This window comes from Rhinoderma darwinii, chromosome 1 (assembly GCF_050947455.1).
Source record: "Rhinoderma darwinii isolate aRhiDar2 chromosome 1, aRhiDar2.hap1, whole genome shotgun sequence".
NCBI lineage: Eukaryota > Metazoa > Chordata > Amphibia > Anura > Rhinodermatidae > Rhinoderma > Rhinoderma darwinii.
This window is the reverse complement of record NC_134687.1, coordinates 90,937,106-91,081,284: the sequence shown is the minus strand read 5'-3', so window position 1 is coordinate 91,081,284 and position 144,179 is coordinate 90,937,106. Positions and strand designations below refer to the sequence as shown.

The 144,179-nt window shown below is 42.4% G+C and overlaps 1 protein-coding gene across 6 annotated transcripts; it reads right to left on the bottom strand.

Annotated features, from left to right (window-relative positions):
* Positions 1–25,186: 25,186 nt before the first annotated feature.
* IRF2 (interferon regulatory factor 2) lies at positions 25,187–136,882 on the bottom strand. 6 transcript variants are annotated; one of them, XM_075849640.1, is made up of 10 exons: positions 136,670–136,882; positions 114,922–114,984; positions 103,031–103,141; positions 88,435–88,534; positions 87,829–88,005; positions 61,122–61,168; positions 56,678–56,795; positions 54,050–54,220; positions 48,102–48,142; positions 25,187–26,479 (listed from the first exon to the last, which is right to left on the bottom strand). In XM_075849640.1, exons 2-10 carry the CDS (start codon positions 114,922–114,924, stop codon positions 26,186–26,188), a joined length of 1,062 nt encoding a protein of 353 aa, XP_075705755.1. In that variant the 5' UTR covers positions 114,925–114,984; positions 136,670–136,882; the 3' UTR covers positions 25,187–26,185. The 6 variants fall into 6 exon arrangements, with proteins under 6 accessions (XP_075705755.1, XP_075705756.1, XP_075705759.1 ...); XM_075849641.1 differs by lacking the exon at positions 114,922–114,984; XM_075849644.1 differs by lacking the exons at positions 114,922–114,984; positions 136,670–136,882 and adding an exon at positions 136,312–136,637.
* Between the last annotated feature and the right edge of the window lie 7,297 nt (positions 136,883–144,179).

The following is a 144,179-nucleotide window of genomic DNA, read 5'->3' as shown; positions in this document are numbered from 1 at the left end:
ATTTCATTGCTGGGGTTCCGATGAGCTGCAAACACCTTAAATGCAGCGATCGCGTTTGAGCGCTGCACTTAAGGGGTTAATGGCGGGGATAGAAGCTAATTTCGGTCCCCGCCGTTACAGCCGGATGTCAGCTGTAAGATACAGCTGAGATCCGGTGATGATGGCACCGGCTCAGCTTCTGAGCCGGTCCCAAACATTCGGCGTATGGGTACGGCAAGATGCGGGAAGTCAATGCTTTCCATGGCGTACCCATACGGCAAATGTCGGGAAGGGTTTAAGAACTCTAGGGTGTAACCCATCTGGTCCCGGAGCCTTGTGCACATTTATTTTATTTAATTTAGCTTGGACTATATCTACATTCATCCAATTCAGTATATCAACTGATATATTAACAGCATTGGCACCGGCTACATCAGCTGCTCTTTCTTCTGTTGTATATACAGAGCTGAAGAACCCATTTAGTAACTCTGCCTTCCCTTGATCCCCTGTGACCAACTCCCCAATAACGCTATTTAAGGGTCCTACATGTTCAGACCTTGGCTTTTTTGCATTTATATACTTGAAGAATTTTTAGCGATTTTTTTTTTTTTTTTTACTATCCTTGGCCACCTGCCTTTCATTTTGCATTTTTGCAAATTTTATTACATTTCTACAGATTTTATTACACTCTTTATCATTTAAAAAGGCTACAGATTTACCCTCAGATTTGTATTTTTCAAATGTCCTTTATTTGTCATGTATTGCCCTTTTTACAGAAGGTGTAAGCCATGTGGGGTTTAATTTTAGTCATTTATACTTGTTACCTATAGGAATGAATTTTGCACTATAATTACCCAAAGTAGATTTGAAAATCTCCCATTTATCATTTGTCCCATTATTTGACATTAGTTCTTCCCAGTCTATATCCTGAATTGCAGCCCTCATCCTGGGGAAATTGGCCTACTTAAAATTAAGTGTTTTTTCCCTCCCAGCCTGTGTTTGTTTTTTACAGTATAGGTAAAATGTAACTATATTGTGATCACTGTTACCGAGGTTTTCACAAACATTGACATTCCCAACAAGCTCTGCATTATTAGAAATGACCAGATTCAATAGAGCTTCACCTCTAGTCGGGTCTTCCACAAACTGGCCCATAACATTTTCCTGCAACAGGTTGAGGAAATGTCTCCCCTTTGCAGATGAATCCGAACCATGATGCCAATTAATATCACAGTAATTAAAATCTCCCATTATCACTACTGTACCCGCCTGTGCAGCCCGCTCCATCTGTTTATATAGCTGACCTTCCATCTCCTCAGTTATATTGGGGGGGGGGGGTCTACAGATTACACCAAAAGTAATTTTTTCAGTGTTTACCTCCCTTTCTAGTTCCACCCAGAAGGTTTCAACCTCTTCACAATCTTCACCCTCTGATGTCTTTTTCACACTCACCTTCACATCACTTCTCACATACAGACATACACCACCGCCTTTCCTATTTGTCCTGTCTTTCCGAAAAAGTGTAAAACCATTTTGCTTGCTAGACTTCTGGCATTTGTGAACATACACTTTAACTTGCCTTTCAGTTTTTCACTTTATTATCAGAAATGTGATTTGACATTATTTGGGCATTTTCATTTTCATTGCGGTTTTGTAACAAAAGGAAATCCCGACCTGTTGTCTAGTCCTCTCCCCACAGTCTGTTTCTACCCCCACCAATACAGTCTGACCCCTCTCTAACCTGACAACCCCTTTATTTTCTACATTGACCTCCCTCCTCAGCCCTATTTTAAATACTCCGCCACCGCAGCTAGAATTCTCTCCCCCAGCACAGCAGACCCCCTTCCATTTAGGTGCAAATCATCTGCAGAATACAGTTTGTACCCAATGAAAAGTCAGACCAGTGCTCTAGGAACCCAAAGCCTACACCTCTACACCAATACTTAAAGAGGCTCTGTCACCAGATTTTGCAACCCCTATCTGCTATTGCAGCAGATAGGCGCTGCAATGTAGATTACAGTAACGTTTTTATTTTTAAAAAACGAGCATTTTTGGCCAAGTTATGACCATTTTTGTAGTTATGCAAATGAGGCTTGCAAAAGTCCAAGTGGGTGTGTTTAAAAGTAAAAGTCCAAGTGGGCGTGTATTATGTGCGTACATCGGGGCGTTTTTAATACTTTCACTAGCTGGGCGCTCTGAAGAGAAGTAACATCCTCTTCTCTTCAGAACGCCCAGCTTCTGACAGTGCAGATCTGTGACGTCACTCACAGGTCCTGCATCGTGACGGCCACATCGGCACCAGAGGCTACAGTTGATTCTGCAGCAGCATCAGCGTTTGCAGGTAAGATCGACAATTGCATGAGGGCTGCCGATGTGCTACAAACCTGCTAAATGCGGCAATCGCAATCGATCGCCACATTTAAGGTGTTGGTTGCCAAAATCAGCGGCGGGGACAGCTGACCTCCCGATTCCCGATGCACACCTTGTCGCCGACAGTGTGCATCGGGAACGACACAGTGACTTCCTGTCACTCTGACAGGAAGCCTATCAGGACCAGCCGGAGGTTGGGCCTGACGGGCTAACGTCCATGGCAAACATGGAGACCATTGTTTGGCTTCCGTTTGCCATGCTAACTATTGCCAAACCCCGCGATTTCAGACCGGGGTCTGCCAATATGCTAGAAACCCCAGAGGCATGGCCTAGCAGATACCTGTTCGTTTTACACGGACAGGCAGTAATACACTGCAATACAAAAGTATTGCAGTGTATTATAAAAGTGATTGGATGATCGCATAGTGAAGTCCCCTAGTGGGACTACTTAAAAAGTTTAACAAAAGTTTATAATAGATATATAAAAATCCAACGTAAAAAAAATAAATTAAAAACACACTTTTTTCCCTTACAATATGCTTTATTATGAAAAAAAAAAGTTACACTTATTTGGTATCGCTACATCCGTAACGACCTTAGCTATAAAGCTATTACATTAGTTAACCCGTTCGGTGAACGCCATAAAAAATCAAATAAAAAACAATGCAAGAATTGCTGTTTTCTGTGCATCCTGCCCTAAAAAAAAAGTGACAAAAAATGATCAAAAAGCTAAAAGTCGTCCCGCAAAAAAAAAAAATTTCTACACATAGGAGCTAATATTTTTTTGTTCTAGGAAATTGTCTAACCCTTTTTTAAAGCCATCTACTGTCCCTGCTGTGACCAGCTCTTGCGGTAGACTATTCCATAGATTCACAGTTCTCACAGTAAAGAAGGCTTGTCGCCTCTGCATATTGAACCTTGTTTTCTCCAGACGGAGGGAGTGCCCCCTTGTTTTTTGAGAGGGTTTTACGTGGAGCAGGATTTCACCATATTTTTTGTATGTGCCATTCATATACTTATATAAATTAATCATGTCCTCCGTTAGTCGTCTCTTTTCAAGGCTAAATAGGTTTAATTCTTTTAATCTTTCCTCATAACTTAGATTCTCCATGCCCCTTATTAGCTTCGTTGCTCCTCTTTGTATTTTTTCCAACTCCAGGGCATCCTTTCTATGAACTGGAGCCCAGAACTAAACTGCATATTCTAGATGAGGCCTCACTAATGCTTTGTAAAGTGGCAATATTACATCCCTGTCCCATGAGTCCATGCCTCTTTTAATACACGACAATATATTGCTGGCCTTAGAAGCAGCTGATTGACATTGCATGCTGTTATTTAGTTTATAATTTACAAGTACACCCAGATCCTTCTCAACAAGTGAATCCCCCAGTGTAGCTCCCCCTAGGACATATGATGCATGCAGGTTGTTGGTACCCAGATGCATAACTTTACATTTATTATTATTAAACTTAATTTGCCAAGTGGACGCCCAAACACTTAGTTTGTTTAAATCCGCTTGCAATTCACGAACATCTTCCATAGACTGAACTATACTACATAGCTTGGTGTCATCTGCAAAACTAGAAATAGTGCTATTAATCCCATCCTCTATATCAGGGGTCTCAAGCACGCGGCCCGCGGGCCGCATGCGGCCCCTGGGGCTGTCATCTGCGGCCCGCGGGACACAGAGCCGCTAGTATCGGCTCTGCTCCGAGACTCCGGAATTCCCTGACATCGCTGTCCACATATGAACAGCGATGTCTGGTGCTTCCCCAGAGCCGGAGTCCAGGGCAGAGCGCTAGTACAGGCTCTGCTCCGAGACTGTGGAATTCCCTGACATCGCTGCCCATATATGGACAGTGTGTCAGGGTCTTGCCCAGAGTGGAGCAGAGCGTTGGTGTCGGCTCTGCTCCGGGACTCTGTGGAATTCCCTGACATCGCTGTCCACATATGAACAGCGATGTCTGGGGCTTCCCCAGAGCCGGAGTCCCGGGCAGAGCGCTAGTACAGGCTCTGCTCCGGGACTCTGTGGAATTCCCTGACATCGCTGCCCATATATGGACAGTGTGTCAGGGTCTTGCCCAGAGCGGAGCAGAGCGCTGGTGTCGGCTCTGCTCCTGGACTCTGTGGAATTCCCTGACATCGCTGTCCACATATGAACAGCGATGTCTGGGGCTTCCCCAGAGCCGGAGTCCCGAGCAGAGCACTGGTGTCGGCTCTGCTCCGGGACTCTGTGGAATTCCCTGACATCGCTGTCTACATATGAACAGCGACGTCTGGGGCTTCCCCAGAGCCAGAGTCCCGAGCAGAGCGTTGGTGTCGGCTCTGCTCCGGGACTCTGCGGAATTCCCTGACATCGCTGTCCACATATGAACAGCGATGTCTGGGGCTTCCCCAGAGCCGGAGTCCCGGGCAGAGCGCTAGTACAGGCTCTGCTCCGGGACTCTGTGGAATTCCCTGACATCGCTGCCCATATGTGGACAGTCTGTCAGGGTCTTCCCCATAGCGGAGTCCCGGGCAGAGCACTAGTATAGGCTCTGCTCCGGGACGCTGCGGAATTCCCTGACATATCTGCCCATATATGGACAGTGTGTCAGGGTCTTCCCCAGAGCGGAGTCCCGGGCAGAGCGCTAGTATCGGCTCTGCTCCGGGACTCTGTGGAATTCCCTGACATCGCTGCCCATATATGGACAGTGTGTCAGGGTGTTCCCCAGAGCGGAGTCCCGGGCAGAGCGCTATTATCGGCTCTGCTCCGGGACTCTGGGGAAGCCTCTGACATCGCTGTCCATACATCGACAATGATGTCAGGGGCTTCCCCAGAGCAGGAGTCCCAGTGATGTCAGGAGCACAGCTGGAGTCCCAGGAAAAGCCTACTAGCGCTATGCCTGGGACTCCAGCTCTGGGGTTGCCCCTGACATCTCTGTCCATATATGGACAGTGATGTCAGGAGCAGAGCTGGAATCCCAGTTAGAGTGCCAGAAGCGGCACTGCTCCGGGACTCCGGCTCTGGGCAAGCCCCTGACATCACTGGGGCAGCCTCTACAGAGGGCACTGGGGCAGCCTCTACAGAGGGCACTGGGGCAGCCTCTACAGAGGGCACTGGGGCAGCCTCTACAGAGGGCACTGGGGCAGCCTCTACAGAGGGCACTGTGGCAGCCTCTACAAAGGGCACTATGGCAGCCTCTACAGAGGGCACTGTGGCATTATCTACAAGTGGGTGTGTGGCAGTATCTGAAGAGGACACTGGCATTATCTAGGGGTGTGATGCCTTATCTACAGAGGGCACTGTGGCCTTATCTACAGAGGGCACTGTGGCCTTATCTTCAGAGGGCACTGTGGCCTTATTTACAGAGGGCACTGTGGCCTTATCTAGGGGTGTGTTGCATTATCCACAGAGGGCACTGCGGCAGCATCCACAGAGGGCACTGCAGCAGCATCCACAGAGGGCACTGCGGCAGCATCCACAGAGAGCACTGCGGCACTATCTAAAAAGGGGCTGCCCAATCTTGACATGTGTGCTAACTGAGCCACCGGACTGCATTTAGCGACACTTAAACTGGAAAGCTGGATTGTTGAAATAAGCACGTGGAGAAATATCTCAAATTTTAAACCTAGCGCTATTATTATAGTAATGTAGTATTATTATTCTAGTAATATAGTGTTCTAGTAGTTCAAATAACTAATTGATTAACAATAATTTTGTATTGTATCAAATTTGAAAGTAATGCGGCCCGTCAACTTCCCATTTTTTCTATATGCGGCCCACTTACCCGGCCGAGTTTGAGACCCCTGCTCTATATCATTAATAAATAACTTGAATAATAGTGGACCCTTCACGGAACCCTGGAGTACACCACTTATTACCGGGGACCATTCAGAGTAGGAATCATTGACAACAACTCTATGGATACAGTCCTTGAGCTAATTCTCAATCCAATTACAAACTATACTTTCTAAACCTATAGTCCTTAATTTACACATTAGACGTCTATGAGGGACAGTGTCAAATGCCTTTGCAAATTCCAAAAACATTATATCCACAGCGGCCCATCTGTCTAGGCTTCTGCTCACCTCTTCATAAAAACAAATCAGGTTAGTTTGACAACTTCTGTCCATAGTAAAACCGTGCTGGCTGTCACTTGTAATACTATTTTTTGTCACATAAGGCCAGATTTACACAAGCGTGTTCAGTCCGTGATATATGGTACGCAGGTCGGCCGCATTTCCTGGACTAAGCACACTGCAGGGAGCTGGGCTCTTGTGGTCATAGTTATGTATGAGGCTAGAAGTCGCTGCCTCGCTGCGCGAAAACTGGCACATACTGAAAACATGTTTTCAGTACGGGACAGTAGTTCCGCAGAGAAGCAGGGACTCCTAGCGTCATAGAGAACGATGATGCTAGGAGCCCAGCTCCCTGCAGTGTGCTCAGTCCGGGAAATGCGGCCGACCTGCGGAACACACTCGTGTGAATCCGGCCTTATCCTGTATATAGTCCCTCAATAGCCCCTCAAACATTTCCCCCACGATGGATGTTAAGCTTACTGGTCTATAATTTCCCGGGGAAGACCTACAGCCCTTTTTGAAAATAGACACCACATTTGACCTACGCCAGTCCCTTGGCACTATACCAGTCACTAGAGAATCTCTGAATATTATGAAGAGGGGGACTGAAATAACTGAACTAAGCTCTTTAACCCCTTACCTCTTTAGCCACTTTTGACCTTCCTGACCGAGCCTCATTTTTCAAATCTGACATGTGTCACTTTATGTGGTAATAACTCCAGAATGCTTTCACCTATCCAAGCGATTCTGAGATTGTTTTCTCGTGACACATTGGACTTTAAGTTACTGGCAAAATTTGCTCGATATGTTCAGTATTTAATTGTGAAAAACACCAAAATTTAGCGAAAAATTGCAAAAATTAGCATTTTTCTCAATTTAAATGTATCTGCTTGTAAGACAGGCAGTTATACCACACAAAATTGTTGCTAATTAACATCCCCCATGTGTCTACTTTAGATTGGCATTGTTTTTTGAACATCCTTTTATTTTTCTATGACATCACAAGGCTTAGAACTTCAGCAGCAATTTCTCACATTTTCAAGAAAATTTCAAAAGGCCATTTTTACAGGGGACAGTTCAGTTGTGAAGTGGCTTTGAGGGCCTTATATATTAGAAACCCCCAAAAAGTCACCCCATTATAAAAACTGCACCCCTCAAAGTATTCAAAACAGCATTTAGAAATGTCTTAACCCTTTACGCATTTCACAGGAATTAAAGCAAAGTAGAGGTGAAATTTACAAATGTCATATTTTTTTGCAGAAATAAATTTTTAATACAATTTTTTTTATAACACAGAAGGTTTTACCAGAGAAATGCAACTCCATAATTGTTGCCCAGTTTCTGCAGTTTTAGGAAATATCCCACATGTGGCCGTAGCGTGCTACTGGACTGAAGCACCGGCCTCAGAAGCAAAGGAACACCTAGTGGATTTTGGGGCCTTATTTTTGTTAGAATACATTTTAGGCACCATGTCAGGTTTGAAGGGCTCTTGCAGTGCCAAAACAGTCAAAATCCCCCAAAAGTGACCCCATCTGGGAAACTACACACCTCAAGGAAATTATCTAGGGGTACAGTGAACATTTTGACCGCACAGGTTTTTTACAGAAATTATTGGAAGTAGGCCGTGAAAATTAAAATCGACATTTTTTCAAAGAAAATGTAGGTTTAGCGATTTTTTTTCTCATTTCCACAAGGACTAAAGGAGAAAAATCACCGTAAAATTTGTAAAGCAATTTCTCCCGAGTAAAACAATACCCGACATGTGGTAATAAACGGTTGTTTGGAGACACGGCAGGGCTTAGAAGGGAAAGATCGCTATTTGGCTTTTGGAGCTCAAATTTAGCAGGAATGGTTTGCGGAGGCCTTGTCACATTTACAAAGCCCCTCAGGGGACAAAACAGTGGAAACCCCCACAAGTGACCCCATTTCGGAAACTACACCCATTGAGGAAATTATCTAGGGGTATACTGAGTGCTTTGACCCCACAGGTTTTTTGCATAAATTATTGGAAGTAGGCCCTGAAAATGACAATCTAAATTTTTTCAAAGAAAATGTAGGTTTAGCTAATTTTTTCTCATTTCCACAAAGACTGAAGGAGAAAAAGCACCACAAAATTTGTAAAGCAATTTCTCCCGAGTAAAACAATGCCCCACATGTGGTAATAAACGGCTGTTTGGAGACACGGCGTGGCTTAGAAGGGAAAGAGCGCTATTTGGCTTTTGGAGATCACATTGAGCAGGAATGGTTTGCGGAGGCCATGTCACATTTGCAAAGCCCCTGAGGGGGAAAAACAATGAAAACGCCCAAAAAGTGACACCATTTAGGAAACTACACCCCTTGAGGAATTCATCTAGGGGCGTAGTGAGCATTTTGACCCCACAGATGTTTCATAGAATTTATTAGAATTGGGCAGTGAAAATAAAAACAATCCTTTTTCTTCAATAAGACGTAGCTTTAGCGCAAATTTTTTCATTTTCGCAACAAATAAAGGAAAAAAAAGAACCCAACATTTGTTAAGCAATTTCTCCCGAGTACGGCAATACCCCATATGTGGTCATAAACTGCTGTTTGGGCACACGGCAGGGCTCAGAAGGGAAGGACCGCCATTTGGAGTGCAGATGTTGCTGGATTGGTTTCTGGGCGCCTGTGGGCCCAAAACAGTGGAAACCCCCCAGAAGTGACCAAATTTTGGAAACTAAACCCCTCAATGCATTTACCTAGTGGTGTAGTAAGCATTTTAAGCCTGCAGGTGTTTTGTAGAAATTAGTGTGAACTCGATGTTGCAGAGTGAAAATTTGATTTTTTCCATAGATATGCCAATATGTGGTGCCCAGCTTGTGCCACCATAACAAGACAGCTCTCTAATTATTATGCTGGGTTTCCTGGTTTTAGAAACACCCTACATGGGGCACTAATCTTTTGTCTGGACATTTGACCAGGCTCAGGAGTGAAAGAGTACCATGTAAAATTGAGGCCTAATTTGGCGATTTACAAAGTATTGGTTCACAACTGCAGAGGCTCAGATGTGAAATAATAAAAAGAAACCCCTTCCGTAATGGCAGAGCAGGAGACCATTGTGTCTCCTGTTGCCATAGCAGCAGTCGCCAGTCCCGATTGCCTGTCAGGCCTGGCGATCTGCTAGTAACCGCTACGATGCAGCAATCGCTTTCGATTGCTGCATCGAAGGGATTAATGGCAGGGATCGGAGCTAGCTCCGGTTCCTGCCGTTACAGGTGGATGTCAGCTATAACATACAGCTGACTTCCACCGCTGATGACGCCGGATCAGCTCCTGAGCCGGCGCCATCTTGCCGGCAGCTACGGAAGCCGATCAGGCTCCGCCGCCGGGCAGATCTTGACCGGTTTCCGTGCTAGGCAGACCGGGAGGCCAGTATTAGGCCTCCGGTTGCCATTGCAGCCACCGGAACCCCGGCAATTTCATTGCTGGGGTTCCGATGAGCTGCAAACACCTTAAATGCAGCGATCGCGTTTGAGCGCTGCACTTAAGGGGTTAATGGCGGGGATAGAAGCTAATTTCGGTCCCCGCCGTTACAGCCGGATGTCAGCTGTAAGATACAGCTGAGATCCGGTGATGATGGCACCGGCTCAGCTTCTAAGCCGGTCCCAAACATTCGGCGTATGGGTACGGCAAGATGCGGGAAGTCAATGCTTTCCATGGCGTACCCATACGGCAAATGTCGGGAAGGGTTTAAGAACTCTAGGGTGTAACCCATCTGGTCCCGGAGCCTTGTGCACATTTATTTTATTTAATTTAGCTTGGACTATATCTACATTCATCCAATTCAGTATATCAACTGATATATTAACAGCATTGGCACCGGCTACATCAGCTGCTCTTTCTTCTGTTGTATATACAGAGCTGAAGAACCCATTTAGTAACTCTGCCTTCCCTTGATCCCCTGTGACCAACTCCCCAATAACGCTATTTAAGGGTCCTACATGTTCAGACCTTGGCTTTTTTGCATTTATATACTTGAAGAATTTTTAGCGATTTTTTTTTTTTTTTTACTATCCTTGGCCACCTGCCTTTCATTTTGCATTTTTGCAAATTTTATTACATTTCTACAGATTTTATTACACTCTTTATCATTTAAAAAGGCTACAGATTTACCCTCAGATTTGTATTTTTCAAATGTCCTTTATTTGTCATGTATTGCCCTTTTTACAGAAGGTGTAAGCCATGTGGGGTTTAATTTTAGTCGTTTATACTTGTTACCTATAGGAATGAATTTTGCACTATAATTACCCAAAGTAGATTTGAAAATCTCCCATTTATCATTTGTCCCATTATTTGACATTAGTTCTTCCCAGTCTATATCCTGAATTGCAGCCCTCATCCTGGGGAAATTGGCCTACTTAAAATTAAGTGTTTTTTCCCTCCCAGCCTGTGTTTGTTTTTTACAGTATAGGTAAAATGTAACTATATTGTGATCACTGTTACCGAGGTTTTCACAAACATTGACATTCCCAACAAGCTCTGCATTATTAGAAATGACCAGATTCAATAGAGCTTCACCTCTAGTCGGGTCTTCCACAAACTGGCCCATAACATTTTCCTGCAACAGGTTGAGGAAATGTCTCCCCTTTGCAGATGAATCCGAACCATGATGCCAATTAATATCACAGTAATTAAAATCTCCCATTATCACTACAGTACCCGCCTGTGCAGCCCGCTCCATCTGTTTATATAGCTGACCTTCCATCCCCTCAGTTATATTGGGGGGGGGGGGGTCTATAGATTACACCAAAAGTAATTTTTTCAGTGTTTACCTCCCTTTCTAGTTCCACCCAGAAGGTTTCAACCTCTTCACAATCTTCACCCTCTGATGTCTTTTTCACACTCACCTTCACATCACTTCTCACATACAGACATACACCACCGCCTTTCCTATTTGTCCTGTCTTTCCGAAAAAGTGTAAAACCATTTTGCTTGCTAGACTTCTGGCATTTGTGAACATACACTTTAACTTGCCTTTCAGTTTTTCACTTTATTATCAGAAATGTGATTTTACATTATTTGGGCATTTTCATTTTCATTGCGGTTTTGTAACAAAAGGAAATCCCTATCCTGTTGTCTAGTCCTCTCCACACAGTCTGTTTCTACCCCCACCAATACAGTCTGACCCCTCTCTAACCTGACAACCCCTTTATTTTCTACATTGACCTCCTTCCTCAGCCCTATTTTAAATACTCCGCCACCGCAGCTAGAATTCTCTCCCCCAGCACAGCAGACCCCCTTCCATTTAGGTGCAAATCATCTGCAGAATACAGTTTGTACCCAATGAAAAGTCAGACCAGTGCTCTAGGAACCCAAAGCCTTCACCTCTACACCAATACTTAAGCCATGCATTTAACTCCCTGAGTTCCCGCTGTCTTTCCTGTGATGCGCATGGCACAGGCAGTATTCCTGAGAATACTACCTTGGAGGTCCTTCCCTTCAGCTTGTAGCCTAGTTCTTTAAAATTATTCTTAAGGCTCCTCCACCTGCCATTTATTCTGTCGTTGGTACCTACATGGACCACGACAGCTGGATCATCACCAGCCCCTCCCAGTAATTTATGCACCCTTTCCACCACATGCCGAACCCTGGCACCAGGGAGACAGCAAACCATTCGGTTGAGGCGGTCTTGGCGACAAATTATTCTATCCGTCTTCCTGATAATAGAATCCCCTACAACTACCAATTGTCTTGCCTTACCTGCATTTCCTTCCCGCCGACTACTAGCTGGGCTGTTCTCCCGACTGTTAGATCAGTATCCACTAGGGCTGCCATTTCTGAGACCGACACCCTCGCATCATCACCCAACTTGGCAATTTTGCTTGGAATATCAGAAACATTTTGGCCTTCCTTTTCTTTGACCCCTTTCTACTGCCCCTAACTACATTAATCCAACTACTTGCCTTATCCTGCTCACCCATGTCTTCACCCTCCAGTTCTACCCCACTAACTGTGTGCTTACATATATCTGAAATATGCAGGTGAGAAATACCTCCCTCACCTGAGCTGGCGTTTGTAAACGTATTCTTTGAAAATATTCCTATGGAATATAGATGGATAGTCAATCAAGTTTTAATAGCGGCAATGTCAATATTAGCGTCCAATAGGAAAGGGGGGGAAAAAACATTGATATCCAAATTGTGATTGCAAAAGTGAATTGTTTTGCTGCTCTGGGGGGTCTTGAGGGTGGGCCTGAGGGGAATATTTCAGGGCATTTTTATGCCATTGTAATGTACTATTTCTGCTGCTTTGTAATACTATTTGTAGAAATAAAAAGCAAATATTTATTTAATATTTAGTTTTATTAGATTAATGAATTTTTTTTCTTAAATTTGCTTTTAGAATGTCTTTGAATGTCTTTTTTTTAAGCAAATATGGTAGTTTATTAAGATTCAAAGGAGGCAGTTTGCCTAACTTGCCTAAAGAACCAAAATACCTTGTCCCGACCCTGCCTGGCAGTCTTCTTTATGCGCCAATTGGGTGACAGAGGAAGTCCCTCCCAATGACTAACCACTTCGATGCCATGGTTGCTATTGATCGCAGCATCTGAGGGATTAAACAGACAGATTCAGAGTCATCTCAAATCCCATCGATTACAGCAGTGGGTCAGCGGTGATGTATAACGGACACTCAATGCAGTTGGTGCGGGCACAGCTATCCCTGTGCTGTACATGTACAGCTCCTTGGCATTAACTATATAGTGCCATTGCCACATATACACACACACACACACACACACTATATATATATATATATATATATATATATATATATATACAGCAAGTTGCACCAATGGGTTAATGGAGAAATCCAGTCTTATCTTCTGATGGCTTATATTCAGTACATGTGAGAAGTTTACATTAGTGAATGGTTTCTCCATTAACCCCTTGGCGCAACTTGCTGGCCCTATGAGATCTCACACCACCACTGATTTCCAGAAGGAAAGGAATCTAAAGAACACTCAAACCACTTTGGCATGGCTGAAAGATTTCTATTACTGGCAATATGACATTCAGTGTCTTTCTAAGCAAAGGGCCAAACAAAAAATAATAAGAGTTTGCTTCAAGTTTTCGGTAAGATATGACAGATATCACTGAGCAGTGCCAAAGGGGTTTAACTGGGTATTCCAACTATTGGCATGTAAGGCATTTCCATAGGAAATGTATCTACCTATGGAAGTACCTATGGGATCTCATCTATCAAGAGAAAGCCATGAATTACATAAATGTCAATTGGCGGAATAACCCTTTTAAACTCTCTATGAAGTGTTTTCGTTTGGCAAATTAGTGGTTGTCTAAAATCACAAACTATCAATGTGATGTTCTCATATGTAATATCAGAATATCATGTACCGTAGACCTGATTTACCCTTTAAAATATACTGTATGTGAAAGTTAAAGGGGTATACTTAGGACAGGTCATCAATCAGTGAAGGTCCGACTCCCGATACCTATACCGATCAGCTGTCTGAAGAGGCTACGGCGATGAACGCCGCGGCCTCTTCATAGTTTACCACGTATAGCACCGTACACTTCCATAGCAACTGTGACTAAATAAAACCTCTTTTTAATGGGGAAAAAGTTTTCTTTTTATTTTTACTCTTTTTTTTAGTCCCATTCAGGGACTTCAAAATGCGGTCTACTTATCACTTCTATAATGCATGGATATACTCAGTTTCCAAAGCATTTTTGTCTGTCAGTGTAAAACTGACAGGCAATCTATTATGGCATGGCCTAATAGGCATATAGCCATAGCAACCCATTAGCGCCCCATAAACGTGTACATCTGTAGCCACTTAGATGCAATGATCATCATTGACAGCAGCATCTAAGGGGTTAAACATCCAGGATTGGAGGTAACTTTGCCATTGCAGCGGGATGTTGGCTGTATATTACAGCCAGGGCCTGCTGTGGATAGCTCGGGCACAGCTCCTGTGCCATCCACTCGGCGTACCATTATGCCGTATCGGTACGTAATGGTACACCTGTTTGACCGAATGGGTTAAAATAAGAAAACAGAGTGCCTATTTTAAATACATAAGCATTAGTTTTTGCAGCTTTTTCATTACATTTGTGGTCGTTACTCAAAGATAATATACAGAAAATGTTCAGAAATTGACTTACTCATAAACTGGGTTGAAGTTTGCATCACTTTAATAAAACAGTAATCCCCTCCCCCCACATACCTTGAGTACTAATATATAACTTTTTTTTAAATTTGATTTTTTTTTGCTGTAATCTTTTGTATCATTTTGAATGAAAACTTATGTGGTATAATTGTTTTATGCAGGTTAAACAGATTTCAGTGCAAATATGGCCTTGTTTTTATGTAATGTGGATTGCACAATTGACATTGTTTGTACTCTTAAGTTGTAAGTGCCATTAACACGCTCCCAGGAATGCAAACGTGGGGAATTTCCCAGGATGGGTTTTAATGTTCTGAGCGTGTGAGGGCTCAAGTTACTGACTATACTACTCCCTTATCTATTGGAAACGAGAAATGTTCAAGCAGGAACTAGAAGTAGGTTACAATATGCTGCAGGTGCTAAATAGAAGATATCCATCACAGTGTCACACTAGGGTTCCTTGGGTCCATCAGAGATGATTCTGAGGTCCTACTTTCCATCTATATAGAAGATGTGCACTCACTATCACTAAAAAACTGAGAGGAAAAGAAGTCATATCGCCACAAAATAGAATATAAAAATAGCAAGATTTTATTAGGACATACAATACAAAAATATTACAGATAAAATTCAAAGATGGATCCGAATAAAAGAAGGGAAAAGCAGTGCGGTAGCTTCAAAGATATTGAAGATTGGGATATAAAGCCCACTGTGGATACGCAGAATCTGGTACAAAAACACTTCCTAGTGTGAATCACACGTGACAGCGTCTAGCTAATATATTATCTGCACATATAATAGACTAGTAATGACGAGCAGCGGAATTTAGGAATTAATCATAACACCAAGTCAGTACAAATAGCCCTGATGCTTGTAACATTACTAGAGGATAGTGTTTAGGTGTCTATATTTGATTTGCACTTGGCAGAGGTAGGTGAAAAAGATCTGAACCAAGGTGTCAAAGTAAGAATAGAACTATCAAAGACGCAGTCCAGTGTATTTTGTCCGTGTGAAATCACATTAAGTCAAGTGTGGAAAGTATGGTAGTGGGCTTACCCATAAAGATGAATGTAGTGGAGTCCCGCACTGCAGCCTGAAAGATGTTGCGCCCCGACGCGCGTTTCGCCGATATGGCTTCCTCAGGGGGTAGTGGATTGTGAGGTACGATGTCGAGCTTTATATGTAAAACCTAAAGGAAAAAAAAAGAGTACACAGCGCCACATGGTGCAAGATAAACCTGATGGAAAAGGTTGAAAAATGTAAAAGTAGGTGATCGCGCTCACCTTAACAGGTTGTACAATTCAGGTACAACACTGATGTGAGCATGTAAGAAATGAAACAAATAGCTGCTGATCCCCAATCCAGATGCCGGTATCATGGAAGCGTGGTACCGCAATGTAATAGTAAAATAAGAAAAAATGTATGGATATACAGGGGAGCGCTACTAATAAGTAAACGGGTAACAGTGGTAAATTCCTTGATTTATTAAATATAGGCAACGCGTTTCAACACAGGACATGTGTCTTCGTCAGGCCAAGGAAGAACAAACAGTGCAAAGAGACATCTTAAATAATAAGCCAAACATGATTAAAAAATCCACAGCAGCCTGAAAAAACCGCGAAAGCAAAGCTCATGGAGAGAGCTGTCAGTGACGTCATATAAACAGATGTTAAATGCGGGACTCGCAATCCAGCCAAAAAACAACAAACAACATCACTAAGTGATCCTGCAATTAATACTGCATCATTTTGTTGATGCATGTAAAATGTCAGAACAATGTAAAGTCAAAATAAAACGGGATACGCAATATTACATTATGCGCTGTGAAAATAAAAAAGCAGAGGAACACATTTAAAAGACAGCAGGAGAAACAATAAAGAGTTAAAATAACTCTGTAATATCTACGTGTGTCCTGGCTGAGTCCACAGGAGAAGCGCAGGCAGTGGAGGAATAAATCAAGCTGTTAGCGAACGGCACGAAAGAGTTCCCTGTAGTTATGGCAACGGAGCAGAGACGGAGGCCGCAGAGGGCCAAAAAGAGAAAAAGAGCAAAACGAGGTAAACAGAACAAGATCTCCAGAGGGAGAAAAGAGTTGGAGGGACGGGAAAAGGATGGGTGAGTGAGCAAGGACATATAGGGGAGTTACAGATACCATGTAAATAGATAAGAACACATATTAAAAAAGGATTAAATAGTTGAATAAAAAGTCGCAAGGATATTGTAAAAGGCTGATAAGTTATAAAATATGGCAGAATAAATTAAATACAATTTAGGAATGAAACACAGAATGAAAAAAACAAAAAAACAAAAAACAAAAACATTTCGTTCAATTAATGAATAAAAAAAAAAAAAAATGTGCAATTAATAAATAAAATAAACATATATAAATTGATGATAATAATAATGCATTAATAATACATAGTTCATAAATATTACATAAAATGCCAAAAAATTACATAGGGAAGTAAAAATACTTCAACATATGTAAACAGAACAAAATGATGTGTAGTGGGTTTAATCCAGTGAGGATTCAGATAAATCATTGAGGCCACTGGGTTGTAAACAGGAGAGCTTGAATATCCAGAAATGTTCTCTCTGTTTCAATCTAGTAAATCTATCGCCATATGAGGGGGGGATATATTCTATTGGGGTGACTAGGATATTGCTGAAATCACTATTGTGCACTGTGATGTAGTGACGAGACACACTATGTTTCATAAATCCAATTTTCACATTAGATCTATGTTTATTGATCCTACATCTTAGTTGTTGTGTGGTTCTTCCCACATATTGAAGATTGCAAGGACATTTTAGCAAGTATATTACAAAATTATTGCTACAGTTGATGAATGATTTTATTGGGAAGGATTCACTAGTTGTGGAGGACATAAAGGTTTTGCAACCATGTGTGATATTGGTGCAACACATGCACCTCAGATGTCCACAGCGGAAAGAGCCACTGATAGGAGGAAGTGTATTGTGTGTTTTCAAGCCTATATTCCTCAATCTACTGGGTGCTAAAAGGTTGCGTAACGTTTGGGACCTTCTGAACGTGATTGAGGGTTTGTCAGGGAGAATACCTTTCAGATATGGGTCGCTTTTCAGAATATGCCAGTGTTTTTTAATAATGTTCAAACATGCTTTGCTTCCGGAATTGTATGTAGTAATAAAATTGTACCCAAATTGGTTGGAATCGTCACTTTTCTTATTTTTTATTATTCTATTAGGGGGTATAATACATGAGGCTTGTGTGAGTTTGGATGCTTTATGCATTGCACCTTTTATTAGACTGTGCGGAAAATGTTTCTCCTTAAAACGTTTTTTTAAAATAGTGCATTCTGAGTGAAATTGCTTATTGCTAGAGCAATTCTTTCTAATGCGCCTAAATTGCCCAAATGGTATGTTACAGAGCCAGGAGGGATGGTGCGCACTTTTGAAGTCTAAATAGCGGTTGACGTCAACAGTTTTAAAATGTGTATTAGTGGTAAAAAGACTCTTATCATCTTTGTTGATGACAAGATCTAAAAAATCAATTGAAGAGGAGGAATATTTGTGGGTAAAAGTCAGACCAAAGTCATTAGTATTTAGAAAATTGATGAAAGATATTGCCTCTGTTTCATTCCCCTTCCAAATAAAAAACAGATCATCAATATATCGTCTGTACAATACAATGTTGTCCCTAAATGAATGGTTATCAAAAATAAAAAGATCCTCAAAAGTGCCCATAAAAAGGTTTGCATATGAAGGGGCAAATCTAGAACCCATTGCACATCCCCTTCTTTGTCTAAAACATTGTTCGTTAAAAGTAAAAATATTGTGTTCTAGAATAAAAGCTATGCACTCTAAAAGAAAAAAGGACTGAGAACGAGGTACATGACTATCGGATGTTAAAAAGGACTCCATGGATAATAAACCCTTGTCATGAGCTTTATATGTGGTTCCATTAATCAAAAAGTGTGTAGTTCCGGTGTCGATCCTCGCGTTCTGGTCTATGGCGCATGCGCGGGAACCTGGCCAGAGCCGCGAGATCCCCGTCCCCTGTTCGTCACGCTCCCACTGCGCCTGCGTGCCCCCGGGGACGCGTGTCCATGGGAACAAAGCAGGCGCAGTGCGAACGTATAGACGACAGAGGAGCGGGGCGAGGCTCCAAGGTTCAACTACGGCATTCGCAAACCCCAGGACGTATGGAAATATTCAGGTGCGTGTGTAAACATGTGTAATTATAAGAGAATGTGAGTATAAAAAGAAGAATGAAAAATGTGTTGATGTTTATACCGTAGGTATCAGATGAAAAGGTGAATAAGAAGGGTACAAAGAATGAAGCATGTGAGACATAAGATAGCATTGGTGATGTGATGTGACCAATATAATCGAAATCGATCATTGGGACTGGTGGTAGATAAAAGTGCAAATATATATCAAACAATAGGGTATAATAATGCAAAAAATTAGATATTGATAAGATAGTAAATTAATAAGAAAAACAAAAGAAGGGGGGAGGGGGTTAAAGGGAACAACTGATACTAGGGAAAACAAAAATAATACACGTGAAAAAAGAAGATCATGAATAGCATGAAAGTACGACGCATATAATATATATATATTATTGCGAGCAGTGAACAAAAACAACAAGCAACAAACAGTATAATGGATTATTATGACATAATGGATTATTAAGTGTCAGAAGGTGACAATCAAATGAAATTACAAAGTGAATCTAAATCACATACATAATTAAAAAGGTATATGGTGTACTATAAATCAGTGAACAGAAGATGAATAAATGAACAGTTCCAATGGATAAGTTCATTGTCCGGAGGGGTTGATTGATGTATCATAGATATAATTCCATGATGTTTCAGAGGAACAGCACTTAAGAAATCGCTCGATCTAGACACAATACTGCAGAAAAAGAACAGGCATTAATAACTATTAAAAACACATAAAAACTGAAAAGGAAAAGTTAGTGTAAGAGGGATTTGTAGGCAAAGTCATATTGCGTACCAACCAGGTAACATGAATCTTACAAGAAAGCCGAGAAACTTAAATTTTCATTGAGCCCATGTGGGGTCATGGTGCCCAGTGTAATGATCCACCTGCACTCTTTTTGTGCTAGTATTTTTTTGATGTCCCCACCTCTAACACCACAATGAATACGGTCGATGCCCCTAACTCGAAAGGTTCTAGGGTCACATCCATGTTTAAGTTTAAAATGTTTTGGGATGGTTTTTAGAGTCGTCAGGTCCACTACATCTCTTGCTGCGGATATGTCCCGTACATGTTCCCTCACCCTTAACTTTAGTTGTCTGGAGGTTAGGCCCACATAGACCATAGGGCAGTCGCATGTAGCATAGTATATCACGTGAGTGGTACTGCACGAGATATACTGCAAGATTTTGAAACGTCTGTCCGTCTTTACGGAATCAAAGTGTGTGGTCCGCAGGATATTTGGGCATGCTATGCAATCACCACAGGGAAAGCAGCCCTGGGCGGGGCCTCTAGCCGAGAAAGGATTCTGTCGTTTAGGGACATAATGGCTCTGTATAAGGATGTCCCTCAGGTTCCTGCTTCTTCTTGCAGTCATTTGGGGATATGGGGGTAGAGCTGTAGTCAGTGTTGTTTCCAGCTGTAGGATGGGCCAGTGTTTTTCCAGGATTTTTCTCATTAGTTGCCACTGATTATTGTGAGTCGAGATGAATCTGATCACATCAGGTATTTTTTCTTTCTGTTCTGGGGGTGGTGGATAGAGTAATTCTTTCCGTGCCACCCTCCTAGCCCGATTGTAGCCCTGTTTAATACAGCGATGGCTGTACCCCCTTTCTTTAAACCGTTCCCTTAGGTCTTGAGCCTGATTTTCGAAGCTAGAGTCCGATGAGCAGATCCGCCTCATCCTCAAAAACTGACCAACCGGGACAGCTTTGACTGTAGAATAGGTGTGTGCTGATGTGGCATGTAAAAGGGAATTGGCCGACGTCTCTTTTCTGTAGACGTCGGTCTGTAATCTTCCCTCTGGATCTGATGTGATGGTTATGTCCAGAAAGTTCACCTTTTGTTTGTCATGGTCAAATGTCAATTTAATATTCCAATTATTAGTATTCAAAATCTGCATGAAATTCACAAGTTGTAATTCAGTTCCCTGCCAGATAATGAAGACGTCATCAATGTAACGTAACCAGCACAGCACATGGTTGTCGGCGTAGGCGCCGTCACCATGCACAACCCGCCTCTCCCAGAGGCCCAGAAACAGGTTGGCATATGACGGCGCGCACGCCGCCCCCATGGCCGTGCCTTGTTTTTGAACATAAAAGGAATCTTTGAAGACAAATAGATTATGCGTGAGGATGAACTCCAATAGAACCACTATCAGATCACATAAATGGCTGTCCCGGTTGCTCATGCCAAGGAAGAAGCGGACCGCCTCAATGCCATCATGGTGTCTAATACACGTGTACAGGGATTCCACGTCTGCTGTGACCAGTAGCATATCCTCCTCCAAATATATTCCATCAATTCTTTTAAGTACCTCCGTGGTATCTACTTTCCATCTATATAGAAGATGTGCACTCACTATCACTGCACACACAGGACTTATCATCAAGATGGTCTAATAGGGTAATTTATGAATCAACCCATAAGTATTAAACCCTGGTGGCAAGTGATTTTTTCCAAACTCAGCTCCAAATGGGGCTGTCATCTTCTGGACTTTTGGGACCAATTTGTTTTCATTTGGGCCCACCAGAGGATCCTCTGGTTTTATGTTGTCCGGTCTGGCCCACAAAGGGTAGCTAGTTATAAATATGTTTAACATTTTTACGTTTGAGTCCATGTAATTTTTGGATTGGTAGGTAGGTTACCCTCCGATTAGCTAGTTTAGTGGATATCGCCATTCTGCCTAAACTCGAAAGGTTAATTTTAGCAGTACAATTGTGATGCTATAATTGTTAGCAATTGACTTTCTTACTTTGGAATATACGTATATTTATGGGACTCGCTATATAAGCAATTTCAATGTCCAACATTGATTGCGTAGAAGCGGACTGTGGCATATGTGTAGTATGAGGAAGGGATTATTGTAAGTGTTGGCTTAAAAAAGAAATACTTGAAAATTACTTAGAATTGCTTATGCCAAAAGAAAGTGTTCTACCCTTTAAAATCGCCCTTGTAATGTAAGTTATAATCCTCCAGTGGCAATTTTTTTTTTAATGTCTGCTATCATATGATATCGATCAAATGTGCAAGTGCAGATAGGCTGCACCAAGTTGTATATAACGCATTATTTATCTCTGGACTGCATGTGTTTAATTTGTATCACCATCTTTCGCCTATTACCTTCAATAATAATTTAAAAAAAAATGAATCCTGTGATGAAAAAATTTATGGAAATGATGAAGACAGAGGTACTTTGGCATTACCAGAGAAATAAATTGAATTTATCGATGGATGTCATAATTAGTGTTTTCCTATTCACAAACAAACAAACTGTAAAAGACTTACGTACTTTAGTTGTAAATTTTACTGTTGTCATAATTTAGGTTTGACAGATTTCATATCTTTTTACATGGTCAGCGGCTTTCTCCTGGGCTCGGTCTTCCCAGCTATTCAGTGGAGTTTCTATGACCGGTAACAAACATTTATCAATGATCAATGATTTTTATGTATGAACAACCAACTTTAACCCCTTCCCCCTGCTTGCATTCTGGGCCCTAATGACTAAGCCATTTTTTAACTTTTTCCATCGTCACATTCGAAGAGCTATAACTATTTTATTGTTCCGCCGATGCAGTTGTATGACGGCTTGTTTTTTGCGGGACGACTTGTAGTTTTTATTGGTACCATTTGAGAGTAGATGCGACTTTTTGATCACTTTTTATCACATTTTTTTAAAGTCAGGATTAACAGAAAAAAAGCAATTTTTCTATTGTTTTTTATTTTATTTTTTACAGCGTTCACCGTGCGGGTTAAATTATGTAACAGCTTTATAGTCGGGGTCGTTACGGACGCGGCGATACCAAATAAGCGTAACATTTTTGCTTTATTGTGTTTTTTTAAAATAATAAAGCAGTTTGTAAGGGGAAAAAGTGGGTTTTTCATTTTTTTTTCACATATTTTTTTATTAACTTTATTCAACTTTTTTTTTTTACTTGTCCTGCTAGGGGACTTTCATATGCGATCATCCGATCGCATTTATAATACACTGCAATACTTTTGTATTGCAGTGTATTACTGCCTGTCCGTTTAAAACGGACAGGCATCTGCTAGGTCATGCCTCCGTCATGACCTAGCAGGCATTCATTACAGGCATCGCCGGGTGTCGGTGGGAGAGTGAGGGAGCTCCCTCCCTCTCTCCAAAACCACTCAGATGCGGTGCACGCTATTGTGCACCGCATCTGAGGGGTAAACCGGGTGAGATCGATACTTATATCGATCTGACACGGCAGAGCAGGGACGCCCTCAGCTACGTCTGGCAGCTGAGAGCAGGGAGATTTGACAGCTCCCTGCTCTTTTTACCTTATTCTAATGCAGCGCCGTGGAATAGCGGCGCTGTAGAATAAAGCCCATTAATGACTGCCGTGAAAAGGCTAATCGGCGGTCATTAAGGGGTTAATGAACAAAAAATGTTATTGTTTACCTCTGATCCATTTGTGCATTACCACTAGAGAATGATCATTAGGGAAAATACAAATTGTACCACTAATTGTTACATGTAAATGGCCCTTAAAGGAGTTGTCAACTACGGGACAACTGATGACCTAACCATCGGATAGGTAATCTGTACATAATCCGTGGGGGTTCGACACCCGGACCCAACACAGTTAAGCCGCTCTGGCTGCCTCCGGGCACCCGACGTCCATACCTAAAGCAGATAACTCTGGTCATGCGATAGCGGCCGAGCTGCAGCTCTGCTCCTATTCAAGTGCTGCCATGCAATGTACAGAGCCAACTACTTCTGGCTCTGTACATTGCATAATGTGCCATAACATCCGGTGCCAGCAGGCCACTGGATCAGCTGATCGGTGCAGGGTTCAAGGTGTCAGACCCGCACCAATGATATATTGTTGACCTATCCGGTGGATAGGTCATCAGTTGCCGGTAAAGGACAACCCCTTTAAAGGGGTTTTCCAGTCTCTTAAAATGTATGGCCTATCCTCAGGATAGGCCATCAATAGCTGATCGCTCGGGGTCCAACTCCCGGGATACCCTCCGATCAGCTGTTTTGAGGGGGTGCTGCGCTCGTATGAGCGCTGTATCCCCTTCATATCTACTTGCTCACTGTGAATCTTAGACACAGATGTAGCGGCAATTCACAGTATATATTTACTTCAATGGGAGAAGACTGCAATACCGTGAATTGCCGCTACAGCCGTGTCAACAATTCAGATTGAGGAAGTAAAAATGAAGGGGAAGCAGCGCTCGTACAAGCGCTGCAACCCCTCAAAACAGCTGATCTAGGAGGATCTAGAGTGTTGGATCAGCTATCAAAGGTCCACCATACACATGTGATAGCTGTCGGACTGTAAGGGAACAGAAGGATCATTTAAGCATTTAGTATTATTATAATATCTGTATATAATACCAAATGATTCAATAACATCTGTATGATTAGAAATTAATAGGGCTAAGTTGTAATACCACACACAGCCCATGGACAAGAGTGTTGCTGTTTTTAGGGAAAAAGTATTCTCATTTCATATAACAACTTTAAAGGGGTTGTCCCATGATTAAATATCAACCCATCAACAACTAAAGTATTTTACATTTTTTGTACACTTGGTAGTACTGAGGGAATCAAAATAACACTAGGGGGCGCCATAACAAGTATGTAACTGCAATATCTAGACAGTAGACACGAGCATTTTTTTTTTTAAATGATTCCAATTGAAAAAATTTTAGGTATTGCCTGGTCTAACAAAGAAATTAAATATTGAATCGTGGGACAAGCGTTTTAAATAGATTCACTTCAATAGCCTCAACTACTATAATAGTGCATTCTTTGGACATGAATATGGATCAGCATAGGCTGGAGAATTTTTATATCTGACTATTACAGTATTTCATTTTCAGTCTGTGTTTTTCTGCCTCTTTCCATAACTTTCCCATGTACATTATGTGAGAATATGCAAGTCTCCCTTCTTTCAAACCCCAATTCAGACTTTAGACCATGCAAAGAAAAAATACTCTGTAAGGCCTTATTCACACGAACGTGTCCGCTGCGTAAAACTCATGACATGTCCTATACTTGGCCATTTTTCGCCATTTTTGAAGTCAATGGGTGCGTGAAAATCGCGCACGGCACACGCAACAGTAGCTCAAGAAATTAAGAAAAAAATAAAAGCACTTCCTTAATTTTTTTTTCTAAACATCAAAACCGCGTGTCATAAGGATGGCATACGCACGAAAATCACGCAGCCACGCACCATTCACTGATGACACACGGAACTGCAACACGCGCAAAACACTGTGTGAATAAGGCCTAAGAAAGCTGAAAAACAAAAGATTCAACACTTCTCTTTAACAAATAGAACTGCAATTAATATTTATTTCTCAATCCACAGGATAATTTGCATTCTACATATTAGATCAATAAATCAGTTTCATGTTAGGAAACAAAAATTAGGAAATGTGCCTGGAAATTAATATTCTGCTAACAAACAGGAAACTGAATCATAAAATAAATCTATAGTATAAAAAGATTTTTTTTAAAAAACAATTATATTCATTTTAGATTTATTTCAAATTAAATATTCCCTGTATAAAACAATAAAAAACAACTTGAGAGATTAGCTGTATTTTTCTAATTTGCATAATATTAACGTTTGAAAGGAGGATAGAAGAAACCTAAATTCCTATTGTACCTCGGGTATGAGCAAATAAGTAAAATAAGCTTTCTTTTAATAATTATTTTATAATAAAAATTTACATTTTAATTTACAATGCTTAAACCATTCACTGTTGTAGGAGGCAGTTGTCTTGTTTGCCTTACTCTTGTGAATGATTATGGGGCCTCTTGTGAAATCCAGTGAGGAAAAAGAAAAATGGACGTTTTGCCCATAGCAAGCAGTCAGGTGACTTTTTTTTCGCTTCTCAAACAATGACAGCTGGAAGAAGATTGGTTTGCTATGGTCAACCTCAACTTTTTGACTGCTCTAGAATTTTACATAAAGCCCGTGATACTACCAACCAGGGCTATAAAAGGCTGTGGCCTAAATAGAATTTACAAAGGTACATTCCACAGCCATGTTTCCTGTGTAAGTGCTTGTTTTTAAGGTGCACAAGCAAAATGCAAATGTGATATAATGCTGCATATAATGTACATATTTACAATAAAGATTTATGTTCCATTAAGAAAATGAATATATTCTATCAATATCATATTCCCCTAGTTTAAACTTAGGCCAATGTTCTGGTGATTCGCAGTCTTGGTCCTGTTTTCGTCTTGTCTTTTAGGCCCTTTTTGTAGGCCTTGCTCCTGAGAAAACCTTAGGCATCCACAACCACAGCTCTCGCTCACGGATTTTCTTTCAACAGCACCCAACGGCAGACAAATAAGAATTAAATACTATGACACAACAATTCTTTTTTGTCCTCTCCTGGACAAAGATTAAAAAAAAACGTTCACAACACAAGTCCTTGTTAGAATGTCTTGAGTCTCGGCTGAGTAACATCTGATGTTTTCTTAATGACGGTAGCTCTGGTTTCATGGTCTTTCCGAGTGCTGGTTGTCTGTGTATAAGGGCTACCTTCTGGAAAAATTGGCCAAGACACGTTGTAGGGCATGGGACATTTCTCCTCTTTTATAGTGACCTGGAGGTCTGGTTTATTAGATGTTACAAATGTTGCCATGCCAGGGAGATTGTAGAAAGCTCTTGGGCTTGTTGTCCGTACACACTCTTTATTTTCAGCAATCTTTTGACTTTGCAATCGACTCTTAAAAAATAAATTAAAAAAAACAAAATTAAGGAGTGTGTTAGCCATAAATATGAATACCTAATGGGAAATAAAGACAGCCCTACAGTACGGATTCATTTAATAGTTTAGACTCTGTTCACATTTGCGTCATGACTTCCGTTCTTACAGGAGCCATGACGGATCCGTTTTTTTTCTCCATTGACTCATAATGGATCAGTCAAGTTTTCGTCAGGCTCTGTTCACATCTGCGTTTGGCATGCAATTGTTCTACTCCGTCAGCAGAACAACGCATGCTGCACTATTGTTTCCGGTATTTTCGGCAGAATCTGCAATGGAGGCCCCTAACAGAGCCTACAACGCTGAGGTGAACAAGGCATATCACCTTTTTTTTTGCAAGATACAATACTGTAGCATGCTGCGCTATTCTGACCGTTAAAAAGCAACCAAAGCCTGACGGATGAGAACCAAGGTTGGGTTCACACCAGCGTTCAGGTTTCCATTGTTCTGCTCCATCAGAGGAGCTGAACATCGGAAATACCGCAAATGCCAGTTCCATTGCACGACTCGTGGCTGATGGAACCCATTGAGTTTAATGGGTTTCCATCGGGGTGTCCAAGGTTTTACCAGAAACAAGAGCGTAGCATGCTGAGCTATTGTTTCCAGTATTTTCAGGCCGAATCTGTGACGGAGACTCCAACGCAGATGTGAACAAGGCCTAACTGAGGTAAATATAGAAACAATAGGTGACTTAATAATAATAATAATAATAATAAAAGAAAAAAAAATATTATAACAATACCACAGTTATACCTTCAGTGTGACCTATCAGCCTGCACTGGCTATAGTATACGACAGGGGTCTCAAACTTGGCTGGGTAAGTGGACCACATATAGAAAAAATGTGAAGTTGACAGGCCGCATTACTTTTAAGTTTGATACAATACAAAATTATTGTTAATTAATTAGTTATTTGAACTACTATATCACTATGTTACGATAATAATAATAATACTACATTACTATAATAATAACGCTAGGTTTACAATTTGAGAGAATTCTCCACGTGCTTATTTCAACAATCCAGTTTTCCAGTTTAAGTGTCGCTAAATGGAGTCCGGTGGCTCAGTTGGCAGACACATATGTAAAGATTGGGCAACCCCTTTTTAGATAGTGCCACAGAGTTCTCTGTAGATAATGCCACAGTGCCCTCTGTAGATAATGCCACAGTGCCCTCTGTAGATAATGCCACAGTGCCCTCTGTAGATAATGCCACAGTGCCCTCCGCAGATGCTGCCACAGTGCCCTCTGCAGATGCTGCCACAGTGCCCACTGCAGATGCTGCCACAGTGCCCTCTGCAGATGCTGCCACAGTGCCCTCTGCAGATGCTGCCACAGTGCCCTCTGCAGATGCTGCCACACACACCCCAAGTAGATGGCTCCATTGGGGCTCCATCTAGGAGTGGAATCCCCAGCCAGAGCGTTGCTGACGCTTTGGCTGGGGATTCCTCTGCTGTTGGAGCCCCTGACTTCACTGTCCATACACAGTGACGTCAGGGGATCCTCCTGAACCGGAATGAGAGCTTGCCCAGAGCTGGGGTCCCGGAGCACAGCCACTTCTAGCACTCTACCTGGGATTCCAGCTCTGCTCCTGACATCACTGTCCATACATGGATATCGATGTCAGGGGCAACCCCAGAGCTGGAGTCCCGGGCAGAGCGCTAGTAGGCTCTTCCTGGGACTCCAGCTGTGCTCCTGACATCACTGGGACTCCTGCTCTGGGGAAGCCCCAGACATTGCTGTCCATAAGTGGACAGCAATGTCAGGGAATTCCACAAAGTCCCGGAGCAGAGCCTATACTAGCGCTCTGCCTGGGACTCCGATCTGGGGAAGACCCTGACAACACTGTCCATATATGGACAGCGATGTCAGGGAATTCCACAGAGTCCCGAAACAGAGCCTATATAGCGCTCTGCCTGGGACTCCGCTCTGGGGAAGCCACAGACATCGCTGTCCATATGTGGACAGCGATGTCAGGGAATTCCACAGAGTCCCAGAGCAGAACCTATACTAGAACTCTGCACGGGACTCCGCTCTGGGGAAGACCCTGACAACACTGTCCATATATGGACAGCGATGTCAGGGAATTCTACAGAGTCCCGAAGCAGAGCCTATATCAGGCTCTGCTCGGGACACCGTTCCGAGGAAGCCCCAGACATCGCTGTCCATATGTGGACAGCGATGTCAGGGAATTCCACAGAGTCCCGGAGCAGAACCTATACTAGTGTTCTGCCCGGGACACCGCTCTGGGGAAGCCCCAGACATCGCTGTCCATATGTAGACAGCAATGTCAGGGAATTCCACAGAGTCCCGGAGCAGAACCTATACTGGCACTCTGCACGGGACTCCACTCTGGGGAAGACCCTGACAACACTGTCCATATACGGAGCAGAGCCGATATTAGCGGCTCTGTGTCCCGCGGGCCGCAGATGAAAGCCTCAGGGGCCGCATGCGGCCAGCGGACCGCCTGCTCGAGACCCCTGGTATACGATTTAGATATATTCTTGTATTTTCTTGTTATACAGGTGCGTGCATCAGACATATGGCTCAAACGTGGAGATAACTTTTTTATTTGTTGGGCAAGCGACGTTATTTTTGTGATGTTTTTTTCCTGTAGACAATGCAGGTTTCTTTTTTTTTTATATACACATCTTTTTGCTATTTTAGAATTTTTAGTCTTAAAGTTTGAAAATAATTGTAAAAAATAATCTTTTTTACTTTTAGCAATTTTTTCTAGCAATAACATAGTTTTACCCTAAAATAGACTTATACCCTTAGAAATAGATTTATTTGTGATCATCCTTGTCTACCGTAAATTTTAATATATTACATGTCTGTTTTAGGGTAATTTGGTCAGAGCTAGCGTTACGAAAATGATTGGCGGGGGGGGGGGGGCGAAGTTTTTTTGGAGGTGGGTATTTTATGTCTATTTATTATAATTTGGCTTTTTTTGCACTCTACTTTACATCTATTTTTTTATTACTATGGTCTGTCCCTCAAAGGTCAGAAAAGACTTTATTTTTTTTACTTCTTTTAAACCATATTTTTCCACTGTAAGGCTGGGTTCACACGACCTATTTTCAGGCGTAAACGAGGCGTATTATGCCTCGATTTACGCCTGAAAATACGGCTCCAATACGTCGGCAAACATCTGCCCATTCATTTGAATGGGTTTGCCGACTACCTGTAATTTACGCGTCATCGTTTGACAGCTGTCAAAAGACGACGTGTAAATTTACAGCCTCGTCAAAAGAAGTGCAGGACACTTCTTGGGACGTTTTTGGAGCCGTTTTCTCATAGGCTCTATTGAAAACAGCTCCAAAAATGGCGCGAAAAACGCTGCGAAAAACGTGAGTTGCTCAAAAAACATCTGAAAATCAGGTGCTGTTTTCCCTTGAAAACAGCTCCGTATTTTCAGACGTTTTTGGCTCAGCGTGTGAACATACCCTAACAGTTACAGGAGAAATCAGCCCTCTTATAGTGACTATTGTCACTAATAGGGCTGTGCTGGGTCTAGTTGGACCCAGCAGCAGTCTCCCACTAATGACACCCGACGATCATGCGACCAGTCACATGATCACCGGGACCGCTGCCGCTGCCTCTATTCATATACACAGCGCTGATTGAGCGCTGTGTGCAAGAGAACAGAGAAGGTAGAAGCAGTGAAAGCTGTTTCTATCTTCTCCTCAGGGACCCCGGCAGTCACTGACTGCCGGAGACCCGACATTCAGCTGCCCGTTCGCTCGGGCAGCAAGCTAAAACCTGCGCCGTAAATAGTCTATGGCGTGGGTTTTAAGGACCCCGACCGCAAATACACAGCCAGCGGTCGGGAACCGGTTAATCAAATTTATGTTATTTTTTGTATAATTAAAAGTTATAAAATTTTCACAATATAGTTTCTGTATTCATTTCACACCGTTTTGAAGATTTCTACTTGTTGTTATTCCGTAGGAATATTCATGGTTTACTTCCAGTGGATAAAATTCTGTCCATGGTCATCTAGCCCCATTCCCACCGGGAATGGACATGCCTCTTGTGGATCTGTGCAGTCTCGTGCAGTCCATCACTCAGCACAGACAGGCACCATGACATTACTGTATCGCACCAGCCTGCATCATAGAGGGTCACAGAGTAAATGGTGAAGAAGGGAGCTGATGGTTCCATGCTCCACCATATCTATATGTGCATCCTAAAGGCTGCAGATACAGTTGAAAGTGGTGCCAGAGGGCCTGGGCCCCCTGATACCTGTAGCATCCACAGTACTACAGATCTGCTCCTATTCAAGTGAGTAGGAGCAGAGTTGCAGTACTGGAGCATGACCACTATGCATTGTACAGACAGAGGCAACTTCCTAACATCCGGTGCCCAGAGGCAGCCAAAAGAGCTGATCAGTGCGGGGTCTGGGTGTCGATCATATACTGGTGCCTCTACAACCCCTTTAAGACCGATTTCACAAGAGTGTTATGTAGGTGCATTTTTATTTTTGCACCTGTATCAAATCCACAAGTCCCAGTACAACCATGGCTCTAATGGATCCTTATGATGTGGTTAGTTCAGGTCAGAAGACCAGTGATTGGGCTGGGATAAAAACGCATCCGTATTACACTTGTGTGAAACTGGCCTGAATCCAAATCACGTCTGTGGTATATAGTCAACGTACCAACAGATTTTAATGACCATATGTATGCCAAATGGGTGTCCATTTGACATATATTTGGCTGGTATACATGGGGATATCGCAGCCTCAAATATATGAAAAAGCATATAGTCAACTACACTTTTTAATACAATTGTATGAAAAAAAATTGATACTGTGCTGTACACATTTTTTCTCCTAATGGCAGTCAATAGCAGACATACACATTACAGAAGTTGTCCAGGATTTAAAACATTTTCATTTTAAATTAATAATTTTTGTCAGCCAGCAACTTAAAGAGGCTCTGTCACCAGATTTTGCAGCCCCTATCTGCTATTGCAGCAGATCGGCGCTGCAATGTAGATTACAGTAACGTTTTTATTTTTTAAAAACGAGCATTTTTGGCCAAGTTATGACCATTTTCGTATTTATGCAAATGAGGCTTGCAAAAGTACAACTGGGCGTGTTGAAAAGTAAAAGTACAACTGGGCGTGTATTATGTGCGTACATCGGGGCGTTTTTACTACTTTTACTAGCTGGGCTTTCTGATGAGAAGTATCATCCACTTCTCTTCACAACGCCCAGCTTCTGGCAGTGCAGATCTGTGACGTCACTCACAGGTCCTGCATCGTGTCGGCACCAGAGGCTACAGTTGATTCTGCAGCAGCATCAGCATTTGCAGGTAAGTAGCTACATCGACTTACCTGCAAACGCCGATGCTGCTGCAGAATCATCTGTAGCCTCTGGTGCCGACACGATGCAGGACCTGTGAGTGACGTCACAGCGTGATCTCTGGAGAACACGGCTGTGTCTGCACTGCCAGAAGCTGGGCGTTGTGAAGAGAAGTGGATGACACTTCTATACACAACGCCCAGCTAGTAAAAGTAGTAAACACGCCCCGATGTACGCACATAATACACGCCCAGTTGTACTTTTACTTTTCAACACGCCCAGTTGTACTTTTGCAAGCCTCATTTGCATAAATACGAAAATGGTCATAACTTGGCCAAAAATGCTCGTTTTTTAAAAATAAAAACGTTACTGTAATCTACATTGCAGCGCCTATCTGCTACAATAGCAGATAGGGGCTGCAAAATCTGGTGACAGAGCCTCTTTAAAGAGGTTTTCCCATCATAGACATTTATGGCTTATCCACAGGATATTGCATAAATGTTTGATAACTGCGGGTCCCAGGTCTAGGACCTGCACCTATATCGAGAACAGGAGTTTTCCAACTCCCCTATTCAGCTTGGTGCGGCGGCCTCTGGCAGCAGAATCCAGACAGGGACTAGTGGAGGGAGGGTCGTGCGGCTCTCTCCATTCTTTCCAATGGCAGTTCCGGAAACAGACGAGCGAGCGCTACTCGGCTGTTTCCATAACAATCATTGAAAAGAATGGAGAGAGCGGCACACACGCCGGCCTTGGGATAGATGGCGCCCCGTGCAAAATTATCTTTTGGCACCCCACCCCATAAAAAAATATAATAAATAAAAGTATAATGCCCTCTATCCCCTGGCTGCTACACACAGCCCCCCCCTTATAGATAGTGCCCCCCTGTAGATTGTGCCCTATAGCCTCCCTGTAGACAGTACCATAACCCCCTACCTCCTCCTTGTAGATCGTGCCATACAGCCCCCCCCAACTCCTCCTTGTAGACAGTGCCCACAAACAAACCAAAAAATTGTACTCACCTAGGCCCCGTTCCCACGACAAATTGAGCAGCTCCACGACGTGATCCTTGTGTAGGCCGGTGTGATCCTGTAGCCTAGTATAGAGTTTTGAAACCTTTTTGGACTCGCGGCACCACTGGAAAAATAACATTTCCTCAGGGCACCCCTACCAAAAATTGTTTTGCAAATGGCAGAAAACGGCTAAAAACAAGCACTACACGCAGCGTTTTTTGTAAGGCAAAAAAAATCTGCCTCCAGATTCCTTCAGGAATTTGGAAGCAGATTTTGAATTTACAGCGTTGTTTGACCTTATTTTTTTGCGTTTTGAAGACGATCAGCCCCCCGCTCACAGTAAATTGACCATCAGCCCCCCCACTCACAGTAAAATTACCATCGGCCCGCCACTCACAGTAAAATGGCCATCGGCCCGCCACTCACAGTAAAATGGCCATCGGCCCGCCACTCACAGTGAAATGGCCATCGGCCCGCCACTCACAGTAAAATGGCCATCGGCCCGCCACTCACAGTGAAATGGCCATCGGCCCGCCACTCATAGTAAAATGACAATCAGCCCGCCACTACCTTCCCCCTGTAGACATTGCCACACAGCCCCCTTGTAGGTAGTGCCACACAGCCCCTTGTAGGTAGTGCCACACAGCCCCCTTCTAGGTAGTGCCACACAGCACCCTGTAGGTAGTGCCACACACAGCACCCTGTAGGTAGTGCCACACACAGCACCCTGTAGGTAGTGCCACACACAGCACCCTGTAGGTAGTGCCACACACAGCACCCTGTAGGTAGTGCCACACACAGCACCCTGGTAGGTAATGCCACACACAGCACCCTAGTAGGTAGTGCCACACAGCCCTCTTGTATGTAGTGCCACACAGCCCCCTTGTATGTAGTGCCACACAGCCCCCTTGTATGTAGTGCCACACAGCCCTCTTGTGGGTAGTGCCACACAGCCCCCTTGAATGTAGTGCCACACAGCCCCCTTGTATGTAGTGCCACACAGCCCCCTTGTATGTAGTGCCACACAGCCCCCTGTAGGTAGTGCCACACAGCCCCCTGTAGGCAGTGCCACACAGCCCCCTGTAGGCAGTGCCACACAGCCCCCTTGAAGGTAGTGCCACACAGCCAACAGCCCCATTATAGATAGCACCCCCCCATTCCTGTAGATGGCGCCACTGTGACTGGGTATTCTGCTCCTGGAGCTCTCCGCTTGATGTCTCTGTCCATGTATGGACAGTGACATCAGGGGCAACTCCTGAAGCGGTATCCCTGTCCACAGCGTTGCCGACTCGGTGACCGGGGATTCCACTGCAGGAGAAGCCCCTGTTGTCTGTGTCTATTTATTGACCGTGACATCACTGGCTTCTCCTGGAGTGGAATCCCCGGTCGCAGAGTCGGCAACGCTGTGGACGGGGATTCCGCTTCAAGAGTTGCCCCTGATGTCACTGTCTAAATATGGACAGAGACATCAAGCGCTCTGTCCAGGAGCAGAATCCTGGGCCACACAGGGATTCCACTCCTTCAGGGAGCTACAGTGGCGCTAGTAGATAGCAGAGCAGGGAAATACCTCCCATCTCTGCTATAGTGGCGTCGCTACCGCTGTAGCAGCCGCAGCAGCTGCTAGCGGCACCACCGGCCATGGGGGGGGCCTGTACCGACGGGTGGGACTGGCGCCCCCCATACCCGGTGACGCTGCTAGCAGTCGCTGTGGCTGCTACAGCCGTAGCGACACCACTAAGTGAAGAAGCGCCCGGGCGGAAAGGCACCGAAAATTATGCCACCCCACACCATAAACCCGGGAGTAGGACCGGTGTGACGTTCCCTTGTGAAGGCCTCTTCATGGAGTTGCCTACGTGGTCTCTGTCTATCATTGCGTCCGAGGCTCATTACTGAAGAGGATAGTCCTCCATTCCAGCCTCTACTGCCGTCTTGCTATGCACCATGATAGAATTTCTGAGCAGTTTGTGTGGTCAATGGAACACCTGTAGCTGGACGTCTGTCTCGAAGCCCAATGTCATGCAAACGCCTTCTGATAGTTTGTGTCGACACTGGTTGCCACCCTAGGCTCGTGATGTGACGTCCAATTTTACTTGAAGCACAGAATGGATCACTACGTGGCATTCTTCCAATTAGACGATCCGTCTTTACAGAGGTTCATCTTCGCACACCTCATGCTGCCATTCCCGTTCGTTTTTGTTCTCCCAATCTCCGGCACACACAACGTCAAACAGTGCTGACATTTTGGTCTAGGCACGTAGCAATCTGCCGGAGTGATAAACCAGGGTCTCTCAGTTCAAGAATTCTGTCCCTCTCAGTTTGGATAAGTGGCGATAACGGTCACGTCAACGAAAAGGGGGCATCGAACAATCATCCCACACCACTTGATCCGGCTTTGAGGTTTCATGTGGCTAAAAAACTTTGCTTTCAATCTGGCTTTTATGCCTCTTCCACATGCCACAGATTGGAGCTCCGTGCTTGAAAACTTGATCATTTTCAGATCTTAGTGGCACCTACTACTTCTTCGATTTGCATAACCTTGCGGCTTGCCCTTCTTGGTGCTGGAATTTCAATTTGAGAAGTGTAGGTGCGGGTCCCAGAGCTGGGACCTGCATCAATCAGACATATCCTGTGAATATGCCATAAATGTCTAAGATGGGAAAACCTTTTTAACTCTTCTTGATTTTCATTTTAGTAGCCACATTACATACAGTGAGTCACATTATGAAACATAATGTTGAATTTTACTATGTGGAAATTGGGTAGTCCATAAAAACATTTATGAGCTGTTTCGTTTCCACCTGCAGAATCTTTATTAATTTATTTGACCTGTATAAAGAATGACTAACCCCTTATAGTCCTATGAAAGCAATACAAGGCATGTAGTACAATCTGTAACTAAAAGTCACTTGCATTTCATATGTCTTTCTTTCTTTCATGAAAGGACTCCTCTCAAAGCAAACAACATAGGCTGTCAACATTAAAGTGGTTTTCCAGTTCCAAAAATTCAGGATAGGCCATCAATATGTGAGCTGTTTTGAAGGGGCTGCAGCGTTCGTACAAGCGCTGCTTCCCCTTCATTTCTATTTTCTCAATGTGAATCGACGACACACTTGTAGTGGCGGTTCAGAGTATTGCAGCCATCTCCCATTCAAGGGAATAGAATAAGGCTGTAATACTGGGAACCGTTACTACAAGCGTGTGGATGATTCGCAGTGAGAAAGTGAAAATGAAGGGGTAGCAGCGCTAGTACGAGTGCTGCAGCTCCTTCAAAACAGCTGATCGGCGGGGGTGCCGGGAGTCGGACTCTGACCGATCACATATTAATGGCCTATCCTGAGGATAGGCCATCAATTTTTTTGGAACTGGAAAACCCCTTTAACCCCTTCAGGGTCTCAGAAATGCTCCTGACACCATTATTAATTTAAATCAGATAGAGTGATATATCTCATTATTTTGCTTCAGTATTCGTAAGCCAAAACCATGAGGGGCACGAACACAGAAAAATATCAGTATAATGGAAATATTTTTAACTCATCCACTCCTGGTTTTGGCTTTCAAACACGGATGCAAAATACTGAACAAAATACTGCAATCTAAAAGGGGCCAAAAGCGTTTCTTTATCTTATTTTTTTTAGAAATGTGCTAATAGTCTGTAGCTGTATCTAGATATGTATTGAAATCGCAGTCAATGAGATTCAAATTAAAAGTATGTTTATTAAAACTTCCTAACATAATGTGAAATGTTTTTTAGGTCTCTTTTACATGGCAGTATTTTGGTCAGTAATTTGCATCAGTATTTGGAAGCCAAAACCAGGAGTGGAACCTGCACAGAGAAAAAGTATAATGGACAAAATTTAGTGTTATGGACCTACTACTGGTTTTGGCTCACAAATACTGATGCAAAATATTGACCTAAATACTGCCATCTAATAGAGGCCTTATGCAGGCATTTTTGTGCAGCCAGATTTACTTTAAAGTCTAATTGACTGGCACTCCCTGTAGTGCCCTTAGGATGCACGTCTAATGTAAGTTATGGTATTTCAACAAATATAATTTCAGGTGTTAATTGATCAAATTAATTTCTATATATCCCTAGTTATGAATTAAGGAGCCTAGACTATGAAAGAGAATCCAGACTCCATAGCATTTGAATTACACTGTAGCGCTCTTACAGAGTACTATAAGAACAAACATATACTACCTGGCTCTCATCTGAGACCGACCTTGTTCAGTGGGGACCCGACATTTTGCTCACAATTAAAAGCATACTAACAAGTGTTCCTTTGATGTGTTAATAAATAGTTAATAAAAAGTGTTATTTTTATTAACTACTGGAGTTTTCAGAAGTCCATTGCCACTGCAAAACAGAACCTCGATGCAATAGGGATACAACTATCAACCACAATATTGACTGAAGAATGGACCAACATCAAGGAGAAAACGGACAATCACTTACAGAATATAAAAAAAACCACTTAATTCCACTAAATGCCAAACATTCTCATGTGACAAAAAGGATTACCAGCAAAATCGTGTTTATATATGGTGGAATACACAACGCTCCTTCCATGGGGGCAACTATCCTAACAGACGCCCCTCATACAAACATGGCACCACCAGCTCACGCAGTGAGACATCCACAACTTCAAGGGGACAATGTTCTTTAGACCGAACACGCAAGTCAGGAGGCCCCCTCCTCCAAGAACACGAGACAAGGTGGCCAGTGCCGGAGGGGACAATTAATGCTTACAGACACGTTCACAGGTGTAGCACATAATTTAGTTATCAAGTCTTTCCCCAGCTCAGTTATCGATCCTTCAAAAAGGACTGTCATTTTGTCCTTAAAAACCGGACTTTAGCAGAAGTTTCAACAATTCTACCGTACCAACAGACTTAAGGCACATTGGATGGGAGAAGAAACAAAGACTGTAGCAATCCAGACTCTAGGAAATGTCAACCGTTTGTCTATTTAACATTTGGGACTCAGAAGCAAAAGTACATTCATGCCTCCACAAACCAAATATTAGGCTGAGACTTATATCTCTATACTACTTTATGTTTAACCCAACAATACTTCTGTTTATCGCTCCTCCAACTGGTACTTAAAGAAAATTTCTACCTATTTGGGAATCAATTTAATGTCTAAAAGTGGGATATGGTCATGGGATCTAAAGTGGCCCCCTATATGCAAAATGCATACATGACAGCTCTTGAAAAAGATTAGGTATACACACATATGTTGATTAGCTAAGTTTCTTCGATGACATGTTTTTGCATAGGGGGGGGGGAATCCTCTATTACTGAATTTTACACATTCTTAAATAACATCTACCAAGAACTTGGCATCACCATAAAAAGTAGCAAGGAGAAAATACATTTCCTAGACACTATAGTAAAACTTGATGATCACAACAATTTAAGTTTTGAGTTGTATAATAAGCCTACGGATCACAATAGTCTGCTCTATTATAACAGCATCCATCCCAGATCCACCAAAAAATCTCTACATCGATCACAGTTGAAAGGTTAGACAACATAGTCTCATATTACAAATTATGTATTACTAGACTTAAAAAGAGATACCTGAAAATTTCAAGCAATGTGGATATCCAGATATTCTACTTACAGAGGAGTATAATAGACTACAAACTGATAATCAGCCAACAGTATCCAAACCCAAAATTATTAGATTGCATTACCACCTACCAAAAATACATCAACAACTAAGGAAGTACTGGCCTTTATTTAATAGTGCATACCCCACAACTGAGGAATTTCTCTTTCCTCTACTCACTTATTACAAAAGATCCTGATATATACCAAATACAGGAGTATGGCCTGACATTGCCAGTTTTAAACTGACTTCTTGTCGACAATTCACCAAAACTAGAAAATTTAGCACATTTCCATGCTTGGGTTACAGTCATTGCTCCAGTGTAATAAAAGGAGACACTATATTGCACCCTCGCACTGGGCAACTCTATCCCATTTTCTTCACATGCAACTCCTCATTCGTACTATATTTACTCAAATGCCCATGTGGCTTGATATATGTGGGCAAGACCACTTAACAGATAAAGGATTGTGCGGGCAAACACAAATTCACTATCAGATGTAAAATTACCTTACTACCAGTCCCATACCATGTGGAACAAGCAGGACATACCGTATCACAGTTGATATACATGGTTTTTGAGCATGTTCAACAACCCAGGGGAGGAGGTAATAGGGCCCTTTTCTGAAACCGAGAAAATCCTTTTGGATTCATAGGTTACAGCCTTTATCTCCGCATGAGCTCATCAGTGAATGTGACTTCCGTACAAACATTTAAATATGATGGTTTTCTTCTAGTAAATTAAATGAAAGCATTTTTTTCCATTCCAGACACGTTAAATGATGTACAATTACGGTCATACACAGGAGAGGACGATACTGACCTTCTCCAGAACATAACATGTCCTTATTTCACATTAGTGTTCACACCAATGATTTAACTATCACATATATCTTATCTGTTAACGTTAAAATCTGGACACAAAGCGCTTTAGGCATTGCGTTGGGGCATCCCGACGCAGATGTGAACGAAGCCTAAGGGACACTATACGTGCACCTAGATAGTTATATTACATATTATCTACTGCATTCACGGCGTAGGGTTGCTAGGACAACCAAACGCCTAAGACATAGCCCCATAGTAACGTCATGATGTTCACGTGACCAAAACAGTGAGGCGCAATCAGTATTTAAGCACGCCAACACAAGTACACGTTCTACTTTACTCAATGTTCATTACCACTAAAGGTAAGACTATTAATAACCATTATTATGATCTGTGAGTGCGATTTTCAGTGTGCACTATATTCTCTATATATACACAGTATAATGCCCCTATAGATTCCCCCATACAGTATAATACCCCCATAGCTACCCCCATAAACTAAAATGCCCCAATAGCTACCACCATACACTACAATTACCCCTTAGCTGCCACCATACACTATAATGCCCCCACAGCTGCCCCATACAGTATAATGCCCCCATACAATATAATACACCTCTAGCTCCCACTATACAGTATGATGCCCCTCAGCTGCCCCCGTATATTATAATGCCCCCTTAGCTGCCCCTAGTGCCAGTGCCCACATATAAAGTGTCAGTTCCCACATAGTGTCACACACATTGCCCATGTAGATAATGCCAGACTCCGTGCCCATGTAGGTAGCACTACAGTGTCCCCTGTGAATAGTGCCACAGTGTCCATAAACCTAGTGCAAGCCCCCCCCCCCCTGTAGATAGCGATACCCCCCTGTAGCCATTGGGTCTCCCTCTAGGGGCGGAATCCCCAGCCAGTGCGTCGGCAATGCCGTGGCTGCGGATTCCGCTCCAGGAGGAACCACTGGCGTCATTGTCCATATATGGACAGTAGATCCAAAGGTTTAGAAATATGGGCAGCACAGCAGAGCCTCGGATACCGGCCTCCAGGAATCCGACCTGAAGATCCCACAGTGTGCAGACAAGAACAAGAGAAAGAGGCAGCACTCCAAGTTGAAAATATCAAATAGATGGATGTATTCTCCCATATGTGCAATGAAGTAATGCAATGTTTCAGCTGCTCAATGCAGCCTTTGTCAAGCTCCAGCGCAGCTTTCATTTTTATTGAACTGCGCAGACTGCGGAAGTCCGAGGTTAGTCATGGAGAACTTGGGGGGGACTTTCGGTCCCCCGTTCTCCTTATCGCTGCCAGCGATCACACATGTATCCCCTATCCTGTGGATAGGGAATACATCTCTTTTGTAGGACAAACTATAGGCTGTTTTTTTTTTGGGGGGGGGGGCTATATGGCGTTATCTACAGTGGGGGTATTGATTGCAGAGTGATGGGGGAAACTTTTTTTCATTTTAGCACAAGTCCTCAACAAAACAAAAGGTGAAAAAATGGAATGTATGTGTACCGTCTATGGCCGCGGTCTGTCGTTCTAACTTACCCCTCGACGACCCCGGCCATGGACGTCCTGCTGCTGTGCTGCGTCGTCCCCCTGTGAGGCGCCGGCACTCACTTCCGTGTATCGAGCTTGTCTGCCGGAGGGTGCAATCATTATCATCAACTCAGAAATTCCTGGACTATAAGAGGGTCGCCACCCTTCTTATCCTCGCCTGAGCGTTGTTGTTGTTGTTTCCCTTAGGGGACCATTTGTAAGACAGACTAAGTGTCTTCCAGCTTCCCAGTGTTCCCCTTACCTGTATCCTGTTTCCCGTGCTATCAGTACCATCCTGGTCTACTGCTGTGCTGAGCTGTTGTCGTGTTTTGCTGTATCTCCACGCCTGTTTTATACTGCACCACGCCTGACGTTTACCTGCTGCCTGGTCCCAGCCGAGCCTGCCTTGCTACTGTCTACATTGCCTCAGGTACCCTTTTCTGGACTATAGACTCTGTACCATACCTGTTTGGCCAGCTGCCATCCCGCTTCAAAGTACGGCCCAGTGGGTCCACACCCCGCCTCGTGACAGTACGCTCAGGCAATGGACTCCGCTGGTCAATTTAAGGGCATGTCACTCTCCCAAGCCATGCAGGCGGACCTGCAGGATCTCCGAACAAGACAGGATCAACTTCTTGTGGCATTGGACTCCATGGAGCAGGAGCTAGGGGCGCTAGCTACTTCCATTCCTGCCTCTATACAAGATCCTCCGACCAACCCTTTCTGCTACATCTCCTGGCAGTTCCAGTTCAGATTCCCGGTTCTCGCTGCCATTACCTTCTCGGTTCCATGGAGACGAAAGTACGTGCAGGGGATTTCTGAACCAATGCTATATCCATTTTTCCCTGCACGCCCGAGCATTTCCGTTGGACGGAACCAAGAGCGCCTTCATCATGTCTCTACTTGCTGGCAAGGCCCTGGTGTGGGCGAACCCAATCTGGGAACAACAGGGACCTGAGACTTCCAGGGGTTAGTGCGGTTGTTCCGTACTGTTTTTGAGGAGGCAGGACGTGACTCGTCGGCAACCACGGCCATCTTCAACCTTCGCCAAGAGGACACCTCCGTGGGCGAATACACCATCCAGTTACGGACACTGGCAGGAGAGCTGTCCTGGAACAATGAGGCCTTGGTGGCATCCTTCTACCACCTGCCTTGGATGACCTGATTCTGCTGGCTACTCGGGTAGATATAAGGCTCAGGGAGAGGTCTCATGAGGTGCAACAGGAGAGACGGCCTCCTAGCTTGGCGCCCGACTTCCAACAATCCCTCTTGCCTTCATCTACTGCTACGCCCGAGGTGCCGATGCAGGTGGATCGCCTAAAATGGTCTGTACAAGAGAAACAGCGCAGGCGCACCTCTGGACTGTCTGTATTGCGGTCTCGCTGGCCTTGTCGTGCGTCTGTGCCCACAGAAACAAAAACAAAAAACAACGCCTAGGTTTGGTTGGAGAGACAACCCTGGGCACTACTGCATTTAATCGTGAACTCTCTTCCAAATTGTTTATTGCCGTGACCATCGTCGCTGGCAAGAGGCTCCATCCAGTTTCTGCCTACCTGGACTCTGGCTCTGCAGCTAATTTCATCTGTCAAGACCTTGTGGATCTTCTGCAGTTGCCCACTGTCCACCTGGAAAGGCCGTTGATCGTTGCCTCGGTAGATGGACTGCCTTTGCCTGACCCAGTTTTTTCCATGACCAAGCTATTGAGACTTCAAGTGGGAGCTCTTCACACTGAGCTCATCTCCCTGTTTGTTCTGCACAAGGCCGTTAACCCCGTGCTGCTGGGTTTGCCTCGGCTCCGTTTGCACACCCCAGTCCTGGATTGGAACTCCGGAGAGGTTCTCCAGTGGGGTCCCATATGTCTCGACCGCTGTCTGGGTCATATCCATCCACCGCAGCCTTCTCCGCATCAGTCATTGGCAGGGTTGCCTCCTTGTAACTCTCAGTTCGCTGATGTCTTCGACAAGAAGGAAGCAGAGACCCTACCACCTCATCGTGCATATGATTGTCCGATCGACTTGGTTCCGGATTCATCCCCTCCTCGCGGTAGAGTATACACTCTCTCCCTGCCAGAGACACAGTCTCAGGAGCCGGGTTCTTCTTTGTCAAGAAGAAGGATGGATCCCTCCGTCCCTGCATTGACTACCGAGGCCTCAATTGGATCCCTGTGAAGAACAGGTACCCTTTCCCTTTAAATTCGGAGCTGTTCGATCGGATGCAGGGGGCAAATTTTTTTTCTAAATTGGACTTGCGGGGGGTCTACAACCGGATTCGGATTCGTCAGGGTGACGAGTGGAAGACCGCATTTAATACTCGTAATGGGCACTATGAATACCTAGTGATGCCCTTTGGCCTGTTCAAGAATTTGTCAATGACATTTTTCGTGATCTCCTCTATATCTGTGTTGTGGTGTGGTGTATCTCGATGACATTTTGATTTTTTCCCCAGATCCAGTAACTCATCAGAGTCATGTCTGCCAGGTGTTGCTTCGTTTAAGGGAGAATCATCTTTACGCCAAGCTGGAGAAGTGCATATTTGAAAAAAGATCTCTTCCCTTCCTGGGCTACATCATCTCCGATCAGGGCCTCAAGATGGACCCTGAGAAGGTAAAGGCTGTACTGGAGGTGCCACGCCCCCAAGGCTTAAGGGCCATACAATGCTTCTTGGGATTCGCCAACTTCTACCGGCTGGTCATTCCCAACTTCTCGTCGTTGACAGCCCCCATCTCTTCTCTTACAAAAAAGGGTATGAATGCTGAAGCCGCATTTTAGACCTTGAAAAAAGCCTTCACATCAGCCTCTATTCTTCACCACCCTGATATGTCCCTACAGTTTTCTTTAGAGGTGGACGCTTCCTATGTTGGTGCTGGCGCACTTTTGTTCCAGAGAGGTTCTAAAGGAAAGACTGTGGTATGTGGCTACTATTGTGCAGAGCGCAACTACTCGATTGGGGATCGGGAGTTGCTGGCCATCAAGCTGGCCCTGCAGGAGTGGACACATCTACTGGAGAGCGCAGTCCACCCTATCCTGGTCTTCACGGATCACAAGAATCTGACCTATTTACAGACGGCTCAACGGTTGAATCCTCGTCAAGCCAGGTGGTCGTTATTCTTTGCTCGATTCCAGTTCGAACTCCACTACTGACAAGAATGTGAGTGCCGATGCCTTGTCTAGGTCATTCGAAACAGAAGACACTGTGGAGTCCCCACAGAATATTATTGATCCATCCTGCATCTTCTCTGTGAACCATCTGCAGGTTAGAGACATTCCTCCAGGAAGAACTTTTGTACGTCTGGCAGACAGAGGAAGAATCCTTCGCTGGGGTCACAGCTCCAAGCTGGCAAGTCACGTGGATACTCGTAAGACCCAAGACCTAATCGCCCGTCAGTTCTGATGGCCCACGCTGCCCAAAGACGTCATGGACTTCGTCTCATGTACGGTATGCACAGCAAATAAAGTTGCCCACACCAGACCAGCTGGTCTGCTCCAACCACTGCCTGTGCCCGATGCCCCCTGGCAGAATGTTGCAATGGACTTTGTCACGGACCTCCCTCTCTCTGCGGGTTGCAGTGTGATCTGGGTGGTGGTGGATCGATTCTCTAAAATGGCTAATTTTGTTCCTCTGATTGGCCTGCCTTCTGCTGCTTGACTGGCTGACCTCTTCATACAACACATCTTCCGTCTGCACGGCTTGTCCCAGCATATTGTTTCGGATCGAGGGGTCCAGATCACTTCAAAGTTTTGGAGAGCACTCCGCAGTCTACTTGGTATAAAGTTGGACTTCTCTTTCGCCTATCATCCCCAGTCCAATGGACAAGTCGAGAGGATTAACCAAATTATGGAGAACTATCTGCGGCACTTTGTTTCCAGACGACATGATGACTGGGTGCAGCTGCTCCCATGGGCAGAATTCTCCTATAATAACCATACTAGTGAGTCCACCACCTCCAGCCCGTTCTTTATAGTCCACGGCCAACATCCTCGAATACCTCTTCCTGTCTCTACTATGTCCAAGGTGCCAGCAGCTGACTCGACCTTCAGGGACTTTCTGCAAATATGGCAACAGACCCGATCTTCTATTCTAGCGGTGGATCGCATTAAGAAAAAAGCAGATACTAGAAGACGGTATCCTCCTCAGTTTCTTCCAGGTACGAGGGTCTGTTTGTCCTCAAAGAATATCTGGCTGAGGGTGCCGTCCTGCAAATTTGCTCCCAGGTTCCTCGAACCCTTCTACAAATTAACCTGGTGTCTTACAAGCTGGGGCTGCCTCCTACACTCAAGATCCCTTACTCCTTCCATGTATCCTTGCTGAAGCCCGTGGTCTTGAACCGCTACTCTAGGACTCCTAGTTCCGCAGTGGCTCCTGGCGGTTCATCTGGGACTTTCGAGGTAGGGGAGATTCTAGCCACCAAGAAGGTGGGAGGAAGGACATTTTATTTAGTGGATTGGAGGGGATTTGGCCCAGAAGAGAGGTATTGGGAGCGAGAGGAGAACATCGATGCCCCTGTCCTCATAAGGAAGTTTCTCTCCCGTTCTTCTCCCAAGAAGAGGGGGCGTAGGAGGGGGATACTGTAACGTCTATGGCCGCGGTCTGTTGTTCTAACTTACCCCTCGATGACTGCAGGCATGGACGTCCTGCTGCTGTGCTGCGTTGTCCCCCTGTGAGGCACCGGCACTCACTTCCGGGTATCGAGCCTGTCTCGCGAAGGGTGCGTGCGCACTCGTGCCCGCTCTTAAAAGGCCAGTGCGCACACCTGAAAATCATCATCATCAACTCATGAATTCCTGGACTATAAGAGGGTCACTGCCCTTCTTATCCTCGCCTGAGCGTTGTTGTTGTTTCCCTTAGTCTGTCTTGCAAATGGTCTCCTAAGTGTCTTCCAGCTTCCCAGTGTGCCCCGTACCTGTATCCTGTTTTCCGTGCTCAGTACCATCCTGGTCTACTGCCGTGCTGAGCTGTTTTCGTGTTTTGCTGCATCTCCACGCCTGTTCTACTGCACCACACCTGACGTCTACCTGCTGCCTGGTCCCAGCCGAGCCTGCCTTGCTACTGTCTACATTGCCTCAGGTACCCTTTTCTGGGCTATAGACTCTGTACCATACCTGTTTGGCCAGCTGCCATCCCGCTACGCGGTACGGCCCAGTGGGTCCACACCCCACCACGTGACAGTATGCATATGTGTTTAAAAATGTAGCTTTCTGATTTCCAGAAAAAAAAAATGTTTTATTCAACACTGTGTCCTATTACTGCTTGTTAAATCTAACATTGCCTGCTGTAAGAAGGTGCCTTTCAACAGGATCCTATGAGCTATCACATTATGTGTATTCAGCTGTGCAATGAATGGACGATAACGTAAGGTATACATAAAGAGAATGTTGACCGAACCCACCGATTTCCACAGGATCGACCAACCATCTGATCTGTATGAGTGTAGGCCACACTCTCCCCCAAAGTCAGATGTCGAGGAAAAAAAAGGATCAAGCATGTTGATTTCAACATGCTCAATCCTTTGTTCCTACAGGATATAGGCCGCTACCAGAGGTGTCTGGCAGAAGCTTATTTCCCTCTCTCCATTAAAGGAAGGGTGTCGCGGCAAAAAAAAATTTAGATAAATTTGCTTTTAGTGTTTTATTTAAAAAAAGTTTATTTATTAGTGTGTTTGTGTTTTACTTTTTTTTTTTTTTTTTCAAACTTTTTCTTCTCTATGGGGGCTGCCATTTTTTTTTTCATCTCTGTATGTGTCTATTAATGGAAGGTCTTCGGCCGAGCGACATCCGGCGCCATTTTCTTGTGGACCGGAAGCCGCGGCCGGACAGTAAGATGACTACTTCCGGTTGCGGCTTCCGGGCATGTGTTCAGAAGCAAGCGGAGGGAGCAGACGGACCGGAGGGAGAGGCGGCGGCAGGAGCAGGTAAGTCATGTTTATGTATGTTTTGTGCTATAACCACTGTATGTAAGCCTACTACACTGTGTATTCACTCAAAAAATGGCGGCACACAGTGTAGGAGGCTTGAACATTCAATCCCCTCCTTTCTCCTGGCACTAGCCAGGATAAGGGAGGGGGGATTCTGTGAGCTCACTAGAGCGTGTGTGTTTACACCAAATTTGCAGCATAAAGCAATGTGGTTGCTTTACCACATGCCAATGCTGCAATTTTGGGAATTGCTCCCTCTAGTGACCAGCACAGGGAAAGGTTATAAATTAGAATCTAATTTATAATATTTCCTGACTTGTGAAAAAATGTAAAAAAATTATAACAATGTCTAATCATGTATACACTGTTTAACTAAAAAAAAAATTCCCTTTAAAAACACCTGTACGCTCAGGCGAGTTGAGCAGGTATGTGTATGGGGAGGGGGTTGAGAGGAATAGCTGTGAGGCAAACGCTAAGGCTACAGTCAGACGAGCGTGTGCAACCTCAGACGTAAAAACTAACGTTTTTCACGTCTGAGGTGCACCCGTGTGGGACGCGTTATAATGGATCCCTCATAGACTATAGTCTATGGAGGGATGCGTGAAAACGCAAGAAAATAGGACATGTCCTATTTTTCCAAGGACCCTTCACACACTCCCTGGAAACAATGGCAGTGTGAACGGCCCCATTGAAATACATGTGTCCGTGTGACGGCCGTTGTTTTAACAGGCGTCACATGGACGAGTTACACGCTCGTCTGAATGAGCCCTAAGGTGTATGTAATTGTTCCACAGTTACTGTGTACATCTTATCACTGGTGAAAGGGTTATCTTCAAAAAGTACATATCATGGCCATGACCACGTCCCTCCAGCTCCCTCCATCTCCTCCCACTGTGTACTTACCCGTCCTCGGCATCTCCGGTATCCCGGCCAACGACACACCATCCTTCCGGAGCTGCTGGCTCGCGGCTTCCTCCGCACCTGCACTTGTCCAGTTCCTCGGCTTTCCTATAGTGTGCGAGTTGACTCTTCCTCCCTTAAAGGGCTAGCGTGCTGCAATCCACCCAGCTTTCCAAGGGTGCAAAATGTACTATCCCCCTCTGCTCCTGATGAACTAGGTTCTACCATTGTTTGTTCGTTTTCTTCTGGAACTAGTTATTGGATTACCATTACTGACTCTGCCTGAATTCTGCCACCTTTAGTCTGCTGCCTGCCCTGACCTTCTGCCTATCTTCTGCTAAATCACTTGACCTATTTATCTTGTGGGCTGCAAGCTCCGATGAATGAACTAGCGAACTTGACAAACGAAATAGAAAAATAAGCAATAAATTATTTACACTTCACATAAACAAGTTTTATGAATATATAGAGCAAACTCACCAAGCCCTCTTCATCACTGGGGACGCTGTCTGTTTCACTTTCTGCAAAATAAATGAGAAAATTAATTAAATAATTCACTGCACTAATCTGTATAATAACATGGAGTACCTACTACAAGTATGCTGGGGTCTACCACAATGTCCCCACACATAAATAGCAAACATCAAGGATTAACAGATGAAGCAGAGCTGCCTGTACACATTAGATGTTTAATTTTCTATTTTTGGGGGAGGGGGGGGGGGTCGTGGGGGTACAGCTAACAATCTAAGTGGATTAGCACCGGCCAGTGGATCCTCACTAGCAGAACCTGCCCTCTGTTGACGGCGCAGAACAGAACGGATTGTGTTGGATTTTTGCATAGTTGATCCTCTGGGAAATAAACCGAGTCAGCGGACATATCTGGCATCGACCCACAGTGCACGTTCAGTCTATGAAAACGTTCAGCCAGCAATTCTGTGTTTACCTAACATGAATGCCAATTTATGTAATTTGGAAAAATTCATCATCATATCCAATATGTTATTGCTGGTAAAACTATGGAATGCATTATCACAATATATGAACGATACAGTCCCAAAGAATTAAATGACAAATTCATCTCTAATACACGTATATTATATAGCTTCATTATACTTGCATGAAATATCCAGCTACATAAATGTCTGGTTATTTCACTCAATGTTCTTCTTTTGGGTTATTGGTTAAAATAAAACAACTATATCAGGTATTGCAAGCAGTATATTATATTTTAGTGCCAGGTGTAATTTCGAGATTTTTTTTTGCTTTATCTTCCAGTAAACAAGTGCCAGACTAACAGAGAAGTGAACATAATGATGGGTTGAACATCAACTACATAAATCAATTTGTGTTCTCAGAGGTCTAGTTTAAAATGACAGATTCTCAGTTGGTTACTATCGTACAAGAGAAGAATTCCTGTTAAACAAGGACATAAATCTCAGAAGGGTAGAGAACAGTCTCCGCAGACAGTTCGTAAGCTCAATTCTCCAGTTCTACTACATCTAAATGTAGACACGTAAATGCAGCTTCAATGCAAAATCTGTAACAGCAGTAGAAAATCCCTGTTTGTTTTTACTATAAACGCATGATGAGATTACAGCGAAGTGCTGCATCAAGAATGGACCAACAGTGCCCATTCATATAGATGCTGCAATTGACTTCATCCCTGTAATGCTAAAGATTCCCTTTAGCCAGGGCGGGATGTGTATACAGAATCCTGACCACTTCTGTAGCGTCTGTGTGATTTACAGTACAGCACAGGGAGATCTCGCTGTAAATGACAGATTACAGCGTAATCTCGCGAGACTACACCAGCTATACTGTAAATCACAGAGACGTGCAGAGAAGTGGTCAGGATTCTGAATACACATCCCGTCCTGGCTGGAGGTAATGTATATTCATGGTCAGGACACTGGAGTAATGTTAGTGTATGTGGCTGCACATAGCGATATAGCTATAATGCTATGTGCAGAGTAAATGAATGGAGAGAAGTGTATGACGCTGATTGCTCACTGATTGGTCAGCGTCATACACTTCTCTGTACAACGCCCACTTGGCCAAAAAGTGAAACACGCCCAGTTGTCCATTGAGAAATGCATTAGCATAAAGCTAATATAGGTCATAACTCTGTAAAAAAATAATCGTTTTTCTAAATAAAAACCATTGCTGTAGTCTACATTACAGCGCTGATCACATCATGTACAATATAGGGCACTTATAATGTGGTGACAGAGCATCTTTAATGGGTTGCAGCAGGGAGACCTCCATGGTTGGCTTACCTTTGTGGGACCCAATTTCTAAACAATGTTTCCAGAATACTTATCTACAGTTCTACAACTAAAGCTCTGCTCACATCAAGTTTGGGCCAGACAGATCAGTTATAAATTTAAAAAAATGCACACATTAGAAAAAGCAGGTTGGAAACATGTTTATGTTTAGTGTCCCAATTTAACAGTTCCTTTTATTTTTTCTTTAGAAAGATCTAAATGTATACTAGCATTTGTTTGCCACATAGAAGTCTTTGTGTGTGTACGTCTTTTGTACCAAATCGAAGTAAGCCCGTTCCCACACACACACACACACACACATATATATATATATATACACACATAGATACACACACGCATAGTTCGGTCCAGAATTATTTGGATAGGGACACAAGTTTTGGCATTTTAGCTGTTTACCAAAACATATTGAGTATTCAGCTATATAATCAATATGGGCTTAAAGTGCAGACTCTCAGCTCTAATTTGAGGGTATTCACATCCTAATTTGAGGAAGGGTTTAGAAATTACAGCTCTTTAATATGTAGCTGCCTCTTTTTCAAGGGACCAAATGTAATTGGACAATTATCTCAAAAGCTATTTAATGGGCTGCATGCGCTATTCCCTCATTAATCCATCATCAATTAAAAGGGCTTTTTTATTTTTTTTATTATATTGCTTTTAATAAAATATAAACAAAAATTGTATTTATTAGTGTTGCCACGTTCTAATTTTTACTGTGTTCAAACTTTTACTTCTCTATGGGGGCTGCCATTTTTTTTTCATCTCTGTATGTGTCGATTAACGACACATACAGAGATGGAATATGGCACATACAACCCCATAGACAATGCGAACGGGAGCCGTTCCATTCTCAGAAGCGTACGACGTCTGTGTGGGAACGGCGCATGCGCCGCTCCCACACAGACCAAAACGAAGCTCGTTCGCAGAGTGAAATCCGGTGCCATTTTCATGTGGACCAGAAGCCGCTGCCGGACAGTAAGATGATGACTTCCGGCCGCGGCTTCCGGCCAAATGTTCAGGTGCAAGGATTAGGAGTGTAGACCAGCGGAGGCGGCAGGTAATTTATGTTCATGTATGTGATGTATTATGTTCGTGTGATACTGTCTGCTGAGCTCTGTATCTAATCCTCCTACACTGTGCAGTCGCTCAGAAAATGGCGGCACACAGTGTAGGAGGTTTGAAGATTCAAACCCTTCCTTCTCCTGGCAGTAGCCAGAAGAAGGGAGGGGGGATTGTGTGAGGACACTAGAGAGAGTGTGTCCACCCCAAATTTGCAGCATAAATCAATGAGGTTGCTTTACCACAGTGACCATGCTGCAATTTTGGGAACTGCTCCCTTTAGTGCCCAGCACATGGAAATGTTATAAATTAGAATCTAATTTATAATATTTCCTGACTTGTGAAAAAATAAAAAAAATTAAAACAATGTGTAATCACTCAAATACTAATTGTTTAACTGAATAAAAATAATAATTTCTAGCAACACATTCCCTTTAAGCGGGTAAAAGGTCTGAAGTTTCAGGTGCGGCATTTGCATTTGGAGGATGTTGCTGTGAACCCACAACATGAGTCAAAGGAGCTCTCAATGCAAGTGAAACAGACCATCGTTAGGCTGAAAAAAATGAAGAAATCCATCAGAGAGATAGCACAAATGGCCAAATCAACAGTTAGGTACATTATTAAAAAAAAAAAAAAAAAAAAGAGCACACTGGTGATCTCGTGAACTCCAAAAGGCCTGGATGTACACGGAAGACAACAGTGGTGTATGATCGCAGAATGCATTCCATGGTGAAGAAAAACCCCATCACTAAGTGAAGAACACTCTCCTGGAAGTAGGTGTATCGGTATCTAAGTCTACCATAATGAGAAGACTTCATGAGAGCAAATACAGAGGGTTCACCACAAGGTGCAAACCATTAATCAGCCTCAAAAATAGAAAGGCCAGATTAGACTTTGCCAAACAACATGTAAAGAAGCCGCTCAGTTCTGGAACTGCATTTTTTGGACAGATTAAACCAAGATCAACCTGTACCAGAATGATGGGAGAAAGAAAGCATGGAGAAGGCTTAGAACGGCTCATGATCCAAAGCACACCACATCCTCTGTAAAACATGGTGGAGGCAGTGTGATGGCATGGGCATGCATGGCTGCCAAAGGCACTGGGTCACTAGTGTTTATTGATGATGTGACTGAAGACAGAAGCAGCTGGATGAATTCTGAAGTGTTCAGGGATATACTTTCTGCTCAGATTCAACCAAATGCAGCAAGGTTGATTGGACGTCACTTCACAGAACAGATGGACAATGACCCAAAATATACTGCGAAATAAACACAGGCGTTTTCAAGGCAAAGTGGTGGAATATTCTGCAATGACCAAGTCAATCACCAGATCTCAACCCGATCGAGCATGCATTTCACTTGTTTAACCAGTTCAGGACCGGGCTATTTTGAGCCTTCAGGACCAGACACCGTTTAGCCATTTTTAGCACGCGTTCGTTAAATGGCTATACCTTTTTTATTTGTTCGGCTAGCGACGTGATTTTTGCGATTGTTTTTTTCCGTAGACGATGCAGGTTTCTTTTTTTTATCATTTTTATACACATCCTATTTGCTCTTTTAGAATTTTTATTCTTAAAGTTTGAAAATAATAGTAAAAAAATAAGCTTTTTTACTTTTCAGCTATTTTTTTTTTGTTGGTAATAACATAGTTTTACCCTAAAATAGACCTTTTATTTGTGATCGTCATGGTCTACCGTAAATTTGAATATATTACATGTCTATATTAGGGTAATTGGGTCAGCGCTAGCGTTACAACAATGATTGGCGGAGGGGGGGGGTAGTTTTTTTGGGGTGGGTATTTTATGTGTATTTATTATTATTTTTTATTTGCACTTTACTTTAATTTTTTTATTACTATGGACTGTCCCTCAAAAGTTAAAAAAGGCCTTTCGGGAACATATATATATATATATATATATATATATATATATATATATATATATATATATATATATATATATATATATTTATTTATTTTTATTTCTTTTACACCATGCTTTTCCACTGTAACTGGAGCTTCACAGCAGCCCCAGTTACAGGGGAAATCAGCCCTCTCATAATGACAATCACATGATAACCGGGAGGAATAGAGACAGCGCCGCGGCCGCTGCCTCTATTCCTATACACAGCGTTCATTGATTGTTGTGTAAAAGAGATCGGAGAAGACAGAAGCAGCGAAAGCTGCTTCTATCCTCTCCTCAGGGTCCCTGGCAGTCACTGACAGCCGGAGACCCGACATTCAGCTGCCCGATCGCCCGGGCAGCAAGTTAAAACCTGCGCCGTTAAAAGTCTATGGCGTGGGTTTTAAGGACCCTGACCGCTGGCCGTAAAAACACAGCCAGCGGTCGGGAACCAGTTAAAACAAAATTTAAGGCAGAAAGACCCACAAACAAGCAACAACTGAAGACAGCTGCAGTAAAGGTTTGGCAAAGCATTACAAAGGAGGAAACCCGGCGTTTGGTGATGTCCATGGGTTCCAGACTTCAGGCAGTCATTGCCTGCAGAGGTTTATCTAAAAAGTATTATAAAAAACATAATTTGTATTTATGGTAATGTTCATTGGTCCAATTACTTTTGAGCCCCTGAAATGATGAGGTTGTGTAGAAAAATGGTTGCAATTCCTAAACGTTTCACAGGATATTTTTGTTCAACCCCTAGAATTAAACCTGAAAGTCTACACTTCAATTGCATCTCAGTTGTTTCATTTCAAATCCAATGTGGCGGCAGCGGAGCCCAAATCATGAAGATTGTGTCACCGTCCAAATAATTCTGGACCTAACTGTATATACACACTTTTGTACTAAATATATATATATATAGCATGTAGTGAATAAATCTTGCTTTTTCTCTATTTTTGGAGTGCTGCTCCGTATTTTGGGAATTATATATATAAATATTTACTGTCTCTGTAACCACTTGCAACATCACCGCTACTCTTCCCGTGAAATTGATGGATACTGAATCCTGAAGCGCCCCATTCTAATTATTTCTTCCCCTTTAGCGTAACCTGTATTTTTATGAATATCGGTAAATCCAATATAATGTATTCTTCATTTAATTACATTGTACATGAAGAACTCTTACCGGCACATGAAGAAACTGGTGATATCTGCAGGGGGTAATGCTGTGGCCGAAAATTTGGCAGCTCATCACTTTCAGTCATCACTTCAACAACCTGGCAAACATCAGGGGGATTGGTGACAATCATATCTTCCACCATACTGGAGTTGTAAGTGTTGTATGTCGATCCATCTACTACAGAAAAATAAATATAGTTTGAAAAACAAGGTTTGAAGATAAACTTAGGGAGTAGATATATTATAACAGCGAACACATGGGGCAGATTTACTAATGAAATGACACCACTGCTCTGATACAATTGCATTAGAAATAATAGTGTCTGTTTCATTCCATCTCCTATACGTGTCATGGCTTGCCAGCACTGTTCAGAACACAAAATATGTTATTTGCTTCAGTAAGAGGCATTTAGGCGTTGACTTCCAGTTGCACAAAGTACAGTAAAATGGATTTAATCACAGTTTCCACCACTTCTTCAGTAGCATAGATTGCGTTCCCAACAGACCATACATTAGGGATTTTGCCAGGCTTAAACAACTGATTTACATAATTGTCATCCATCGATCGTCTACTTTTCATGCACTGAATGATCACGTTCAACAACGACCAAGCCCTGAAATTGGTCTCTTTCTGACGTGTTGAATTATTTGTGTAGTTTGTCATGAACAGTCGTCGTGACTGTACAGAAATCTTTGTATCATACAACTGATGATATGTAAAGAGCATGTGCCAACATATTACTCATGAAATGGACAATTCCTGAATATACAAACATTCTTCCTCTACTGCATGAATATGGTATGCTGGTCACTGGACATGGCCAAGCTAATGGCAGAAGTTAATTCATATAAATTTTGAACCATTTTACAGTTGTCAATTTCCATCCTTTCATGCAAGAAATCCTTACACGTCTTTTACCATGGTTTGTTTTGACATTGATCGATCGGCTGTAATAAATCGGTAATGTACAACCAGCTTTAGACAATCTTCAATATGGTAAAGTGGTCTTTTGAGGATAATAATGTAGAATATTGAAAGTTTATGTTATTATCATATCACTTCCTGGAATCACTAACTATGTACCCGAGAAATTAAATGTTCTCTTAAGGTTTCTAATACACGGCCCTATATGGGCCTTGAAAATCAGCGCAGATCGATGAGATTGATCGACGCGTGTTTGCTCCTCTCAGAAGGAGCAATGAGTAATTATATATGGGGACGAGCGATCATTACTACAATAGATCGTCCCCATACATTTCCATCGTGTTGGTAAGACATCTCTATGTTTACAACGATAAGATTTAATAAAACAAACTAGCAGAGCGGATACATGTTTACATAAGGCAATGATCAGGAATGAGCGTTTGTATGATTGCTCGTTTTCCCGATCATTGGACCCGTGTAATTGGGCCTTAAGACCTTGTTTCTAATCATTCTAAGAATAGTCAACACTAGAATAAGATTCAAGTTGTTATTTTGGAGAGTGTTCGTTTTTAAAGGACACTTCTTGTTGGGACTCACCGTTTTCCTGTTAAAGACAGATACAATCCTTATTGACTTTAAAAACCCAGCAATGGATTGGTAAACAGTGCGCACTTTTATTACAAATATTACTCTTTTTAATCCTGTGGTAGAACAATATAACATTCAAAACTTGTTGCAACCTAGAAAACTAGCCGCTGAGATACACTATGTAAACCATAATTTAGAATCTTTGGGATTTATTTAATATGATATTAATAATGGTTTGTTAAAAGTTCCACCTGCAATCAAATTCCCACTGAACACTGTGCAAGGTGTTCTTAAGAGTGACAACTGCCCTATTGATACTTGCATGTGCTCAGAGTGGTGGTCACTTACTGCCCTAGGGGAAGTATAAATGCAGTACTATGATGCAAGATAACATAGGACCATAAAAAAAAAATCACCACTAATGCTGACATTGTGTTGATAGATCCGGATTCTGGCTGGAAAAGAGAAGTTACTTTCATACACTGGCAACTCCAGGTAGAACTAAAGGAAATGGAAAGCAGAGGCTGAAGAATGGCTCTTTTCTTCCAAATGTATAGATTAAGGCCCCATGCACATGGCCGGAATTTAGATCCGCAATTACGGACTGTAATTGCGGATCAAAATACGGACCTATTCATTTCAAATGCCCAGACACCTTCTCGTATATTTATGGGAATGTGTCCGGGCCGTAGAAATGACCCGCAAAAATAGGACATGTCCTATGTTTTGATTTTACAGATCGTGCTCCAATACTTTATAATGGGAGCACGGCCCGCAAACGCGTGTGACTGTCCGCGGCCGTCCGTGCCCGTAATCACCGGCCGTGATTACAGGCACTGTCTAAGCCTATCTTTCATTATTAGAACAGATAAAGTAATGAAATATAAAAAACTGATATGGAAATTGCATGTTGGGATTTATTCTTCTCGTTTGGCATGGGTGCTTATTATTGGCCTAGTTATGTGGGTACGGCTGTCTTTTATTAATAGTGGATGATAAATCTAGTTAGAGAAAATTAGAAACCATTAATAAAGGATTTAGTAAAAACAAAAAAATAAACAGTGGTTAATTCATGTATATACTCGTCTCTTCTGTAAATGGACAGGCATGTGGAATACCTACCTAGAATATTTACCGTACTGTCCCCCTCTGCTTTTATTGCTGCACACATGATTGTATAAGGAGTGTTAACGGAATACGCCCCATTCACTGGTGATACTGGTGCCTGGTATGGTTCATCCTGTATCAAACATAAGTAAAGAGTTAACTGAATGTACTTCGGCCTACTTTAAACTACCATTTAGAACATATGAACAGATGACCGTAAATATTTGGGTGGGTGTATTTCTGTGATTCAGTAAACTGCTATTAGTCCTTCAACAAATATGAACAATAAAACCGCCTAAGGGGTATGTTCCCACACACAGGATACGCTGCAGAATTTCTGCAACAGGAAATCGGAAGTGGAATCTAAAAAAACACAGATAAATCTGTCACAGAAATACGAAGTGCGTTTTTGTTGCGCATATTGCTGCGGAAACGCTTCCGGTTTTTCCGCAGTTTTACCTGCAAATTTAATTTTGAACATTGATTATAGCAAAGTGTATGTTCACCTGCACATTTCCAGAGGTTTGTACTGCGTTTCCGCTACATAAACGCTGTAGAAACCACCACACGACTCTGTTGCGGAATTTATGCACCCCATTCAAGCCTGTGGGCCAAACATGCAGCATCACCACAGAATAGGCAGCATAAATTGACATTCTGCGGAGTTGAAAGTCGCTGTGCAGAAAACTTTCCGCATTACTTTTCTACATTTTTTTCCCAGTTCATTCAGTTTGCTGCCACTATAAATGCTGCAGAATTTCTGCACAGAATTCAGTTGCAGAAATACCGCAGCGTTTATGCTACTGGGGAACCCGGCCTAAGGCCTTATAAACACAAGCGCGTCCTATTTGAGTCCAATAAAACGGGTCCGGTTATCCTGCATATGACTGTCCATGTTGCGTCAGTGTGGTTTCTGTGTGTCATCCGTTTTTCTCATCCGTATTTTTCACAGACCTTTAAACTTCAATGGCCGAATCAGATCCACAAAAATGGACGAGAATAGGACATGCGGTAAGTTCCACACAACGGACAGACACGATTTGTAAATTGCATTCGTCAGTGTGCTGTCAGTTATTTTAAATAAACTGCACACGGACATGAAATACATTCATGTGAATAAGGCCTAAGATTGAGACTGAACCTAATTTTACACAGGCACATTCTTGTTCTTAAAGGGAATGTATCATCAGAAATTGACATGTGAAAATGATACGCTTTATACATGAACCCATCTCTTTCTCCATCACTCAAACTACAGACAAGTGGTCATGCGGTAGAACTGTGTTCGATTCCGTTTATACAGAAAATATAAATGCAAAGAAATTCACATTCCTGGCATGACACAAAAACGCTGCCTATTAATACTGCTCTAACTGAGGGTATGTTCACACACAGTGTTTTCAGGCGTATTTCGGGGAGTAATCGCCTCGAAAGACGCCTTGAAAAACTCTAGTAAACACAGACAAACACCTTCCTATTGAAATCGACGGGTAAATCAGCGTTTGGTTCAGTCGGGGTGTTTTTTTTTTTTTACACTGCTTTTGGAGCTGTTTTACATAGGGTCAATTAAAAAACAGCTCCTAAAACTGCTTAAAAAAAAAAAGCCTCAAAAAACGTTTTCTGCTTCAAAAACGGCTGAAAATCATAGTTTGTTTTCCCTTGAAAACAGCTCCGTAATTTTCAGCCGTTTTTAATTGTGCGTGTGAACATACCCTAAAGCTCCAAAACACAGTATAAATAGTTTTTATAGTTCTGCAGGCAGTCAAAAAAATCATAATGAAACTGGACATTTGAACATAAGTTTCACATAGGTCAAAGTAACACGATTACATTATATTGCGTCCATATGTATAACAAACATTACAGCAAGTTTAAAATCCAGGCGTCACTATTCTGTGATAGACCCTGCCTTCTAACCCATTATCCCCTTAACCCCTTCTGGCAGTAGCAATTATTCAGATTTTCATTTCATTTTTTCCTCCCCGCCTTCCAAAAGCCAGAACGTTTTTATTTTTCCATCTATATAGTCCTATGAGGGCTTGATTTTTGCAGGACGAGATGTAGTTTTTTTGTGGTACCATTTATTGTACCAATGTACTAGGAAACGGGAAAAAAATTATTTGTGGAGTAGAAAATGAAAAAAAAACGCCTCCATTGCTTTCTGCGCTTCGTTTTTACAGAATTCACAGTGCAATTAAAATTACATGTTAACTTTATTCTGTGGGTCAATACAATTACGGCGATACCAAATTTATATTGTTTTTTTCTATATTGTGCAAAAAAAAAAAACTAACTGTAAAAAATAAAATTTATTTTGTGTCGCTAAATTCAGAGAGCCAGAACTTTTTTATTTTTCCGTCGATTAAGCGGCATGAGGGCACATCTTTGGCAGGATGAGGCTAAGTTTACATCTCGTTTTTACTGTACGTCTGATGTGCACGTTTTGACATGAGAGGACCATGTCAAATGTGTACCACAGCGTGCACATTGATTTCTATGGTCCGGATGGATGCCCTAATGGTGTAGTTTGTGCTCACGTTTTGTTTGCTTATGCAGTTCAGAGCGACCCAGCATAGAAGCTGGTTTGTAGGAGGAAATCCGGCGACATTTTGGTGAAGACCGGCCGCACTGCAGGTAAGGTGCGTGTGTGTGTGCGTGTGGGGAGGGATTGTGCGTGCAGCGGGGGGGGGGGGGGGTTTGTGTGTGGCGCGGTTGCATGTTTGGAGGGGTTTGTGTGTGTGTGGGGGGGGGGCTCGATGGAGTAGCGGTGCTCACCGCTGTTCCTTGAAAATAGCTGATTGTCAGCTATGAAGGATCAACAGGCGCCGCTGCTCCGTCGAGTGCCCCCCACACATACAAGCCCCCCCAAACATGCAACCGCACCACACACAACTCCCCCCCCCCCCCCCACAACCCTCACACACACACAACCACCCACACACACACACACACACAAACCCCCCAAAACATTGTTGTGTGCAGGGTGCTTTTTTTGGGGGGGGGGGGGGGGGGTCTGTGGGGTGGCACGTGCAGGACACTGGTGGGGGTTGTGTGCAGGGTGCTTGTGGGGGGTGCTTGCAATATCGTAGTCAGATACGCTATTGTTTTCGCTAAAAAAAACTAACTTTATGAAACGGAAACAAACGGAAACCTAATAAATGCTAATGTAAACGGAAGCTATGGTTTCCGTTTGGCTTTCCGTTCATTGGTTCCTCTGACGGAAAGGTCGAATGGAACTGATGAACTGATTAACAGAAGCCCAACGCTGATGTGAACAGGCCCTAACTTGTGACTATAGTGTGCTCCAATGCAAAATCTGATACAGGCCCCCTACCTACCATGTGGCATTTATAATACTGATGTTGTCTTATGCCGCAGGGGGGCCTTTGGGCCCCTTCAGACAACAAGACATTGAGGGTTATAAATAATTTAACTATGAATATTGTATGATGGATCTGGCAAAGTTTGAACTTGATGGAGATTTGTCTTTTTTCAACCTACGTAACCCAGGTGCAACTGTTACCTCTGCACCCTCTATAGCTATCTCTGACATAGGAAAATAGTAATGCCTCATGCACTAGGCCATGCCCGTAATCACGGCCCGCGATTGCGGACACGGCTGGCCGCTGACCGCCGCAGCCCGCATTTTTGGGCCAATGCTACCATACAAAGTAAGTATGGGAGCACAGCCCGTAAAATACAAAAAGTAGGACATGCTCCATAACTCTTGGCACAGTTCTACGGCACGGACACCCTTCCATAGCGATACGGAAAGGTGTCCGCAGCCAATAGGACTGAACGGGTCCGTAATCGCGTACCGCTTTGTGGTCCGCAATTACGTGATTTTTTAACAGTTGTGTGCTTGGGACCTAATAATGCTGTTGTTCATATCAGCTAAGTCTGAATGTACTATTAACTTTTAATATATTATTGCAGAGAATATACACCTTCAGTGTACAGTGGTGTTCATAAAGAAGGGCACCAATAGAAAAAATCCAATTAATATACCCTTTATGGTCCCTTTCACAGTCTTTGCAACAGGTGGCATGATACTGGGCCTGGATTCACCCAGTCTTGTTACCTAATATTGCAGATTTCTTAGAGAGGCTCCCAAGTAGGTATAGCCTAAGGAAGGATATGTCAAATAAATGTCATGCCAAGGTTCATGGTCGATCTTTACAACACAGGTATATGTCCACTTTTCATTGTGAACATTTCAGTTATCATTGGAGCACGTGACCAGCTTCAGAATGGCTTGCCTGCTATGTCTGATGGGGCCTTTTATTGTAGACTGGTCCCATTATTATGTCAGTGTCTCGGGCCATCAATAGATCATCTGGTGGACCAGTCCGACCCTGCAGCCACAGGTGTCATAAAAGCAACAAGTGTTGCCTTTATGGTACTTATGCCATTACCAGCATGAAAGTTTTACCTTCTAACAAAGCAATCAAATACATACCTTCTCTTGTTTTAACTTTTCTTCTTTTTCTGCTTTTACTCTCTTCCCTAAAAAATAAAAAATTTGAATCCAAATTTATTCAATAGTATTAATATCACTATCTATCTATCTATCTATCTTACGTTTGTTTACATAAGTGCTTCCTATAACAATGGTTACTCAATAGTTCATTCTTTCACAATGCAGTCGCATTAGTTTAGTTTGATAAACACAATTTAGGACAATTATACTCTGTACATGCATCTTTGGAAAACACAATAAAGACTGGTAATTATATTAACAATGTAAAAACAAACATTAAAGAAGCACTCTGGTTTTTTTCCACCCCATTTACAAATGTAGACATATGTAATGACTTACCTGGGGCTGTATTTCACGGGATGCCGCTCTGTTTCGGACTGCCGTGGGATCACCTGATCTTCGTTCTGACAACCCAAATCCTACAGCATCTATTGTAGAGACCGGAGGTCAGTCACTCAATGCAAGCCTAGGACACTCACATCAAGGCTCTCATAGACCTGCATTGACAGCCTCACTTTTGGTGCCTGCAGCAGATACTGTAGGATATTGTAAAGGATCTGCCAGGCACAGCTTCTGTGTCAACGCCCATAGGTAATCAGTCTGCACCTGCTTCTATGTCTGTGAGACTGACTCCATCTTCCACCACTCAGGATGGCAGGCTTAGGAGTGGGAGAGCCTATCACAGCATGGCCAGACGGAGCTAGCTCCCGCCCTCTGTCTATTTATACCTGCCTTTCCTGTTCCTCCTTGCTTGTGATTCTTCTCGTTTGGTTTCCTGGCCCTGCTGCAGCTTCTTGAACTATTTGTCCCTGCTTCATACTGACCCTGGCTTACTGACTACTCTCCTGCTCTGCGTTTGGTACCTCGTACACTCCAGGAGTGCTTCTTTAAAGGGGTTTTCCCATAATCATTATTTATCACCTATGCACAGGATAGGCGATACATATCTGATCGGTGAGAGTCCGACCAATGAAACCTCACCGATCACGAGAGCGGTCTTTCCTTGCCGTTCCTGAGAGCCCCAAAGTGAAGCTGTGGCAGTGTACATGCTCAACCAGCGCTACATTCAATTCTATGGGGCTGCCGAGCGTTAACTTCACGGTGGATAGGTGATAAATATTGATTATGGGAAAACCCCTTTAAGAACACGTAAGTTTTGGACTTCTATTCTATTGAAGGAATGCATAGATTTCAGCGCATTCATGTTTCTGGCCACTTCCCTATAATTTTTATTATTTCCTTACGGTTATGTCAGAAACACATTAAACAAAATGAGATGTGCGAAATTACATCAACACCTCACCCATAAAGGAGCACTTCTTGCTTGCATGCAATATTGCACTATATTTCATTTCGGAATTAGTATTATTTAGCTAGATGTGAAGGAGGGAACACTTTAGATATAAGTAAGTGAAAAAGGAGATAATTATGTTCCCATAGAAACCTAAGGGTATGTGCACACGACAACGCCAAATACGTCTGAAATTACGGAGCGGTTTTCAGGAGAAAACAGCTCCTGAATTTCAGACGTTTTTACAAGTGCACGCATTTTTCGCGGCGTCTTTTACGGACGTAATTGGAGCTGGTTGAGTCAATGAAAAACGGCTCCAAAAACGGCCCAAGAAGTGACATGCACTTCTTTGAGGAGGGCGTCTTTTTACGCGCCGTCTTGTCAGCGGCGCATAAAAAAAAGCCCGTCTGCACAGAACACCGTAAGACCCATTGAATTCAATGGGCAGATGTTTGCAGACGGTTTGGAGCCGTTTATTCGGGCGTAATTCAAGGTGTAAAACACCTGAATTACGTCCGTAAATACGGCGTGTGAACATACCATAAAATATTATAAAATATGCAATAGCGAAGTTATATTTAAGAGGGCACCCATATAGCATTCAGCATCCTGGAAACAGCTAAATATCTACAGAGGATTTTTTTTGTGTGGATGACAGGCAATTTATGTATTTTGTACTTGTGTGAGTTTAACCCTTTCAGGACTGAGCCTGTTTTGGCCTTGTGGGCACAGACGATTTTTTTCAAGTCTGACGTGTCACTTTATGTGGTAATAGCTTGGGAAGGCTTTTACCTATCCAAGCGATTCTGAGATTGTTTTCTCATGACATCTTTTACTTTATGCTAGTAAAAATATTTGTGAAAAATAGCAAAATTTAGAGAAAATTTGCAAAAATTAGCATTTTTCTCAATTTAAATGTATCTGCTTGTAAAACAGATAGTAATACCACACAAAATAGTTACTAGTTAACATCCCCCATATGTCTACTTTATGTTTGCTTTTTGAACGTCCTTTTATTTTTCTAGGACGTTACAAGGTTTAGAACTTTAGCAGTAATTTCTCACATTTTCAAAAAAATTTAAAACGGCTATTTTTTCAGGGACCAGTTCAGTTCTAAAGTGACATTGAGGGACCTATATATTAACTCACCCCATTTTAAAAACTGTACCCCTGAACGTATTGAAAACAACATTCAGAAAGTTTCTTAACCCTTTAGGGGTTTCAGAGGAATTAAAGCAAAGTAGAGGTGAGATTTACAAATTTCATTTTTTTTTTTTTGCCGAAATGTATATGTAATACAATTTTTTTGTGTAACACAAAGTTTTACCAGAGAAACGCAACTCAATATTTATTGCCCACATTCTGCAGTTTTTTATAAATATCCCACATGTGGCCCTAGTTTGCTAATGGACTGAAACACAGGCCTCAGAAGCAAAAAGAAAACACCTAGTGGATTTTGGGACCTCCTTTTTTTAGAATATTTTTTAGGTTTGAAGAGGTCTTGTGGTGCCAAAACAGCGGAAACACCCCAAAAAGTGACCCGATATTGGAAACTTTTCTAGAGGTATAATTACCATTTTTGACTCCACAGGTTTTTTGCAGAATTTAGTGGAATTACGCCACGAAAACGAATATCAACATTTTTTACACTAAAATGGTAATATTTTCAGTTTCACAAGGGATACCCCATATGTGGTCATATATGGTTTTTCATTAGAAATTAATTAACCCTTTCAGGACATCCTTTTTATGCTTTTCCAGATTTGTTTTTTACTCCCCGCCTTCCAAGAGCCATAAAATTATTATTATATTATATATATTATTATTATATTATTTTTCCGTTAATAGAGTGGTGTGAGGGCTTATTTTTTGCTGGAGGAGTTGTAGTTTCTATTGACACCATTTAAAGTACCATATAATCTACTCGGATACTGAAAAAATATTCTTTGCGGGCTGAAACTGGAAAAAAACGATTGTTTTTTGGGTTTTATTTTTACGTCTTTCACCGTGCGGCAAAAATGACAACTTAACTTTATTCTGTAGCTAAGTACGATTATGTGGATACCAAACTTATATGTTTTTTTTATATTTCACTACTTAAACAAAGAAAAAAGTATTTGTTAAAAAAAAAATTTTGTTTCACCACATTCTGAGAGCCTTAACTTTTACAATTTTTGTCGATTGAGTTTTTGGTGGGACGAGCTGTAGTTTTTATTGGCACCAATTTTTGGTACATATAACTTTTTGATCACGTGTTATATTTTTTTGAGAGCTAAGGTGACCAAAAAACTGTGATTTTGGCATTTTAAATGCTTTATTTTTTACGGCGTTCACCGAAAACTATAAATGTTCATTTTAATTTATTCTGCGGGTTGATACGATTACGGCCATACCATATGTATATAGGTTTTTTTTATGTTTTTCAGCGTTTGCACAATAAAATTACTTTTTTATAAAATACATTTTTTGTGTCACCATAGTCCGAGAACCATAACTATTTTATTTTTCCGTCAAAAAAGCTGTGTAAGGGCTTGTTTTTTGTGGGACGTGTTGTAGGGTTTTTTGTACTATTTTAGGGGAAAATGTGACTTTTTGATCACATTTTATTCTATATTTTGGGAGGGGTGATGACCAAAAAATAGAGATTCTGGTTTTGTTTTTTTTTGCGGTGTTCACCAGGCAGGAAAAATAACATTATAGCTTTATAGTTTGGGTTATTACGAACGCGGTGATACTAAATATGTGTACTTTAAGGTTTTCATTTTATTCCTATAATATAAGTCTTATTATAGGAAAAAAGCCAGTTTTTGTTTTTTTAAAGGGGTTGTCCGAGATATATTTTTATTTTAAATTTAAACACACAACGCACACATTAACTATTCCCTAATATACTTACCTGTGCAATCTTGCTTCTGTTCTCCGTTCTGGCAGCTCTTTTCTTCCGATCACATGTCTTCTGACGTCACGTTTTCTTCCTCCTCCTCTGTCGTGTCGTATCCCGATCACATGGTCTCGCCCCAGCGAGACCTCGGATGGGATACGACACGTCACTGGAGACGCGTCGTTTCTGCGGGTGCCCGCCCGCCCAGCCTATGCATCTTTTCACTGTGAGCGCGCCTATGCGTGTTCACAGTGAAAAAAGTGAAGAGGGACGGCACCTGCGGACTAGAGAGGTACAGTGGCATCTGTACTTTTAGTTCTTCCCCTATCAAAGCCTACACATAGTAGGCTTTGATAGGGAATTATACAATACGATGCAGCACACGGGTCGCATGCAGCCCTTGAGGCTGTTATCTGCGGCCCGTGGGACACCGTTGCGCCGTAGGACCCGCAATACGCTAGTATAGGCTCTGCTCCGATGTCAGGCGAGTCCCGGAGCAGAACCTATAATAGTACACTATTTAACAACTGGTTCCCGACCGCTGGCTGTATTTTTACGGCCAGCGGTCAGGGACGGGTCCTTAAAACCCGAGCCATAGACTTTCTACGGCTCGGGTTTTAACTTGCTGCCCGCGCGATCGGGCAGCTGAATGTCGGGTCTCCGGCTGTCAGTGACTGCCAGGGACCCTGAGGAGAAGATAGAAGCAGCTTTAGCTGCTTCTGTCTTCTCCGATGTTTTTTTACACAGCGTTCAATGAACGCTGTGTATATGAATAGAGACAGCAGCAGCGGCGCTGTCTCTATTCCTCCCGGTGATCATGTGACAGGTCACATGATCGCCGGGTGCCGTTAGTGGCAGGCTGCTGCTGGGTCTTACTAGACCCAGCACAGCCTTATTAGTGACAATCGTCACTATGAGAGGGCTGATTTCCCCTGTAACTGGGGCTGCTGTGCAGCTCCAGTTACAGTGGAAAAGATGGTGTAAAATAAAGAAAAAATATATATAAAGTTCCCCAAAGGTCTTTTTTGACCTTTGAGGAACAGACCATAGTAATAAAAAAAATAGTAAAGTACAAAAAAAAATTAAATAATAAATACACATAAAATATCCACCCCAAAAAAATACCGTTCCCCCCGCCAATCATTGTTGTAACGCTAGCGCTGACCCTATTACCCTAATATAGACATGTAATATATTAAAATTTACGGTAGACAATGACTATCACAAATAAAAGGTCTATTTTAGGGTAAAACTGTTATTACCCAAAAAAAAAATTGCTGAAATGTAAAAAAGCTTATTTTTTTACTATTATTTTCAAACTTTATGAAAGAAAATTCTAAAATGGCAAAAAAGGTGTGTATAAAAACGATAAAAAAATAAACCTCCATTGCCTACGGAAAAAACGTCGCAAAAATAACGTCGTTAGCCCAACAAATAAAAAAGTTATAGCCATTTAACGAACACGTGCTAAAAATGGCTAAACGGTGTCTGGTCGTGAAGGCGCAAAATAGCCCGGTCCTGAACTAGATAAGATCTTCTGGGGTCCTGTATCTAAGCCTACATTGTTAGGCTTAGATACAGGGTCTAACAAACAGTGTCACACATGGAGCCTGTATCTAAGCCTAACACAATGTAGGCTTAGATACAGGACCCCAGATGACATTCTTTTTATTCCTGTATAAGGGTATGTTCACACGAGGGCGTCCGTAACGGCTCAAATTACGTGGATGTTTCCGCCTGAAAACATCCCCGTAATTTCAGCCGTAACGGCATGTGCAGGCGCTTGAACGCCGCGTCCATTACGGACGTAATTGGCGCTGCTATTCATTGGAGTCAATGAATAACGGCTCCAATTACGGCCAAAGAAATGACAGGTCACTTCTTTGACGCGGGCGTCTATTTACGCGCCGTCATTTGACAGCGACACGTAAATATATGCCTCGTGTGAACAGACAAACGTCTGCCCATTGCTTTCAATGGGCAGATGTTTGTCAACGCTATTGAGGCGCTATTTTCGGACGTAATTCGGGGCAAAAACGCCTGAATTACGTCCGTAATTAGTGCGTGTGAACATACCCTAAGGGTATGTTCACACGGCCTATTTACGGACGTAATTCGGGCGTATTAACCCCCGAATTACGTCCGAAATTACGGCTTGAAAGAGTTGGCAAACATCTGCCCATTGAAAGCAATGGGCTGACGTTTGTCTGTTCACACGAGGCGTATATTTACGCGTCGCTGTCAAAAGACGGCGCGTAAATAGACGCCCGCGTCAAAGAAGTGTCATGTCACTTCTTCAGACGTAAATGGAGCCGTTTTCCATGGACTCCATGGAAAACCAGCTCCAGTTACGTCCGTAATGGACGCGGCGTTCAAGCGCCTGCACATGCCGTTACGGCTGAAATTACGGGGCTGTTTTCTCCTGAAAACAGCCCCGTAATTTCGGCCGTTACGGACGCTGCCGTGTGAACATACCCTAAGATTAGTGTTTTGGGGCCCTGTATCTTAGCCTAACATGTGGTATTCTTAGATACATGGCCCATGTGTGACACTGTCTGCTTGGGTAATGTTACTAAGGCTACCTTGTGGTAGGCTTAGATACATGGTCTAACAGTATCACACATGAGCAGTGTATCTAAGCATCCCTCTTTTTTTTTTTCTTAGTTATTAGGTGTTTTTTACAGGTTGGGTCCTTGGTACTGCATCAAGTTCAAGGACTACTTCAATGACACGTTTTTTATTTTTAATAAAATCGTTAACCAGTGTTGTGTGTGTTATTTTATTACAATATTTTTTCTATGTCCTTCTCATTTATTTCAACATTTATTACTAGTGCATTATTAATGGCCACTGTCTAACAGCGTCCATTAGTAAGGCTTCATGCACACTAGCGTGTGTATTTTCCGCGCGTGAAAAACTTGCGTCAATCCCATCCGTGTGTTTGCATTAGGGCGGATTAACACGATTGTGCTATACGTCCGTGCAACCCGCGTGGTATTGACGCGGGTCGCACGGACCTATGCAAGTCTATGGGGCAGTGCAGACAGTCCGTGAATTTTACGCAGCGTGAGTTCGCTGCGTAAAACTCGCGACATGTTCTATATTTCTGCGTTTTTCGAGCATCACGCACCCATTGAAGTCAATAGGTGCGTGAAAATCAGGCGCACCACATGGTAGCACTTCCGTGGGACGCGCGTGATTCGCGCAACAGCAGTAAAATAATGAATATAAACAGAAAAGCACCACATGCTTTTCTGTTTACAAACATCCAAATGGAGTGTCATAATGATGGCGGCTGCGCGAAAACCGCAGCCGCGCATCCGTATGAACATGACACGGAGCTGTCAAGTGCATTTTGCGCACTCAAAACGCCACCGTATTTGTGTGCGCAAAACGCACACGCTCGTGTAAATCCGCCCTTATGTATCAGTGTGCTTTTCGATTGTCATGTGTTATTCACACACTCACAAAGCCAGCCCATTTTTTTTCTTCTTTTTACAACAAATTGCTGTGTAAATCACGCACCAAACACGTGTGTGCTGTTTGTGGTTTTCACGCATGCATTGACTTCAATGTGAGTGTAGGTGATTGATAATGCACCAATAGAGGACATGCAGTATGTTTCACGCAGCGGACTCTCGCTGCGTGAAAAGTCACACATGTGTCAATGGCCCCATTGAAATAAATGGGTCGCGTGTGTTGTGCGTTTTTTCAAAGCACAGCACACAGACTTGATTCACGCTAGTGTAAATCGCGCGTAAGGCCCCATTCACACCAGGGTAAATCTCGTCCGTATGCTGATCGTCGAAACCACGCACAGCACACGCGACCCATTTATTTCAATGGGGCCGTTTTCACGCAGCGAGAGTCCGCTGCGTGAAACATACTGCATGTCCTCTATTGGTGCGTTATCATGCACCTACACTCACATTAAATAGATGCATGCGTGAAAACCACGCACCAAACAAGCGTGTTTGGTGCGTGATTTATGCTGCAATTTGTTGTAACAAAAAAATGGCCTTTCTGAGTGCGTGAATAACGCATGCCACTTGCTAAGCACACGGATGCATAACGCACACAAACTGACACGATTCATACGCGTTTCTCACGGCCGTCAATCTTACACGCAAGTGTGCATGAGGCATAAGACGGGGCTGGACGAACACTAACCATCACTATGACCCTGGTACCCTCCGCCACCAGGGGTACTGGGAATAGCATACCTGGGTAACATCCAGTAGCTGACCATCGCTAATACTGTGGTGGCCACAGCGCTGGCTGTTATTATTAGGGCACGTTCAGACGTGGCAGAGTTTTTATGCTTCAAATGTTGTTGCAGATTTAGGGGAAAGTACGCAACGAATCTGCACCAATGTTTGCAGTTTTGACAGGTAATTCAGACGTTGCAGAAAACACAGCGGACTTGCCACAGATTTCAGTTTTTGCATTGCAAAGGCTGAAATACTTTGTGCCATTCCACTTCTCTGCAACAGACAGTGCATGCTGCGGCCAGAAATTTCTGCACCGCTGCCTATCGTCCGCAGCGGAGTTTTCATCAATGTCTGAACTAACTTGCCTTAAAATGTGTAGAAGGCCTGATTCAGACGAACGTGGCGTTTTTGCGCAGGCAAAACACGCGGCCTTTTGCCTGCGCAAAAGCCACTTACCTGCTCCGTGAGGCAGCATCATATGCGTGGTTTTTGCGCAGCCACCATCATTATGACACGCCATTTGGATGTTTGTAAACAGAAAAGCACGTGGTGCTTTTCTGTTTACATTCATCCTTTTGACAGCTGGTGCGCGAAACAGGCAGTTCGCACGGAGGTGCTTCCGTGCGTCAAAGTGTTGTTTTCACACACTCATTGACTTCAATGGGTGCGTGATGCGCGAAAAACGCCGGAATATAGAACATGTCGTGAGTTTTACGCAGCGGAATCACGCTGCGCAAAAATCAATGACAGTCTGCACTGCTCCATAGACTTGCATAGGTCCGTGCCACACGTGTGAAAAACACGCGGGTTGCACGGACGTATATGGCGTTCGTGTAAATCCGCCCTTAGGTAGACAGCGCCACTATGATTCCGGTCCACAACAGATTGCTTCATGTCTCTGCCTAGGTCTATGTCCAAGCAAAGCGTGCAGGAGCAGAATCCCCGACCATAGTGGGATTCCACTACTCCGATAAGTTACAATAGCGCTACGCACAATAGCGCTAGGTACAGGTGGGGGAGGGGTAGTGTGTCATCTATGTAATAAAATTACTCCTCACAGCACAAAGTGCATGTGAGGAGGAGGAATGGTACATGAAGTACAATAACGGAGGCAGCATTAGGCTAAGTTCACACAGAGTATTTTGCAGAGTTTTTTTTAAGCGGAAACAGCGTAGCAAAACTCGTCAAAAACGGCCCGAAAATGCGTACCATTGATTTCAATGGGAGGCGTCGGCGTCTTTTTCCCGCGAGCAGTAAAACTGCCTCGTGGGAAAAAGAAGCGACATGCTCTATCTTCGGGCGTTTACGCCTCTGACCTCCCATTGACTGCAATGGGAGGCAGAGAAAGCGTATTTCGCGTTGTTTTATGCCTGCGGCGCTCAATTGCCATGGGCGGAAAACGACGCGAAAAATGCAGCAAAAAAAGCCGCAAAAACAACACCAGAAAGGCTACGATAAACGCTGCGAAAAACATCGCAAATAAAGCCGCGAAAAAAGAGGCAAAGAACGTAACGAAAAATGACAGGAAAAACGCCACGAAAGACGCAACGAAAAACGCAGAAAAAAAAACGCAAACAACGACACAAAAAAAAAAGACGCGAAAAACGACGCAAAAAAGGCTACGATAAACGCCACGGAAAATGCTGCAAAAAATATCGCAGAAAAAGACGCGAAAAAAGCCGCAAACAAAGAGGCAAAGAACGGCGCGAAAAACAACTGGGAAAACGCCACGAAAGACGCAGCAAAAATAGCCGCAAACAACGACGCAAAAAAAGAAACGATAAACGACGCGAAAAAGGCTATGATAAACGCAACGGAAAACACAGCAAAAAACATCGCAAAAAAAGACGCAAACAAACAAGCAAAAAACGCCAAGATAAACTAAGTGAAAAACGGCCCGAACAAAGCGGCAAACAAAAACGCAAACAAAGCAGCAAACAGCGCACAAAAAACTCCGGGAAAAACGACGCAAAAATCAACATGCAGGGAGAGGTAAATCTGCCGCAAACTTCAAGACGGAATTTTGAGGCAGATATTCCTCCTGCAAAAAAACTCTGTGTGAACATAGCCTTAGTGGAGAGAGACATGAGATAGAGGAGGGTGGACGAGGGTGAGGGTGGACGAGGGTGAGGGTGGACGAGGGTGAGGGTGGACGAGGGTTAGGGTAGACACGAAGAGGTTTATAGACCTGAAAAGAGAAAGAAAACATAAATGTGAAAAACATAATGGGGGGGAGAACATTTGCTCATCATCCTTCAAGAATGTCAGCAAGGAGACAAGTCCAGTGAAGGATGTCAGCGGGGAGGTGCAAGGACAGCTCACATGAACTCTTGGAAGGTACGTGCACGCTCATTGCAGCCTGCAATGAGTGTGCACGGGAAAAAAGTTTCATAACAAGGAAAGATCAACAAACCAGACCTGAACTGCATGTAAACAAACCGTGCTAAACTCAAAGAAGAAATGTGCTAAGTAGAATTTTTTTTTTAAATAATGCTTTATTTAGGTTGTCTGTATAAGGGGTAATGTATGACACAGTTTTTGAAAAAATTTTGGTATCTCGGAGAACCCCTTTAACTTTAACTTTTATATTTACACGCGTTTATATTTAAAAAAAATGTATTAACTTTTTTTTCACGTCCCACTAGGGGACTTGAAGATCTGCAGTACTGATCGCTGCTATAATATACTACACTACCTAGGTAGTGTAATGTATTATAACTGTCAGGGTATGTTCACACGGCCTATTTTCCGCCGAAAAAACTGAAGCAGAACGCCTCCAAACATGTGCCCAAACGGCGTTCTGTTCCCAGCTCACTTCTTGGGACGTTTTTGGGGCCATTTTTCATAGACTCTATTGAAAACAGCTCCAAAAACGGCCATAAAAAACACATCGAAAAACGCAGTGAAGATCGCGAGTGGCTTAAAAAACATCTGAAAATCAGGAGCGGTTTTCCCTTGAAAACAGCTCCGTATTTTCAGACGTTTTTGAGTTTGCGTGTGAACTTACACATTAGGGTATGTTCACACGCTTAACAAAAAAAATCTGAAAACACGGAGCTGTTTTCAGAGAAAACAGCCTCTGATTTTCAGGCGTTTTTGAAGCTGAAAATGAAGCTTCTTTTAATTTGGAGCTTCTTTTGAGGCGTTTTTCATAGTGTTCAATGGAAAATCAACACCAAAAAATGGCTCAAGAAGTGACATGCACTTAGCATCTTTTTACACTCCGTTTTTTAAAAGAGTGGCGTAAAAAGACGCCCCGTATGAACGAAATGCTGTTTTTCCCATTGAAATCAATGGGCAGATGTTTGGAGGCATTCTGCTTCCATTTTTTCAGGCGTTTTTCGAGGTGTAAACCCCCGAAATACGCCTGAAAACACTGCGTGTGAACATACCCTTAGGGTACCGTTAGCTGCAGCCTCGGATACTGAATCGAAGCCCACCCTGAACCAGGTCTCCAACAAACTGCTGGCAGCAATCACTAAAACCTTGCTGTTTGAAAAATAGATAAGGTAAAAATCAACCTGAGCCTACTGCGCCATGATATGCACGCGCTTAGGGACACGCGTACATACTACAGAGGATGGCAGTTCCCCAATGGAAGACCCTGACATAGTTACAGTTTTAAAACGTAAACTGGACTTTGGTCTCAGAAATGTGATGACTTTGACAACAGGGCACATAGGCACAATGTCCGCATTTTGGGCATGCCTGAACGGGCACAGGGTTCCAATTCTGGAGAGTTCATTGAAAAGTGAATCTGTGGGGGCGTGGCTTGGACATGGCGCTGACCAGACGTGCTGCCTGAGAGCGCCATTCCTGCACTTCCCTAACCCGCTCATAAGCACAGCAAAAAGCACACTTGGACCTACCTAATGGTCAGGAAATCTAAGGCCACCACGGGGACTCCATACTGTACGAGGCAGATGTCTTCAGCCGGCTCCATTCAGAGATTCCTCACCGACGCTGCTGCTGGGCCGTCTCCCAAGATGGCGCCGCTGGAGGGGAGAAGAGCTGGCGCCAGGATTCCGCTTGCAGAGGGGTCTTCTTCGGCGGCTGCCGCATCAGGTACCGACAGTACCCCCTCTTCGGTCTCTGGCTCCCAGGGGCAGTTTCCTTCCCTGCTGGCTGGGGTGGAGATGGGTCCTTCTGGGACTGTCATGGCGCTTCCCACACCGTACTGCTCGCCACGTGGTGCTTGTCATGGCGCCCGGGTCTCTTCTTCCTCATCCTCTGGCATGCTGGGGTCTGCATCGCTGCTTGCTTCTCCTCGGGATCAGGATATACATTCCTCTCCCCACATTGTTGGTTCTGCTAGCATAGGAGATGATTTACAGGGCCTGAGACAACAGCTCTCCACATTGCCCACTAAACAGGACATGGAGCGTTATGTAAATCGTCTGGAGATGACCTACAAATCAGAGATACAAGCTCTTACTAATAATGTCTCTCAATTGTCCGATCATGTACAGCGCATGGAAGGTGACGTTTCCACGGTTACACAGCAGCAAGTCTCTCATGCCGAGCGGCTGGATCATCACTCCCAGCAGATTCATGCGCTATTTAACCTGGCTGAAGATCATGAGAATCGCCGTAACAATATTCGGCTTCGGGGCATTCCTGAGGATATCTCTCCGGGGCAATTCATACACGTCTTACAGTCCCTGTTTAACTCCTTGCTGGAGCGCTCTGCTGATGACCCGTTACAGCTGGATAGGTCTCACAGGACTCTTGGCCCCCGTAACCCGGATCCTGAGAGGCCTAGAGATGTGCTATGCCTTTGTCCATTTTTTCTCTCTGAAGGAGTAAATCATGAGGAAGGCCCGAGATAAAGGGGAAGTTTTATTACAAGGGGTCAAGATCCAGCTGTTGGCGTTTGTTCAAGGTCATCCTGGACAAATCAGATGAGTGCTTCATCCTTTACTGGATGTATTGAGAGAGCATGAGATCTCCTATTCCTGGGGCCACCCCTTTCAGCTGCAGGTTCGCAGAAATGGGACATTGCTGAGTGTTCGGGACCCAGGGGATGTTCCGGATTTCTGCACTGCTCTCCGGGTGCCTAGAGTTTCCCTTCCTGATTGGCCTTATGTCCCCCTTCCACCGCAGCGTCCAAGACCACGCAGGTGTGGTCGCTCTCCCGCTTCTCCTATGGGGCGTCCTGGTGGTCGACGTGCTGATCCGATGTGATTCCATCCAGATGTCTCTTTTGTGGTTTACAGTCGGACTGGGCCTGTCAATTTAAATTGTTATTGCATTTATCTTATGAGGCGATAGTCTGCTGTGTTTAATGTAAAATGTCGTTATGTCCGTTCTTCCGCTCTAGGTGGAGGCTGCCGGAGATCAGATAGGTCACTTGCCGGTGGTTAATTATTGTTATCAAGTTACCAGCGATGCTTCAATATATCTGTTATGCTATTACTTACTAATTGCAGGCCTGTACAGTTATGTTGAAAATGAGTACATTTCGGGGAGTGTACTTTTCTGAGAGCATTACTGTTTGACCCTGATAAAACTATCGGCCATTACCTAATTATCCTGGGATATTGTGCTAATTACCTTGATTTTCTTTCCTCTTATGTTATGGTTCTTAGATGTGTGATAATTTTACTGGGTTGGGGGGTGTGGGGCGCTGGTAGACCTTGTCCTGACGCTTCTCCTCTTAGGGACTCACTGGTTGTATCCGGTGTATATTGGATTGTTTCTCCTTGAGTAGATCAAGGAGTGGGTGATTATTTCGCCTGTTTGTCTGTCTTTGTTGTCGTGTCTCCCTTCCTTGTCTGTCTTGTTCTTGTTTGTCTCACCTCTGCTCAGTGCATTGCTTCACGAGCTCCTTCGGTAAGAGGTGGTGATGGCACAATTGAAAGTGTGTACCTTTAATGCTAGGGGGCTTAATGTCCCAAAAAAACGCTCGCAAATTTTATATAACATGCACAAAGAGCGGGTACATATATTGTTCCTACAGGAGACTCACTTTCAGGTGGGCCATACACCACAGTTCACGAATCGATATTTTCCGGTCTGGTTCCACAGTGCCAACCCGGAATCCAAGTCCAAGGGCGCTAGTATATGTATTCACAAGTAACTCTCCCATAAAATTATTGATGTCCTTGTTGACCCGGGTGGTCGATACGTTTTTCTCAAGCTGCCATACGGAATAAGACCTTTACTCTGGCTAATTTGTACTTCCCCAATCAGGACCAGGCTCGGGTGGGCCGATTGTATTTGAGGAAATTAGAAGAGTTCACCGAGGGCGTTTTAAATTGTTGGGGGAGATTTTAACTTGACTTTCGATTCCAGGCTTGACACTTCCTCGGGCAGGTCTGCTGTTCCTAAGTCGCACTTGGGGGCACTGAAGACTGTGATGCATTCCATGCAGTTGATTGACGTGTGGAGGATTCTGCACCCTCAGGTAAGAGAGTACACCTACTTCTCCCCACTGCATAACATGTACAGTAGGATAGACGCTTTTTTGGTTAGCCACCACTTGCTTACCTGGCATCCTACTTCTGCGGTGGGCCCTATGGTTTGGTCAGATCATGCCCCTGTGTTTCTGACCCTTACATTTCCTAATTCGGTACCTAATTTCCAGTCATGGAAACTCAATGACAATTTACTACGTGATACAGTGTGCGTGTCGGCCATTAAAGACTCACTTACCGTTTTTTTTGAGTTTCATGAGCATGAATCTACTCCCTTGCCACTCCAGTGGGAGGCGCTTAAGTGTGTCATTAGAGGAGTCCTGATACAAAATGGGGCACGCTTGAAGCGAGAAAAAGGGGTTGCTATTGCACGTCTTCTTACTCAGATACGGGATCTGGAATCCTGTCATAAACGGGTCCCATCCTCACAGATTTTTGCAGATCTTACTACAGCGAGAGAATCCTTACGTTCTTTAATAGATCAGTCACAAGCTCAGTTCAGGGATCGGATGCGGAAGCACTCCTACGAATTTGCTGATAAATGTGGTAGGTCTTTGGCACGGATATTGCATCCCCGTACACAAGCGTCATATATCCCTAAGGGTATGTGCACACACACTAATTACGTCCGTAATTGACGGACGTATTTCGGCCGCAAGTCCCGGACCGAACACAGTGCAGGGAGCCGGGCTCCTAGCATCATACTTATGTACGATGCTAGGAGTCCCTGCCTCGCTGCAGGACAACTGTCCCGTACTGTAATCATGTTTTCAGTACGTGACAGTGGTCCTGCAGCGAGGCAGGGACTCCTAGCATCGTACATAAGTATGATGCTAGGAGCCCGGCTCCCTGCACTGTGTTCGGTCCGGGACTTGCGGCCGAAATACGTCCGTCAATTACGGACGTAATTAGTGTGTGTGCACATACCCTAAAATTACGTCTCCCTCGGGCAGTGAGGTTCATGACCCGGTTGGTATTACTGATTGCTTCAGACAATATTACTCGGCTCTATATAATATTAAAGGCCAATTTCATGATATGCAGGCGGAGGCGTTACGGGATAAAATCGACCGGTATGTTCATGATACTGCGTTGCCGTCCTTGGAGGATGGGGAGGCTTTTGGGCTCGAGGAAGATTTTTTGGAATCGGAAGTGGAGCGTGCTATTGGAGATTCACCCTTGGGCAAGAGCCCGGGGCCCGATGGGTTTAATAACAAATTCTATAAGACATTTAAGATAAACTGGCTCCTTTTTTGACGAAAGTCTTTAACTCGGTGTCTTCCTCGTGTCCCTTTGCGCCTCAGTCCCTCGAGGCTCATATCACTCTCTTACCAAAACCAGGCAAGGATCCAACGTCGTGCGCAAACTTCAGGCCCATATCGCTAATTAATGTGGATGTAAAGCTTTTCGCAAAGTTGCTTGCCTCTCGTTTATCGCCGTTACTGCCTGGCTTGATCGTGGATGATCAGGTGGGGTTTGTATGTGGTCGGGAAGCACGGGATAATACTAACAAAACCCTCCTTTTGACGTCATTCTGCCAATCCTGTAAGATACCGATGTGCTTACTCTCGGTAGATGCTGAAAAGGCTTTTGACAGAGTGCACTGGGTGTTCCTCCGCAGTGTCCTGAAGCAGGTTGGCCTTGGCACCACTATGGTGGATAGGATAATGGCGTTATACCATAGACCTACAGCTCGAGTTCGTGTTAACTGACTTTTATCTGACTCTTTGTCTATTGCTAATGGCACGAGACAGGGGTGCCCACTTTCGCCTCTATTGTACGTTTTGGTCATGGAACACCTGGCCGTGGCACTGCGGAACAACACTAATATTAAATGGTATACGCGTTGGCTCACAGCATCATAAATTGGCGCTATATGCAGATGATCTCCTTGTGCACATTACAACTCCCATGATTTCTTTGCCATCTTTGACGGATTAGTTTGAGCGCTTTGGTCATTTAAGTAATTTTAAAGTCAATTACTCTAAATCAGAGGCCTTGAATATATCTTTGGATGCCCCTCTGGCTGCCCATCTCGCTCGGGTTTTCCCGTTCAAGTGGCAATCTACGTCCTTAAAATACCTAGGGGTACATGTCCCCACGCAACAGTCAGACCTGTTTGCTTTGAATTACACGCCCATTCTGCAGCATACTCTGAAGGAATTGGCGGAGTACGGCGGGAACCGCATGTCATGGTTTGGGCGTATCAACGCGGTCAAAATGGATATCTTGCCCAAATTTCTATATATCTTCCAGACCGTCCCTATTGTCGTACCATCCGGCTTTTTCCAGATTTTACATAGGGCCATAACTAAATTTGTATGGGGCTCCTCTAAGCCTCGCATCCGTTTTGCTGTCCTTAGTCGGCCAAAAGTAGACGGGGGCGCGGGTCTTCCAGACTTTAAACGATATCATCAAGCTGCACTGATTATGCGTGTAGTGGATTGGTTCAGTTCGGAAACGGGTAAGCAATGGGTGCGCATTGAAAAAGCTATGTCTCCTCTTACATTGTCCTCTCTGCCGTGGTTGTCTGTCCTTCAGCGACAAACTATTTCTCTGCCTTTCCTCACACGTCAGTTTCTCGTGGTGTGGGAGCGGATCCTTGGTACTGCGGGCCTTGTTCATCACCCGGGTCCTTTGACTCCTCTCTTTAATAGCCCTTCCTTCCCTCCGGCGGAGGGTGTTGATACATTCCTGTGTTGGGAGAGAGGGGAGGGTGGATATTTGGCTGAAACCCTTACTCCTGACGGTGCCATCTTATCAATGAATGCTGTCTCTGATGCCTGCCCGGGGAGACGGTCAATCTGGCGGTCCTATTTGCAGTTGCGTTCCTATCTTTCTTCCATGGGTGACTGTCTGGTATTGCTACAGGATAAGACTCCTCTGGAAAACTACTTGTCCTTGTCTACTGCCCCTTCTCATGTGTTGTCCTATTTGCATGGGATTTTCTGCCTAAATTTTCTCTCAATTGTCCTTCACTGCTGCATGGGACGAGGAAATGGGGGTTCGACATTCTGAAGAGGAATGGGGTACTTCTTTCTTTTTAGCTCACAAGTTACCAATGTCTTGTTTTGCTCAGGAGAAGAACTATAAGATACTTACCAGGTGGTACCGTTGTCCGGCCTTGTTGCATAGGATATTTCCTGATGTGTCTGCTGACTGTTGGAGGTGTGGGGAGGCTCCTGGAACTATGTTGTACATTTGGTGGGACTGTCCCATGCTACGTCCCTTTTGGGGGAAATTTTTTGATCTAGGCAACAAGCCTTTCCATACTGAGGTTCCGACCTCGGCTTCCATTGGATTACTTTCCATGGTTCCTGGATTACTCCCACACCTCAAAAAGGGGATCTTTAGGGATTTCCTGACCGCGGCGAGAACGGTGATACCTCGTCACTGTAAGTCTCCTACTGTACCGTCCCTGAAGGAATGGGTGACGGAGGTGAACAGGATTATGAGGATGGAGAAGTTGCTGTCCGCTGATAGGGGCAAATCAGTGCGCTTTGTCCACACTTGGGAAGTATGGTCTGGATTCCGGGGTGGTGCTGATCTACCTCTCTGGCTGGATGGAATGTTCTGAACAGCTTATATAGCCTAACTGAGTGTGCTTTGTCTGTATGTGTTTCCCTTTGTCGTCTGGTGTTTTGTGTTGTGTGTCTATACATTTAAAAGTGCTCTTATACGTGCCAACTCTTACTTTACTGGGGGACTGTCTCCCTGACTATTGCACTGTTTTAATGTGAACATGGTACAGTTATTACCGTTACATTTCTATTTCTACTCAATCTTGATGGTTGGGAGGCTACCTCCTAGTGATGTTCATATACATATATTTATATATTATATACTGTTATTATAATATGAAAATTAATATATTGCACTGCGTGCAAATGTCTCTTTTTTGCAAATATCTGAAAGGTTTTCATACTGTTATATTTTCAAAATAAAAATCTTTGATAAAGAAAAAAAAGAAAAGTGATTCTGTGATGTGTTCTCTAACGCGCAGTTTTCATCAGCGTATGCAGTTGAACATGCCCACCAGCCAGACCACCGATTCCCAGATTTCCAACAAAACCCCTTCTTGCCCATCTCCCTAATTGGAAAGATAGGGACCTAATCTTACAAATGGCTAGATCGCAATAGGAGCTTCGTTATCAGAATACAATTTCCCTGTTCCCAGATTTCTCGGCTAAGCTGAAGAGCAGGGGCACATTCGTAATGGTCAAGTGACACCCATGGGATTTACAAGTGGCATACTCGATGGCATACCCTGTTAGTCTGCGAGGGGGACGGTGAGAGGGTATACTTTTTTTCACTGATCCCAAGGAGGCAGGCAAATCTGTCTCCAGTAAATCAAGACCATATAACCGTCCCTTATACTCCTGATGGTGATGTACTGGGTGTGGTGAGATTCATGTTCCACGGGACTTCTTTTTGCACATCTTGTACTTTCTAGAGTTGATTTATCTCTTTCCGCTGAGGTTCAATTTACTATGGACCTGGTTCAGATTGTCTATAACCTGTTACTCTAAGTAAACCTAGTATATACTGGGTAATGATATGAGATATAACCAGTTGCCTACAAGACCATTTTCACACAGCCCTATATTTAGCATGGGACTCTGTACACACTCTTTAACACCTATGTTGCATTTCGGTTATTTAGCTGCAGAGTCACCCTGTACTTAGTACCACAGTTCAAATACATATGGACATATTTATCTTACCTATTGTTCATGTTAAGTTAATGTTTTTATTTAGCAACAGAATATAGTACACAGGTTACACAAAGATGAAGAATGCTGGTTTGGTTATCATGTGTCGCATGTTATCAAGGATTTTCACATTATTTGTTTGGGTCTCTGGTGGCTTCCGGTCATTAGCACTATCCTAGGATTACATTGTAACTGCCCTATCTTCTACGTAATCTAATAGGCGCTTTAATGTATATAAGTAATGTGTTGTTTTTGTTAAAAAACTGTTTATTTTTGACAAAGTTATGAGCATTTGAAGTGTTATGCAAATTTGTTCTTAAAGACCAAGGGGGCGTTATTTTTACTTTTCCCCAAGTGGGCGTTGTAAAGACAAGTGTATGACGCTGACCAATACATTTCTCTTCATTCATGTTCAGCTGTACTCACAACACAGCGTAGCAGACTACGCTATTGATTCCGTCAAAACGACGGAACCTCTGCGCAACTGAGACAAACAGAAACCATTGGCAACGGATCCGTCACCATTGAAATCATTGGTGATGGAAACGGAAACCTTTGGTTTCCGTTTGTGTCAGTCAGGGTCCCGTTCCGATGAAAAGCTCAGACGGAATGTAGGAACGGGACCCTAGCGCAGATGTGAACAAAGCCTTACCTATATAAATTTACTGTTCAGTGCCTGGAGTAAAGACTACACTTTTTGAAAAATGTGATAGCCACTGAACAAGCAGGGATTACTAGGAGACTTGAGAACAGCAGTCTGCAAAATACTGAATGCAGCTCTGGACTATGAAATACACAAATTCAGGCTCAGAATAAAGTAAGTAATGCTATGTAATTTCAAAGTGACTAAACTCTTTATGTTTAAAGGTGGAGAAGCGCATTACAGAAAGTTGAGTTTTGACCATTTCAACTAGATAGGTCAATCTTTTCACTTTGTAACCCAAATAAGAAGAATAAAAACCAAAATGTTATGGGTAGGCATTGTTGGATTTATCTATATTATTGGGTATTTATACGTAAATATACTGTATGTATTCATAATTGGGCACTCGTAGCGCTGTGGCAGTGTGCTGGACACTCCGGGAAAGTCAAGGGGAAGGTTTCAGAGGTTGCTAGATGATATTTCCCTAATATTGTCAGGAGTGCACCACAATGTTCTGCTCTGCAGGGAAGGAGCCAGTCCCAGACAGCAATATTTATGAGGTACAGGGATACAAAATAAGTATATAAAAAAAGGGCAGAAGCCACAGGTATCTAGAACATTTTAGTTGGTTTCAGGACATGTCTTTACAACCACTTTCCTGTCCGCGTCCTATTCCTCACTAAACATGCGCAGTCAGGTAACAGTAGCCTATTCTGATGAATGGATGTGCACTACCGTTCAAAAGTTTGGGGTCACCCAGACAATTTTGTGTTTTCCATGAAAACTCACACTTATATTTATCAAATGAGTTGCAAAATGACTAGAAAATATAGTCAAGACATTGACAAGGTTAGAAATAATGATTTTTATTTGAAATAATAATTTTCTCCTTCAAACTTTGCTTTCGTCAAAGAATGCTCCATTTGCAGCAATTACAGCATTGCAGACCTTTGGCATTCTAGCTGTTAATTTGCTGAGGTAATCGGGAGAAATTTCACCCCATGCTTCCAGAAGCCCCTCCCACAAGTTAGATTGGCTTGATGGGCACTTCTTGCGTACCATACGGTCAAGCTGCTCCCACAACAGCTCTATGGGGTTGAGATCTGGTGACTGCGCTGGCCACTCCATTACAGATAGAATACCAGCTGCCTGCTTCTTCCCTAAATAGTTCTTGCATAATTTGGAGATGTGCTTTGGGTCATTGTCCTGTTGTAGGATGAAATTGGCTCCAATCAAGCGCTGTCCACAGGGTATGGCATGGCGTTGAAAAATGGAGTGATAGCCATCCTTATTCAAAATCCCTTTTACCTTGTACAAATCTCCCACTTTACCAGCACCATAGCAACCCCAGACCATCACATTACCTCCACCATGCTTGACAGATGGAGTCAGGCACTCTTCCAGCATCTTTTCAGTTGTTCTGCGTCTCACAAATGTTCGTCTGTGTGATCCAAACACCTCAAACTTCGATTCGTCTGTCCATAACACTTTTTTCCAATCTTCCTCTGTCCAATGTCTGTGTGCTTTTGCCCATATTAATCTTTTCCTTTTATTAGCCAGTCTCAGATATGGCTTTTTCTTTGCCACTCTGCCCTGAAGACCAGCATCCCGGAGTCGCCTCTTCACTGTAGACGTTGACACTGGCGTTTTGCGGGTACTATTTAATGAAGCTGCCAGTTGAGGACCTGTGAGGCGTCTATTTCTCAAACTAGAGACTTTAATGTACTTGTCTTGTTGCTCAGTTGTGCAGCGGGGCCTCCCACTTCTCTTTCTACTCTGGTTAGAGACTGTTTATGCTGTCCTCTGAAGGGAGTAGTACACACCGTTGTAGGAAATCTTCAGTTTCTTGGCAATTTCTCGCATGGAATAGCCTTAATTTCTAAGAACAAGAATAGACTGTCGAGTTTCACATGAAAGCTCTCTTTTTCTAGCCATTTTGAGAGCTTAAATCGAACCCACAAATGTAATGCTCCAGATTCTCAACTAGCTCAAAGGAAGGTCAGATTTATAGCTCCTCTAAACAGCAAAACTGTTTACAGCAGTGCTAACATAATTGCACAAGGGTTTTCAAGTGTTTTCTAATCATCCATTAGCCTTCTAACACAGTTAGCAAACACAATGTACCATTAGAACACTGGAGTGATGGTTGCTGGAAATGGGCCTCTATACACCTATGTAGATATTACATTAAAAACCATACGTTTGCAGCTAGAATAGTCATTTAGCACATTAACAATGTATAGAGTGTATTTCTGATTAATTTAATGTTATCTTCATTGAAAAAAACTGTGCTTTTCTTTCAAAAATAAGGACATTTCTAAGTGACCCTAAACTTTTGAACGGTAGTGTATATATTCAGGGCTAGTTTTAGGCAAAGTTAGAAGAGGGGCCCCAAATGTTAAAATAATGTACCAACAACATAGTTACATTCAGTAATTCACAATTCTGTAAATTAAAACAAATATAAATTTGGTATCTATGTAGCCGTATTGACCCACAGAATAAAGTTAAACATGTCATTTTTACCGCACAGTGAATGCCGTAAAAACAAATCCCCAAAAAATGGAGGAATCTCTGTTCCATTCCACCCCACAAAGACATTTTTTCACGTTTCCCAGTACATTATATTGTTCAATAAATGGTGGCATGAAAATCTGCAACTCGTCCTGCAAAAAACAAGCCCACATATGGCTATATCAATGGAAAAATAAAAAGTTATAGCTTTTGGAAGGTGGGGAGGACAAAACAAGAGTGAAAATCCAAAAAATGGCTTGCGCAGGGAAGGGATTAATCAGGTCCCCTATTCACACTCACTGGTCTACAGAAAACCAACCTCTTCTCTTCCATTACTTTACTCTGGCTGCATAGTATTATTGCAGCAATATATATTCAGATCACAGATAATATATGTCACTGTAACAAAGAATTGTTTAAAAAAAAAAAAAATCAGACCTCAGACCAGACAACTGCTGCAGCCAAACCATATAGTGCTTAGCCCTTTCAGGATGCATCCATTTTCTGGATTTTCGTTTTCATTTTTTCCTCCGAGCTTCCAAAAGCCATAACTTTTTTATTTTTCTGTCGATATAGCCATTTGAGGGCTTGTTTTTTGCGGGGCGAGTTGTAGTTTTTCACAGCACCATTTATTGTTTCATATAATGTATTGGAAAACTGAAAATAAATTATTTGTTGGGTGCGATTCCTCAATCTTTTGAGGGGTTTCCTTTTTACAGCTTTCACCATACGGTAAAAATCGAATGCTAACTTTACTCTACCGGTCAATACAATTACAGCAATACCAAATTCATATAATTTTTTTATGTTTTACTACTTTCACAAGGAAGGAACGAATAGTTAAAAATAAAATTAGCGTTTTGTCGCCACATTCTGAGAGCCATAACTTTTTTCTTTTTCCGTCGATTGAGCGGTATCAGGTCTTATATTTGGCGAGGCAAGCTGTTGTTTCTATGGGTACCATTTTGGGCTACGAGACTTTTTATATAATGTTTTATGAAATATGAAGTGACCAAAAAAGAGAGATTCTGGCGGTTTATATTTTTTTTCTTTTTACGGCATTCACTGTGCGCCTTAAATGATGGTATATTGTAATAGTTCTTACTTTTACATACAAATTCCATTACTTCAGAGGAAAAATGGAAAAGGTGTTTTTTTTAACTAACTTTTTACGCTACTAAAAACTTAACTTCTTTTTTTTTTACACATTTCAATAGTCCCCCTAGGGGTTTTGAACCAGGAATTGTTAGATCGCAGGTACAATACACTGTAATACTAATGTATTGCTGTATATTGTCATTTTTACAGGCTCCTGTTAAAGGGGTTTTTCAATGAGAGACATTTATGACATATCCACAGGATACGGGGCTTACGGAAACAGCGTAGCTCAGCGAGATAGGCCGTTTCCGTAACTGTCTCTCATGGGAAAACCCCTTTAAGCCCTGCCAGAAACACGGCTTAACAGGAGATGAAGAAAGGCAGCCCTCGGGGCCTTCATTAGGCCCCTGGGCTGCCACGACTACCATTGGCGCCCCCGATTACGTTGTGGGGGAGCCGATGAGCTGTCAGAGGGGGGCGCCCCCTCTTTCTAACGTCTTAGATGCTGGGGGGTTAAACGGCCAGGAACAGCGTGATTCCTGCCCGTCAGTCCCGGGTCTCAGCTGTAAAACAAAGGTGACACCTGCTGCTTACGGAGTGGGCTCAGCGGGTGATCCCGCTCAAAACATCACCCCCCGCACCACGATGCAATAGCACATCGTGGTACGCGAACAGGTTAAAGGGGTTGTTCTGGCACGTCACAGGATAGGTCATCAGTATATGATCGTGGGGGTCCGACACCCAGACCCCGCACCGATCAACTATTCTGGCTGCCTTCAGGCACCGGATGTTATGGAAGCAGATGGCTCCATACACTGCATAGCAGCCGTGCTGCAGAACTGCAAATCTGCTCCCATTCACTTAAATAGGAGACGACATGTAGTACTGCAGCTCGGCCGCTATTCTGTGTCCGGAGCCTTCTGCTGTGCCTGGCAGTCAGAGCAGCTGATCGGTGCAGGATCCGGGTGTCAGACCCCCACCGATCATATACTGATGGCCTATCCTGTTAGACCTTTCCGTCGGAGGAACCCATGAACTGAAAGCCAAACGGAAACCATAGCTTCCGTTTGCATTACCATTGATTTCAATGGTAATGCTTCCGTTGCAAATGGTGGTAATGCTTCAGTTGCAAATGGTTTCCGCTGGTTTCCGTTCCATAAGGTTTTCCGTTTTTCTTAGTGGAAACAATAGCTTAGTCGACCGCACTATTGTTTCCGCTAAAAACCAGAAACTTTACGGACCGGAGACAAACGGAATCCAACTGCAACGAAAGCGTTAACATTGAAATTAATGGTAATGCAAACGGAACCAATGGTTTCGGTTTGGCTTTCCATTCATGGGTTCCTCCGACGGAAAGGTCTAACGGAACCCATGAACAGAAGTCTGACACAGATGTGAACGAGACCTAAGAGTATATACTGTATGCAGCTCTCATATACAATCTTTAGCACTATATGGCCTGGTTTCATAGTATTATTGAAAAAACTTATTCAGACAGTGTATGAATGCAGCACACTGCCATAGATTATTATCTCTAGGGTCTGATTTATTTATTTTAATTTTGTTGTCAAAGTCACTTTGAAAACAAAATAAAATAATTAAATAAATCAGACCTTGGAGATAATATTCTATGGCAGTGTGCTGCCTATGTATAAATGGACCTCCTCCACTCCTGCCTGCTTCACTCCCTCCGGGCGGCAGTTTACTGGCAACTGACGCTGTCCAGCGTACATGACGTCATGATGCTGACAGCGTCAGGAAGACAGAGTACGCGTGCCAGGACAAGGAGGAGATAGTCAGGTAGAGAGTGTATACCATAGAGTTAATAGAAGGAATGCCTGCAGGCAGACAGAACCATTTTCCTGACCACCCAAAAGTTGATAGAGAGTAAATTTTATTATCACATTTTATTAAGCTACGTGTAGCACAAAACAGACCACATATAACAGTTTAAAATTATCACTGCCAAGGACCGAAGTTATAGTGAAGGCAACCAGCTGGAGGAGCCAGCAAGGTATTAAACAGCCAGGAATGAATGCCGGCTGACAGTCAGTCAGGAGGCAGCGTGCCACACTTAAAGTAGGGCAATAGATTCGGTTAGGCAGGAATTAAAAACACTTAGAGCCCCCCCGACATGTTTCGCTAACTAGTAGCGTCCTCAGGGGTACACGGGGCTAATCCTGGGTGGTCAGGAAAATGGTTCTGTCTGCCTGCAGGCATTCCCTCTATTGACTTTATGTAATGTACCTGCTGACTACCCAGGGTCAAAATCTGTTTTTTTTTCTTTATACCATAGAGTTAGTACGGAGGAGCGCCGCGTCGCCGTTATTATCACTGATAATGTCGGCGATCCATCGGAACGCCACTCCTCCATGCTGATTCTTTAGTAGAGACTCTCGACCTGACTGTGCTTTTACGGACGGGCAGCTGAATAGAAATGCTAAAGGAGGGGGCCCCTATAGGATGGGGGCCCTGGGCAATTTCCCAGTTTGCCCCCCCTAATGCCGGCCCTGTATATATTATATATAATGTGTAAGTAAAACACAGTGGAAAGTGTATAAAAGCACAGACAAAGTGTTAACAAACTATTGCAACTAAACTTATTGTAGCTTAAGGTAACACAGACAGTTTTGTGACAGGACTAGGTTTTATGCCTGAGGTCATTTGTGACAGGCACCGTGTAGACATGAAAATCGGAATAAGATTGCGGTCACAATGCAAATTCAATTTTTCCCAATAGGAAAAGTCACACCTGGAATTCACACTATAGTTGGAAGATCACTTGTGACTTTTTTCCTCATAGGGAACAATTAAAGTCACAACCATAAATTTACCATTATTCACACACAATTTCGTGTCACGCACAATTTCTCGGTGATTCAGGTAAATGATTACAGATGGCAGTAAAATAAAGTCAAACCTCTTTTTGATGGTCTTTCTTCAACTGGTATCATCCTGTACACTCTAAAGGCATTGTTTCCTTTCTTTATACTTTTATCCTTCACTTCTTCTATATCTGGTAATGAGTTCATCGCACATCTGAAGTTTGCCTTCCATGTCTTTGGGTCTGGTTTATCTACTCCAGGTTGATATTTTCCTACAAACACAACAAAAATAAACATTAGAAAATAAATAGATACTTATACCATTCATGCTTTGCAGTTTGCAATCTAGTTAGGCCTCATGCACACGAACGTGATTATGCGGCCGCAATTCCCCTGAAAATCCACGGGAGAATTGCGGCCCCATTCATTTCTATGGGGCTATGCACACGACCGTAGTTTTTACGGTCTGTGCATGGCCCGGGAGCCCGCACCGCAGAAAGAACGGACATGTCTTATTACGGCCGTCTTCTGCGGTCCGGGCTCATTGAAAATAATGGCCGCGGCCATGTGCATCGCCCGCGATTTGTGGGCGGCTTGCGGCTGACAGTCCGCTGCCGGCCGACCCGAAAATCACGGCTGTGCACATGGCTACGGTCGTGTGCATGAGACCTTAAATGCAGTGTAACTCTCATGCTCAGTACCTGTATGAATTGCCCAATTTCTAAATAAAGGGGCATCCTTTTCAACATCCCATCCATGTCGGGCTGCATGCATCCATGGAATTTGAAATATCTTCATCTCCTGAAAGTGCAAATAATAAAATTTAAATTGTTTTACGTCCTTGGAAACGACTTTTTAAATTAGTGCATTATTTTACTGATAATCTAAAAAGAAAAAATGGACTACCTGCAGGTAGCCTATCCCCTGAATATAACCATTGTCAGAAACGCCTTAATGTGAAGGTCCACCTAAAAGGAACTTTCCAGAACTTTTATATTGATGGACAATCCTTAGGATAGTCATCAATATAAGATTCACTCCTAACATATTAATGGAATCTTAAAAAATGTTAAAAAAATAAAACTTGCCGGTTTGCAGTAAAATCTTAAAGTCCCCTGTGGATTAACTTAAAGAATCATCAGCAATATACAAGCTTCTGGTTACAGCACCTGCACGAAAACGTGTAGAAAACCTGCCTATACAGTCTAGTACTGAAGAAGAGAAGACGCTGAGCTCGGAGATATATAACTTTCTACGACTTGGTGCCATACCTCCATACTGGTTTACAAAGCTATTTAATTTCTGCCAGGACACATAGAGAAAGCCTACAAGTCCTGCATTCCCCATCCACAACCACTGGAGTCCTGGAAGCCAATCGTTTTTTACATGAAAATACTTCATACAAACAACTATATATCCCAGTGCCCAGAATCTTCTCCTCTTCTGCCCTTAGTTAAGAGACATGACAAGTCCGCTTAATCTTTTGCCGCCCCATGATATAATAGTATATCACAATGAATAAATCGTTCCTGCGAACTATCTTACTATTATGTCTTGGTGATGGTGCAGGCATAGTTTCAGAAGATACTGGTTGTTGAAGAGGAGAAACAAGGACCGCATATCCATAATACTAATCAATGAACATGAGGTTCTTAGTTAACACTTTGATCAAATTGTATAAGCCCACTTGCCACTTGACGGCAACTACCGAAATGTGGGCCCCTACTCTATTGGTTGCAGCACTGCATGGCGGCACCCGCCACCACAATACCGCACCCGCAGGAGGGAGCAACCCAGAGGCCCAGAAGCACCCCTGCTGCCACATCCCACTACAAGTGCAGCACGACAGCAACAGACACCCCTACATTGCACCACAAGTGAACAGATGGAATGAACTCACCTTTAGATGCGCCACCAGTGGGCAACTGAGATCACAAGAGCAGAAACACTATGAGGTCATTCCTTAATTAAAATCAGCTGGGTTAAAAGGTGGAGCGCTGGTGCCAGAAATTGCAAAAAAAGGAAAGAATCTATAAATATACTGGTTGAAGAGGAGAAACAAGGAGCGCACATCCACAATATCAATGTACATGAACAGGAGGTTTTTAGTTAACATTTTGATCAAATTGTATAAGCCCACTTGCCACTTCACGGCTCCCTCTGATAAGTGAGCTTACACAATTTGATCAAAATATTAACTAAGAACCTCTTGTTCATGTTCATTGATTAATATTGTGGATGTGCGGTCCTTGTTTCTCCTCTCCAACCAGTATAGTTTCAGAAGATATGTCTGAGCCATCACCAGCGGGTTCTGGCTAAAACGAACAGTCAACATCTTGCTATATCAGCGGAGAGAACTATGCTCAAATCCTTTGATGCAGTGATCAACAAGAGACCACGGCACCTAAGGTGTTTGACAAGGAGAGAATGCTCCTTCTTTTAGCCCATTAGCATCCCAGCAACACTTGTCATGACAGCCGGGGATTTTTATGGATTGTCGTGGAAATCGGGGGCCCAACAAAAGCCCCCAGTCCTGCCATAAGTATGTGCCTACTAGGCTCTGCCTACATAAGTATTGCAATGTATTAAAGAAGCGATCTGAAAATCACATGTTCAAGTTCCATAAAAAAATATTTATTACAACTAGAAAAAAAGATACATATTTGGTATCTCTGCATCCATAACGACCCGCACAATAAAGTTAAAATGGTATTTATACAAAACAATGAACAGCGTAAAAACTAAACCAAAAAAAAAAAAAAACAATGGTGGAACTGACGTTATATTTTTTTTCTCTCTCAAAAAAATTCATTTTTGTATCAGATATGCAGTTCATTAACCATTTATTATAAATGTAGGGAAACCCAGAAAGCATAACATACTACTTTCTATAACATGTGAACATATACATTAGACCACTGCCAGCATAACACCCTGATGTTCAGTTTGGTCGATGCTTTGGATACTGTAAAACAAAAAAGCTAAGCAATATTATTAATGCCCTTTGGCATCAGTTTGAGGCCTTTAGAAATAATAGGATCCGTTGACTGATCCATCATAATCAAGGTTTAACAAAAAGTGTGTTATAAAAAGATCATAAATGTTAACCCATCCTTATACTTATTTTCAGTGGCGAGAGGCTAGCTGATTGTGTCAGACTGCTTGTGATCAGCTTTTATTACTGGGGGCACCACTTGGCAAGTGCATCGTTTCTGCATAGGGAAAGTGAAGCATCAATCATGTCTATATAAATGCAAGGATTAGTACTCCAAATACTCTTTGTAGGGCCTCATTAGAGGGGGATTCATAGGAAAAAGGGGACCAAATGTTGAGAGGCAAACACTTTACTGCATTGTAGTTACCAAATTTACCAATAAATGTTTTTGTACATTTTCCCCTTTTTGTAAGTGACCCTCAAGACACAATTAAATGTGTGTATATTTTCTTACCAGCCACTCCTTACACATTAGAAGTTGTGTGTTCTGCTGGATTTTGCTTATCTTGCAACCAGAAATGAAAACTTCATATCGGACCGCTTTATGCTGAGCCAGCTTAATCCGATAAGAGGTTGAGAACACTTGCCTGAAACAATGGTGCTGTTCAGACCTTGGTCAAACACTGCCAAATACAATAACGGACTCTCAAATATCACTCACAATTATTCAATTTAATCGTTGTCCTTTGTGCATAGATAAAACAGACTTGGGGCTTGTTTGTTTTTTGCATACATTTGTATTGAAAATTGTAGTCAACTGTGCCTTTAAATACAGCGGATGCATCTGTATCCTGGCAAATATTGGAAACTATTTTGGAATACGGTAGGCTATTGAAGTCTATGTACACGTTAGACATGTAAGTCGGGAGATTTACCATGCGTGTATGCTGAACGGTCGCCACAAATGTGGTATGAACCAAAGTTTCTTCCCATTTATATTAATAGAAAGGGACTGTGCATGCATTGACACTTCTCCATTGAGACACTTCTCCATTGACAAATGGGAAAGAAACTGATTCCTTCTTGGAACTGGTGAGATCCCAGCAGTAAAATACCCAATTATAAAAGTTTTATGCTACTCATAGAATGTGACATACAGGGGCGTGGCTTGGCAGCCGACGGAGATGGCAGCATAATCACCGAGCTCCGGCACATAGCGACGAAATAAGCGACATACAGCCCTAAATTTTTCCATCATCGGGTCGGAACACCTAACCCACTTACCTTACACCATGGTGAGGGGGAAAAAACGTTGAAGGCGACGGGAATCAGCCTGGAATCCTATTTTGAACGGGACCGCAGCAGAGATGGCGGAGAGGCGCGTTCCGAACCCCGCTCACATGGGACTAGAGAGGAATCTGTGGAGAACCCGCCGGAACCAGATGCGGCACAGATATATTCTGAAACCGATGCCTCATGTAGTTCTCGTGCAAAGAGTCCCCAGAACACACCAACGGGACAACGTGAAAAGGCGCGAATCAGAGATGAGGAGACCAAGATGGCGGACTCCTCCCCAGACCGCATGAGAACATCGCCGCGATCTCCCTCTGGCAGTCCTACCACCCAGACCTTGCGGGGGATAGAAGCCACTGATACAAGGGTGAGTGAGGTTCATCCCTCAGACCAAACGCCTGACTTGCATAACGAGGGCACTGACTTGTTTGATACTGTACACACCTCTGACTCCCCTGCATCAGCTCACACACTAAAAGAAATGCTTCTTATTCTCAGAAACTCCATACACTCAAGCTTTACTCAGCTATTACTACCGCTGCAGACCTCAGTTCGTGATCTGGAAGATCGTGTACAACATATTGAGAATGTGACATACCATTATTACTATTTACTGTATTGAACCATGTTATAAATAAATCTACAATGAAAACATGTACAGTACATAACTTCTTGTCATGTTTTCTGGGCAGGAAAAAAAGTACATTTGCGGAGGGTACATTACATAAATTCCATAACAACATTTTTGACATACACATTACTGACTAGTTAACTCCCCCACCGCTTTGTTTACATGCTGGGATGTAAACAAGGACCAGCGGGGATCACTGCAGCATTGGAGCGGGGGATCACTGCAGCATTGGAGCAGGGGATCACTGCATCATTGGAGCGGGGGATCACTGCATCATTGGAGCGGGGGATCACTGCAGCATTGGAGCGGGGGATCACTGAAGCATTGGAGCGGGGGATCACTGCAGCATTGGAGCGGGGGATCACTGCAGCATCGGCGTTGGAGCAGTGGGGGCATTTAACAGGACAGTAATGTGTATTTTGTTATTTTATGACATATTTTGCTGCTGGATTTTTTTTTTAACTCTTGGACAACTCCTTTAGGCAACTTTTTCATACATTTTGTAAAATTAATTTATCATCAGTTTCAAAATATCTGCTTGCAGTTAGCATATAGAAACAATATTGTATATAATTGTTTATCCTGCCCCCTTTATGCTAGGAACTGAGTAAAAACTAGTTTAAATATGTGTGTGATATGGATCTGAATTCTATGGAGTCATACTGTTTTTTCATATGGAATCCGTGAGAATAAAAATCTATGACATGGTCTATCACATGCCATATTATGAAATGATTCGGTGCCTCATGAGTCAGTATAAAGTGGCACACATGTGCATCAGCTCGAAGTCACATACACAAAAAAAAAAATCTGTCTTTAGCAAATTATTTTAACAAAAAACACGGCAAATTTTTTTTTACAAATCTCCTCATTTCTTTTCACTTTTTGGAAACTCCCCTCCCCTAAAACATATTTTATTGCAATTTAACCTGTTCCCACACAGGACCATAATGGTGCGAAAAGTGCCTTAGCATCTACTCATACTGTGATTAAGATCAATGATCTGCGTATACATCGGAAAGGGTTTCTGACGTGCCCAAAGATTTTAATAACCAATTTATGCCGAAATTTACCGTTATTTTTTTTTACTGTTTTGAATAGTGTAATAGACTATGCTTTTCAATATAGGTGCCTACCATAAAAAAAAATGTATACTGCTCCCATTGTTTTTTTTTACAATGCGAAGCAACAGTAGATATATGCAACTGGTTAGGCCTACAGCTGCCTATGTATACCATGTATAGCTCATATGTTAGGTCAAACAGCCATAGGGTATATTCACACATGGCAGATTTGTTACAGCGACTGTCCCATTCACCTGAATAGGGCTTGTAGATGGATTTTCAAATTAAAGAAATTTCTAAACTGAATCTGTTGTTACACGTGAGCTTACGCTCCCAATTCTAAATGAGAGCGATCATTTTTATTTATCATATTTTTTCATTGATCTTTGATCATTTTGTGCATTTACACTGGGAAATTATTGTTACAAACAACTTTGTGATAATTGTTTTGTGTAAGTGTGCCTTTAGTTAAAAGGAACTACTGTTACATATTATGTCACTTCACAAATGTGTGAGAATTCCTAAAGGTGATCCCATAATCCTACATTATATAACCTAAATCTGCGGATTCTAGTATCCCATGATTCCTACATAGACTCCAGTGCTTTCATGTCACAGCTTGCTGTGCCTTCCACAACACAAGATAAGCCATGAAATGTGTTCCCACCCAGTTCAACCCAAGCCTTGATTTGATAAACAGCTAGGGAAGTGGCGTTAATCATTATCCTGCATGTACTTGCTGAGATGTACTAAGCGAACAACCAAGGAAGCACTCTTTATGAACTCACCTGTCATCATTCACAATGCACAGTAAACATATGAAGTTTAGAAATTAACAGAACGCATTTTAAAGTTTCTTTGTGATTAGTCAAAAAATATTGTGTAACTCCCATGAGCTCTGAACAGTAAACACAAAATGATTGCAATGGTCTATAAAACGAATTATTTATCCATCCACAGAACATGACAATTAACATCATGGCTCAGGCATTTCCACAAAAATGATGTAAGGCCTGGTCCATACACTACGCGAAAGTCATCCAAACTGGAGCATGGAAAAAAAAAAAAAATTAGATTCCACCTCTCATTTTTCAAAAGGTGATTTTAATTATTTATTTTTTTAATGAAAGTTGCAACTTAAATCGGTTGCTATGGACAACAGTGACACAAGTTTTGGCATTTTAGCTGTTTACCAAAACATATTGAATATACAGTTATATAATCAATGTGGGCTTAAAGTGCAGACTCTCAACTTTAATTTGAGGGTATTCACATCATAATTTGAGGAAGTGTTTAGAAATTACAGCTCTTTACTATGTAGCCGCCTCTTTTTCAAGGGACCAAAGATAATTGGACAATTATCTCAAAAGCTATTTAATCGGGTGCATGGGCTATTCCCTCGTTAATCCATCATCAATTAAGCAGGTAAAAGGTCTGGAGTTTATTCCAGGTGTGGCATTTGCATTTGGAAGCTGTTGCTGTGAACCCACAACATGAGGTCAAAGGCTCTCTCAATGCAAGTGAAACAGACCATCGTTAGGCTGAAAAAATAAGGTACCAGTACAGAAACCCCCAAACCAGACTGCAGCTTGGACTACAATAGGTACATGGGAGGGGTGGACTTGTCAGATAATGTCCTGGAGCCCTAGAGCGCCATGCGGTGTGGTATAAGAAGCTGGCCGTGCACATCATACAGATGGCATTGTAAAATGCGTACGTGCTACGTCGATGTGCAGGCCAGACGGGAACTTTCCTGGAATTTTAAGAGGTGGTTATCAAGAACCTAATCTTTAGGGACCAAGAAGGGGGGGGGGCACCCAGTACTTCTGGAAGTGAGGCCACATGCATCGTACCAGGGCAACACTTTCCAGAAGTTTCCCAAACTGACAATAAGGGAAAAAAAGTCAAAAGAGGTGCAAAGTCTGCTATAAGAGGTGGATAAGGAAGGACACAATATATCAATGTGACACGTGTCCAGAAAAAACAGGGCTCTGTATGAAAGTGTTTTAAAATTTATCATACAGCCCTTGATTTTTAATCTACCCCAGTTTTACTTACCCTGATGCACTCCACACAGCTTATCCCCCTCATTTTTTCCTTCTGAGCCCTGCCGTGTGCCCAGGCAGCTAATAACAGCCACATGTAGGGTATTGCCATACCTGGGAGAACCCACATTACAATTTATAGGGTGTATATCTCTGGTGGCGCATGCTGGGCACAATATATTGGACACTGAAATGGCATAAATGTATAGAAAATTGCAAATCTCACACTGCACCATCTGCTGCGCATTACCTTTTTAGACAATACCTGTGGGGTCAAAATGCTCACTACACCTCTAGATGAATGTCTTAAGGGGTGTCGATTTTAAAATGGAGTCGCTTCTTGGGGGTTTCCATTGCTTTGATACCTCTGGGGCTCTGCAAATGCAACATGGCACCCGAAAAACAATCCAGCAAAATCTGGACTGAACGGCAGTTTATCACCACAAATGGGGTATTGCCGCACTCAGGACAAATTGGGCAACAAAATGGGGTATTTTATTTCTTCCGGAAATAAGAAATTGTGAGCCAAAACGATATATTGTTGGAAAAAAATGACTTTTTTAATTCACAGCCCAATTCAAATAAGTTCTGTGAATAAACTGTGGGGTCTAAATGGTAACAACACCCATAAATGAATTCCTTGAGGGGTGAAGTTTCCAAAATGGGGTCAGTTCTGGTGGGTTTCCATTGCTTTGATACATCTGGGGCTCTGCAAATGCGACATGGCTCCAGAAAACCAATCCAGCAAAATCTGCACTCCAAAGATCACAAAGCACTCCTTCCCTTCTGAGGCCTCCCATGGGCCCAAACGGCAGTTTATCACCACAAATGGGGTATTGCTGCACTCAGGACAAATTGGACAACAAAATGGGGAATTTTCACAGGATATTTTTGTTTAACCCCTTGAATTAAAACTGAAAGTCTACACTTCAATTGCTTCTCAGTTGTTTCATTTCAAATTCAATGTGGTGGCATGTAGAGCCCAAATCATGAAGATTGTGTCACTGTCCAAATCATTCTTTACCTAACTGTATATATACACTGTACTGTACAAAATTGTAGGCAGTTGTAGAAAAGTGCTGCAAAGTAAGAATGCTTTCAAAAATAGAAGTGTTAATATTTTTTTTTATCAATTAACAAATGCAAAGTGAATGAACAGAAAAGAAATCTAGATCAAATCAATATTTGGGGTCACCACCCTCTGCCTTCAAAACAGAATTTATTCTTCTAGGTACACTTGAACACAGTTTTTGAAGGAACTTGGCATAGAGGTTGTTTCAAACATCTTGGGGAACTAACCACAGATCTTGTGTGGATGTAGGCTTCCTCAAATCCTTCTGTCTCTTCAAGTTTCCTTGACCAACCACTGTGTCTATGGTCCTCAGCGTTGCCTGTTTATTTGTGCTTTTTCAAAAGCGCTTGAACAGCACATCTTGAAACCCTAGTCTGCTTTGAAATCTTTGCCTGGGTGAGACCTTGCTGATGCAGTATAACTACCTTGTGTCTTGGTTCTGAGTCTTGCCATGGTGGACCTGTGACATGAAACAGTCTTCCACAACCTCACCTCTGTAGTAGAGTTTGGATGTTCTTCACCCAGTTTTAAGCCTCCTACACAGATGGTTCTGTTACAGTTAATGTCTGTGTTTCAACCAACATATATGAATATATTGATTACTTTTAGATTTTCTTCTCTTTATTAATTTTGTATTTTGTTAATTAATAAAATAAAAAACTGTTAACACTTCTATTTTTTTAACCAGTTCATGACCAGGCTATTTTGAGCCTTCAGCACCAGACACCGTTTAGCCATTTTTAGCACGCGTTAGTTAAACGGCTATAACTTTTTTATTTGTTGGGCTAGCGACGTGATTTTTGCGATGTTTTTGTCCATAGACTATGCAGGTTTCTTTTTTTTTATCATTTTTATACACATCCTTTTTGCTATTTTAGAATTTTTATTCTAATAATAGTAAAAAAATAGGCTTTTCTACGTTTCAGCTATTTTTTTTTGTAACAACATAGTTTTACCCTAAAATAGACCTTTTATTTGTGATAGTCATTGTCTACCGTAAATTTTAATATATTACAAGTCTATATTAGGGTAATTGGGTCTGGGCTAGCGTTACGACAATGATTGGCGGGGGGAACGTTTTTTTGGGGGTGGGTATTTTTTGTGTATTTATTATAAAAAAATTTGTACTTTACTTTTTCTTTTTTATTACTATGGTCTGTCCCTCAAAAGGTCAAAGAAATACCTTTGGGGAACTTTATATATATTTTTCTTTCTTTTACACCATCTTTTTCCACTGTAACTGGGGCTGCACAGCAGCCCCAGTTACAGGGGAAATCAGCCCTCTCATAGTGACGATTGTCACTAATAGGGCTGTGCTGGGTCTAGTTAGACCCAGCAGCAATCTGTCACTAACGGCACCCAGCAATCATGTGACCAGTCACAGGAACACCGGGAGCAATGGAGACAGCGGCACGGCCGCTGCCTCTATTCCTATACACAGCACTCATTGAGCGCTGTGTAAAAGAGATCGGAGAAGACAGAAGCAGCGAAAGCTGCTTCTATCTTCTCCTCAGGGTCCCCGGCAGTCACTGACAGCCGGAGACCCGGCATTCAGCTGCCCGATCGCTCGGGCAGCAAGTTAAAACCTGCACCATAAAAAGTATATGGTGCGGGTTTTAAGGACCCTGACCGCTGGCCGTAAAAACACAGCCAGCGGTCGGGAACCAGTAGCATTTTTACGTTGCAGAATTTTTCCACGCCTAAAACATTTGCACAGTAGTGTGTGTGTGTGTGTGTATATATAGTATACTGCTTGTGTGAATCAAGCCATGACGTTAAATTAAAAGGGTTTTTACAGCATGGCTGCTTTTTCCAGAGAAATCACCACAGCTGTCTGGAGTATTCTCTGAGGTATACCTACGTCCTATGCCACTGTATAACCGTACAGTGGCATGCTTTGGCTATTGACCATAATGTTAGAAATAAAACTTTAATGCGTGATATACGTTTTTTACAGTGGCCTACTGTATAGAATAGTGCAGTCTGCTGAGGTTTACTATACAGTAAAAGAAAAAGGTATGACAAAGCATACCATACCGACAGAGTCAAAAAGGAGATTTCCCGGTGCATACGACAAACATGTTGACATATCATGATGTGAACATAGTCCAAGCTGGGCTGGGCTGAGCTGCATCTCCACACACAACCTGTGGATAGGTATGGTACTGTTTTTGGAAGAAAGCAGCCATATTTTTCCCTCTTTTGCTAATCCTGTACTACCTTTTTAAGGGTATATTCACATGTGGCAGATTTGTTGCAGAAAATCTGTTGAATACTTATAAATTAACAAATCTGCTCAGTGTAATTATAGCCCAAGGCAAAAATAACAGCGTACTTTGTTTATTTTTTAAGTGATCCCGAAAAAAACTTATGGACAGACGGATAAAACTGTATGCCTATACAGTTGTATACGTCTGTCAAAGACTGCCATTACAAAAAATTGTATACAGGATATACCATCACTCTAGGATATGCCATCATTTCATGATCAGTGGGGGTCCGACCTCTGGGGCCCTTACTGATCCGGTAAATGAATTGGCTGCAGCGCTGATATTAATGAATATACAGCATGTAAGATGAAATTATTTTTGGGTGTGACTTAGTAAGTGAGAGGGACCTGACAAATCATGCTTTGAGTGCCTTAAACATGTACCTCCGGTACTGGCTTGTTTAGTCAGGCTAGGTTCACATCATGTTTGTGTCTTTGTTTCAGATGCATACCATTTTAGAAAAAAGTATACTCCCAAAAAGGGATGCAACTATTCGCCAACTCTGTATTTTCTTTGATGGATCGTCATCGTCTTCTTTTTTAAATGACTATATTTTGTCTTTTTCTTCTCCAGGCTGATCTAAAAGCATACTGTGCAAAGTTTTGCATCCCATGTTTTTTCATAAATTTTTTTATCCAGATAAAAACCTGGGACACTTTTGCCATACATCTGCCCCATAGAAGTCTATGGATATTGCACAGTATATGTACCTATTTTTTATGTTCCAGAGAGGAAATGGCTGTGAATTATGGCTGAAATGCAGAGCCAGCAGCTCTAACCCAGAATCCTGTACTACTTGCACTCATTGAATGCCACACATACCGAAATCGATAAGGCAGAAGAGATGAAAAAAATTAATTGAGGTTATAAAAATTGATCAGTTGAGAGATCCATTTTAAGAAACCATAAGAAAAGAATCGCCTGGACCAGATACAAATGACCATTACAAAATCCATCTGAATCTCATAATATAATTTTATATGTATAGATCCATTACTTTGCAAGGTTTCAAAAAACATTTCAACTAACCAATACCAAAATGCGAGCCTTATGTGGTTACTAGACCTTCCTTTTTTTTTTCTTACATTGCAGATCTGCGTTTTGCTCACAAAACAACATTATATCCAAACCAGCAGGATATCAAGAGTTTACTTCCTAAACTGTAAATGTTTATAACCCATTATACATTATCAGGTTATGGACAGCCACTTACAAAAGGCAGCATAGTGTACAGGGAAATATTGAGAAGGAGGAGTCCATCTTGGATTATGGCCAAAGGACCTTCAACACATGATCAGCTGAGAAAAAAATCCTGCACGATATTTTATTGATCGTGGGAAACCCCTAAAAGTTTGCGGATACTGTCTGGAGAAACAAACAAAATAATTCTTGCTGCTCTGGAAGGTAAGAAGCAAGAAAATATGGAGACATTTTCTTCACTTAATAGTATTGTGCAACTTTTTACATAACTAGACCAGTACCATTCACCTGATGTGTAATAAAGTAATCATTAAAAAAAAGAAATGTCCCTGAAATCCATTACTACTATGGGTAAACTTATCAATCGTTCTACGCCAGTTTTCTGAAGTAGAAGAGCCAAAACTTGGTGGGGCTTAGTGTAAGGCTCAGGATTGTTGGCAAATTTACTATAATTTACACAAGAAATTGGCATAAATTATAGTACAAATCTACTTTCTTATATACAAACGGCCAGAGATGCGCTTCTTAACAAATTAGGCACATCTTACTCCAGCGCTCTTTATATTTAGATTGGCGTGTGAAATGTCAGTCTTAATAAATGTCCTCCTCCCAAATACACTTGTGTGAATGAGGCTTTAGGTATATATACGCATTGATATGCACTGGTATTCCATATATCATCCCATGAAGAGAGCTAAACAAACAGTTGCCCATTTTCTAAAGGACTACTGAAAAATGTAAGGAGGAATCTCATATGCTGCTATGGACAACTACTCCTTTTCCCCTTGCACCAGTTTTATTAACCCCTTAGTGACCACTAATACGCCTTTTTACGTGATTCACTAATGGGCTTTAGACTAGGCTGACGCCTTTTCACGTCAGCCTAGTCTAAGTCCTGCACGGGTCTCCCGTGCAGGCAGGAGCCGGGGCTGTGCTGTCTGATGACAGCTGAGCTCCTGCTCCAACGCCCGCGATCGAAGTTTACTTCGATCGCGGCCGTTAAATGCCGCCGTCAATAGCGACCACGGCATTTAACTTTGTTTACAGAGGGAGTGCGCTCCCTCTGTCACCCATCGGCGGCCCGCGAATGCAATCGCGGGTCTCCGATGGGGTGTCATGGCAGCCGGGGGACTGATAAAAGCCCCCAGGTCTGCCCTGGACATATGCCTGTTAGGACGCGCCGGAGGCACGTCCTAACAGATTGCCTGTCAGATTTACACTGACAGGCAATAATGCTCTGGTATACGAAGTATACCAGAGCATTATAGCAGCGATCGGAACATCGCACAGTAAAGTCCCCTAGTGGGACTAATAAAATAAGTCATCAAAGTGAAATAAAGATTATTAATAAAAAGTACAGTAAAAAAATAAATAAAACCATTTTTTTCCATAAAAAGTGGTTTTATTTAGTAAAAGTGTAAAAAAAAAAAAAAAAAAAGTACACATATGTGGTATCGCCGCGACCGTAATGACTCCATTAATAAAGTTAATATGTAATTTAAACCGCAAAGTGAACACCGTAAAAAAAAAACGCAAAAAACCATGGCGAAATTGCAATTTTTTTCCATTGCCCCCCAAAAAAGTAATAATAAAAATGAATCAATAAGTCCCATGTACCCCAAAACAGTACCAATCAAAACTACGTCTTGTCCCGCAGAAAACAAGCCCAAAAAATCACTACATTGATTGAAAAATAAAAAAAATTACGGCTCTTGGAAAGCGACGATGCAAAAACAAATAATTTTAGTTCAAAAGTGTTTTTATTGTGCAAAAGTCGTAAAACATAAAAAAACCTCCACATATGTGGTATCGCCGTAATCGTACCGACCCATAGAATAAAGGTAACATGTTATTTACGTCGCATAGTGAACGGCGTCAATTTAAAAACGCATAGAACAATGGCGGAATTTCAGGTTTTTTTTATAATCCCCCCCCAAAAAGGTTAATAAAAGTTAATATAAAAATTATATGTACCCAAAAATGGTGCTATTAAAAAGCACAACTAATCCCGCAAAAAACAAGTCCTCATACAGCTATGTAGACGAAAAAATAAAAACGTTATAGCTCTTTGAATGCGACTATAGAAAAACGAATAAAATAGCTTGGTCATTAAGGCCTAAAATAGGCTGGTCACTAAGGGGTTAAAGGGGTTATCCCATCTTGGACATTTATGCATATCCACAAGATATGCCCAAAAAAATTGCTAGATGCGGGTCCCACCTCCCTATCTCTAGAATGGGGCCCCCTAAATCCCGTTCTACCTTGCTCAGCTCCTGCTGCTTCCCGGCCACTTCCTGATTAGTTGGTCGGGAGTTACAGAAACAGCCAAGCTACGTTGTTTACATAGCTCCCATAGGAGTAAATGGGAGTTATGGAAACAGCGTAGCACAGTCAACTACGCTGTTTAGCTCCCGACCACCTCATCAGTAAGTGGCTGGGAGGCAGAGGGAGCAAAGCAAGGTAGAACAGGGTTTAGGGGACCTCGTTCTAGAGATAGGTGTGAGTTCCAGAGGTGGGACCCGCTTCCTGTGGATATGCCATAAATGACCAATATGGAAGAACCCCTTTAAATCTCCCCCATTATCTTCCTGAAGTAGGAAAGAAATAATCATATTATGTCCTGGATATATATTCTGATGCCAAGGTGCATCTAAAGTAAAAGTTCTTTGTTTTTACCCCTTGGAAAACCAGTGGGCATCACTGTTACCTGTAAAATAGTCTTCAGTGCCACATGTGATATTGAAAAGTAAGAATATATGTGCATATGCACAATATCAATACAATTACCTTGTTTAACCATTTTAAGCCTGGTATACAGTCCCTGTTAATCTGTTCCTCTAACCAGGGTCGCATACGCATCCGTTCCACTGGCATATTTCCAGGAATGATAGATGGAAGCTGTAAGAAAACATTTTAAAAATAATTTCAATTGCTAGACTTAATGTAGCATGCAATAAGAAGGAAGTATTACTATAAAGCTGTAAATAACAGTCACCATGATGAAAGCTGAAGTGTCTTATTGTGGCATACCAGAACTGTCCATGTCACTCAAGCCTATGTATTTATAGAACGTCCATCACCCTGTACCAAGGCTTTGATCAGTGGCTTACATTTATAACATGTACTGACTTCAACTGTACTGAGACCGTGCACATTCAAACAGTATATGAAATAACACAATATTACAAAACTTCACCCAGGCCAAACTCCTTTATTATTTACTTTATATGAACAAAAAAAGTGTCTAGTAGTCGATCTAAACTGATTTGACATTTCTGGCTGCTTAACTCAGACACAAGGGGGGGATGTATAAAAAAATTGTTTTTTAGCATCCTTTGGCTTCCGTTTGTGTCAGTCAGAGTCCCGTTGCGACTGAAATCTCTGACGGAAGGTCGGAACTGGAACCTGGCGCAGATGTGAACGAAGCCTAACACATGCACTTTAATGTTTATACAAGGTGTTCCTTAGTGTCATATTTGGGGTGCAAATTTTGTTTTACCAGTGCTGACCAGTATCTTGTGTTAAACTGCAGTTATCCTCTAGAAATGAGAGGGTGTCATCTCACTTAGGCCTCATGCACCCTGACAAATTAATTTCAATGGGGCCATGCACACTTCCATTGTTTTAACGGAACCATGCGGCCGTTCTGTCAAAAATAGGACAGGTCCTACTCCTGTCCATTTTGACGGAACCATCTCGGCTTTTACATTGATTTGGTCCGTGAACAACGGACTGCACACGGAAGCCATCTAGGTGCTGTCCGTGTTTCACAGAACTGTCATTAGCGGCTGTACAACGGCCGACCGAAGTGTGCATGAGGCCGTGCCCCTGCTAAGCTGACCGTACTAATAATTGAGTATTGAACCATTTTATCTTAGATTAAAATTTACATTCCAGTTTCCATCCTGTGACAAAAGTTCACTACAAACTTCAAAGTCCATAAAAAAAAAATCGAAAAAAAAAAATGCATCGTACTCTACACGTTTGTGTTCTGTATATGATCGTAACCTTAACTGGTTGCCGACACAGGACGAGTATGCTTCGCGCATTAGGACGAGCATACTCGTCCTGTGTGACAGCCGTCCCTGCACGCGTCTGTGCGCGCGATCGAGAGCGGGGCAACGGCTGTAATACACAGCCACGGCCCCGCTCTGACAGCGGAGAGAAGAGAAACATCTTCTCTCCGCTGTTAACCCTTTGAACGGCGCGATGAAAGCTGATCGCGGCGTTCAAAGAGAGGGGACTGCACATTGATCGCGTCACAGAAAATAACTGTGACGCGATCAAAGCCCACAACTCGTATGGCCAGACAGCCCAGGGTCCATTGAAGGACCCCAGGGCTGTCTGAACATATTTCCTGTTGTTAGGGCATACTGAGGTATGCCCTAACAACTGCCTGTGTACGATCAGTAACAGGCTAATGTACTGGCATATAGATCTATGCCAGTACATTGCAGTTACAAAATAAAAATCAAAATTATAAATCCCTTTATGGGATTAAAAAAAAAAGTTAAATGAATGTAAAAAAATAAATAATGGTAAATAAATAAATAAAAAGTAAATAAAATACACAGAAACACATTTTTTATAATAAATCAACTTTTTAAAATATAAGTCCCAAAACATTAAATAATATAGACATATTTGGTATCGCCACGACCGTAACAACCTGTACAACAAATGTATAACATTATTTATGATGATCGGTGTATGGTGTAAAAAAAAAAATATTAAAACTGCTGCGCAACTGCTTTTTTTCTGCATTTTAATCTAATGAAAAATTTATAGAAATTAAACGATAATGTATTTGTACCAAAAAATGGTACGTACATAAAGTACAACTTGTCCCGCAAAAAACAGTCTCATACAACTACGTCGTACAAAAAATAAAAGCGTTATGAGCGTCGGGATGCAAAGAGGGAAATGTAAAAAAAATTGCTCTGTCCTCAAGGCCAAAACTGGCCGTGTCCTTAAGGGGTTAATCTGACCTACAGCCAAGCAACAGAAGGAGTTAAATAGAGATCAAACAAGTATAAACTGCATGAATGTACATCGAATTTGTAAAGGATTATACAGTTCTTCACGGAACTCATATCGAAGGCAAACAAAATTTTGTACAATTTCCAAAAAGTTGGCCCTTCCCCCCTTCAATGTGCTGGTGCTATCCACAATATCCACCAATGTCAATATAAGCATGGAATTGAACTTTACCTAATAAAATCTTGTGATAGATAGCAATATTTAATAGACAGGAAGCAAATGTGAATATGCCCCGCTGAAGCACTATTAAAAGGTATGCATCATGAGAAAATGACATATTGTTTAAATAAAAAGGTCATTATATTCTTTTTTTTGGCAGTGTGTTTTTATTTAATTTTATATGATCTATGTATCCATTTGAAGAACAATCTTTAAATATCTGGCAGCTCACATTCACCTTTGCTGTGCAGACTGGGACAGGGTCAGCAGAGGGCGGGAGATTTATTGACAGGCCTAGATAGCAACACTATATACGCAGATACAGCTCTGCATGCATCTCCCCTATAGCATCCCCTATAGATTCTGAAGCTCATGGGACCAGGGTGGCCAACGTCCATACTTTCATGGACAGTAGAAATAGTTAACTTTTGGCCAGTGTCCACCATAAATTTTTTTATAAATCCATACTTTTTTAAAATGCTTAAAGGCTATGTAAACCTTTTGACAGCGGGTCCTGCGTGTCTCTGACTCGCAGGATCCATCTGTAAACGATCACATCTAAGTTATGAACTTCGATGTGATGAATAACACGTGGATCCTGCGTTTCAGGGACCCGCTTTCACTGAACCCGTCAGGTCCGCGGGACTGATGGATTCAGTGAATAGCGCTAGATACAGCTGCTCTGTGAAGTAAAAATCATTTTTAATAAAAAAGCATTTGTAAAGTTACACAATACACCTTTTTATTAAGAAAAATTACTTTCAAAATGTTTACATAGCCTTTAATTTCTTCTAAAGTGCTCATACTAATATCTGAGCTATAGACATATAACGCTTATATAATCTCTATCACTCATTTTTGTTTTCCAATCGTTCTGCAATTATTGTCTGTCCATAAAAATAAAAAAAAGGAGGTTGCAACCAGTCAAAATATTTAATATTACATGGACCCTTTCCCTAGCCAGTGATGACATCATATTCCACCATATGTGAAATCACCTGCTTCAATTAACACATTAAGGGGTTTTAGATAGATACATATTTTTATTTTTTTTGTTGCCGTTTATGTAATAATAAGGCGCTTACTATATCAAGTTCTTTTATGCACCAATGAGATTAAGAAACACTGCCGCCATAAGTAAACAATATGGTCGCAGGTGCAACTTGCCCAAGTGATGTCACCTGGGAACAGTCATGCCCATCAGCGCCCTGTATGGTTTACATAGGGCCACAAGGTTTCTGAATCTAGGAATTGGTGTAACATTAAAGAATATGATACATTAGCAGTGCTTCACTTCTTCATAAGAAGCTATAAAAAAATATTTTTGTGAAACAGAACAGTACAAAGGAACACAACTAATGAAAGCTGCACATCATACTGTACTACATATGTTACAGATATTGCGCAACTATTGCGCATTCCTTTCATGTCACATCTGGGTATCTGACTATTGCCCCTACACCGATTATTAAGTAGGAGTCATTGTTTCCGTTCAACCTTATTATTGATAAGGAAAATAATCTAATCACTAAGCCAATAAATCTTTTTATCAGGCCAGACAAAAGTTTGCTAAAATGCTTGAAAAATTTGCATGTAATAAAGCTTTAAATTAACAGTTTAATGAAGTAGTCGTTCGGTCTTTCCTCCATTCCTCTAGTAATATACATATTAAAAAATTTGGTCATTAAAGGGGAATTCCATCTGGACAACGCCCTCTTTGACTGAAGCTGGTAACAGCTTATCTAACCCCCAGCTATCAAGTGTTCCATTGTTTTTACGGAATCAATAGCGCAGTCAACTACGCTATTGATTCGTCAAAATGACGGAACCCTTGCACAACAGAGACAAACGGAATCCATTGGCACTGGATCCGTCACCATTGAAATCAATAGTGACGGAAACGGAAATCTATGGTTTCTGTTTGTGTCCGTCAGGGCTCCGTTCTGATGGAAAGCTCAGACGGAACGTTGGTACAGAGCCCTAGCGCAGATGTGAAAGAAGCCATAGTTGTGTTGAGTCTGACGGAGCGGGAGATGCCTTTTTGCAGAGACTCTTAAAGCGGTGTGCCAAGTCTGTCTATGATGTCCATGTGCCATAATTACACAACATCTGTCCATTTTTTTTTCATTATTTATTTTCATTGATTTACAAATATAGTTTACGGTTAGAAGTATGTAAATATTATTTTATACAGAGACAGGGAAATAGTGCAAATACAGTACTCAAAGTTAAAAGAGAACTTGGTAAAAACTATTAGTCACAATCAGGAAGCTACATCTGTCACCATTTCTGAGTTACAATTAATGTTATATAGCGCATATTCTCTCTGGAATATCAAATCAAATGACGTCTTTTACTTTATTAAAACTTGAAAATGGCCATATAATAGTAAATTTCAATATAGAAACATTAGACTTTGTGATCCTTCCTTTGTCTCACTAAACGGATCCAAAAGATCAGTGAACATCTCACCATTTACAGTATGACCAGAAAGAGCACCCATCTCTTAATTCAATTCATTGGAGGAGATTTATGAATACGGGTGCATGGTGTAAGGCATGTGCCAGTATCTCTCGCCTGACCAGCATGCACCGGATTCATCAACAAGGCAAACACTCTGTTGGTTAATCGGGTGTAGGGTAAAAATAAGAGGATTGAGATATGGTCCATTTTTCTTCACATTTCGGAAAAAGTGGTTCAGGGGCTTCATAAATATAACTATTAAGGCCTCATGCACACGACCGTAAAAACTCCCGTTATTACGGGTCGTAATTACGACCCCTAATAACGGGCTCATAGACTTCTATTGGCGACGGGTGCCTTCCCGTTTTCTCACGGGAAGGTGCCCGTGCCGTTGAAAAAGATAGAACATGTCCTATTTCAGGCCGTAATAACGGCACGGACAGTCCATAGAAGTCTATGGAGCTCTCGTAATGACGGGTGGCTACATGTGTGCACCCGTCATTACGGCAGCGTTGCTAAGCGACGTCAGTAAATAGTCACTGTCCAGGGAGCTGAAAGAGTTAACTGATCGGCGGTAACTCTTTCAGCACCCTGGACAGTGACTACCGATCAGTATAAACCAGTAAAAAATAAAAATAAAAGACGTTCATACTTACCGACAACTTCCTGCTTCCTCCAGTCCGGTCTCCCGCCCGTTGCCTTGGTGACGCGTCTCTCTCGACATCCGGCCCGACGTCCTGGATGACGTTTCAGGCCATGTGACCGCTGCAGCCAATCACAGGTCAATCACAGGCTGCAGCGGTCACATGGACTGCCGCGTCATCCAGGGATGTCGGGCTGGATGTGAAGAGACGGACGCGTCACCAAGACAACGGCCGGGTAAGTATGAATTTCTTTAACTTTTATTACAGAAAAGGCTGTCCCTTCTCTCTATCCTGCACTGATAGAGAGAAGGGGCTGCCGATTAGTGCAGTGCTATTTTGCCGCCAAAAACGTGCTCGTAAATACGGGTGGAATACGTGTGACACCGGACCCGTATTTACGCCAGTATTTACGGGTGGGAAAAAATACGGTCGTGTGCATGAGGCCTAATACATTAATAAACGTGCCCCATTGTTTGTATTTCATAAAAATTGATTCTAGTACTCTCAATCTCTTTTTGATGTACTATGGAAACCTTGTGTGTCTTATATTAACCCCTTAAAAGGAACAGTGTCATCACAAATTATTTTTTTATATGTTAAAGATGTTAGTGCTTTATTAAAAACGTTTATATTCATTTGTGTGTTTGTGTTTTACTTTTTCTTATTTTTACACTTTTTCTTCCCTATGGGGGCTGCCATTTTTTGTTCCATTTCTGTGTGTGTCGATTAACGACACATACAGACATGGAATACGGCAGCCACAGTCCCATAGGGACTGCGAACGGCTCCCGTCCCATTGACTGCAGTGTACGGCGTCTGTGTGGGAACTGCGCATGCGCCGCTCCCACACAGTCCTATTCGAAATTGGCGCCGTCCGGCGCCATTTTCCTGTGGACCGGAAGTCGCGGCCGGACAGTAATATTACTACTTCCGGTCGCGGCTTCCGGATTTGTGCACTTGCACCAGCGGCAGCAAACGGAGCGGACGGGCCGGAGGGAGCCGCGGCGGCAGGAGCAGGTAAGAGATTTCAATGTATGTTCGTGTTTGTGTGTGTTTACTACTGTATGTAAACCTACTACACTGTGGGTTAGCTCAAAAAATGGCGACACACAGTGTAGGAGGTTACATCGTTCAAACCCCTCGTTTATCCCGGCACTAGCCAGGATAAAGGAGGGGGGGATGCTGAGAGCTCACTAGAGCGAGGGCTTTTAACACAATGTTGCAATGCTGCAATTTTGGGAACAGCTCCATCTAGTGACCAAAAATGGGTAGTATTATAAATTAGAAATAATTTATAATATTACCTGGACTCGTGCAAAAAAATAAAAAAAATTTGAACAGTGTTTAATCACCCACACACTAAATGTTTAATTTTTTTAAAAAAAAACATGTTTTTCTGGCAACACATTCCCTTTAAGGACACGGCCAATTTTAGCCTTGAGGACAGAGCAATTTTTTTTACATTTCCCTCTTTGCATCCCGACGCTCATAACGCTTTTATTTTTTGTACGACGTAGTTGTATGAGACTTTGTTTTTTGCGGGACGAGTTGTACTTTATGTACGTACCATTTTTTGGTACAAATACATTATCGTTTAATTTCTATAAATTTTTAATTAGATTAAAATGCAGAAAAAAAAAAGCAGTTGCGCAGCAGTTTTAATATTTATTTTTTTTACACCATACACCGATCATAATAAATAATGTTATACATTTGTTGTACAGGTTGTTACGGTCGTGGCGATACCAAATATGTCTATATTATTTCATGTTTTGGGACTTATATTTGAAAAAGTTTATTTATTATAAAAAATGTGTGTTTCTGTGTATTTTATTTACTTTTTATTTATTTACCATTATTTTTTTTTTACATTCATTTAACTTTTTTTTTTAATCCCATAAAGGGATTTATCATTTTGATTTTTATTTTGTAACTGTAATGTACTGGCATAGATCTATATGCCAGTACATTAGCCTGTTACTGATTGTACACAGGCAGTTGTTAGGGCATACCTCAGTATGCCCTAACAACAGGAAATATGTTCAGACAGCCCTGGGGTCCTTCAATGGACCCTGGGCTGTCTGGCCATACGAGTTGTGGGCTTTGATCACGTCACAGTTATTTTCTGTGACGCGATCAATGTGCAGTCCCCTCTCTTTGAACGCCGCGATCAGCTTTCATCGCGGCGTTCAAAGGGTTAACAGCGGAGAGAAGATGTTTCTCTTCTCTCCGCTGTCAGAGCGGGGCCGTGGCTGTGTATTACAGCCGTTGCCCCGCTCTCGATCGCGCGCACAGACGCGCGCAGGGACGGCTGTCACACAGGACGAGTATGCTCGTCCTAATGCGCGAAGTGCTCGCCGCTCAGGACGAGCATACTCGTCCTGTGTCGGCAACCAGTTAAAGGCATGTCTTAACAGTACGCTTCTTATTTTGGCAATACCATTTCCAATCAACCAACATTCCCCCCCCCCGTTCTTTTTTTTAATATATATATATATATATACACATACACACACACATATATATATATATACACATATATATATACACACACACACACGTTCATCTGACCTGTCTTCTCTCTATTGTGTCTCAAAATGTCCACTCGTGGGTTATCGCCCATGGACTTCCCTAGGGCATTATTTTCCCTCTTTTTTTTCTGCTCTTATACAAATTACTAGACTGGTTCTTTCAATATAATGATTTGTCAAGTTGATTTATATAGTATAAATCATATAATGCTGTATTGCAATTTTGTAACATCATCCGGACTTATAAAGATCTCAATAGGAAATGTAAAAATGAAATCAAGTTACCAAAGTTATCTATAGAAAAACAAATCGCTAGCGACACTAAAATGAATCCCAAAAAATGTTATGAATATATTAATGCCAAAAAGAAAAAATCTGATGATAACGTCCTCCCAAAGAAGAGCATGGGAATATAATTGAAGAGGACAAAGAGAGGGCTGAGATATTAAGCATGTACTTTTGCCCGATGTTTACTCATGAGCTGCCAGTGCCAAATATTCAGGGGGACAGTGATAAAGGTTCCCAACCCAATATTACCTGCTTAAAGAGGCTCCGTCACTACATTATAAGTGGCCTATCTTGTACATGATGTGATCGGCGCTGTAATGTAGATTACAGCAGTGTTTATTATTTAGAAAAACGATAATTTTTGACGGAGTTATGACCTATATTAGCTTTATGCTAATGAGTTTCTTAATGGACAACTGGGCGTGTTTTACTTTAAGTGGGTGTTGTGGAGAGAAGTGAATGACGCTGACCAATCAGCGTCATACACTTCTCCCCATTCATTTACACAGCACATAGTAATCTTAACTAGATCACTATGTGCAGCCACAAACTCACACATTAACGTTACTCAAGTGTCCTGACAGTGAATATACATTACCTCCAGCCAGGACGTGATGTCTATTCAGAATCCTGACACTTCACGAACGTTTGTGTGAGATTTACAGCAAAGCAAGCGTAATCTCGTGAGATTACGTTGTAAACTCATTTAAAACGAGATTACGCTTGCCTTGCTGTAAATCTCACACAAACGTTAGTGAAGTGTCAGGATTCTGAATAGACATCACGTCCTGGCTGGAGGTAATGTATATTCACTGTCAGGACAGTTGAGTAACGTTAATGTGTGTGTATGTGACAGCACATAGTGATCTAGTTAAGATTACTATGTGCTGTGTAAATGAATGGGGAGAAGTGTATGACGCTGATTGGTCGCCGATTGGTCAGCGTCATACACTTCTCTCCACAACGCCCACTTGGTCAAAAAGTAAAACACGCCCAGTTGTCCATTAAGAAACTCATTAGCATAAAGCTAAAATAGGTCGTAACTCCGTCAAAAATGATCATTTTTCTAAATAAAAAACACTGCTGTAATCTACATTACAGCACCAATCACATTATGTAAAATATATGCCACTTATAATGTGGTGACAGAGCCTCTTTAACAGAGGAGGAAGTACAGCTACGTCTGAGGAAATTAGATATTGATAAATCCCATGGCCCAGATGGCATTCATCCACGAGTATTAAGGGAATTGAGCTCAGTATTGTATCTCATCTTCTTACTCTCTTGTAACAGGATCAGTGCCACAGGATTGGAGGACGGCTGATGTTATATCAATATTTAAGAAGGGTAAGAAGGTGGAACCGAGTAACTACCGTCCAGTAAGTTTGACATCTGTGGTATGTAAAATATTTGAAGGTATTCTAAGAGAAGAACTGCAACAGTATATATTGGAGAATAGTCTAATAACTGATAACCAGCATAAATTCATAAAAAAACAGGTCGTGCCTAACTAACACGCTCGGTTTCTATGAGGGGGTAAGTGCAAATCTGGATTTTGGTCATGCGGCAATGTTATATATTTGGATTTAGTTAAAGCATTTGATACTGTACCGCACAACAGTCTTGTTCTGAAGCTACAGACTCAGGGACTAGGGGACCATATATGCAAGTGGGTAAAGAATTGACAGAAAACAAAGATTTGTTATAAATGGAACTTACTCAAAATAGGTTTAGGTCAGCAGCGGCGTACCACAAGGATCGGAGTTAGGCCCAATTCTTTTTAATCTCTTTATTAATGACCTTGTGGATGGGATTGATGGCAAGGTGTCAGTTTTTGCTGATGATACAAAACTTTGTAGGATATTTAAACTCAGCTTAACTATAAAATATTACAGAAAGACCTAGATAAGCTACTATGATGGGCAAAAACATCTCAGATTAAATTTAATGTCGATAAATGTAAAGTAATGCACCAAGGATGCAATAATAGTATTAATTCATATACATTAAATGCAATAAAACTGGAGAATAACAGACCAAGAGAAGGACCTGGGTATTCTGGTAACAAATAAACTAAGCAGCAGCCCTCAAGGTCAAGTAGCAGCTGCAAAAGCAAATAGGATTTTAGGGTGTACAAAAAGAGAGATAAAAACATGTGATTCAAATGTAATATTATCCCTCTATAAATCCCTTGTAAGGCCACATCTAGAATATGGAGTTCAGTTTTGGGCTCCACATTGCTAATGGATATAGGAGAACTGGAGAGGGTTCAATGGCGAGCGACTAACTTATTAAATTGGATGGGAGGTGTCGCCTACAATGAAAGACTAGAGAAATTGGGCTTGTTCCGCTTGGAAAAAAGATGCCTTAGAGGGGACCTTATTAGCATGTATAAATATATGTGTGGTCAATACAAAGAACTAGCACATAATCTGTTCTTTTCAAGGACTCTACAAAGGACCAGAGGACATTCATTGCGTGTGGAAGAAAGACGTTTTTATACATCAATATAGGAAAGGGTTCTCTACAGTTAGAGTAGTCAAATTATGGAATGCCCTACCCCAAGAGCTAGTAATGGCAGCTACAATGTCAGCATTTAAAAAAGGCTAGATAAATAATTACTGAGGAATGGCATTGAGGGATATAATTAATCAAGCAATGAATGACGTGTAATTTACAGAGAAAGGTTGAACTTGATGGACCGGTGTCTTTTTTCAACCTATGTAACATAGGAAAAACGTCATTTATTCTTGTTCATTTGATTTTTTTAAATTACTAACCTGCAATGTTTTATCTTTTTGGATTGGTATCCAAACATATGTAAAACAAAATGTAAAAAAGTATGAAAGTTAAAATGTATTCTAGCTATTAACATACATTTATTTTATTAAACATGTAAAACCAATGTAACCTTGACTATTACACAAAAAAGTACTAATTGTAAAATATTAGCAATTCGCTATTGGGAAATTATAGAATTCCAGAAGGAGATTTGCGGGAAATTGAGAAAGTCTGGCAGGGGTCACTTCCCTCTCTCCCTTTTCACTCTGGTATTAGTCACTGCGGAAGGAGATTCCAAAGAGGAGCTATAAATGCTTGACTGACACAGGCATTCATATGTACTGAAGAGTAAGAAAGTGTGAAATATTCTGTACTAGTAGCTTCATATTGTAATCTCTCCTCGTGTACAGCAGAATACGTGCTAATATTTATAGATGGTATTTATCCACTATTCTTTTTACCCTCCATATTAAATATACCACAATTTAGTCATCCACTACAAAAATGAAAGATTACATTGTACAGTAAGTTGACAACTGTACATAATGCAAGTGTAAATGTTGTTTGAAGGTGAAAGGAGTACTCTTCTACGGCTCACAGTAAAAATGTGAAATTGGCAAATGTTTTGTAGTTATGTGTCTTTTACTTAGATTGTCATTGGCAACAGGAAGTGCCACCATATTGGTTATCCATTTTGAATCAGACATTCAGCAATAGGGCAACAAACTCATTTTATCAGCATGTTCTACCAGTAATAAAGAGGCAGTTTTACCATCAATTTCTAGTAACAGCTAATATGGCTGCATTTCCTGTTGTCGCTTCTGCAAAAATGTCTCTGCAACAAAAAAGAAAGAATGGCAATATCTCAGTAAGAAAAACAAACATAAATACCACACGTTGGCTGCTGCTTTAACTCCGGATTTCCTTATATATGGCCATATTTAAAAATTTTGGGGATATCCTGCCAATATGATATTCTGATCTATAATATGATCTCGTGATCTGTCAAGTGAGATAATATCGTTAGAAAAGTCTGTTATCTTTGACTATCACTGATATCCAGAATAAGCGCTTTCAAGAGTTAAAGGCCTAGTTCACACAGAGCTTTTTGGTGCTGTTTTTGATGCGGAAAACACAAAAAAAACAGCCAAAATAGCCTCCCATTGATTTCAATCGGAGGCGGAGGCCTTTTTATCCCGCGAGCGGGAAAAAAACACTTGCGGGAAGAAAAAATGACATGATCTTTCTTCCCACGGTTCCGTCTGGGAGGCAGAGAAAGCGTTTTTCGATGCATTTTTTGCCGCGGCCGAAACACGCAGCTAAATCCACTGCAAAGACAGTGCAGGCAGGACAAAATCTGCTTCAAAATTATTGAAGGAATTTTGAGGCAGATATTTCCACCTTCAAAAAACTGTGATCTAGGCCAAACTCTTTTGGGATGGCTCAGAGATTTAGGCTCAGATATTAATGTTAGGACATGGGCATGTTATAGACCCATACAAGCTCTGACTGTGCCTCCAAATGGCTATGACTTTATACAGAGACATATGTAGGTTTTTTTCTGTTAGATTCCTACAGAATATGAGAGAAAAATAAATAGTGGCATGTTGCATGGCATGCTGTCCTACAAATTTATTCTCCCATAGAAGCATTGTTCCTTAGGAAGACTATCTCTGTATAATGGAGTCGTACAAAGACACCATATGACGGCACACAAAGTGCCTACAGCAGTGAAGTACACAGTCATGTGCATGACTCAAATTTCCCAACAGTCCCGAATTTGCCGAGACTGTCCCGAATTTACAGAGACAGTCCCGGCATATTACTTTCCCGGGGCTTGTCCTGGCAACTGCTACATTCAACTGTATCTGCGTCCTCAGGATGAAAATACAACTGAATACTGTGGCAGAGCAGGAAATTATCCGCTTCCTGTTTTTCCATTCACTCCTCCTGGAGGGCTGGAATGCCCGGCCAAAGTGTTGCAGACACCCTGGCGGGGATTCCGCTCATATACAGAACCCTTGACTTCACGGTCCACATAAGGGCAGTGACGACAAGGGCACCTCCTGCAGCGGAATTCCCCACCAGAGCGACGGCAACGGTCTGGCTGAGGATTCCCTTCCTAGATGGAGCCACAATGGCTCTATCTACAGGGTAGGAGGGTGGGGGTGGCACTATCAACAGGGGGAGTATGTGGCACTATCTACAGCGGGGGGCTGTGTGTGGCATCATGTACAACAGGGGCTGTGTGTGGCATCATCTACAGTGGGGGCTGTGTGGCATCATCTACAGGAGGAATGTGTGGCACCATCTACAAGGGGGATGAGCGGCACCATCTACAAGGGGGATGAGCGGCACTATCTACAAGGGGGATGAGCGGCACTATCTACAAGGGGAGCTGTGTGGCACTATCTACAGGGGAGCTGTGTGGCACTATCTACAGGGGGCAGTGTGGAGCACCATCTACAAGGGGCATTGAGTGTGGCACTATCTACGATGGTTTTTACGCTGCCAGTAGTGGTCAACACATATCGCCTAGCCCTCGTGAGAAAGTGAGACATCACCTGTCTGTAAACAACCGGATAACCAGGAGAGAGAGATACTGGCCACCATAGTAGTTGTCAGCCAAACTAGTGCAGACATTTTTGTTAGTTTATTTGTATGTTCAAATTCTGGAAAGAAAGACATGCCCACTAGCCACACCCACCAGATAAGCCACGCCCATAAGACACACCCACCAAAGACGCCACACCCTAAGCGTCCCTGGGAAAAAATTCAAATTGTTGGTAACTATGCATGACTCCTTACTGAAAATCAAACACAACGTTCTCAGCAAACTGCATTCAGTTAAATTAACTTTCAACTAGATACTCTGTTTAAAATTTCTAATTCTGAGCTATTTCGGCCTCTACTAAAACTGCCATGAACTGCCAGCTTTATGTAGATGCTCAATACACATACCACTAATTAGAAATGCAGCTTCAATGTCAAAATCCAAAATGGTAGCGGGTGCAAGCAGGTAATCCCGATACAAGGATTTTGGAATATAATAGAAGAAATACCACAGCACTCCAATGAAGCAAAAAGATGTGGTTTATTTAGTCAACACAAAGCTGCAACGTTTCCATACTACTATGGGACCTTTTTCAAGCATGCTCATGGCTTGTGCAGATTCCATTTTCTGGTGAATAGATGGCGTGTGCCTCCTAATAAATTAGGCGCATTTTACTCCCAATGCCAATAAAACGCGAGTCTTAATAAAATCCTCCTAAACTGTTTGGACAAAGTAGAAAAAATAAAAAGGATATATTTCACAATGCAAGCAGTATATGGTAAGAGCGCTTTGCACACAGAAAACTATACTAAAGTACTGTATATATAGTGTATGGTAAAACAGAAAGTATAAACAATTTTTAGTACAACAGATATATTGATATCTTTACAGACATCTTGCTCTGAAAGGCAATAAAACACAATGTTTATCTGTACAACTTATTGCCGAAAAAGGACTTTTAGAAACAGATACTAAAAGGAGAATGCAGGGGCCAGCTTAGAGGGTACAATTTAGGATGGCAATGAATACTTTAATCCTGAAAATTCAGGGTAGGAGAATTGATGTTTACATACAATACAGGGAAATTTTTAGGTGAGTGTTCACATCCTAAATTCTGGAAAAGGGCGCTATGGACTCGTTCACCTTGTGCTCCAAACATACAAATGGATCTACCAAGTCCAAGTAACAGGTAGAAATGCCCAAGGAAGAATCTGTATTCATATATGTGCTTCTCCTTTAAGCCCTTGATCACATGGAAATATGTGGTGTAAGTGTGATAAGCAAATTAAAGTGCAACTGAAACTGGCTGTGTTTCATACAGAAAAGTAAACATCTGTTCGACAAGATTCTCATATTAGTGCACGTTGTCTTATATTCCACAACCAAACCCTCAGGGCTTATTACAGCTCTATACTAGTGTATGGGCCCCCATTGTACCGCCATATCCCTACGACCTCATACGGAGGCCATATTTTCGAGATATTCTACCCTATAATCATTGTTTCAAGGAAAGAATACCTCTGTAACCTGGTGCCATACAGTGGCACACAAAGTGCCTACCTGTCTGTAGTACGTAACACTAGAGAATCCGTTTGCTACCAAACAAGTTACATGCACACATCTCGGCAGTACGCCAGGCACATAATTTCTTAATGCTAAGAAGCCTTTTAGAAGCCACTATTATTTCATGTTAATCATATGTACAAGTGATCTTGGAGCCAGGACAAGAAAACGTTATGTGACAAAATCGGTGAGAATCCCAGTTCCAAAGATCATTGCTGAACCTCTTCATCATGTAAATTGGAGAGAAGTATGCCAGTTATTACAATAACTTCAAGGGTTAGAATTTTTTTTCGACACAAGCCAACAAAAAGAAATAAATAAAATATAAATCAAATATATCATATTTCTATTCCATAGGAGCATGGTGGCCTTGCATGTGCTGAGAATACAGAGCAGCGTTTCCCGTTCCCTGGAAACCTGGGGTACCGAGGAACCTGGACAGGCCTTCCCCATGACACAGCAGCAGCATGTCTTGTAACTTTGGAGGTATGTTCACACAGGCTATTTTCAGCCGTTTTTCGGGCCGTAAACTTCCTGAAAAACAGCTGAAAAAAAAAACGCTCTGCTTTTTACGCCTCATTTTCAAAAACTGCGCATAAAAAGACACCCGTTAAAATAAGTGCAAGTCACCGTTTTTGGAGTAGTTTTTCATTGACTCAATAGAAAAACAGTTCCAAAAACGGCTGTAAAAAACGCGAGTTGCTTAAAAAACAGCTGAAAATCAGAGGCTGTTTTCCCTTGAAAACAGATCCGTATTTTCAGCCGTTTTTTGTTAAGCGTGTGAACATACCCTAAGGGTATGTTCACACAGTTAACAAAATACGGCACAAGATACGAAGCTGTATTCAAGGGAAAACAGCTCCTGATTTTCAGCCGTTTTTTAATCAAACTAGCGTTTTTCACTGCATTTGTTACGGCTGTTTTTTTAAAATGACGCGTAGAAAACGCGTGTTTTTACACCGCTGTCTGAAAAAAAGGCGCGTAAAAAGAAGGAGCATGTCACTTCATGGGCCGTTTTTTAGAGCTGGTTTTCATTGTGTTAATGGAAAAACAGCTCCAAAATCAGCTACAAAAAACGCCTCAAAAAACTTTTCGGCTACAAAAACGGCGGAAAAATCGGACGCTGTTTTCCCTTGAAAGCAGTTCCGTCATTTTCAGTCATTTTTTATTTTGTGTGTGAACATACCCTTACGGTTGCGTGCATGAGGCCTTAACAAGTATTCCTGGACTCTAGTGCTTATTGCTACAGTTGTCGCATCAGAAAACACTCGTCTGAGAATTTTCCGTTTAGAGTAATGCAAATATTAAAGTCAGAATAATTTTTCCCAGATGGAACAATTTTCTTCATGGTAAAATATATTTATATACAGTGAAGGAAATAAGTATTTGATCCCTTGCTGATTTTGTAAGTTTGCCCACTGTCAAAGTCATGAACAGTCTAGAATTTTTAGGCTAGGTTAATTTTACCAGTGAGAGATAGATTATATAAAAAAAAAAAAAAAGAAAGAAAATCACATAGTCAAAATTATATATATTTATTTGCATTGTGCACTGAGAAATAAGTATTTGATCCCCTACCAACCATTAAGAGTTCAGCCTCCTCCAGACCAGTTACACGCTCCAAATCAACTTGGTGCCTGCATTAAAGACAGCTGTCTTAAATGGTCACCTGTATAAAAGACTCCTGTCCACAGACTCAATTAATCAGTCTGACTCTAACCTCTACAACATGGGCAAGACCAAAGAGCTTTCTAAGGATGTCAGGGACAAGATCATAGACCTGCACAAGGCTGGAATGGGCTACAAAACCATAAGTAAGACGCTGGGTGAGAAGGAGACAACTGTTGGTGCAATAGTAAGAAAATGGAAGACATACAAAGAAAATGGAAGACATACAAAATGACATCGATCTGGGGCTCCATGCAAAATCTCACCTCGTGGGGTATCCTTGATCCTGAGGAATGTGAGAGCTCAGCCGAAAACTACACGGGGGGGGGAACTTGTTAATGATCTCAAGGCAGTTGGGACCACAGTCACCAAGAAAACCATTGGTAACACATTACGCCGTAATGGATTAAAATCCTGCAGTGCCCGCAAGGTCCCCCTGCTCAAGAAGGCACATGTACAGGCCCGTCTGAAGTTTGCAAATGAACATCTGGATGATTCTGAGAGTGATTGGGAGAAGGTGCTGTGGTCAGATGAGACTAAAATTGAGCTCTTTGGCATTAACTCAACTCGCCATGTTTGGAGGAAGAGAAATGCTGCCTATGACCCAAAGAACACCGTCCCCACTGTCAAGCATGGAGTTGGAAACATTATGTTTTGGGGGTGTTTCTCTGCTAAGGGCACAGGACTACTTCACCACATCAATGGGAGAATGGATGGAGCCATGTACCGTCACATCCTGAGTGACAACCTCCTTCCCTCCACCAGGACATTAAAAATGGCTCGTGGCTGGGTCTTCCAGCAGGACAATGACCCGAAACATACAGCCAATGCAACAAAGGAGTGGCTCAAAAAGAAGCACATTAAGGTCATGGAGTGGCCTAGCCAGTCTCCAGACCTTAATCCCATCGAAAACTTATGGAGGGAGCTGAAGATCCGAGTTGCCAAGCGACAGCCTCGAAATCTTAATGATTTACAGATGATCTGCAAAGAGGAGTTGGCCAAAATTCCATCTAACATGTGTGCAAACCTCATCATCAACTACAAAATACGCCTTACTGCTGTGCTTGCCAACAAGGGTTTTGCCATCAAGTATTTAGTCTTGTTTGCCAAAGGGATCAAATACTTATTTCTCTGTGCACAATGCAAATAAATATATATAATTTTGACAATGTGAGTTTCTGTTTTTTTTTAAATATAATCTATCTCTCACTGGTAAAATTAACCTAGCCTAAAAATTCTACATATATGGCTTAAAAATGAAAAAAATCTGATGTTTGTCTGACCATAGTTACATTTCGACTATGGCCATCCTGACTGCCTCCCGACTCAATTCTTGCAATATTCTGTATTTTTATATATATTTGGATTATCTGAATATCGAAGACCAATGAAAAGGTCTGCAGACCTAAGCAACTAGACACAAGCCTTCAGGGTTTCCAGTGCAGTTTAGAAAGTCAAATCTGATCTGATCGGTTTCTATGGGCACAGTTCCAGCTGTAAGGGCACTTGGACCGGAGAGCCACAAATTGGGACCACTGCTCTATATCTGGACCTTCAGTGGTTAATTTTAGTCTGGTGAAGACCAATCAACATTTTGGTACATCTATGTGCTATTTTAAGACTATACCACACACATTGACTTAACTTTGCGCTTTTTGCGACTAGAAAAATGATACCAAAATGGCATTTTATTGTTATGAATATTCCCCACTGTTCCTGCTTTACGGAGACTTCTCCCAGTTCTGTTAGGACTTGCAATCCTTGAGTAAAACATCAAAACGAGTCTAAACACACATTGAAACGAACAGAGCAGTACATTAACCCTTTTCCGGTCACATAGGCTCAAAGTCTGAAAATAACTCCTTTCATTTTACACAAGTTGCTTTGTTTTGTCTTTGAAAGAATGGAAATAGTGATACAAAACTGTATACTGCTTTTAACCCTTTAATACCGAAGGTATTTTAAACCTTAAAGTGCAGCTAAAGGTTTGCCAAACTTCTGACATGTCAAAGTGACAAGTCAGAAGTGTGTATTGGTGGGGGTCCGAGCACTGAGACCTCACCAATCGCTAGAACGAAGCAGCTGAAGTGTTCGTGTGAGCGCTCAGCCGCTTCATGTCGGTTTGGCTTATTCCGGTAATAAATGTATCGAAGTACCTTCAATAGAAAGTCTATGAGCCCGTACTCAGATACATCGGCTTTCCGGGAAAAGCCGAACAGACACGAAGCGGCTGAGCGCTCACACGAGCACTTCAGCTGCTTTATTCTAGCGATTGGTGAGGGTCTCAGTGCTCGGACCCCCACCAATCCAAACTTCTGACATGTCAGAAGATTGGCAAACATTTAACTACACTTTAATGACCAAGCTATTTTTTAAGTTTTTCCATCGTCTCATTCAAAGACCTATAACGTTTTTATTTTTCCGTCTACATAGCAGTATGAGGGCTTGTTTTTTGTGGGACAAGTTGTATTTTTTAATGGCACCATTTTGGGGTACATATAATTTATTGATTAACTTTTATTAACTTTTTTGGTAGGGTAATGAAAAAAATTCACCATACTTTTTTGAATCTTAAATTTACACCGTTTACTGTGTGGTATAAATAACATAACTTTATTGAGCGGGTCGTTACGATTGCAGCGATACCAAATTTAGATAATTTTTTTTACGTTTTACTACTTTAACACAGTAAAAACACCTTTTTTTCAAAATTATTTGTTTTGTGTCGTCTTATTCTATGAGCCATAACTATTTCTTTTTTCCGCCGATGCAGATGTATGAAGGTTTTTGTTTTTTTGCGGGACAACTTTTAGTTTTAATTACTACCATTTTGGAGTACATACGACTTTTTGATCACTTTTTATCACATTTTTTTGAAGGCCGGACAATCAGAAAACAGCAATTCTGGCATTGTGTTTTATTTCATTTTTTACGGCGTTCACCGTGCGGGTTAAATAATGTAATAACTTTATAGTTGGGGTTGTTATGTACGCGGCGAAACCAAATATGTGTAACTTTTTTAAATTTTTTTCATAATAAAGCATTTGTAAGGGGGGAAAAGTGGGTTTTTTATTTATTTTTTACTTGGGATTTTATTGTAAATCATCACTCGAGCAGTGTTTTTAGAATCATGCCCTTTAGAAGTGTTATGTTTTTTTAATATTGTTTGCATCCTCGTTTTAATTAAAATACTAAAAACAAAAACAACACACACACACACACATTATATATATACACATATATATATATATATTATACACGCATACACAACAGTCAAAAAAGGCTTCTTAACGTTCTTCAACTTCCTTCCTCAACTTCCTTTTTCAGATTCTGCTGTAACAATAGAACTATTATATGATCTTCTGTACTAAACGAAAGCACACAGTAGTATAAACAATATACGCTATACCTGAAGGCAACTATTACAGATATTTACTGTCTACCAGTACTCAAACATGCCTTCCCTAAGACCCTATTAGGGCATATTGAGTTACTGGAGGGGGTTCACTGTTGGGTTTTGAAAACGTTGCTACAAATGTTAGGCATGGTTCACACTGCTTTTGCAGTGTAGAATCAATGCATACGCCCAATATCTCCAGGTGCACATGTTAAACATATCCATAGAACCCTATTCACCCAATGGAGTATCCTTTTGGCCTCTGTTGGACGGTATACTATTTTTTTTTTTTGGCGAATAGAATAGCACATATACTTCACTGCGCTATTCGATCCAGAAGCATCCCGCAAAAAAAGAGTATAGCGCACCGTTTATGTTTCTTTGGGGGCCTAAAAGTGATGGATGGCACTGTATGGCATCTGTTGAGGCATACATTTAACGTGTACTTAGGGAGATGTTCCAGACGTATCCGTTAAATGTGTACCGCAAGCGCAGTGTGAACACTGCCTTTACAAAGACTTCAGAAGTATAAATTAGACTTCATGATCTTCACCAAGCAGAAGACCATCTAGTCCATCTAGAGACTTCTCATGAACATACACATAATAAGCATTCTTCGACATGTAACATATACAAGGAGAACCTCTATTCAAAGTTTCCATTCTAGTTAGTGTATGTTCACACGCAGTAGCAAAATACGTCTGAAATTACGTAGCTGTTTTCAGGCGAAAACAGCTCCTGAATTTCAGAAGTTTTTGCAAGTACTCGTGTTTTTCGCTGCGTCTTTTACGGACGTTATTGGAGCTGTTTTTCAATGGAGTCAATGAAAAACGGCTCCAAAAACGTTCCAAGAAGTGACATGCACTTCTTTGACGCGGGCGTATTTTTACGCGCCGTCTTTTGACAGCGATGCGTAAAATTACACCTCGTCTGAACAGAACATCGTAAAGCCCATTGCAAGCAATGGGCAGATGTTTGCAGACGTAATGGAGCCGTATTTTCAGGCGTAATTCGAGGCGTAAAACGCCTGAATTACGTCTGAAAATAGGCCGTGTGAACATACCCTAATACGTTCCATAGCCCCAAAATCTCAATTAGTCATATGTGTATATAAAACAGATTAGCAGAACATTTATCAGATGCCCATGTCACAGTCTCCAAAATGTCATTTCTTCTCAATTAAGCGCAAATAAAAGGAATCATCTGGGTAGCAAATGCCTAATCTATATTTGTTTAGGTGTGAATTTGGGTTGGATATTGGGACAGACTGCACCTGTCATTAAAGGAGGTTTTCCACCGGCCTTCGCTGGTGTTATTTTCCTTGATCAGTGATAATGTGTTAGGTGCATTTCTGATTAATTCTGGCAAAAAAAAGATTATACACCTAAAAATTTAAAGATTTTTCTTACAGTGAGATTTTCCAAAATAATCTGCAACAATGTGCCATCTACAAATAAATAGGAAAAATAATATGGAGAATTCACAACTAATAATAATAATAACAATAATAATAATAAAAAAAGTAGCAAAAATGGATACATTAGGTGGAAAAGAATGAGCAGTTTACTGCGAATGGTTAGACAACTGGGGAAGCATGGCAAACTTTTGTGCCCACACCGTAGAGCAGAAGGTCAGAAAACTCCAACTTGACACAGTATTTACCCAACCATTATAGTCATCAACTACTGCAGTGTGTTACATCTCATGTGTGAAATAACCATACAGTAACATGCATGTACAAAGATGTATGTGTGTGAACATGCATTATAACTATCATATTCATGTAGATCACATATAGTTCCAAATGACCACCCATCGTTTCACTACACGAGGATAATGACTGTCTCTACCCTTTTTATTGACACTAGAATGTAGTCTATACACCCGCAATACTTCTAGGAATGGAACAAAATGTTACTTGTACTACAAATAATTGAACACCTATAAATGTAAGCACCGAGCATGGTTTTTAACCCTTTCACTGCCAAGGTTGTATGTAATACGTACGCGAGTGACAGCAGGAAGAAAGATGCCAGCCTATTGCTGACATCTCTCCCCATGTACCACCTCCAGTGACCATGGGGAGGGATTTATGTTTTCAGCCCCCTTACATATGACAGAGGATATGTGCTCTCTGTCACATTTAGGCCGGGTTCACACGTAGCATAAATACTGTGGATTTTCTGCAACATATTTAGTTGTGCAAAATCCGCAGAATACTGTAGCAACAAAGTGGATGAGATTTGAACAAATCTGCTCCACACCCTGCATAAATCATAAGCGGGAAAAAAAACTTTCATAAATTGACTAACTCAGAAAAAAATTAATTATACTTACCCACAATTCTGTGCTTCCTCATCCAGGCCGGCCTCCGGGGATGATGTTTCATCTCATGGGACTGCTGCAGCCAATCACAGGCTGCAGCGGTCACATGGGATGAAACATCATCCCAGGAGGCCAGCTTGCAGGATGGCAGAGGACGTGTCGCCATGGCTACGGGAAAGTATGAAACTTTTTTTGTTATGAGCAGTTTTCCGCAGCGGACATTTCAGCCGAAAAACTGCACCACAATTTGTTGCGGTTTTTCGGCCGGAATTCCCTGCGGCGACCAGGGCGGATACGTTGTGTGCTTTTATGCAGCGTATCTGCCCTGTGTGAACATAGCCTTAGGGAGTCTTTATTTTCCTACTAAAAGGGTGAGAAGATGAGCAGTTCCACATATAATCACCCTGTGCGCCTAATCAGGACATTTGTCAACTCTGTGATTCAAATGTTTACCGGTGCCTGGATCATAGAGATTTTTAATCACTTCACTTCTGGTGATTATGTAGATATGAGCATAAGTGGCATGTATAAATTCTGCACATCCTGAACTTTTATTTGGGTCAGACCCACAAACATAAATAATGATGAATTTTTTACGAAATGCTACACTTTGATGCAAAATTGCATGATGGCACCCACCATTGGGTGGCAGTTTCACAATGTGCAAAGTGCCTACTTTCAGAAAATATATAAGTAAGGGGTTATAATATGATTTGTTTTATTTTATATTTCAAGTTTTATGTGTGCTTTTCAAAACTGTGAAAAGTGTCCCAGGAGCGAAAAGGTTAAGAGACCTATGTGAAATTATACACTCAAGACTTTAAGTTGTCAGACCTGTTTTCCATGAGTGCAGAGCTCAACAGTAATCCATTCAAGCATACATTCTTCAGCTCTTTTGTTGACAGGGGTGTGTGTCATTCCCTTCAACTCTTTAATCTGACCATTTCAGGAGACTTCAGCACAGCTGAGTTTATTGATAAAGCTGTATCCATAGCACAAGCAAAACGATACCGTTACATATCTACACACAGATTAGATATAGAGGGGGTGTTGCGGATGCCACAGGAACATTTTATGAACTGTAGCCTACATTGACAATCGCTTGCTTCGCTAGTGTGATATAGAAGACAAAACTTCGGGCATTTAATAAATATTCCCCAGTCCAGCTTTCGCAGGATCAATGTGATCACATATCGTCATCTTTAAAGGTGCCTATGTGCATTGGCAATGCAGAATTCTATAGAGTTCATGGTATCTACATAGGCATATGTCCCACATAAACAAACTGATAGAAGATGGAAGAGTGTCCTGTTGGCCTCTGTCAGGATGGTATACGTCGGTATATAGACAGTGACATCAGGAGCAGTGCTGGAGTCCCTGGGCAGAGCACTAGCTGATGCTCTGCTCGGGGACTCCAGTACTAGGAAACTGCTGATATCACTGTCCATATATGGACAGTGACTTCAGGAGTTTTCCCAGGGCCGGCCCGCGGGCTACGTATCCCACTGTATGCCACACAGTGGGATATATGTTTGGGCCTTTTGTCGGAGGTATACGTCGGGGGGGTCTTCCCAACATATACCTCTGACGGAAGGCCTAAACATGATATGAATGGGGCCTTAAAGTGATTCCGATTTTGTACTGTAGAGTTTCACAACAATGAGGTCTGAAAGTAAGGCCCTGCATATTTCCCAATATTTCTTCTGTGTAGGTTTGGCTTAATAAATACTTGCAAACTTTGCAAGGCCTAAGGCAAAATTCACACGGGCTGGAAATGCTGCAAATTTTTGGTGCAGAAAATCTTTTGCTGATTACAGTCCCGGACATATGGATGACATTTGAACAAATCTTATCTACATGCTGCAGAACATTTTCCAGACAGAAATCAGAGCAATAAGCGTATTTTCAAATCCATAGAAAGCTCAGTCTGTTCCGGATGGTTCACTGAGAATTTATCCCTCTTCAACAAGAAAACCGCAGCAAAGTCCACATGTAACACGTTGTTATTTTGCTGCAGAAACACTACAGGAATGCTGCGGGGAAAAAATGCAGATATGCTGCAGAAAATCTGCAGCATTTCCGATCCATGTGAATGAAGCCGTAGGCCAGTTTCCTGCATAAAAATTGTGCAGTGTATTCGACCTAGAACCCGCAGCAACTTCCATCCGAAAAACCGAACCACATTGTGGTGCAGTTTCTAGAACAGAGTTTCCGCTGCGGAATGTGGCGCTGGAGGAAAAAAAAAGTTCATACTTACCCCTTCCCAATTTTTTGCACGTAGTCTGGCTTCCTGGGATGACATTGCAGGCCAAGTGACGCTGCAGCCTGTGATTGGCTGCAGCGGTCACAAAGGATGAAACGTCATCCCAAGGGGCCGGACTGCAGGAAGAAAGAGAGAGTTCTGGGTAAGTATGATTTTTTTTTTGAGTTGCGATTTTTGCGGCGGAATTGCTGCGATTCTTTTGCATCCCCATTAAATTCAATGGGGTAAACCCACAACAGAAAATTAATGAAATTGCTGCATAAATTGACATGCTGCAGATTTAAATTCCACACCGCAGGCCTATTTATTAACATTTATGCTGCAGGTTCTTTTGCGCAGCGAGGACATCAGATTTAGTAAAACCCCACTTTGCTGCTACTCTAAATGCTGAGGAATTTCCGCACAGAACTCCATTGCGGAAATTCCGCAGAGTTTACGCTACATGGGAACACGGCCTTAGGCTTCCTGCAGACTGCAGATTTTGTTGCAGAATTTGTGTGTGCTGCAGAAACAACCCCATTCAGTTGAACTAACTTGATTTTTAGTTGCAGAAATTTCTGCAACTAAGGCCTTATTCACACGAACGTGTATTACGTCCGTGATACGCGTGTGAAAATCACGGACCTATGTTAGTGAATGGGGCCGTTCAGACAGTCCGTGATTTTCACGCAGCGTATTTGTCCGCTGCGTAAAACTCACGACATGTCCTATACTTGGCCATTTTTCGTGCATCACGCACCCATTGAAGTCAATGGGTGCGTGAAAATCGCGCACTGCACACGGAAGCACTTCCGTGTGACGTGTGATTCGCGCAACAGTAGATAAAGAAATTAAGGAAAAAATAAAACCACTTCCTTCATTTCTTTTTCTAAACTTCAAAAAAGCATGGCATATGCATGAAAATCACGCAGGCACGCAGCACATACTGATGACACACGTAACTGCAACGCGCAAAAAACGCTGCATTTTTTGCGCGTGCAAAACGCACAAGCTCGTGTGAAACCTGCCTAAGTCTGCTGCATGTGTAGGTCGATTGAGACATAGCGATCGAGGTTCGGTTATAACTGCATATGAATTTTTACCATGATTTGGTGGTTGTTTTCTTTTTTACTGCAACCGCATCGAAAAGCGAACTAAAACATGGTAAAAATGCATGTGGTTTTTGGATACAGTTATTCGATGCGGTTATAAGCGCACCTCAACTGCAACATCTGAATTAACCCTTAAAGCCTGTTCACACGTGACGGAATTGCTGAAGATTCGCCGTCCATATTTGCTTGCGGAAAATCTGCAGTAGATTATAGTACCAGCAAAGTGGATGAGGTTGCAACAAATCTCATCCGCATGTTGCGAAAAATGTCCATGCAGAAATTTACTTGCCATGCACATTTATTAAAACCACAGCATGTCAATTTCTGATGCGGATTGGGCACAGATTTATCGCAGATTTTAGCCATTGAATTCAATGGGGGGGTGTCAAAATTTGCAACAAATTGTTGCGGATTTTGCTTCGGATTAGTCAGGGATCCACAGTAAAATTAATAAAGCAGTTTTAAATAAAAAAAATAACAAAAAGAAAACCTGTCCAATCTTCTGCAGCTCCCTCGATAAACACTAGTCTGATCCCCCGCCGGTCTCTGGTCTCGCCTGCAGTAATGTGTCGTGTACTGCTGTAACCAATCACAGTCTGCAGCTTTCACATGTGTTGACATAACATCGCTGCCTGAGGTGAAAATTGAAATGGCGCCCCCCAGATCTTGATTGACATCCCTCTGGCTGTTCTACATCACTAGCAGCCTCCTCCAACTCTTGCAGATGTGCTGTTGCCTTGCCCTTCCCTGGCATGTGCGGTGCAGCAATGAAGCCGGGCAGAGTACACTTCGCTGCACAGTGTATGCCCATGGAGTACAAGGCAATGGCCTATCCGAGAAAGTCGGAGGAGACTGGTAGTGATGTATAACAGCCAGGGGGTGTCAATCAAGCATGGAAAGGTGGGTTTGGAGGCAAGGCTACGTCACTCTTCAGGATAGTGGCACCGCCCCACTAGCATATAGTGTGCGCCATTTTAAGGGTATGTGCACACACACTAATTTTGTCCGTAATTTACGGACGTATTTCGGCCGCAAGTTCCGGACCGAACTCAGTGCAGGGAGCCGGGCTCCTAGCATCATACTTATGTACGACGCTAGGAGTCCCTGCCTCGCTGCCGGACAACTGTCCCGTACTGTAATCATGTTTTCAGTACAGGACAGTAGTTCCACGGAGAGGCAGGGACTCCTAGCATCGTACATAACTATGATGCTTGGAGCCCGGCTCCCTGCACTGTGTTTGGTCCACTACTTGCGGCCGAAATACGTCCGTAAATTACGGACGTAATTAGTGTGTGTGCACATACCCTAAAAGTTGATTTTATAGATTTTGCTGCATCTGAGAAAAACATGTAAGGGAAATATTGAAAGGTCATGTATTACCGCATGGTGGTGGTTCAAGGAGTTAAAACTACCTGACAGGTTCCCATTAAATATATAATGAATTGAAAACAATTCCATCTGTCCAGCAATTTTGTTATTATAAATATATCCTATATAATTACAGCACCAGAACCAAGCTCGGTTGATGAATACAACACCAGAACCAAGCTCATACGTATATACAGCACCGGAACAAAGCTCATTAAATAAATACAGCACCAGAACAAAGCTCAGTACATATATACAGCAGCAGAACAAAGCTCAATAGATAAATACAATGCCAGAACCAAGCTCAGTGCATAAATACAACACCAGCACCCACACAGTGTATATATATATATATATATATATTATATACACACACACACACACACTGTATGTATATATATATATATATATATATATATATATATATATATATATATTTGGCACCAGAACCAAGCTCAGTACAAATATACAGCTCCAGAACAGAGATCAGTACATAAATACAGCATCAGAACCAAGCTAGATACATACACAGTCGAGACAGATTATTATGACTGTAGCGTCCACGGCCGCGGACCGTCAGGATTACTCACCCCCCGACGGCCACAGCCATGGATCTGTTAGTGCTGGACCGCATCTCTTCCCCCAGGAGACGCCAGCACTCACTTCCGCTCGGTTCTGCTGTGTCCCGTAAATAATCATCAATTAACCCATGATCACCCTGGACTATAAAAAGGGCTCTGCCCTTTCACTCATTGCCTGAGCGTTGTTGTGTTTACCCTTGTTAGTCTTGCAAATGGTCCCTTAGTGTTATCCTGTTCCCAGTGTTCCCGTACCTGCTACCTGTATCCCGTGCTACCGTTGTTCCTGTGCCTTAGAAAGTTGGAGTCGTGTTGTGCCATTGCTCACGCCTGCTGTGTTACCCCACGCCTGGTGTCTGCTGCCAAGGTCCCATCTGAGCCTAGCCAGTACTACTGTCTGAACTGCTACAGGTACCCTTGTGCTTGGACTACATAGACATTGACTTAGTACACTGTTTGGCCAGCTGCTACCCTGCTATTGTGGTGCGGCCCAGTGGGTCCACATACCAATAGATCATGATAATGACCACCAGCTAATATCCAGAGTAACTGCCGTGTGCATCAAGGACAGCAGCTAGACGGGCTGGGAGTGACACAATAAGGTGCAATACGGGCACTTCCGGTCAGCGCTTATGCATGTAATTGTATCTGCATCTTATAGACGCATGTACAATTATAGTGCAGAAGAGGGTGGCGACCGCTGGTTTCAGTGGCGCCGCCGCCCCCTCAGAGACGCAGCAGGCTGCCGCCTGAGGCGAGAAGCTCATCTCGCCACATGGACGTTGCGGCCCTTGCTGGAGCCCAGGATATAGAGACCGGCATGGGACCAGGCAGTGTTAACCAGAACAGCGGCAGAAGATTGGGAAGTTAACTATACAGATTTTTTTACGTTTTCACCGATCCACAGCGGCAAATCATCAAGCAAATCTGCACCAAATCCGCACAATTTTTCATCAACTCACTACAGATTTGCTGCAGAAATTTACTGCAGCAAATCGGGTACATGTAAACTCACTCTTACACTTCTTCCAGACGACCTTAAAGTGGAGCTAAACGTTTGACAAACCTCTGACATGTCATAGTGACATATCAGAAGTTTGGATTGGTGGAGGTCCGAGCACTGAGACCCCCACCAATCGCTAGAATGAAGCAGCTGAAGCGCTCGTGTGAAAGCTCAGCCGCTTGTCTGTTCGCCTTTTTCCGGAAAGCAAATGTTTCGGATTACGGGCTCATAGACTTTCTATTGAGTCCATACAATGATACATTTATTACCAGAAAAATCCGAACAGACACGAAGCGGCTGAGCGCGCACATGAACGCTTCAGCTGCTTCTTTCAAGTGATTGGTGGGGGTCTCAGTGCTCGGACCCCCACCAATCCAAACTTCTAACATGTCACTATGACATGTCCGAAGTTTGTCAAACGTTTAGCTACACTTTAAAGAAATATTTCTGGAGTGTATCATTTAAAGTGGACAAATTATAATAATAATTTAGGCATGTTTTTCATGTGCTTCTAGTTACACAATTTAAAAAAATATATATATATGACTTTAATTGGAAACAGCAGCGTATAAAAATACTTCAAAGAGCATCAAAATGCTGCCTGAATCCAGCTTCATCAATGAAATATCAAGCTCATACACTAGAACACATCACAAAGCCTGCACTTACAACAACAACAACAACTAAAAGGAGGCGCTAGAACGCAGAACAAATAAGAAATAAACCTGATATAATATATTAGAATAAAGTTCCCCAGGATCATAAGGCTATGTTTACAAAGTTCGGATACTCTGCGTATCCGGCCTGGGCGCCGTAGGGAATTCTGGACGAAAAACCGCACCAAATTGTGCGATACTTAAATATGGTGACTCGTCCCTCTGCCATCCTGCCTCCTGGGATGATGTTTCATCCCATATGACCGCTGCAACCTGTGATTGGCTGCAGCGGTCACATGGGATGAAACGTCATCCCAGGAGTCCGGCCTGGACGAAGAAACACAGAATTCTGGGTAAGTATAAGGTTGTTTTTTTTCCGAGTTGCGTTTTTTTGCGGCGGGATTGCTGCTTTTCCGCCACAATAAAACGCAACAACTTCTATTTGTTGCAGGTTTTACCTCCCCAATGAATTGGGGGAAAGCCCGCAACAAATAAGCAGCGATTACGCAAATACAATTGACATGCTGCGGATTAAAATACTGCAACGCAGGTCAATTTCTGAGCGTTTTTTCCGCTCTGCATTTACGCAGCATGTGGATAACATTTGTTCAAATCTCATCCACTTTACTGCTACTGTACTATGCAGCGGATTTTCCGCAACTAAATCCGTTGTGGAATATCTGCGGTATTTACGCTATGCTTGATCTTACCCTAAAAGTGACAGATAAACTCACACTTTATTAGGCCGAATTCAGACGACCCTGGTATACGTCCGTGTGACGGACGTTAAAACCGTTTCAACGGACTGTGTGAAGGGTCTGTTGAAAAATAGAACATGTCCTATTTTGTTCCCTTTCTACGGATCCCTCGATAGACTCAAGTCTATGGGGATCCGTGAAAACGAGCCCCGCACAGGGGCAACTCAGACGTGAAGAATGTACAAGTTTCCCCACATTCGTCTGAATTCAGCCGAATATACACAAAAAATTCAGACACTGACCAAGAAAGAACATTTTTTAAATATTGTCCATTGACATGGGATACATCCAGAAACCTGTCCAAATGGAAGATATGCACGTAGACAGAAAATCTCTCTTACAAAAGTTGTCGGAGATATGGACCTGGGACGTAATTTTCAACAAACTTGATTAATTTATATATTGCCAGAGAAACTCTAAAGTATTTTTTTTAAATCATCAACCATCAGCAATAGAAATTACATTTTTGTTGCTGATGTCTATGGGGTAACTGAGGGGCTTTCAGTGGGTAAAAAGACAAATAAGTGTCTGGCAGCCACTTATCTATCTTTGCTGGATAAAAATATTGTTTAGGAAACGTGTCTGTTCTCAGGGGGAATTCAGGGTTGATCATTTTCAGCAGAAGGAGCATTTATCTTATGTTTACCTCTAGCAGGTTAGTGTTAGGATATGTTCACACAGGCTATTTTCAGCCGTTTCTTGGGCCGTAAACGTCTCGAAAGACGGCTGAAAAATTGGAATCAGAAGGCCTACACAGATCTGCCAATTGATTTCAATGGGAAATACGGCATTCTGTTCCGACGGGTGTTATTTTATGCCTAATTTTCAAATAACGGCGCGTAAAAAGAAGTGCATGTCATTTCCTGAGCCATTTTTTGGAGCAGTTTTTCATTGACACAATAGAAAATCAGCTGTAAAAAAGCGCCTCAGAAAACGTGAGTTGCTTAAAAAACGGCTGAAAATCAGGAGCTGTTTTCCCTTGAAAACCGCTCCGTATTTTCAGACGTATTTTGTTAAGCGTGTGAACATACCTTTCCATATGGCCAAGCTATTGCACGCGAAGGTTAGCTCATAGAAAATCCACAACCCGCATGTTAACCCTCATTGCCCTGGCTGTTATAGCACAGCCCCCGTTTACGGATACAATGTACAGACATATACGCCATTTTCTGGATTAGACGCAACCATGTGCCGGAATTGCTCCTAGGCGACAGATTCCTCTATATAGGCCAAACCTTAGTGGAGCACAGAACCAAGGTACCCCATACTTTCCCAAAGTGGTATAATCCGTTTAATCACATAGGAAGGCCTCATGCACACACGACCGTTGCCATGTGCACGGCCGTGATTTTCGGGTCGGCCGGCTGCAGACTGTCAACCGCGAGCTGCCCGCAATTCGAGGGCAATGCACATGGCCGCGGCCATTATTTTCAATGAGCCCGGACCACAGAAGACGGCCGTAATAAGACATGTCCATTCTTTCTGCGGTGTGGGCTCCTGGGCCACGCACGGACCGTAAAAACTACGGTCGTGTGCATGGCCCCATAGAAATTAATGGGGCCCAATTCTCCCGTGGATTTTCGGGGGAATTGTGGCCGCAAAAGCACGTTTGTGTGCATGAGGCCTGCTCAAGTTAGAAAATATCCCAAAATGTGTGCTAGAAATGACAGACGCTGTGGCTCCACACAGACAATAATTAATTTGCTAGCATTTGGTTTGCCAAAGGTTTACTACATTGGGTAACTTCTTTAATTTGTGATTTTTATACAGAGGCTGCCAAGTTTAGTCAATATTACACTGGCCTGTTTTATACATAAACGCGCTATAAAGAATAAAGCATAATACACATGAATATCTTCATTGCTTAGACTATTCAGTGAGGAGAAGGGAACATGTGGCTTCCCTGCACTGTGCATTTATTGGATCGAGGCAATGGTGCCAGTCAACCAGCCTGGGCCTGCAAAGTCCCTTCCCCCGATGCCTATTACAAGTTGCCAGCACACAGACCTTCCTTCCCGCTGACGTGTAAACAAGGGCAGTGACTGGCTGATCCGCACACGGCCCTGCAATCCTATTGGCCATGTGAGACATCAATCAACAAACTTACTTGACTGAAAGGTGAGAAGAAGCTTTAGAGCTCTTTAACCACTTCAGCCATGGCATTTCCCCCCCCCATACAGTGACATGGAAGAAGGAGGCAGAAACAAGCAGCAGATACAACTAGGGTTTTAATAGACCTCAGTGAGGAGCATGCTGCTAATATGTAGGAGCATTACTACTACACAGGCCTGCGGTGTCAGACCACGACACACTTGGCTGTAAACATAGCTGGGCATGGGTACTTTTACATGAATAAAATGGAGATCTGTATGCAGCCGTATGCCACATCTACAGGAAAGACTGCAAATGCATAAAATGAAGACTACAGTGCAGCAGAGACAAAAGTTCCAGCAGATCCTAAATAGCTACTGAAATGACAAGTGCATATGAGCTGTCACCCGGCTGAGGACCCCATAGGGGGTTATGAAATCACATGCATTTATGTATTTATTGAAGACACTGTCACTGCAAACACGGCTAATGCTGGCAGAACAGATCCAATGACATGATCACTCATCAAGCAGCCTGATACAACCCGCCTGGAAAAGCCTAATCTCTGATATTACAAACTGATTGCCACATACTTAAAGTCACACACAGTTGCATTTCCTCCTATGTAATACAGATCCTGCTTCCAGTCCTCCCAGTATGTGTCCACTGCGATAACAGCTATTTTGGAAGCTTTTACCTCATGTCATAAATAGCAGCCTGTCAGCTGGGCAACCAATCTACCCAGCAGTCCTGATCATGTTCTGAAACGGCTGCCCTGCATTCACACAAGCACACACAAAGCATGAATTATCTGAAGGCAATCCAGAAGAAGCATTGTAATGATTACCTGCACCAGTCCATACTTCCTATTCTGGAGAGAATATTCAGCTGAATGTTTAAGCCTGGCATGAAGATCTAGGACAGCAGCCTGCCAGGCGTGAGACGATCAGCAATCTTAAATCCAAAGCGAAATTAAAACTTCACCTTGCCCCCAAATCACAGCTTGCTAACAGCAGTCTTCTCTCTACATGATTTTTATTTCGTAACTGCCTGCTTCCTGTGTTTGTAGTAAATGTGGATGTTGCTCGTAGCTTAAGAGCAGACAAACTGGAAAAGATTGAATTGTTATTTAATGGTCTCCCAGATGGAAGCACTGATCAGAGCTCTGAGGCAGCAAGGTGCGCTTTAAAATGCAAGTTACATACCAGTAGTAAATGATCGCAGGATCAAAACTAAAAGTGATGGCTCCAGATCGAAAGCAAAACAAGGAGAGGAAAGTGAGAGAGCTCAGGCAGAAGAATCCCCCCTCCCAGGATTTGTTTGTTTCATGTTTGCTCAGCACAAGGACAGGGAGGGGAGGATCTGTTTTTTCCTGCAGCCTTCTCATTGGTGAGACCGCCCCCCTGCTCAGCCATTCTCGGAAAAAGGCAATTTCATTTTCACTTCCCTATGCGCTCAGCACGTCATAGGCAGCTCAGCGAAAGCTGTACTTCTCTAGATATGGCTTCTCCAGAAGGCCCTCGAGAGGATGCGCGCCTTTGCTGTATCAGGCTTTACGGCTTATTATAAATATGAAGGAGCAGTAAAATTCTTAAACGTCTTTAGATTGTGTTGCGTCTCTAAGGAAACCTCAAATAATAACCTAAAGATATACAGAAATCCGTGACAATACTGTAAAAAAAAAAAAAAAGCATTAACTACAACTGGACTTCATACCTAAAATCAGTAAAATGTGAAAAACTAAAAGAAACAATTACCAAGCCACTAAAAAAAAGGGGATGTAAATATACGTAGTCAACAGCACAAAAAGAAACATAGCTAGAAAGTGATGAAACCTGCTGCTCACAAGGCAGATACATAAGAAAACCCAAATACAAAATGTTCTGTGCTGACCAAAATGAGCATGTATATACAGTATACACATCATCTTCCTTAACCCCTTCCCTTTCCGCAGCCATTTTTCGGATTTTCACTTTTGTATTTTCCTCCCCACCTTCCAAAAGCCATAACGCTTTTATTTTTCCATCAATATTGGCGTAAGAGGGCTTGTTTTTTTGCGGGACAAGTTGTAGATTTTCACAGCACCATTTTTTGTACCATATAATGTAGTAGGAAAACGAGAAAAATAATATATGTGGGGTGGAATAGGAAAAAAATAGCGATTCCTCAACCTATTGGGTGGTTTTGTTTTTACGGCGTTCACCGTAAAGTAAAAACGGCATGTTAACTTTATTCTGCGGGTCAATATGATTACAGCGATACCAAATTTATATAGTTTTCTTTATGTTTTACTACTTTTACAAGGAAAAAACTGATTGTTAAAAATTAAATTTGAGCTTTGTCGCCATATTCTGAGAGCCATAAAGTTTTTATTTTCTGTTGTTTTAGCCGTGTAAGGGCTTATTTTTTGCAGGGCGAGCTGCAGTCTATATTGGTACCATTTTCGAGTATGTGAGACTTTTTAATCACTTTTTATTTCATTTTATTGTGGGAGAAGAAGGGACCAAAAAACAGCAATTCTGATGTTTTACATTTTTTATTTTTTACGGCGTTCACCATGTGGACTAAATAATGATATATTGTAATAGTTCAGACTTTTACGGATGCTTCAATACCAGTTATGTTAGCTTTTTATTTTTTTTTACATTGTGCTTGAAGCAAAACGGGAAAAGGTTTTTTTTTTGAGCTTTTAATTTTTCTATTTTTTTCATTTGTTAAAAAAACTTTATTTTACTGTTTTTTACTTTTGTTACTTGTCTCCCTACGGGACTTTAATCAGCGATTGTTAGATCGCTTGTACAATATACTGCAATATTAACCCCTTAAGGACACAGCCTAGTTTGGGCCTTGAGGCTCAGAGCCCATTTTTAAAATCTGACATATTTCACTTTATGTGGTAATAACGTCGGAATGCTTAAACCTATCCAAGCGATTCTGAGATTGTTTTCTCGTGAGACATTGGGCTTTATGTTAGTGGTGGAATTTGGACGATATATTCAGCGTTTATTGGTGAAAAATTGCAAAATTTAGAGAAAATTTATAAAAAATAGCATTTTTCAGAATTTAAATGCATCTGCTTGTAAAACAGATGGTTATACCACCCAAAATAGTTACTAGTTCACATATCCCATTTTTTTCTGTAACACAGAAGGTTTTACCAGAGAAACACTACTAAATATGTATTGTCCAGATTCTGCCGTTTTTAGAAATGTCCCACATGTGGCTCTAGTGCGCTCGTGGACTAAAACACAAGCCCTAGAAGCAAAGAAGCACCTAGTGCATTTTGGGGCCTCTTTTTTTATTAGAATATATTTTAGGCAGCATGCCAGGTTTGAAGAGGTGTTGAGGTGCCAAAACAGTGGGAATTCCCCAAAAGTGACCCCATTTCGGAAACTACACTCCTCAAGGAATTCATTTATGGTTGTTGTTACCATTTTGACCGCACAGTTTTTTCACAGCACCTATTTGAATTGGGCTGTGAAATTTAAAAAAATGACATTTTTTCCAATAAAATGTAATTTTTTGATCAAAATGTCTTATTTTCACAGGGAACAAAATACCCCATTTTGTTGCCCAATTTCTCCTGAATGCAGCAATACCCCATTTGTGGCGATAAACTGCCGTTTGGGCCCATGGGAGGCCTCAGAAGGGAAGGAGTGCTGTGTGTTCTTTGGAGTGCAGATTTTGCTGGATTGGTTTTCGGGTGCCATGTCGCATTTGCAGAGCCCCAGAGGTATCAAAGCAATAGAAACCCACCAGAAGTGACCCCATTTTGGAAACTACACCCCTCAAGGAATTAATTTATGGGTAATGTGACCATTTAGACCCCATAGTTTCTACACAGAACTTATTTGAATTGGGCTGGGAATTAACAAAATAATAATTTTTTCCAATAATATGTAGATTTAGCTCAAAATTTCTTATTTTCACAAGAAATAAAATACTCCATTTTGTTGCCCAATTTGTCCTGAGTGCAGCAATACCCCATTTGTGGTGATAAACTGCCGTTTGGGCCCATCGGAGGCTCAGAATGAAAGGAGCGCTATTTGTTCTTTGGAGTCCAGATTTTGCTGGATTCGTTTTCGGGTGCCATGTCGCATTTGCAGAGCCCCAGAGGTATTAAAGCAATGGAAACCCACTAGAAGTGACCCCATTTTGAAAACTACACCCCCCAGGGGATTGATTTATGGTTGTTGTGACCATTTTGAGCGTACAGTTTTTTCACAGCGCATATTTGAATTGGGCTGTGAAATTAAAAAAATTTCATTTTTTCCAATAAGATGTAATTTCTGATCAAAATGTCTTATTTTCACAGGGAACAAAATACCCCATTTTGTTGCCCAATTTGTCCTGAGTGTGGCAATACCCCATTTCTGGTGATAAACTGCCGTTTGGGCCCATGGGAGGGCTCAGAAGGAAAGGACCACCATTTGGCCTACTGGGGATTTTTCTCATGCAAAGTCATGTATGCAGAAGCCCCTGAGATACGAGTACAGTTGAAACCCCCGAGAAGTGACCCCATTTTAAAACTACACCCCTTAAGGCATTCATCTAGAGGTGTAGTGAGCATTTTGACCGGAGACATACACCCCATAAACTGTAATGTGGGTTCTCACGGGTATGGCAATACCCTACATGTGGCTGTTATCAGCTGCCTGGGCACACAGCAGGGCTTAGAAGGGAAAGATGAGGGGGATAAGCTGTGCGGAGTGCATCAGGGTAAGTAAAACTGGCGTAGATTAAAAATCAAGGGATGTATGATACATTTTAAAACACTCTTTTATACAGAGCCTTAGTTTTTCGGGACACGTGTCACATTGATATATTGTGTCCTTCCTTATCCCCCTCTTATAGCAGACTTTGCACCTCTTTTGACTCTTTCCCTTCTTGCCAGTTTGGGGAACTTCTCCTGGAAAGTGTTGCCCTGGTGCGATGCGTGTGGCCTCGCTTCCAGAAGTACCTTCCTGGTCCCTAAAAATTTGTTTCTTGATAACCACCTCTTGAAATTCCAGGAAAATTCCCCTCTGGCCTGCCCATCGACTTAGCACGTACGCATTGTATAATGCCATCTGTATGATGTGCACGGCCAGCTTCTTATACCACACTGCATGGCGCTGTAGGGCTTCAGGACTTTATCTGACAAGTCCACCCCTCCCATGTACCTATTGTAGTCCAGGATGCAGTCTGGTTTGGGGGTCTCTGTACTGGTACCTCGTACAGGTACATGGGTACTGGTGTGGCATCTCTCTTGTCCTTGTACGTGACACACAATATATTGCTGCTAGAATGTGCCCTGCTCTCACCCCTTCTGAGTGTTTTCCCTGCAGAGTCTTAGGGAGGCCTCTCAGATTTCTTCTAGCAGTGCCGCATGCCGCAGGACTTCTGGAAGCGAGGCAGTTGAACAGTGGGACGCTGGTATAAAAATTATCCAGGTAGAGGTGGTAACCCTGGTCCAGCAGTGGGTGCACCAAATCCCAAACAATTTTTGCATTAACTCCCAGTAAGGGGGGGGGCATTCTGGGGACTGAATACTGGTGTCCTTCCCTTCATATATCCTAAATTTGTAGGTATACCCTGATGCACTTGCGCACAGCTTATGCATCTTCACACCATACCTTGCCCTCTTACCCGGCAGGTACTGGCGGAATTGAAACCTCACTATTAAAATCTACCAAGGACTCATTAATAGAAATAAAATTCTCGGGGGTGAATGCTTGGAAAAACCGGGCACTGAAACGGTCTAATAGGGGTCTCCGTTTATACAAACGGTCAAAACTGGGGTCATCTCATCTTTTAGGTTCCAGTTCAGTTCTGAAGTTGCTTTGAGGGCCCCATATATTAGAAACCCCCCATCAAACACCCCATTTTAGAAACTAGACCCCTCAAAGTATTTACAACAGCATTTAGAAAGTTTATGAACCCTTTAGGTGTTTCACAGGAATTTAGAGCAACGTAGAGGTGAAATTTACATATTTTATTTTTTTTGTCAGAAAATCCTCTTTATTCCATTTTTTTTATAACACAAAAGGTTTTACCAGAGAAACGCAACTTAATACTTATTGCCCAGATTCTGCAGTTTTGAGAAATATCCCACATGTGGCGCTAGTGCGGTAATGGACTGAAGCACCGGCCTCCGAAGCAAAGGAGGACCTAGAGGATTTTGAGGCCTCCTTTTTATTAGGCACCATGTCCGGTTTGAAGAGGTCTTGTGGTGCCAAAACAGTGGAAACCCCCCAAACGTGACCCCAGTTTTGAAACTAGACACCTTGAGGAATCCATTGTAGTTTTCTTGGGGTGCATGCGGCTTTTTGATCAGTTTTTATTCTATTTTTAGGTGGCGTGGTGACTGAAAAACAGCAATTCTACGATTGTTTTCTCATTCTATTTTTTTTTACAGCGTTCCCCGTGCACTATAAATGACATTCACTTTATTCTGCGGGGCGATACGATTACGGCGATACCAGATGTTTTTAGTTTTTTTTATGTCTTATGGCGTTTGCACAATAAAACACGTTTTGTAAACAATCATTCACTTTTTGTGTTACCTTATTCTAAGCGCCAGGACTTTTTTATTTTTCCATCAATAAAGCCGTGCGAGGACTTATTTTTTGCGTAACGAACTGTAGTTTCCATCAATACCATTTTTAGGTACATGCGACTTTTTGATCTCTTTTTATTCCATTTTTTTGGAGGTGAAGTGACCAAGCAATTGTGATTCTGGTACAGTTTATTATTATTTTCTTTTACGGCGTTCACCGCGCGGGATAAATAATTAAATAATTTTGTAGTTCAGGCCGCTACGGACGTGGCGATACCAATTATGTATAGTTTATTTGTTTTTTTTTATATATTTTTATTAATAATAAAGGACTGATAAGGGAAAAAGGGTGATTTTTACTTTTATTACTTTTAAAACTTTATTTTCTTATTTTTTACACATCTTTTTTTTACTTTTTTTTAACTTTATTACTTTGTCTCACTAGGGGACTTGAGGGCAGGAGGCCCTGATCGCTATTCTTATACACTGCACTACATGCGTAGTGCAGTGTATTAGAACTGTGAGCTACTCACTGACAGCAAGCACATGGCATAACCGGACGCCATTGTTAGGTGTCCGGTTGCCATAGTCACCATCGCCGGCCGCTATCGTGTAGCAGGCTGGCGATTGTAGATTAACCCCTAAAAAGCTGCGTTTGGTATTGAACGCGGATTCTAAGGGATTAATCAGCGGGGACACAGCGATCGGTCCCTGCTGTAGGAGCTGCGGCAGCTGCTGTACGAGACAGCAGCTGTCACAGCTCCTGCATGTGTCGGGAAGACGGCCGAAATGGCCGTTACTCCCGCGACGTAATATTCCGTCGCTGAGCACGAACGGCATGGTCAGCGCGACGGAATATTACGTCGCTGAGCATTAAGGGGTTAATGTATTGCAGTATATCGCGATTCTGACAGTCTCCTATGAAGCCCTGCCAGAGGCAGGGCTTCATAGGAGTACAAAGATGGCGGACTTTGTCAGGCCCCTAGGCAGCTGTGCCAACCAACAGCTCCCCCTGATCTAGCCACGGGGGGGCCGTTGGGACGTTACAGGGGGTCGCCACCCTGTTTTTAGTCATTAAAATAGTAGTTGATGATGAGGTTTGCACACATGTTAGATGGAATTTTGGCCCACTCCTCTTTGCAGATCATCTGTAAATCATTAAGATTTCGAGGCTGTCGCTTGGCAACTCGGATCTTCAGCTCCCGCCATAAGTTTTCGATGGGATTAAGGTCTGGAGACTGGCTAGGCCACTCCATGACCTTAATGTGCTTCTTTTTGAGCCACTCCTTTGTTGCCTTGGCTGTATGTTTTGGGTCATTGTCGTGCTGGAAGACCCAGCCACGAGCCATTTTTAATGTCCTGGTGGAGGGAAGGAGGTTGACACTCAGGATTTGACGGTACATGGCTCCATCCATTCTCCCATTGATGCGGTGAAGTAGTCCTGTGCCCTTAGCAGAGAAACACCCCCAAAACATAATGTTTCCACCTCCATGCTTGACAGTGGGGACGGTGTTCTTTGGGTCATAGACAGCATTTCTCTTCCTCCAAACACGGCGAGTTGAGTTAATGCCAAAGAGCTCAATTTTAGTCTCATCTGACCACAGCACCTTCTCCCAATCACTCTCAGAATCATCCAGATGTTCATTTGCAAACTTCAGACGAGGCTGTACATGTGGCTTCTTGAGCAGGGGGACCTTGCGGGCACTGCAGGATTTGAATCCATTACGGCGTAATGTGTTACCAATGGTTTTCTTGGTGACTGTGGTCCCAGCTGCCTTGAGATCATTAACAAGTCCCCCCCCCGTGTAGTTTTCGGCTGAGCTCTCACGTTCCTCAGGATCAAGGATACCCCACGAGGTGAGATTTTGCATGGAGCCCCAGATCGATGTCATTTTGTGTGTCTTCCATTTTCTTACTATTGCACCAACAATTGTCTCTTTCTCACCCAGCGTCTTACTTATGGTTTTGTAGCCCATTCCAGCCTTGTGCAGGTCTATGATCTTGTCCCTGACATCCTTAGAAAGCTCTTTGGTCTTGCCCATGTTGTAGAGGTTAGAGTCAGACTGATTAATTGAGTCTGTGGACAGGAGTCTTTTATACAGGTGACCATGTAAGACAGCTGTCTTTAATGCAGGCACCAAGTTGATTTGGAGCGTGTAACTGGTCTGGAGGTGGCT

What these genes read in the sequence shown, in the direction of transcription:
- IRF2 (XM_075849640.1), bottom strand. An exon ending in AAAAGTTAAAACAAGAGAAG is followed by an intron (nt 56,796 to 61,121) that starts GTATGTATTTGA and finishes TGTTTGATACAG; the next exon opens with GATGAACCATACCAGGCACC. An exon ending in CAGTACGGTAAATATTCTAG is followed by an intron (nt 54,221 to 56,677) that starts GTAGGTATTCCA and finishes ATTTTTCTGTAG; the next exon opens with TAGATGGATCGACATACAAC.